The sequence below is a fragment of the Protomyctophum bolini genome, assembly GCF_963924005.1.
Source record: "Protomyctophum bolini genome assembly, chromosome: 19".
NCBI classification, from domain to species: domain Eukaryota; kingdom Metazoa; phylum Chordata; class Actinopteri; order Myctophiformes; family Myctophidae; genus Protomyctophum; species Protomyctophum bolini.
Window position 1 is genome coordinate 17,361,535 of NC_137880.1, and position 144,179 is coordinate 17,505,713.

The following is a 144,179-nucleotide window of genomic DNA, read 5'->3' on the forward strand; positions in this document are numbered from 1 at the left end:
TAGTAATACATTGTCACTTCAATCAACATGCCTGTTCAGGAGCACCTTATAGGAAGACTTCCTGCAGTTGCTAACAGGAGGTCAGCATAATGATGTCATGCCAGTGTGACTTACACATGCAGCCACAGTTAGAGGTCATATGTAGTCCCCCTGGTAGCAGAGCTCTAAGGATGGCAATGTCGGTCTGTACGGTCAAACCATGGCATTTTATTCTATGCACCTTGTGCTCCTCTCGAACCACTGCCTCCTTCCATGATAACAATGAGAAAGTAGGGATTTAACCAGGACGTGCTAACATAAGCTTTTCTTCCACTCCATGTTAATGAATACATTTTATTCTCAAGGGCCGCACACGGATGCTGTGGTTACCCACGTCACGATTTGTTTTCCCGCTCTGGGCTGAAAGAAATGTTGTCCACACACGTATTCTCATAGGAATGCAAGGGTGACCAGACGTCAGGCGCAAACCTACGCATGCAACACAGCACTTGTGCAGACTTTTTTGTGTGGGTTGTCTGCGTTAAATTGCAAATACTAAATAGCTGTTTCGCATCACGTTGTGATGCATTGTGAACTTTAGATCTGTCCTTTTCACCAAAGGTTTGGCTATTTTCACTAAAAGCTCACCTAATTATGACTAGAATATGGATGCTAGGGTTCATGTGAATAAGGATGGCCATGGGTTTAAGCGACTTTGGACGATGGGCCACCAGGGCCCGCTAGCAGGGCTTTTAGACTGTTGTTTACTGTATCCTTGCTCTTGTTTACTGTATAGTGCTGCTGGCTCCATGCCAAACAGAAATTATTTAATTGAATCAATTCACAGACTGTAAAATATCAGTACTGTGAATGGGTTCTGTAGGCCTATTTTATGGAATAAAAATCAATGTCTGCAGTTCTTGAACAGGATTAAATGCACCACAGCAGCACAGGAACGCAGAGCTCCTCAATAGCTACTCCTGCTGTGCTCCGAGCCTCCGACTCCAATGAAACATTCCGCAACGCGCTTTAAAAGCTCCCCTTGCACTCATGTTATTCCAGGCAGTGCGGGGGCAATGGCCTGTTTCGGGGGAAAGTACCTGCTCTTCAGATTACATTGTCTGCGTCGTTAAAGGTCTGCAGGCGAGCGGAGGGGCTGTTTGATCTCATTTCTGTGCTCATGATGAAATGGACATGCATGGCCTGCCAGGCGGCCGCGGTGAGGGAGGGGAAAGGCCCATGCTTCACCTATACTGGATTTGGACCCGCTGAGCACTGCAAATATTTGAAATGTCAATCCATTTGATAATGTCACCAGGCCTCAAAGAGCAGAGTCTGCACTAAAGGCAACACGCGGGCTTCATACGGCGGAATTAGCGTCTCCGTCTGCCCCCCCCCCTCCCCTCCAGGGCCCTCCTCACCCGCCCCATTTCTCTATTTCCCGTCTCTGCGGGGTCTAACCTCTCCTTGCCTTCTATTTGTTTCACGATAGGTTACAGGTTCCCAAACATGTCCATGCCTGTAGGGCCTACTGTTGCAAAATGACTTAAAAACCTCCAAACAATTAAGACTGGGTCTAATTACAGCGTGTCTCTGGCTCCCTCCCGCCCCATGTGGATCTAAGACTTCATGTGAGCATGCAGTCTATGTACAGTATCTATGACGTCTGATATACAGGTACGGTACTATATATGGGCATGGTTTCAGCCCGATGACCAGCCATTTACTTTCATTATAAAATAAAATATTATTTACAAAGAATATTAAACACTTGTACATTCCTATTTAAATCTATATAAAGATTTGGTGTAGAGGGGGGGAAAAGGAGGGAACTAAGTATAGACCCATTGGGGACCCTGGTCGATGAAGTAAGTGGTTATCATCAGTAAGTATAATCATCAGAATCCAGAATATGATATTATTAAACACTCACTATATGGAAGTGGAGAGTGAAGCACAACATAGATGTAGATGCTGACTATAGCAACTCTCTGCAAGCTCTGTGTTTCCAAGTATACGATTACCTGTATGGAAATTGCTCCTCTGTTTATTTCTTTTTCTTTTTTAAGACCGCGCAAATGTTAATGTGTGCCACCTTGCATTCAGATTTCGCAGCAATCCATCACTTAGTCTGCGAAGCCCTAAGAAAGTGGGCTTTTTCTCCACCACCGATCCCATATGAACAAGAGGAAGAGAAGCCCATCGATGCATAAATCACCCCAAGCCAGTTCCAGAGTGTTCACTGTGACCCAGGCGCTGTACTGTACAAATGATCACATTTTCTTCATTTTATCAGCATAAAATAAATCTTCGATGACATTTGGGGTTGAGAAATGGTTCTGTGCACAGTATTTATGATGCTGGACTGGTAGTGTGCATACGTGCGTGCGAGAAAGCCAGTGTGCGGGCGTGCTTGCGTATTTGTGTGTGTGTGCGGCGCGCACGTTCAGTTGAGCTTCATTGCTTCTCAGCTCAATTTCAGTTTTTTATTTGCAGCTGCTGTGAAAAATGTTTTTTTATTGTCATCTTTATGAAGTTCACTATTGTTGTACAATATATTATTCCATGCTGTTCACTAGAAATAGCGGAACAGTGCATTATTTTATTCTTGGCATAAATGCTTTATTGACAATGTAAATAGTGTACATAATCTAAGAAAACTGTCCAAAGCATGCATTCCCAATTTCCCATTTTGGTCTCTTTATAATAAACTGTATGATAAATGGCCTACTCGGGAATGAAGGAAGAGAGGAACGAAGCAAGTTGGGGAATACATACCCCAACAGTTTATAAAATACCGTTGTACTTGTTAGAGTATGGGTAGTACCCATTGCCAGAGTACCAGTACAGTACCCACCACCATACGACTAACCGACTAAATATTGAGATATCTTACTACTATTGATTGACGTATGGTACATGGACATAAATGGGAGACAGACACGGACATTTCATGCATGGCCCTGTAAAAGAATGGAGTTCTATTATCCATGCTAGCATACTGTAGGTGCTGCAGTGCAGGCACAGACAGACAGACAGACAGACAGACAGACAGAGGTTTTATTAATTAATACTGTAGATGCATCATAAAGTGAGGTGCATAGCATTCCAAGTAGGCTATGGCACAATACGATTGAAAAGTTGGAGAGCTGTGCAATAGTAGCCTACTGCAGCACCTGTAAGCAAAAAAATAACTTTTAATTATGCTCTCAGTCAGAACACATTCCAATGAATCCCTGGCCTTTAAGGTCAGTTTTGTCGTCACAAGACACACATGAATTGGAATAATTTACAATATGTGTCTATTCCCATAAAACTATAATCACCACAATTCTAAAACGGCCAGTGTGTCAAGTGGTGCAGAGGGCTCGTTGGACTTGGAACGATCATCCGTCCAGAATGGATTCCGCATTAGATGCGTGTCGACAGCGAACCCCCAGGAAGACGGTCTCCTGGGCGGCTGGTGTTCACGGAATGCACTGGCAGACGGCTGGCCGTGATCGGATTCAGATCATGTGTCTCGGAGAGGGCATGTGCTCCATGGAAATGAGGGGACTTCCTCTGAGACTCTTAGCTGTGTGGCTCCATTGCTTCCTGACAGCCAGGCGTCAGGATTGTAGCTATACTCATGAGCGAGAACTGACCGAGGGAGCAGGAAGTGTGCGTCTCTGACTCTGAGAGCACTTCAGGAAACCTCCATCCCCCTTGGGTTTACTTCTTGTTGCCATCTTTGTTTAAAGCATGGCAAAGTGACTATCACACTTCTTTGTGTATAGTCACTTTGCCAGATTTCAGAGAATTTCAAGAATTTCAGACACCGTCATCCAAAGAATCAGTGATTATATAGTTAGTTGCTAGGCCTACTGATACTTCTGTTAGTACTAAAGGCCATTACTAATCTTACATATTATAGTCTTTACTTTGCTACAATAGGATCTGATCCCTCATCTTACTTCTCAAAAGTGAGATTTTTCTGGAAAGAGCACTGTAGGTCATTTAACACATATTTCTCTTTATCGATGAGCTTTTTTACATTTCCCAAAATGGTTATCTTGGGGAAACGTTTAATATTGCCTGCCTCATTTTAAATTACTTCAATAATACCACAAAAGGAAATTTAACAGTGTTGCAGGCAATACAGTGGAGAGAATATGCAGATCGTTACCAATCTTGTCATCCAATTAGAAAGATCTTTACAAGTTAAATCCATAAGATCCCTTTTTGTCCATTAATTAATCCACCTTTCCGTAGATTTGACTCAATTAGTCTTTCCTGTTTTGTTCTTATCATCAATTCTCATTTTCAGAAGATCGATTCTTTCATTATGTTTCTCTGGCTCTCGGATAAACATGACGCATTAGAATGAAAAACTAGAAGCAGCAGTTTGTGGTATGCACCGTTGTTTCTCCAGCCTTTTTGTTTACGTGCGTGTGGGTGTGTGTGTGTGTGTGTGTGTGTGTGTGTGTGTACGTTCACTGTAGCCTATACTATATGCTATGAAAGCAACGATCATTTTGACGCCACAGAGTTTCCATACACCATAGGTGCAGGAACTTGTAGGAGGTTAAAAATACTTCCATACAGTCCTTAGCCTGACCATAGCCTCCTGCAGTCAGTAAAATGTGACATTATCATTGCCAAAGCACCGTTCTGCCAATCAGCAGGAGTCTGACGTCTGACAATAATATAACGTTGTCTATTTTACAAAATAGTTCACAACTTGCACGTGCATGTGTTAGCACTCTGCCTGATTGCCGTGGGCGTGCACAGAGACCCTCAATGAGTCATAATGTTTAGACCCAAGTTGGAAGTCTCATCAGCATGTTTCCACTAGAGAGAGAGAGAGGTGCTTGTTATGATTTATAGGCCATTCCCTGCTCCCATTTCCTTTAGTAGGTAATATGTGTCACTTTTATAACATTGTGAAGTTGAAGTGTCGAGGTGAAATGTTAAGTGATGCTTCAGCGGTATGCAAAAGGAAGAGATTGGCTTAGCCTTTAAGTGGATGTTCTACTGTAGCACTCATCCACACACCCCTGTAGGGATCACAGCCGTAGTCTGGCTCCTATGTACAAAACAAGGCTGAAGGCACCCTGATTGTCCTTGAAGGGCCTTGATGGTACTCCGTAGCTAGTTGGGGGAAAGATATAACATCACAATGGCTCATGTTCAGAAATGGTGTGGCGTCTTGACTGCTCAGCTCTAGTGTCCATCCAGGCTGTGCATCCACTGGTCAAATAGTGGCAATCGCATCCGTGCTGCAGCAATAAATATTCACATGTTCATTCCTACCGGTGTTTTCTGTCATTGATGTGTCTTGTCAGGTCATACCAATGGTAGACAGTAACGTAGTACATTTATCGAGTACTGTATTTAAGCAAAGTGTACTTTGCGTGAGTATTTGTATTTTTATATATCCCCGTCTCTCTCTCTCTTTCCTGTCCATCTGCAGGGGCACACATAATTCAATTTTTTTTTAGAACACAAACATTTCATCACGGGAAGGAATTGCATTTTGCTTTTATACAGTCTTCTTCTTCTGTGCAACAAGAAGGATATCTAAAGGCCTATCCAAAATAGGCCTTTTAGGGGGGGGGGTACAATTACACTAAAATTAAACCAAAATACCCCAAAACCTTTTCGGCACCGCGTGGCGAGGGGGGCCCTGAAATCTTTTGTCCCAAACTACTGTAAATCCAGTGTACATTTAAATCAAGACAACAGTACACTATGAGTCAGACCACAGGAAATGGATAGACCTCTTACATGGCAGCAGTTTTGACAATTTAGTAGCCTATAGTAATAGCTAGAAAAGTATAGTGTCCAGTCCATAGACATAGAAGAACCACTGTGTTGATTATATTATTTACATTCCATTCACAATCCAAACAGAGCCGCAGGGTGCTGATTATATTGATAATGTGTAACACCTTTGTTCACCTTGTTATTTTATGCTGCTAAAGGTCTATAATCCAATTAAGCAAAACCAGCATAGAAAAGTAAAGTCTCCAATAGACTACTTCATCTTCGTAAAAGTTCAGCAGTTGCACAACGTCTGAAACCCTCATAATTTAGACAATTCAACTTGCTTGGCAGTATCCTCCCCGACGAAAAGAGCTCATCCACAAGCTTCGTGTCACATCGAATTGAGTGAGTCAGGGTTTTTTAAATAACCGTACGTGTTGCAGACAGTCTCTGTGCCAAACAGCATGCCAGGTTTACACTCGTCATGGTTCGTGTGCACGTGGGCTTGTACAGTAGGTAGGTAATGTGTTCGGTGGCACAGACCGCTCCAGCATTTGAAATTGAAAATGACCGCCACAATCAGCCAGCTATAATCTGATTGGACAAAACAAAAACCCATGTGTCTCAGATCAGTGCAGTTAATGCAATGACAATAAGAGTAGTATTTCAGACAATTATTTTCATTCATTTATTCTACATTTAACTTATGCATCAATCAATCAATAAACCTTGATTTATCAAGGTTTATAGTTTTATGAACAGTCAATCATACACAGCCACTGCACAGTTACAGTTGGAATTAAGTGCTATAACATATACAGGGTACCTTCAGGAAGCAGGCAGTGCAAGACCATTGTCGCTCCCTTCTTGCACTCTTGGAAACATTTTCTGCTACATCTTAACCCATGTGGCCCATCATGGGGTAAGCACATTTTTAGCAGTGCACAGAATGTCCTGGGTTCAAAAACCATAGCTACTGAGCATGAATTATGCAACATTGAAATGGGCCCATGCAAAATGGAAGAGGTCTGGGGTGAGAAAGTGCAGACTTTCAGCATGCTGCAGTTTGTGCACTGTGTGTGTGCGTGCGTGTGAGTACGTGTGCGTGTGTTTCCAGGCAACATCCATGCAAAAGACTACCCGTAATGACCCAGTGTTTTGACTGGAGATCTTCATGAAGAAGTTAATGGCTGAGTTTCTCAAACGGACCCTGTAGTGAGTGGGTGTGTGGTTCTTCCACAACACCTCCCCTTTCACTGTGAACATAGCTTATAAATTGAACACATTGATGAAGTTCTCTGTGCGTTTCCAATTTCTGCGGATGACAGCGCAGTGTGAAACGCTGCAAATTAAATATGCAAGAATCCCAAATTCTCCACCCATTCGCATCAAGTCTACCGAAGTGTTAGGTGTGCTGTAATGTATGTACAGGTGTAAAATATAATTAACCATCTCGTATAGCGTGTGCTGCCTGAATGCCTCTGCATGGGCTGCCTGTCAGAGACGGTCACAACTCTGTTGTGGTCTGGACTGGAAGTGTCATTCAAAAGCCTGATAGGATTGCGTGCTCTCTACGTTTTTTATGTCTATAATGTCGTGTTTCCCAAAAAAGGACATCGTGCCCGATTGGCTACCATGCAGCCGATTAGGCAGCACACAGGCTTCTCATGCGGCCTAGAGGGCATGTGCACATGCGCTGCACTATACGTGCGACATAAAGTTTCTTTGAGAAACCCAGCCATTGTCCATTCTGTAATTCCAATTCAGAGGCTACAGCAGCACAGAGCATGTAATTCTTCATAAAAATGCACTTTGACAACAGGCAGAGTTAAAAGATTCACTTGCCATTCCTAACCCAGCTTTAATATAGAATTGCCACTTTGGAAATTTGTCGTGGCACTTCCACTTGTGCTCAGTAACAAAATGAAATCCATTAGTCTATTGTCCCCTGCCTTTGCGAGACACAGTGTGTGAATATGAATACTAATGTCCAATTTTCGCAAGTCTCTCCCTCCACCGGCACTCGTGTATTAGGCGGCAAATGGCATTTCGGGATGATTACTTTATGAAACGGGTAGTTTTACTGCTTTCTCAGCTCTTCCATTGCATGTGCATGTACAGTATATGTGCTGTGGGTATTACGATTTCACTTCCACCATCAGAAATGTCAATGAATTCGTTCAGACTACCACACACACAGGGGGCGGGGTGTTGGTTGTCTAGACTAGTGGCGGAGTCTAGGGACCTCCAGGGGTTCCAGGGGGTCCCCAGCTACATGACTCAGCCATAACGGGAAAAAAGAAAAGAAAGATTTAAGATAAATTTGGGTTCTCCGAAGTGCCACATTGTCTCAATCAGCTACTATAGAGCACCGAAGTCCTGACGTAACTCGCTCATCCCTTCGATTCCCCTGGTTCGCGGAAGTAATTTCTCTATGGAGAATAACATGGGGTGATCTTAATATCGTCTACTATAAGCGTTGTGGTCCAAAAATAAACAAGCTGTCTCTGCGTTATTGTCAGGGAGGTGTCTCTGTATCGTTTGCAACAGTCACTCACTCATATATGATACAGTCTGTTTCTAGCGAAAATCTAACTAATTCAGCAGCAGTAACATTAGCGTTTTCTCTCAGTCAGTTGATTCTTCATATCCATATAAGTGAAGCGGCCGGGGTGACATGTCTATTTTTCAAACACAGTTCTTATATGAAGCAATCTAGAAATCCTCCTATGGCGATTTCAATGCAACTAAACAAATACATGAACCTGGGGACTGACGCCCTCTACTGAAAGTGACGTCAGACTTCGGTGCTCTATAACAGCGATGTCCAAGGTTGTAGCTGCTGTCCTGTGTTTGCCTCACTCTGCCCTTGTGTTTCCAGCCTCCGCCCTCAGTTTCCTGTCTCTCTACTACTATCCTATCTAAAATTAAAAAAATACATTTGCCTATCCACTTATACTGCAACCCATCCTGTAGTATAGTTGGCCATCTGTCCCCCAGGGGGCTACTCTCAGTCCCCTCTTCTTTTCCCTCTACAGACTACACCAATTCTCTTCTCCGAAAACATTTCAGTGACTGTTCACCACAGAATAGGGTTCAAGTGGCAAAAAATAAATAGAAAAAAGGTTAGGGTCACATCGTGACCCTAAGACCGAAGCGGATGGAGGAGACTCATCAATGGCCTATGTTCCTCAGGGAATTTAAAGGCCTAAGTAAGTAAGTACATCGTGACCCTAACTTTTGTGCGTGTCAGCACTCTCTGACTGATGTGACCTTTCAGGCCCCTCTGCCAATTAAATCTCTGACACATCTCCGTCTAGTCGCTATTTATCATGCAAATAAACTCATGAATAATGGAAATGGCTTAATTGGACTAAATTCAGAAAAAATGTGGAACAGATGTAGCTCTCTTGTAGCAGAGAATCAGACACACCTCACTGCTGCTCCACGAGAGCTCTCTGACACATAATTGAGAGCTTCATGGTGATTTGTATGTGCACTGCTATGAATATGTTGCAACAGAGGAAAGTGGCTGCGTGTGTGTGTGTGTGTGTGTGTGTGTGTGTGTGTGTGTGTGTGTGTGTGTGTGTGTGTGTGTGTGTGTGTGTGTGTGTGTGTGTGTGTGTGTGTGTGTGTGAGTGTGTGTGTGTGTGTGGGGGGGGGTCAATTCTTGAACAGGAAGCTCACAAGATGGTCACATAATTCGTCAGGTCATATAACACCTTAACATTGCCATGCTGCATGCCATGCAGCGAAACCCGGCCTACGTATATCATGTAATTTGTAAACATTTCAAAACAGCAATGCATTGATGTTAGAAAGGAAAATGTACTTTGTAATTTTGAGTACATAAGCATTGCATAAATCTTCTAGTGTATGATCTGCTGAATGCTGACTGTTACAAACACGCATCTGACTCACTTTACTCTCGCCATCTTTAATAAGATCAAATACACATTAAGAGACATCATCACTGTCACTTTAGAAGCATTATAATTCAAATGAACCACATATGACAAACACAATATAAAACTGATCGTTTATACACTACAATGTTAACAGGAATCATTTTATGTGTTTAACTCTCCACCAAAGCATTGTCTGTCTGTGTCTGTCTGTCTGTCTAAGCAATTCAAAACTGATGATACATTAATTAAATAATCACATGTAATTCAAAATAACAATTAATTTGTCATCATTTAAACCAATCTCTTTTGATTACCATGGAGACCCCCTGATCAATAGATCAACATATTCAGTAGACGTTTATTGGACACTAGACGTTCTAACTGTGGTTTTCCAGAGTGACACAGATCTTCCCTGGTAACATCTTCAGAGACATACCACCATCATCAACAGTCCAAATGAAGGGAAACAGTGTGTCAGTGAAAGTGTGTGTGAAGGTGTGTAGGTGTGTGTTAGAATCAGCATCAGAGAAAGACAGCTGTCTTCTGTCCCAGTCCAGCTGGACTCTGATCCTGCAGGGTTTTTGATTCACTGAGAGAACAGTCTCCTCCCTATCAGGCCCTGATAAGGAGACTGCTGTGTATTCATCCCCACGCAAGTCTATAAACCAGTATCCAATCCTTCTCTGGAAAGACTCCACACACACACCTACTTCCCATGATATATTGTCCCCAACTTCAACATCCCAGCTGTGAGACCCAGAGTTAAAGCCCTCAGATCCCAGGACGCTGCACCAGTTACGCCTCTCTGGGTTGTCAGGACGCGGCTGTTTCTCTCCTACACGTCTGACACTGGTCAGGTCATCAGACAGCATGAGATATGAACTAGCAGTGTTGGGGTCCAGGATGACAGGAGTGTAGGAGACAATGTCCTTCATATTGTCCCAGATTCTGAAGGTCAGGTTCTTCAGGTGTTTGGCCTCGTCTATCAGCGCTCCTGAGAGTGGCTGTGGCTCCTGCAGGTTGAGCTGGACTCCCTCCATCGTGGTCTTGTAGTTCTGCAGGAATGAGACATGGTCGTCTGACTCGTCTCTCAGCTGGTCCTCAGCACCTTGGATTGTGTTGGAGAGGGTTTCCATTTCTGTGCGCAGACCCTCAATCCTCTCTTTGATCTCCTGACTCTTCTGAGCCACTTCCTCCCGCAGAGCGGCGATGCTGGCCTCCTCTTCCTCCTGTAGGAACCGACGAATATTCTCAAACTGTTCCTTAATCTGCGTCTCTGTGTTCCTGGCCTGAACCTTGATGTGGTTTTCTGTTTTGTCGTAATCTGTTTTAATTTGATCAAAGACCTCCAAGTTCTCCTTTAAAGGCTCCAGTGATTCCTGGACCTTCTGTTTGCAGCGTTCCCACGCTTCGTCCACGGGTAAGAACTTGTGTCCAGCGTGTTTGTCGGAATTGCGACACACGACACACCTTGGCTGTTGGTCGTCCAGACAGAAGAGATCGAGCTTTTCACCGTGTGCGGTGCAGAGGACCTCAGAGCTCACCGACGAGGCCAGACCTGATCTGGAATGTTCTCTGATGCTGTTATACCGGGAAGACATGGTCGCTTTTACTCTGTAAATGAAATGAAATGAGAAATGTATTATAGGCAATCCCCTTTTGGCCGCCTTGAGTTGGCCTTAGCATGAAGCCAAGCCACACAGTGGCACACAGTGACAAAATAACATTATGAATATATAATAGTAGTAGTTATACTAATAGTAGTGTTTGTACTATAGTGGTTGTGGCATTCATAATAACAGTAATATTTTTTGAACTTCTCATAATCTGCCTTTTCTTATATTACATCAGTAGAAATTGTCTGTCTGTCTGTCTGTCTGTCTGTCTGTCTTGTAGTCGAGATGAATATAAATCATAAAATAGTTTTTAAATATCAAAGACACATACAAGATTGGGAGGTGAACTGACCTGAGTCGTCCTAAGTCCTGGGATCTCCTCCGTGCAGATGGCTGCTGTCCACTCAGATGCTCGTCACCCAAAGGTCTTTGGATGGTTCTGGCGAGGGCTGTAGATGGGCACGGCTGCTCCAAGTTATGAAATGGATTGTCTCTGTGGTAAATTACCTGCAGGGTCAGCGGGTCTAGTCTAGAAGTAGAAGTTTAAATGCTTTGGAGCTCCCCTGGGTGTGGTGAGAAAAGGTAATGAAATGAGACAGGGATTCTATGAGTATATATGTGTGTTTCAATTGAATTGGCCTTGCCCCTTTTGGGCCCCTATAGCTGCCTCTAGCTACAACCTTATGCAAATGTCGTCCCTGAGTTAATCAATGATCATCATTGTAGTTTAATTCTTGATTAGTTTACTTGTGAATGACTCTTCATATCGGTTCCATTGTCCTGAGCGAACAAAGGGGGTGACTGTGTGTGTGTGTGTGTGTGTGTGTGTGTGTGTGTGTGTGTGTGTGTGTGTGTGTGTGTGTGTGTGTGTGTATGTGTGTGTGTGACAATATAATATCATTACTGCAACTCACCATTATATTTAATCTATTAAATCTGCATCTCTAGCCACAGATTTTTGTGTTTGTTTGCTCAAATACAGGAAAGATCCCCTGTCAAAGTGGTTGGCATGCGGACTGACCAACGGCGGTCCAAAACACTGCGTGTGAAGAACCCTGAAGCATTTTCCTCTCGCGTATGAATCAGTTTTATACGCGTTTGAGGCTCTCTCACCCAAAATGGAAAGGGATAAATCAGCCATGTTTTACTGTCCGGGAGACACAGCGATGGACCACACAAGGTTCTCGTTGTCATTTTTCACGAGGTCGTGACTATATAGACAACACCGGGCTTCGGTGCGAGGCTACTTGGTAAACAAGGCCACAGTGCAGGGAAATGGATCTTGATTGTCACACTCTGTCGCCCCACAACCAATTCTCTGAGCCGTATTTCTCTCTAATATCGTTAGACGCCAATAACTCTTGAGGGACGCATGGGCGAGACCCAGCGGCGTGGAACGTGATGTGCCAAACATGACAGCACACAATATTGAAGCAACTCGTGTTTAATTTCTATCTTTGACCACAGGAACCCTATTGGTGTCCAATTCTGGGGCCAATATTCAGATAAATAATAGCAAATCTACAAAGTTGTAGATCTTCAATTGTGTGAAAACAGGAGCCCTGCTGGACTCATTTAGACCTGAGTTAAAAACATTCACTTTGAAAGAATTTATATTCAAAGATTTGCGCCATACACATTTTTAAGATTTTTCAAAAATAGCAGACCTACAAGCTCGTAGCTTGAGCTTGTAGATCTGCTTGTAGATCTGCTATTTTTCAATAGCTAAATTATAACATAATGTTTAAAACACCAAAAGGGGTTCCCTCCAAAAATGGGTTTAAGTACCAAAAGTAAAAGTACTCATGATACAGAATGTCATATTTCAAGTTTTCAAATGTATAAAAATATTTTGAAAATAGCAGATCTACGAAGCATTGTGAGCTTTATATGGCCGAAATGTATACAGGGCTGAAGTGGTTAACACTTCACCACTTTTCAACCGATCTTCATATAATAGGTCCTCACTAATAATCATGATAAAATGGCACAATTTCTTTCTACTCGGTCTGTGTCTCATAGGAGGGGCTGTGGACAGTTCAGAAACCCGTCCACCAGTGACCTCATCGATGGGGAATCCAAGCTAATAGAAACTGCTGGCTTTCTAGTCCTGAAAAGTTGCAATGCGAAAATGGAAGCCAGATCGTTCTATTGTATTTATTTACAAAAATCTAAACATTTTTGTAAATAAATCTTTACAACGCCTAACGATGATGTTACTGGTGGACGGGTTTCTGAACTGCAGCCCTCCTATGAGACACAAACTGAGTAGAAAATAATTGTGCCATTTTATCATGAATATTAGTGAGAACCTATTATATATGAAGATAGGTTGAAAAGTGGTGAAGTGTTCCTTTAACGCATGTTTTTTAAATTATAATACAAATTTACAAAGTAACTAGTTTTCAAATTAATGTAGTGGAGTAAAATTACAATATTTGGATTTGTGATGTAGTGGAGTAGAAGTAAAAGTATTGGAATAAAGTACAAATACATCAACATTGTACTTAAATACAGTACTTAAGTAAATCTATTTATTTGACCTGTATTCTTTTTTCTGCTGCTATGCTACATCTAGAATTAATGAACTATCATTGACCGTTTTAATGAATAGGATACAAATGATCAGCCAGCCCATGCATTATTTAATGGATAATACTTTATGAAGCTGCCACAGCTGTCTATTTTAAAAATGCAAAGGAGAACGTACTTTGCATATTTGAACAGAAAAGCTGTATCACTCAATAAACCTGTCACTAAACAATTGGCTTCTTCCTGAATGCTGAAGAAAGCATAGAATCATTTTCCAAGCAATCTCTCTGGGGACTCGACTGAGAAATTTTACAGCAGCTTATTCTTGCAACATAAATTAAGATGTGCATCCAAAAGTAGGATTTCTCTTTTTGGTTTTATTTAGTTACCTGGGCATGACATATTGCTCGGTCAGAAAGAAGTAGTAGGCTATTGGCTGAAACAAATGTAGTAGATTCTGCCTTTTGATTCTGCCATATACAGTAGTACAGTTGTTCGTTTTTTGGTATACGTTCTGCAGTACAACTAAAGTTGATAGATATAACCAATATCAGTGTAGTGTGAGTTACAGTAGGGGAAACAGAAATTAAGGACTATAGTTCTTTAACACAATCAGCACCGAGATTCCTTCAAAAATATATGGCTTGGGGGGCCGGGAAGACATGGCCGCTTTTACTCTGTAAATGAAATGAGAAATGTATTATAGGCAAGCCCCATCCCCTTTTGGCCGCCTTGAGTTGGCCTTAGCATGAAGCCAAGCCACACAGTGGCATTTCTTGTCTGAGAAGTTGTGCTGTTTGGCAAGTGTCGGTATGGGTTTTGCATGTTGGGTATATTTGGTTTATTTACAGTATACTGTTATGTACTGTAGCTTACCTGATTTCTTTTATAGTTTTCGTTTATAGTTTCCAGACAGCTGTTTTGCCCACAGTATTTTTTTCTTTTAGTGAGTTATTGTTATTTTAGTGGGGATGGTGTGAGTTTGCTTTGTTTTGAGTGGGGAGTAGTCCGTACTCATAGGGGGATGATATGTCCCTCCTTTGCATTACATAATACAGTGGTGTGTATTTGATCAATTCAAGGGTGCGGTTTGTTCTCTGTGTGCGTGTGTGTGTGTGTGTGTGTGTGTGTGTGTGTGTGTGTGTGTGTGTGTGTGTGCGCATACCGACATGGGTGACCTTTAGGAGTGGATGTGTGCGTCCCCACATCGTGGTACGTGCATGCCCCTCATCCTCCTTTAGGAGTGGATGTGTGCGTGTCCACATCGTGGTACGTGCATGCCCCTCATCCTCCATTAGGAGTGGATGTGTGTGTGTCCACATCGTGGTACGTGCATGCCCCTCATCCTCCATTAGGAGTGGATGTGTGCGTGTCCACATCGTGGTACGTGCATGCCCCTCATCCTCCTTTAGGAGTGGATGTGTGTGCGTCCCCACATCGTGGTACGTGCATGCCCCTCATCCTCCATTAGGAGTGGATGTGTGTGTCCACATCGTGGTACGTGCATGCCCCTCATCCTCCATTAGGAGTGGATGTGTGCGTCCCCACATCGTGGTACGTGCATGCCCCTCATCCTCCATTAGGAGTGGATGTGTGCGTCCCCACATCGTGGTACGTGCATGCCCCTCATCCTCCATTAGGAGTGGATGTGTGTGTCCACATCGTGGTACGTGCATGCCCCTCATCCTCCTTTAGGAGTGGATGTGTGCGTCCCCACATCGTGGTACGTGCATGCCCCTCATCCTCCATTAGGAGTGGATGTGTGTGTCCCCACATCGTGGTACGTGCATGCCCCTCATCCTCCTTTAGGAGTGGATGTGTGCGTCCCCACATCGTGGTACGTGCATGCCCCTCATCCTCCTTTAGGAGTGGATGTGTGCGTCCCCACATCGTGGTACATGCATGCCCCTCATCCTCCTTTAGGAGTGGATGTGTGCGTCCCCACATCGTGGTACGTGCATGCCCCTCATCCTCCATTGCTTGTCTCACTCATAGTTGTGATCCGTCTGTAAATAAAGTAGGCCATTCAATTCATTGTTTTGAGGATATTATATTTTTAATCAAACTAATTTCATGAGTGAAAACATTTTAACCACACAACAAAAGAAGGAAGACAATCAGTACTTCCAGGTCCTCGATCACATACAGATGCAACAGATAATTGACAGTATTTGGGATGATATCATGCCCATTTAACAGTAAGCTATACAGTGTACACTCACACCAGCCCAAGCACGTACTGTATTGACTTAATACCTTCCTACGCTCTGCAGAAATGAGACACTTAAAGATGTCTAAATATAAGTCATCCCATTGACTGCTGCTTGCACCCCGTTTCTGCCCTTTTGAGATTGATATGGAGTAATGAATTAAAATGAAACCCCATCCATCCATGGCCCTGATGTGTTCCAATAGTATTAATCCGTGTTATGGATTATGTTATGACACCTAAATATAACACTAACAGTGTCCAATATGCTATTAAATGAACATGACACATATATTTCATTTAATATAATTGATTTATTAAAGTCGCTCAGGACATTACAGTAAAATAAGGCCAGTCAGCAAGTTTAAATGGCCTCACAGTGCCACAAAGATATGCTCTTCTCACTACGTCTGTGTCAAAGTTCAAGTATCTTTCGCCAGGTTAGCAGTTCACTATCCGCTGTTGAAAACGCAGCAAGATGGAGGCATGCAGGTTATCAGAACACTCAATGACCCAATGTCTAGTCTCTTTCTGCTCGAATGAGCGAGTTTCTATTGAAACCACTACATATGAAAATACAATTCCAGGAAGGAAATTACTTTCTGCATCATCACATTATGCCGTATAGCCTGATTTATGCTTTGCTGTGCGATGGTGTTGTGTGTCGAAAATAGCCGATCTACAATCTCACAATGTGTTGTGTCCTCAAAGCGTTTTGAGCTTGTAGACTGGCTATTGCTGTTGTACCAACCACACTATAATGTATTTATGTAAATACTGGGGTAACTCTATTACTTGCATGACTGCTCAAGTAATGCCACTCAGCCAACAGATTGCTATTAAAAGTCTAAATCAAAAACAAAAGTATTATAAAACAAACAGAATATAAATAAAGACCAGGTAGAAGAGAGAGAGAGAGAGAGAGAGAGAGGCAGTTGTGGAAGAAGTCCTCAGATCTTTTACTTAAGTAAAGGTTAAAGACCTCTATTCCAAAAAAGAGTAAAAGTACAAAAGTATTGGCATCAAAATATACGTACAATTCCATATCTTTTCAAAATGTGTCAAACCGTTACCGATCGGCTAATTTCAAATGAATCGAGCGTCGTGCCTGTCACAGACATGCGCAAAGCAAGTCCAGTCAGGAAACTCAGTGCAGTTGCTGCCGGTCGTTCATTGGGCCGCCTCAGCATCACGCTCTCATTCATATGATTCACTCATCCAATCAATCACACATTCATTCCATCTTCATTCCGGCTATTTAAACTTGAAGTTTGCACTGCTCATCCTGCTTGCTTGCATGCTGCTGCACACTGATTCTGCTGCGCTGCTGTCTGCTTAAACTTTTGCTGCTCACCCTCCACCCCAGCTACCACCTGTCGTTTTGGTTCAGCTGTTTGGGTACAGGGGATTCGGAGTCCCTATGGTTGGGACTAATGCGCTTGATCAGAGTACCTAAAAAGCAGATCCAATTCATCACCAAACCATAATAAATATATTGCTCATTTTATATTCAATAAATATATATTTCAATTTCATCCATTCATGATTCCTTACTGAAGTGGTATAAATCGTACATTATAATCTAAATGGGGAGTAATTTAACGGAGGGATGGCTTCCATGTGTAATGACAGAGGCAGTCTCAGGGGCTTCAGAAGGAACCCTGGGAGGTGCAGGTCTGACTATCACTCTGCAGTACGAGCAGCTTGACGTTCACAAAACACCCTTCCTTATCTGGGGTTGCTGCAAGCTCTCAGACTATTGATCCACCCAAACCGTACAGTCCAGGAAAGAAAAGGCGGTGCCATCCATCTTTTTTTTTGCATGGCCCAGAATGGGAGATGAAAAACATTGGCAGCCCATCTTGTTTTTCCCTTGTCAATCAGTCAGAAGGGTCCGTCCCACCTGCAGAGCCCATAGTCAGTCCTGTCGGCCAAGGACATCAAGCCGCTCCATGCCCTCAATGGTCCTTCTACCGTTGGCCACTTGAGAGATGCCCCCCCCCACAACCCCCACCCTTCCACTCCTCCCAAATCATTCCACATTATGGCTCATCTGTCTTCATTGCACCACAACTGCTGTCAGGGTTTCAGCAGAGGAGCCTACAGTATGCCCACAAGACAGAGACATGGGTTAGGCATCATTCTTGATTCCATTTCGGGTGCAATGATGACTTCAGGTGTTGCGGCTGCAGCCAAGGACGGAGATAACCTGTGTGGCCTTCAGCGCTCTTTGAGCATTTCCGTGCAGGACCGCAAAGCATGATCTGTCTTCAATCTCTCGGATGTAAAGCCTTAATGGTCCATCTCTGGAGTCTGGACTCTGACTTGTCCGTGAGCAATATGACCCTTCATTTGTCTTCATCAAGTTACAGGCTTGTGGCAACATGTGGAAGAGTAAAACTGTACACCGTGTTCATTTAACTCAGAAGAGCGTAAACATGTACTGATGATTACAGGGTCCTTGCGCTATATACTACCTTCAGATAAGGTAAATAATTATGCCTTCATCATTATTGAAATTAGGGTAGTTAATATACATAAGATAAGATATAGGCCTACAGCGAAAGTTCACATGTGAGATTTAGAAAATTCGTTCAACATGTCAAAATTAAAGCTATGGATTACATTTAAACTATGGATTACACTTTGCTTTGTTTGCCTGCTACAAAAACATTCATGAAATTGTGCCTAAAACTGGATGAAACATCAAAACTTGAAACATTTAAACTGTCTGACAATGAGAAGTGAGCAGACATACTGTAATCATCAGGTCCCGAGGTTCTCTTCATGGCATACACCCAATGCATCTTTTAGTTGGAAGAAGCACACATAATTCACTAGGCTTTGTGTACAAATAATTCATTCTAATTAAGCAATTAAGAAAGTTTTCTGCAAGCCCTCGAGAGATGAGTTCCTCCTTGCATTATTGTGTTAATTGGAATACAGATAAGACCCACAGGTGTCTGGCATGGTTTAAATACGCGATGCATTTGAGATTACCAAATTCAAGCCCTTTTTATGTCTTATTCAGAATGTTGTGTATCCAAGTATTTTCCCAAGGTGTGATGCTAGTCATAGGGTACTTGTACACAGAAAAATAGTGGGTGTTAGTTTACACACAATGGTACATTTTAACACACTGATCTGTGTTAAGCTAACACTCAGGATTTCGATGTGTAGCCAATTTCACTTGGGGTGGGTGTTTGTGGTTGTAATTAATTCAGAGAGAGACGAATTTGAAGCACATCGTTAAAGTGAGAAAAAACTGCTTTATTGCTTGTAAAGGGCAGCAACCGCACTGTAAAGAAAATAATAATAAAGCTGCCCTGAATTCTTTTCTCTGTCTTTACCTCCAAATTGATTTTCCAGTTGTCTGCCACACAAGTGGTTCGGGTGATATTACGATAATGGCCTATAGATAGAGAGAATTTCATTTCCAAGTTCTTTTCCTCCCAATGAAGGCCAAAGAGGGTCACATTTCCAGGACAAAGGGGCCTCACCAATTGACGCTCTTGCGCTGTTAGGGGAGAAGACAGAGAGGGTAATTTCATACTTGTTTATATCACCACATTCCCCGGCTCTTCCACATCACACCAAATTGATTTCACTCCTCATATTGCAACAATCCACTGGTTTCGTTTCCTCCACTCCATTGTGAAATTAATCATGGTAATGTCCCCTCTAAGTGAAAAGAAAATTAATTCTCACTGCCATACTGATCTAACTAATAACACTGTACAAGTGTGGAGAAAATGGGAAATCAGTACTCTGTGAACATTATCTTTATTTTTTCCAACCCACTCCTTGTCACACAGCGGGTTGAGAAAAATGAAGTTAAGGTGGATACCTTGAAGTGTGTCTGACTTTCAACAGGAACCTGCAGAAGGCATTAAAAAGGCAATTGGCCATTGATTGCTTGCTAATGGCATTGAGAAGGAGGGTAGGGCATAAGAAAAATCTCTGCAACAATTTCTTTCTTCGGAAAAAAAAGGGAAAAAAAGACTATTCAGTCATGCATGTTATTAAAGCCATTAATTGAGCTTAAATCCCCAATGAAAGACAAGAGATGAGGGAGGACAGGGTCTTGGTGAGGCAACCTGAACTTGCTGAAGACTTAACTTATTAATGTGTACACTGTACAGTATGTGACATCCATAAATCAAAAATGACACCGCGCTAAACTCCTTATTTGTGATCTCCAGCAAAGTGTTCTTGGTATGCAACGTGGAGCTCCTCCAGCTCTCACATTCTATTATTTCTCTGTGGGCACACATTTCCTCTCAATTTCAAGATCTTCATAAACTATGAAATATTGGGTGGAAAAAAAGCCTTTCCCCCATTCTGTATGGAAGTGGAAAGCATGTCCCTACATTTAGAAGCCGTGAATGGAGCCAACAGGCCCTTCTTGTCAATCAATCAAGTCACCTTAAGTGGCAGATGCCAAAAAGAGGGGTTAAACTTTTATATTTTAATTATAATTATTTTGGGGCATGTCATGTGGTCTACCTGCACAGCCTTTGTGATCTACTGGTAGATCACGATCTACCTTTTGGGTACCTCTGCGCCTAACCCAATAAAGCAAAGGTGTGTGTGTGCGTGTGCGTGTGCGTGTGTGCGTGTGCGTGCGTGTGTGCGGATATAAAATATAGGTACTGTATATAACATATGCCTATCTTAAAAAGCTTTCAGACTCAGGTCTCCCAGTAATACAGGTATCTCACAATACCAGACTGTCAGAGAACTACTATACCATGAGGTTTAGAGACTGACTTGGGAGTCTAGATGTAGGGTATGATGAATAATGTAAGATTTATTCAATGGACATCACTTTCTCCACTAAAATAACAACACCATTTGGGAAATCATGCATTAAAGATCTATTTCTCTGAGAAAATCTTAAATTATTCTAAGGCTCACTCGAACAATAAGTTGATCGATGCACCCCCCTCCCCCCCCCACACACACACACACACATACACACACTTACATTTTAAATGTATATATATTATACATTCATGAATAATGTAAGATTTCTTCAATGGGCATCATTACAGTATATTTTATTTTCTCCTCGAAAATAACAACACCATTTGGGAAATAAATGCATTAAGATCCTTTTTTTCTCCGCTGAATTTTTACATTGATTCACAAGCCCCAACAGTGGTCTTTCAACTCAGTGTCTCTGTTTGAATGAATTCTCAGGGCAATTGAGGGGTGGATGTCAGTGAGCGTGAGGGGAATGGCTCGTAGAGGATAATGACACATTTCCTTATCCTCTCTGCAAACAGGTGTTGGACCTCCTGTCTGGAGTCCCGTGGCTCTGAGGCCCACCTGTACACAGTGGCGTAAAGCAATGGTTCCCAAACCTTATCATGTCAAGGACCCCCAAATTGACACTAATTAGCCCGCGGACCCCCATTTGAAGAGATATGCCAGGGAGCCCCATAAGAGAAGACTTTTACGGCTCTAGCTATGATTCTCAACCTGTTTAATTTCAAGGACCCCCAACTTCCGCTCGCTCGAGCCATTGAGTTATAATTGCACTTCCATTGCTCCTATGGCTGGAACTATCCCATTGAGATAGAATGAGCACTTCCGCATTCCATTGTTACAATGGGAGATTATTTAGGAGTCAACCAACGCTAGTGTCGCCACTCTCTTACTATATTACTCTGCACAAACTATACTTACATCTGGGACCACTGTAGCCCAATCGCTGAAGAAGGCAGGCCCCTTTTTTTCTGGCACATGATTGGCAGATCGCGCCCATGTAGCTGTTGCTGATTGGTCCGAACCACGGCCGTTCGGTTCATCGCTACTGCATCAGCGATTCCAGATGAATGCTGTGTTGTGAACTTGTGAATCAATACCGCCCCATCTGCCAGAGTGAGGTTAATTACGGTAATATGGCCATCATTTTCTTTTTAAGTTTGACAATAATGAATTATGATAGTAGGTTTTCAATTTTCTCCCCTTTTCAATTCTTGGCCACCACTTTGAAGACCAGTGCTGTGAATAATGCATTGTACCATGGGTGTTGGGATTTTTAACATGTCATTGTATCTGTTCAACATGTGTCATTGATCAGTATAGTCCTGCCTTAGCTTACATTTCAGTCACAGTTTTTGGTATCTGGTAGGCTTACCAGTTGCTCACAAAATGACATTGTTGGCACCAACCGAGTACAAGCACAGAAATAAGCCTCACGCAGTATCCAATGGTCTTACCAGATAAAGACAGACAAAAAACAGGTGTGTGAGGGAGTGCAACTCTGCTCATATGATTGAGGTGAAGCAGGGCGGTGAATGTCACGTGTGAGAGATCAATGGACTGACAGGAGCTGGCAGGGAGAGGCACAAGATGCTGACAGCACAGCCATGAATATTTAGAGCCTTGCTCTGTCTGTCTGTCTGTGGCTGAGAACCCCTTTCCCCCCTTTGAATTTGACATACAGGTTGTTATGTCTCTGCCTGTCAATACATTGTTGTAAAATGCCTCATGAAATAACAGGTTGACTATTCCTTCATGCATTATGCTGTAATGTATACTACATTCATTATATATGGTAAATTGTGCATTCATTGTTCAAATAAAACCCAGCTGTAGAATAGTAGAATAATTTAATATAATTATGCAAAAAAAGTCAACAAAGATTTACCTTTTCCCCAAGTGATTTTATAGAGAGAATAACTGACTTGAGTCCCCCAGAGGTCTCTACTAGGCCCTCTCCTTCTTTCCAACAAATCTCTTCACTGAATGAGACGAAAAGAATGTTCGCCCTCATAATGGCGTGGTAGGATCTCATTGCAAATCAGACCACAATCACATATACCAAGACTAGACTTTTTTTCTAACAACAACATTAATTGCATTTCACATAGATCTGTGGCTTGGAGTGTTTCTTCATGTGAGAGACACGGAGAGCCCTTTCCTCTAGAGAGCCAGTCAGCCAGAGATCAAGGCGCCGACCCCAATTGGATTAATGGTCCCCCTCTCAGGGTGATTACACCGTGCGCTCACTCAGTGGCACAGGTGTGGGCCTCCATGGCAGAACACACGCCCTCCACGTCACGCGAAGAGGATTTCTTTACCCTGTTTTTAGGGGATTAAGCATGGGATTAAGTCCGATTTATACTTCGTAGTATGACCGTGTCGATCTAAGGTCCTTAAGTGACACCGTCGCACGTGGAGAAACATTAAGCATTATAAGCATTATTCACTATAAAATGGCAAACAGAAGCATAGCTGCCTGTTACCACAGTCAATGTTCCTTTAAACGTCAGCCCATTCATAGATAAAGTAACAGCTCAGTCTCAACAGATCAATGAGGTAGATGGAGTGGGTAGTGATACGGGTGATATATCACGCACAAGATTTTGGTAATGGCGTTTATTCCACAGTGTCAACGGTTCTGTTAAAGTGACAGGAGTTATTCCATTAAAATATGGATCTAACCATGATACAGGCCATCAGTAAAGCTTCACTCTAATATCACTAATGGCCACTATGGTAATTGTACTCCATTAAACGTGTAAGGACGGACGTGATATCTTTGAGAGAATTTATGACAATGTTTTTGTTTTATGGCTTTTCACACCTTCTTGTCCAACTTCGGTCATTTCCATAATTGCGTTTGCCACATACCGACTTTATGTGATGCATTAGAGAACGGCACCAAACAGTTATTATACACTTGATATTAAAAAAGCTTAATTGCTTGTTTCTACGTATGTACCATCAGTGCTGCTGTAAATGCCAGCATTCAAACATAAAAGCTGAATAGGGCCAATAATTTATGATTCTTTCCCTCCCACTGAGAAGACATAGCTACAGTAGCATACTTCCGGAAAAGCCCAAAGAGGATCTTTTGCATAACCCAGTGATTTTCAAACATTTCTTTATGCCAAGGACCCACATTTATAATGTATTTAGCTGTAGACTTTCATCTGAAAACATTTTGTGCCAGAGACACAAATAAGAGAAGATTTGTGTTACAAATCTTCCGGTGCTCGGGTGGCACAATGGTAAAGTGCTTGCCCACCACCACGGAAGCTGGAGGTTCAAATCCACCCCGGTGCAACCGGCTGTGTCGAACGTCTATGTACGAACACAATTTGCCCGTGTTCAAGGGAGGGAGGGTGATATTTGTCACTTCATGTACTACTCCATTCACTTCATGGGGCTCAGTCTCTTCTACATAGACTTATATTGAATTGGGACAACCGGAAGTTTACGGAATGCATTGTAGTCTATGGGCTTGCGTGAGTACATGAACCATGTCACCGGGTTGTTTACTGCCCCCTCAATATCGCAACTCTTCTATTAGATGGCTCTGGACATGGTAACGCCCCGCCTGCCTGTGATTGGCCTACCGACACTGCCGCTCTTGACTGAAATAAATAATACAAGAGAATGACAGCTTGGCACGTGCGACAGAATGAAGCCTTGTAACTAACTTGTACGTTTTATTTTTGTAGAACAGGCAAACTAATATTGTTTATGTCGTTTGTACATTGTACTGATTTTATTTGGGTGTGTTCTAAATGTTAGTGTTGATTATCGTGTATTCAACTAATTATAGTAAACTAATATTATTATAGTAAAAAGGATAAAGATGAAGGGAATTGAGACCTTTTTATAGTACAATAATGTTTACACATACAAACAAATTACACAATAATCAACACAAACACTTTATTTAGAACACACCGGCCAAATCAAATCATATTACGGCGTGCATGTTCAATCAATTGTTAATTCCATCAAACCAAACGGCATAAACAATATTAGTTTGCCTCTTCTACAAAAATAAAAGTTACAAGTTATATAGTTCTCTTGTATCATACCGTACTACTTGTATTATTTCCCACCACGGAGTAACGCACTTCCGCTCGACTTGCTCCTCACGCTGGAGACAAGTCGCTCCAATGAACTGCAGCGGCCAATGAGGCATCTATTTTGAGCGGCGCTAGCCCCTCCTATATACAGCTTTAATATTTGTGTTGTATGAACAAACATTAAAATGAACGGAGAACCCTTGGCCAATAAGGGACCACCATTCTTAATGATGATGTACAGTGATTAGAGGGTGATTTATATCTATGGGCTCCACATCCTTGGAAAGATTCAAGATCTTTCCAAAATGTTTCGAAAATAGTCAATCTACAACCTCACAACGACTTATGGGCTATATGAAAAAGGTGGATAGATTTCATAGATAACTTCATAGACTTGTTTGACAGCATCATCAGTCCATGTCAATGTGTATTTTCAGACATTTAACCACATACGTAAACCGTCAATACTTGACGGTTGTCTCTGTACTTTGTCTGTCTCTACACCAAACCAATTCGGTGTAGAAGTGGTTAATTAAAATAAATAAATCCCATCACTCAAAGACATGGCAGCCCCCCTGTGGTAACTCTGAGTACGGCCCTAGGGGTCCCGGACCCCTGTTGAAGGCCCCTGTAACTCATTAGCCTCCCCTCCGAACCCCACTTTGAGAACCACTGGCATAACCTATCTGGCTCTTCCCAGTGGACGGGTGAATCCAAATCCAGTGTTTCCCCAGCCAGCACAGGAAGGAAGGCAGTCGTGTTGTCTTACACATGACAGCTTCAATCTGCCCGGGGATGACTGAATAATTCAGGGTTCCAACTCAGGAACATCTGGCAGCCCTGAGCGCCAATGCAAGACTATAGGTTTCCTTAAATAGATTTTTTTGTAAACCGTGTTGCTTGCTATAATATAGCCTAGTGAAAGAATGGGCCCCTGCTTAGAATGAGCAGATTCCCTGTCTAATAAACAAAGCAGAAGTGTCAGAGTGATTCTGATTCTATCAGTGACTGGAGCCAGCGGCCAATTGCAGGTTGATATCAAATGTGCATGTCATGACTCATGATGTGGCATCAGGTTTGTTTTGATCAAATTTGAGCATGGGTTGCCAATTAATGCCCAATCAATCAATCAATCAATCAATCAATCAATCAATCAATCAATCAATCAATCAATCAATCAATATTTAATTAGTCCAAAGCAGGACTAATGTGACCACACACAGTTCTCTTTCTCTTTGTGCAGTGTTGTACTGCTACTTTTAGAAGTGGGGGGACGGCCCATAATACACCAGAAATTATTAAAACATATAGGCTAAATAGGTAAATAGTGTATAGCCTATTTAGAAACAGGGTTTACAATGCTTGATCGTATCCATGAAAGTCCAAAAACATATTTTTGGAGAAAATAATATTTTAGACTTGAGAGAAGTGGGGGGATGGCGCCCCCCCCACCCTTGTGTGTCGTGTGTGTGTGTGTGTGTGTGTGTGTGTGTGTGTGTGTGTGTGTGTGTGTGTGTGCGTGTGTGTGTGTGTGTGTGTGTGTGTGTGTGTGTGAGTGAGTGAGTGAGTGAGTGAGTGAGTGAGTGAAGGTAGGCTACTTTGGTTCGATAACTTCTCATCTGTAGTGTAGGCTACTTTGGTTCGGTAACTAATCTCATCCCATATTTGCGCAACCACCACCTCCTCCTCCTCCACCACCTCCTCCTTCTACCTCATCCAAGGAACACGCCCGACGCCCAGTTCTCCTCTCATCATCCGATCCGCCTTCATTCAGAAGTAAGCCACACGCAGGCACACACTACACAGCACCGTGGGCTCCACGCTGCATACAACCCTCCGCCAGTCAGACTAGTGTTTATTTTCGAGCGAGGGCGCTCTGGTGTTGCAGGAGGACCTCCTAGCTGCTCTATCCTGAACTTTGCTGCCTTTTCTACCGAGTCCGTCGTCCGAAATGAGCAAGGAAGAAGAAGAGATCCATTGACGTTGGACGGGACGGACGGACGGACTGTCACAGCTGATTTAACAAACTTCATTGTAATCCTCGCGGCACTGACCCAGAGACACGTTGACGTCCCGAGGTGAAGCGAATCGTAGTTGAGTCACCCTAATCCGATCCAGTCAACATCAACAAAAAACTAAACAAAACAACAATAACACCAGCACTAAGATCGCTCACATCAGTTAGGCAGAAGTGCGTTCGGTGTGTAAGAGAGAGGTGACATGTGGACACGCTCTCTGACCTCTACAGCGTCTCGGCCGGTCCCCTGGAGCGTTTCACTGGAAGGTTAAGCCGCCGTGTCCCGCAGAGGATGCCGAACAGGTAAATATTTAGTTTCCAAGAGGGGCACGGTGCCCCCTTTACGCGTTTTTGCGTAAAACACATGTGGTTAAACTTAAAGGTAGTCGGTGGATGTCTCTACTGTTCCTGGACCTTATTATCAGACCGCATTAGGCAGCGATCGGGTTTTGTTGTATAGACTGTGACAGCAGCTGAGGAGGGAATGTGTTCCAGGTGTGCTTTCACTGGTTCGGCTTATTTTGTTTTCAGTTAGTTCAACTGATATCCTCCTTATCCTATATTATTAGGATACGTCTAGCATCCTGATGGGCAAACGTGTCGGAGAATGAATTGCGGGTTGAATTCTATATTTTCAATTTCTTCTGAACACATGCATGGCGGATACAAATTAGACCATTTACCATGTGTAGCCTACCATTTGTAGTTATGCATGGTAACGGTATCACTGAAGTGAACATATTGAAGCCAGGGTGTTGTGGTACAGCTCATGCAATCATTTGCAATCATTTGCAAGAGTAGGCTACCTATAAGCTATAGCCTTGCAAGGAGATGAGATGAGAACAGTTTAAGAGTTCACTGAAATACTCCAGTCTAGTTGACTACAATTAGTTTCTTGTCTTTATAATTAATTTACAATGGTTATAAAGTTCATAATTACAACAACTACAACCATTATTATTATTATTATTATTATTATTATTATTATTATTATTATGAGTAGAACTAGAAAACAGTCTACCATTGTTCAAATCATAGTTTTCGGCACATCTTTATTATAATCTAGGCCTAGGGCAATAAAAACAATGTTTTGTGGGCAGTAACAATGGTTGCATTAGAATAGAATAGATCATTGTGCTCAGCATATTACTATTATGCATGTGCCCTCTCCCTACGCTCATTCTGTAGAATGAGAATTCATTCACAGAATGAGCGTAGGGAGAGGGCACATATGGGGCTATACAGTACATATACATTTTAGGTCTACATTTTATTTTGTGTGCTTCATTGGTTGACAAATGTGTATGACCAATCGATGAATATAAAACGGCATACAGTAGCTCTGCACTAGCAGTGATTAATCACTCTTAAGCCTCTATACAGTAGTCGTACAGTATGACTGAAGTATTAGAGATACCGGTTGTGAGCTTGAAGATGCTACTGTCAATATGTTTGGCCATTTCTGACACCTATACTGCCTATAATGACACAATAGTGATGCAAGGTTGAAAGTGGTTAATATTTAGTCAGGGTAAAATTATGTCTAGCCTATAATTGTATATTACAGTGGCAGATTAGATCCTTCAGTGTGGTTTATCGGAACACTCTAATATGGTGCTCCAGTTGTCGCCTCTTCTAGCAGTCTGACTGTGTTTCTGGACCCAGACAAAGAACTGTATGTCTAACTATGATGATGCTGATGTATGAAGAAGATTGTGTTATTTGACATATTTAGTCATGGTGAATGCATAAACTATTTCAGAACCACTAGCCCCGCCCATTGGCCATTAAAAGTACCGGTAGCTGACACTGAGATTAAAGGCAATCATAGCATACAAGCGGCAATGACAGACCTCTCAATACCTCTTGTCATGGCCAAAATTGTTACCAGTTACTCAAATGTACAGTAGTCGTAATTGTCACATCTCAGCGGAAGGCAGGATTACTTATCTTCATGACCACACAATAGCACATAACAAACCCATAACATAAAAAGACTGTCTCTCATTCTTTCCTGGGATATACAGTATAATGACAAAAGGAGGATATCCATGTGCGGTGTTTGGATGAACCCAAACTTGAGAGTGCTTGTAGAATGTCTAATATGTAATATGAGATAACAGAGGTCACGATGGTTAAACCATTCCAGCCATGTTGTTCTATTCACATTAATGACTCCTGTGGGCAGGGCTGTTGCTGTGACAGGCAAGTGAAGGAAAGCAGGTCTTTCCACTGAAAGCCCCCAGTCTCCGATGACCTTCTGGGAGGAGCAAATGAGGCGCCTCGCTCTGGCAGATGAAACAACGGACTTGGCCAAGGAGGAGGCTGCCACCGACTGTAAAACAAATCTCTGAAAAGAACAAGAGAGAGAATACAGAGAATAGCCTATCACTCAGGTTTTCACGGCGTCCTCTTCGCCCGGCGCATCAATTCTACCATTGCCCAAGCAAGTTATTAACATTTTGTTCACGTCCGGCCTGCCGAAGCACTAATTGAAAGCATCCGGTATTCAGTATTCCGGTAACATCCACCTACTACTAACCTTGTTTACTTTCGGTTCTCAATAGATTACAAGTGATCCTTGCCCAACACACAACTGATTGTACTTGATTGTGTCATCAGTCTACATTCCGAGTAATGCCTAAGTTATGCACTGTTGTACGAATGGTGGCACACAGCAAAAATAGCAGATCTACAATCTATTTTTGGCACGTGACACTGTCGTACGATGAAGTATAAATCCTTGTTCATGGCCAAAAAGCAACAACAGGCAACATTCAATTTATAAAGGTTTTGGTTGTGACAACATAGATTAATTTCTGCTTTAGCAGGCAATTATGGAAAGAGTCAGAGAGAGAGAGAGAGAGAGAGAGAGAGGCACACACACACACACACACACACACACACACACGCACGCACGCACGCACAAACAAGCCACTCACGCACAGACAGTAACTGTGGGAATGAAATCTGAGGATGGCACAGAAATTTGTCAGTCCTTCGTGCTGACGCCCCTTATCCAAGTTATTTCCCAGTGGCTTGTGATATATGGCTAAGGTGACCGTAATCATTATTCACAGACTCACAGCTCTTTGCTTTTTGTCTGTGGCTTTTTCCCCCTCCCTTGGCATTCTCTTCCTCTTGGGTCTGATCAAGTGTGTTCTTAGTATCCATGTAGTAATGATTTGTGTGAGTTTTCTGTAACCATGTAGCATCTGAAGGACAGCATGTTTTAAATTTAGAGCCTTTCAAAACAATATCATAACCCCACACATCCATTAGCCATAGGGGGTGTCATTTTACACATTTGCCTGATGCAATTTGTACATCCTCATCCTCCGGCAATGAGCCAGTGATTAACTATTAGATATTTTTATTAATATTATATATCTTTCTGAAGACTATTTCAACCCATTGTTGAACCTTGAACCCAGATGTTATTTTCGTTCGATGTTTGCCTATTATGATTATGATATGCCCAGATTAAGGATACTAGGGTTCATGTGGTTAAATGTGGTTAAATGTTTCCCCCAGACTGTGTTCATATTGTACTTACTTCAATAAGACAATATTGTTCAATTATTAGTATATATTTGAGATGGCCAGAGCAGCACAATGGTTACTGAGACCACTCTATAAATGAAAGTGTTACTACAAGCGATTCCAGCAAAGGCTAGTAGGCTGTTATCCTGTTGTCAATGAGCAAGACACGATCCCTTATACTATACTCATTGTAAATTGAGAACAGAAAACTATATGGATAAGAAAGTGCAATATTGTTCTCCATCTCTGCAGCACATGTTTTAAAGCCTTCAAATGAGAATGTGTTCCGCATATAGTGGATTGGAACCATATTTATTGCCTGTGCTATATTCAGTGTGTAATTGACATCTGAATGCATAAATAATGACAACGGTTCTGTCTCGCTGAGTGATGCCTACTTCCTATCATTTCTGTTTCTCTCTCCCAAGGACTGTCATCCTACCTATAGCCAAAAAGCTCTATAATATACAATACGAAGTTTGGTTGGAATGTGGAAACAGACATAATATGATGTCACTCCAAATAGCTTGGGTTTCTAGACAGAAATAGTGCCTTTTGGTGGGTGTATTGAGTAGGTAGAGCACGGTAGGTTCGACCAAGTTGTCAAATGTTCTTGGATTACCAGAACTAGTTTTTAAGTAGAGTTCTGGTTGTGTTGAGAGATATATCCGTCTCCTTCTCACACTTCTGTATCTACGTTCCCCAGTAAATCACCAAAACAAGGAGTGAATGGTCAATGACGCTAGAGCCCTGGAAGTGTAGGCACAGAACACCCAGCATGTATGTATGTATCCACCACTCCTGAATGAAGTGCCTGGTGCTGGGAGTCTAGTGCAACGCACAGGTGGTAGACCTGGTGAGACGTAGGAGGGGCCCGGACAGGAGTCAACCCACAGAGCCTAGTCCTTCCACGTGCCAGATTGGTGCGATCCTCCCGCATATCCAGTCCCAGCAGAGTAGTTCAGGAGGAACGGATTGTGTGGCCCTGGTTTTTCCCTAATGGGACTGATCGAGCGTAGCTACTGGGATGTAAGTCGGGACTTGATCACCCCGGCTGGGTCACCTGAGTGAGGGATATGATGTTGAGAGACCCGAAACCCAGATGACCTTGGGATACATTACTGAGGATACGTCCCAGGTGCATCCATGCGATGTATTTTTGAGTGGTGCAACCACTCCAAGGAACAGCAATGTCCCTATGTCCATCCCTATGTGTGTGTGTTTGTTTGTTTGTTTATTTAGGGTACCAGTAGGGGCAAAAGTGGCGCTGTTGTGCTAGAAACAGAGAGAGAGATAGTGTTGCACTGTTGCCTGCTAATTACAATGTGGAGTGTGCATGAGAGAGAGTTAGTTTGGTGTCTGCTAATTCCCCCACACAGTAACTCTTTGAAAATGTGTTAAAAAAAGATTCACCTATAATGGCATGCCAAAAATAGGGACGCCTATTTTGAAAGTGCTTTAGACTAGAGCAGGTTGGTTCTGAACCTTTTTTCAGGTGGTGCCTAATCTTATTGGAACTGGTGACCGGGACCCCCACCTTGATAAGCATTTGTAATTGTAGGAGTTGAGGCCTGAAATTCGGTTTGACTCGGTTCCACAGATACAATCACAAAGATTTCCAGGCTTTCTCCTTTGCAAGAAAGAGTGGGAATGACATTAACCAGGTTAGGGGTTAATTTCCTACTGGGCCATTCAGGCTATGCTGTATGCACTTGAAATACCTTTAGAGACTCCACCAAATAGCATAAATTGCATTAACTGCTCATATGCAGGAAGGATTACTAGTTAAAACTTAAAATCAGACTGTGTAACCAGTATGAGTTGGAACCTACTGTGTAAATAGTTGTTTTTCACTGTAATGTAATCTTTCATTGATATGTTTTTATAACTATTCTACATAAATGTGTTTTATGTTTTTCTCGGAAATGTACCGAACATGTATTTATTCTACAGTTAATACGTTACATACAGTACCGTTTCTGACAGGTTTGTAGTTTTACAAAATATCCTTAGCACAACCCTGAACAACTCGTCAAAAATGTCTAAACTTAACCTTAACCTCACATAAAACATTGCCAAACCTTAGCTGGCACTAACGTAACATTTGTCGGAACATTTTTCATGATGTAGTGAGCAGCTCCACTGGAATGGTTCCAGTGCTTTGTTGAACTTGAAGCATCAAGCTCACTGTCGCAAGCTCTTACCTGTAAACTAATACCACCCATTTGAACTGTGCATGTGACAGTAATGTTGCATTCACAAGGGCAGACACAAAGACGCAGTCTACCATTCAGTGTCACTGCATGGACCATGAGGATGCAAAGATGATACGTGATCTTTGATTTGTCTTCGCGTCTGCCCGTGTGAACACAAAACAAAGGGAAAACAGTGCCCTCTTTTCGTTGACGGGAGTCAACAGTCTGTCTCGAGAGACTAAACTCTGCTTAGTACGAAACACATTAATTTACTATATTTTGTAGGCCTTTATTTGATCACAAATTTGGGTCTGATTTTAGGTGTGAGTTCATTCATTTTGTGCTTGTAGTAAAACTATTATATTTGTTGTACAACAAAGTATAAGATTTGTGTCCCTCTCTTTTTTATTTTTGAACAAATCCTTGTCTGAACTACACTGTCCTCTGCTGTTATGCTAGCCTAGATGTAGTGTCCAGTCCATCTGTAGCCATACTGAATGACCTCCTTGCTGATAAGAAACGATGAGAGCAGCGTCTGTCACTGCACAGTTCTTCACAGCCAGAAGCAGAGGCAGCGTTTTAAAATGTTCCCTCTGTTCCCACTGGTGGGCCTTGAGGATATTGCAAGTGGATCCCCAAATAATTGCCAAAAACAACAAATATATACAGTATATATATATATAGTCAGTTTAATATTATAATATTTATAAAAATAAAAATCTCTGCTTTCTGTTCCCAGACAGCGTTTTTCCTGAAAACAAGCTATATTCAACTGGCAATAACGAAAGAACGGAACATTGCGGTAACTTTTCCCCCAGATTAAAGTAGAGACTCTCTTCTTTCTTTTGAGATATTTGGTGTTTAAATAGTCATCGAACAACGTATTCTGTGGGCCTTGAAAGATTAATAAAAACGCTGGCAGTGCAGACTGTTCTGGAGAAGCTCTGCCAATAATTGAGTTAATCCAAGCCGGATCACAATCAATTGATTGATCATCAGAATAAACATGGTCTGAAAATGCACACAGCCCACATACCCTTTTGCGAACACGGCCCACTTAACACGGCACGTAAAACAGATTGGTGGGCCGCAAACGCCTTTTCCAAGTGGGCACCGATCCACAAAAGGTTGGGAAGAAGCACTGCTCTACAGTGAACACTGTGCTCAGTCTAAACTGTATCCATCTCACATTCTCAACCACTGCTCTCTCCTTCGGCATCACCTACCGCTGCCGAAACACTGACAATAAAAAGAGATCTGTGGAAGCTTTATTGATGTTTGGACATACAGTAGTGTTCGCATACTAAATGCAATGCTAATTATATTTCCAATCGAAAGCTGATTTACCTTGAGTCATTATAGGACAGCATAGTGGCAGGTAACTACATCTCAGGCAGGTTCATCAATTTCGGCGGAAGAATTGTACCTTCCTCCATACTGTATAGCTACCAGGCAGGACGTTAACTAGAGGGACAATTTTGAATAAGAATCTGAACCCCTTTTTATTGTCAGATACTGTACATTAGCATTTACTATGAATTTGCCATGGTAATACAGTGTAAACGGCATGTTATTATACATAACCAAAAAGCTCAGAACATCAGAACATGGCATTATTCCCCTTCAACCTCCCAGAATGGGCTTACTTTGTTAGATGGTTATTTAACCACTTAAGCCCTATCTACCCCTTTTCCACAATTCTTTGAAAAAGTTGTAAGAAAATGAAAAATTGAGCCGCCAGGTTGAAAGTGCTTAATAATGCAAGCTAAAGTTAATAAGCGTAAGGTCATTTGAAGGGATGCACTGGGTGGCAGCCAGTTCTATGGCTTCACTCCAACTCTGCGGACTTGTCCTTGAGCAAGGCACTGAACCCTAACAGTTCTCCCAGGGCTCTGCACCACTGAGGGCCCTGCTGTCTCATCTCTTTGATGAAATGCCAGAAAAAGGCCAGACGGATATTCTTTTTCCACTGGCAGATATGATGCTCTCAACTTCACGTGGCCCGTCTATGACATCAGTCATTAGCACTGCATGTGATCATCTCCATATTTGGGTTCGGTTTGTCCTTCCCTAAAACTTATCCCAGGGCGCTGCGCCACTGTGGACTGGACCAGCCGAACCAGAAAAGAAGGAAGAAAATTGCCTGTTGTTTCTGTTCCTGAAATAACTTTCATGCTCATACAGAAAACAATACAGCTATATATTCTAATTAAAAACTCACAACCGCGTGAAGTGAGGGGCGATCTTATCATTGTACATCATCATAAATCATCTCATTCCAGCCAATCAGAATTTGCGTTTGTGTCACGCAATGTTTGTGTTTACACAAACACTCAAAATTCATTAATTGTCAATGGGATTTAATGTTTGTGCAGGACAGTTTGTTCATATACACAAAATCTGGACATAGCCGAGGGGCTATCGGCCCTCAATAACTAGAAGTAATAGAAAGAAATCACACCTGTGTGAAGTGAGGGGCGCTCTTATAATTCCGTCCACACTTTTCCGTCTTCACTTATCTGTCCACACTTTTTATCCTCAATACGTACAGACAATCATTGCTATGGGGTGATCAGCCAATCAAATCATCGACTATGATTCACACAAACACACAAAGCTGGGCATAGGAGCGGCTAGCACCCTTCAAAAAAAGAATAATAAATAAAAATGCATTTACAGTATTGCCCACAACTATTGACTTGATATGTGGTTTGTAACCACAAGAGATTGGGTCAGCAAAGTGAAGTTGGGTTTGACTCAAACTCAGAGATGCAGATACAGGGCTCTATTACTCAATACAAGGCTGTTTGCCTGCACAGTATGATACTGGCGTAGCACTATGGGTGCTTAATTCCCTATCGCCATCTACTGCTATTCCCTACCGCAATTAGACTTCTTATAGGGACAGTAGTACTGCCTTCGTTACCATGGTAACGGACGTTTTTTTGGCAGAGTGTTGCATCCCCTGCGGAGTTGTGGAGGGAGTTCTTTGCAAGTACTATTGCAGTACACAGACTACTTTTAAAACGATTTAAACTCTTTTCGTACCCAGGGACTTAATGAGCATGAATACTTTGGCGTTCAGAGACCAAGTAGTAACTGCTTTGTTAAAGGGACGATAATATAACGCAGTTGATGTGCATTTCAGTTTACCACAACTCTGCCGTTCACCCGGTCGCTCTGGATGACGAACGGTAAAGGGGCTTCTTCGAGCTTCAGGCCCAAACTCTTCTGCTCTATAAGATACCCAGGCCGTTGGTGTCGTGTGGACACGGGGCACTGCACACAGAAGATACCCAGGCCGTCGGTGTCGTGTGGACACAGGGCACTGCACACAGAAGATACCCAGGCCGTCGGTGTCATGTGGACACAGGGCACTGCACACAGAAGATACCCAGGCCGTCAGTGTCGTGTGGACACGGGGCACTGCACACAGAAGATACCCAGGCCGTCGGTGTGGTGTGGACACGGGGCACTGCACACAGAAGATACCCAGGCCGTCGGTGTGGTGTGGACACGGGGCACTGCACACAGAAGATACCCAGGCCGTCGGTGTGGTGTGGACAGGGGGCACTGCACACAGAAGATACCCAGGCCGTCGGTGTCGTGTGGACACGGGGCACTGCACACAGAAGATACCCAGGCCGTCGGTGTGGTGTGGACAAGGGGCACTGCACACAGAAGATACCCAGGCCGTCGGTGTGGTGTGGACAGGGGGCACTGCACACAGAAGATACCCAGGCCGTCGGTGTGGTGTGGACACGGGGCACTGCACACAGAAGATACCCAGGCCGTCGGTGTCGTGTGGACACAGGGCACTGCACACAGAAGATACCCAGGCCGTCGGTGTCGTGTGGACACGGGGCACTGCACACAGAAGATACCCAGGCCGTCGGTGTGGTGTGGACACAGGGCACTGCACACAGAAGATACCCAGGCCGTCGGTGTCGTGTGGACACAGGGCACTGCACACAGAAGATACCCAGGCCGTCGGTGTCGTGTGGACACGGGGCACTGCACACAGAAGATACCCAGGCCGTCGGTGTGGTGTGGACACGGGGCACTGCACACAGAAGATACCCAGGCCGTCGGTGTCGTGTGGACACGGGGCACTGCACACAGAAGATACCCAGGCCGTCGGTGTGGTGTGGACAGGGGGCACTGCACACAGAAGATACCCAGGCCGTCGGTGTCGTGTGGACACTGGGCACTGCACACAGAAGATACCCAGGCCGTCGGTGTCGTGTGGACACGGGGCACTGCACACAGAAGATACCCAGGCCGTCGGTGTCGTGTGGACACTGGGCACTGCACACAGAAGATACCCAGGCCGTCGGTGTGGTGTGGACACGGGGCACTGCACACAGAAGATACCCAGGCCGTCGGTGTCGTGTGGACACGGGGCACTGCACACAGAAACAGACAAATCATTCTTGGCCGATGAAATCAAAGAAAAGAAGATCCAGGTATACGAAACACTTCCAAAGATGTCTGGAGGATGGGAGCTAAAGCTGCATGGCACAGAGGCCAAACTCACAAGGTCTATTTCTGGAGACCCCCGATGGATGGACTTCTTATAGCTGACCGAGGGCTTGACAGCACGATTGCTGATGAACTGGTTGAGCTTATCACAGCTATTGAACATCAGGAGTATATCAGCTTCCTGGAACAACTCGGTGGCTTCGTCAAACGCAACTAATGTATAGAACTAGAAAGTGTGCGTGCCTTTGGCGAGCTCACATCAAACATCACGTGTAGAAAACCAATAAATAGCCAGGGCGCCTGATGGAGGGGAAAGGAACTGGTCGGAATAACGTGTCCCTTCCCTTACGTCCGGCCGGGGAAATTCCCATCTGTCAGGTGAAAAGCTTGGACTCCTCATGCATAGAAGGAGGCATGAGGTCAGTCCGCTGCCCCCCCAGGTTGGCAGAGGAAGTGTAGCGCCCAGGATTACATTAGATAATTGGCACAGGGTGAAAAGAAAACTGGGTTACAAAATTGTGGGATAAAAAGAAAAAAAAAAAGAAAACCAATAAAAAATAAAGTTAAAAAAAGTATATATATATATATATATATATATATATATATTAAAAAAATACAATACATTTTCTTGATTACATTGTGTTACATGTGTTCAATTAACTAGTGGAATCCCTCATGTTATTATGAATCCGTGCAAGTGTTCTGCAGGTAGAAGCAGCCTTGTCTCTGGATATGAGCCCAGATTTATGCAGCACATACTTACTTTTGCAACTGGAAATTACCTGCGCTGATTGACTTTTACAAGCTGCTTTAAGATCCTGTCAAATGAAACTGTCGGTATTAACAACTTACTGTACTCCAACTGTGGCGGACACTTCTATCGCGCACTTTAGAGCCAGCCCTCCTCCAGCCTCTTCCTTTAGGTTGGGGGGACTCGTGATTCGATGAATTTTTCATGAGTCTCTGAAACCGAAATGTCCAAAGATGTTTACTTATGGGGGATAAGCTGCTGATAAAGAGTGGTCAACATTACCCATTCACTGAGACAAGGAGACGGAGGAGGAGGGGTTTGGTCGTTTGGCTGCCTGTCTGGTCCCTCTGGAAAGCAACGCTGATCAGGAGTAATACGAACCATCCTAGGGCTGAGAAAAAAACAGAAGCCATCTCCCCCTGTGAGTTATGGCCCTGTGTTATCTGATGGAGCACTTAAGTTGCCGCTCTGGCCTTGTTTTCAAGTATTCTTTTCACTTACATTGCATCGATCGCCTGTGGCAAGTGTTAATGATGAGTCATACTATTAAATGTGATGACCGGCGGCGTGTTCTATTACCGTGCTTTTCTTACTGAGATGACCCCTTGTAATTTAGGTTCAAATAGACACACTTGATGAGGAGCAGATTGGGGCAAAAAAACAATAATTAGAGATAGCCTTTGCACACGGATGTCACTTAACTAAGAAATGTTGAGCACCGTTGAAAAGTTGTCTCAGGTTTTATCGGTTTTCTCTTGCTCGGTATGATCAATGCTTTCTTAAAACTGATTTCAAAATGAAATACTGCATTGAAAATGGCAGCATAATCGTTTGCAGAAATTAATGGTTTGAAAATGAGCCTCTTTTAATTCATGCTGCTTTCATTTTTCCATTGACTCTGGGTCTATAAGAAGGAACGTGGTGTAAAAGATGGAATGCTGAGAGTCCCTGGTCAGACTAGGGTCGTTAATAATTAACTGTGACAAAGCAGCATCAGACAGTGTAGAATCATGAGGTGGTGTGCAATGTGCGCTATTAGCAGGGTCTTCTTCCTGTTTGTTTGACAGTAGAAGAATTGCAAGTGCAGTTTTTAAATTTATTTATTTATTTATTTATTTATTTTATTTATAGAGCACGTTTAAAACAACAAAGTTGACCAAAGTGCTGTACAATTAGGCAAAGCAAAACATAATACAATACAATACAGTAATAAAAACATAATAATAAAATCAAACAATCAAGAGTACACATTATTCACGGTTTAAAAGCCAGGGAATAGAAATGAGTTTTAAGATGTGTTTTAAAAACAGGTAGTGTTGGAGCCAGCCTGACGTGGCTAGGAAGCTGGTTCCACAGTTTCGGAGCAATTACTGAGAAGGCTCGGTGCCCTCTTCTCACACACCTTGCCTTGGGGATGACAAGGAGCATTTGATCTGCTGACCTCAGTGACCTAGAGGGAGCATAGGGTTTTAGGAGATCGGAGACATAAACTGGCGCTGATCCATTTAAAGATTTAAAAACAAACAATAAAATCTTAAAATGGATTCTAAAACGTACTGGGAGCCAATGGAGTGCAGCTAAAATGGGAGTGATGTGTTCATATTTCCGGGTTCCTTGACATTCAGTTCAGTTTTATGAAACAATTTGAACAACAGCTTTGGTTATATGAATGCTATGGCCAAAGGTTGGTCTGTCTTGGTACAAATCAGTGCATCTTAGTATATACCATAATTGAGACAGAAAAGAAAGATGATTGATAACTTTTGATGAAATTAAATTAAATGACCCTGCATGGTGGACATAATGGACTGCCAGGTGGATCACAACACATTGCAGTGATGTTACATGCCAAGCTTATTATTTCTGCTCTCTTTGGAAAAAATAAATAAATATATATATATATATATATATATATATATATATTGTTTATTTTATTTTACTTTACTTTACTTTATTTTATTTTCCAATGCTCAAAATAGAGATGTTACTCAGGTTGAAAGCTGTTAATTTGAATATAGTGCATGACCTGTGTAACTGCGCATCCTCTCTCTACTCTGGTTCCCTTCTCCACTGTGTGGTCTAATGAAACAGAAACAACATGAAAGAACGTGTTACAGATTCTGTATTACCAGCCCCTGCTCATTTTGACAGAATGGTTACAGCAGTAACTCATGGAGATGATCCCGTGAGGGAGATATTATATATGCTGGCCGTGTATGGCTTCTCATTTGGCCACAGCTTCATTTCCACGCTAGCAATCTTTTCCTAAAAAAAGGACAGCCTCTACTTCCCATAGGTTTATTGCATCTGCCTGATCAGTCGTCCGATTCTGTATTCAGGTCAGTCTTTTAAGCGCCCGAGGGAATATAATAAAGGACGTGTCGGAGGCCATAAAGGGTGGAAAACAGGGAATATTCTGCAGTCAAAATAGGGAGAAATCCCATAAATATTTAATGTGTCCTTCTACAGCAGAGCTGGTATGAACGGCTTTTCCCCATTGCCCGGCAATTAGCTCTGTCATCGGTAATCACGGGTTGGAACAACCTGCTCTGGCAGGTTGAGCTAGCACAGGCGTTAAACACTACAACACTCAAGAAACTGCTCTCGTGTTTTTCATCCCCGTGTGCAACTAAAGAAGACTGTTTAACTGCATGTGTGATTCAGCGATCTCGATAAGCACATTAACACAACTTGTTCCAGAAGCTTAGCTGCTGCCCACAGAACATTATTGAATAAAGACCCTGTTGTTGGATAATGCCTATAGTTTATGCTCTATCGTATGGCAGTGTCACAATCCCACAAATAGCAGATTTATGAAAGTTTATAGATCGGCTATTTCCGTGACGTGACACAGACATACGACAAAGTATAAACATAAGACGGGGTCTAATAATAATGGTGTGGCTGTTTGTACTGTATGTATATTCATTGATGAAGTCATATTGATAAAGTCAGTCTTGCCAAAGTTTGGGGCGATGGCGTGACGGTGGATCTGAGATTATTAATTGAAAAGTACTCTGGGATGTACTTCCGTGGCATACTGGCAGTGTGACATTTGGTGGTGATCGGTCCAGTGGTTTGCGACGCTAGCCACACACACACACACACACACACACACACACACACACACACACACACACACACAAATGTTACAAAATTACTGCAATGTTACTTTACAAAAAAGTCTCATTTATGATACATCCATTGCTAACTCAGTATTTATGATGGTGTTGATCATATCAGGTATTATCTACCAATCTGGGAACACTTCAGCAAAATGTGGATAGCAGGTTTGTCTGTGCTCCGTCTTAGGAAAAAAGGGAATATCCACATGATAATGTTGTATAAAGTTTCTTATGAGTTTCTTTATTTCATGAAATCACAGCAGCAGTCCACCGTGTCTTATGCCCTCTTCATCTAGTAAGGCACTGTTTTCATTCTAACACGTTCTGAATGCCCCTGCCGATTCAGTAGCGTAGCTTGCAGTGTTGTTTTTGGCAGCAAATTTTGGTTTTAATAATGAATTGCATTTTATAGTGCTTTTCCAAGTGCTCAAAGCGCTTTACAATGGTTCATTCATTCATACATTGGGAGGTGAAGCGGCGAACACTCGATGCCAGCGTCTTCACTTCCCACATACACACAACAATGGTGGCAAGCCCGCACCGACCGACTCATTGGAGTCAATGTAAGCTCAGAAATCCCTCAACCCAGACAAAAGAAACACTGCAAGGAGCATGGAACATGAGGAGCATGTATTTTGACACGCTTATCTCTAGACATTAGACACTGGTGGAGCTCTTAAGCAACCCTTCCATGGTACCCATGGAAAGGTTGCACCCGTCTATGACGCTCAAATAGTAAAACACATCCTAACAATATAACATCTCTGAGGTTGCAATTATAAGTGCTGAAGGAAACACAGTGGGCCCGGGGTTCTCATTCTTCAAAGGGCTTAGTGCTGAGTCTCCCGTTTTGCCGTTTCCACACCTGCACCATGCACAGCAAACGGCCTCGTCTCAGCTTCGTTTTGCCGTTTCAGCATACATACATATTGTGGTTTTACCTTGTTCTATATATTACTAACACATTCTGTTTTCTCATCTGCTCCTCTGGTCAGAAGATGGTGAAGGACAGTGGTGGTCAACTCTAGTGCTGTAGCAGAGGGTCACAGTTTTGTGACCCTCATGATAATCCGTAATGGACCAATTTGCATACTCTCATAGTTAAAGTAACCCCCTGTGGATTGTTTAGTGTAGATTGGGGTCCCAAAGATTGTATACTCTCTGAGTTACGGACCCATAAGGCTCTATTTGGACCGCTGGTGATCCCCGGACCCAACGTTGAGAACCTTGAGTCAGTGGTCAGCACTACATGACCACTGACCACTGACCACTGACCCAATACTTACTTATTTGCTTGGGATGAAGGTCTCTAAACACCAGGGACGAGTAAACAATGTGAAAAGTGGCAGCAAGTATTTTGCGTTAAGAATATTCATAGTTTATGCCTTTGATTGCATTAATGAATGAATCTTAATCCCATTTCACCCATGGGTGCCTTAAAGGGACACCTTTCCTGGAGGTCTTATGTGTGTAATATGTGGTTTTAGATATTTTAGATATTAGCAGTGGGCTCAGTGTCTCTGTCATGAACTCCATGCACTACAATGTTGTCTCAGCAAGACAGCCCTCCCCCTATCCACAAGGAAGTCCAGGAAGTAAGTGAGCCCAGTGTCCATGACATTTAGGAAAAATAATTACCTTGTTCTGAATAACAAATTGTGTTGCATTATCTCCACATAATATTTAAGTTTTCTGTGGTTGTACTCATGGCTCAAACAACAGTATATTCCTGGGCTCAAATATATAGCCGACAAAAGATCGACTATTCCCAGCATGCGACACTGGCGTGCAGCAAAGCATAAATTATGCTTAACTCTCAACCACTGCTGGTGCTGTTTAAGCTCATTTTTTTTGGCTGCTTGTTATAAAACCCTATTGTGAGAAATCATACGGTATGACCACCTTTCCCCTTTCATAAACAAAATAGTGCTGCGCTGTCCTTGAGCAAGGCACTGAGCCGCCAACTGCCCGGTCACCCGGTGTATTTGCTGACTATAGCTGTTGCAACCCAACTTGCAGGCCTGGGTATGCATAGCTGTGAGCGTGAAACAGGGCACTGCTGGAAAAAGTGCTGAATTGTGTCCTCAAGTCAGCATGGCCTAGATAAAATAAAAGTGTAACAAAGAAACAGGGGGCTTAGAGAATTGATAGTACATGGCTGGACTGCAAAAAGATTACAGAAACCTTTGAAACACTAGAGGAGAGTACAGAGGGAGGTGCTGATGTGTGCCTGACAGCCGTGGGCCATGGGGGTCAGTAGCAGACAGGGTCGGGTCTGTAGAATAACTGCTTGTTTGGACCTGTGGACCCGCTCCATTAACTACGCTACAGAGCCTGTTTGTCTTGAATCCTGTTGCAGGGCTGTCCTGCAAGTGGAACCTCATATTGTGAGTGTTTCGTTCTATTTATGAATCACTGATCTACTTGAGTGCTGTACTTAAGGAAGCCTTTATTTTATATTTTTTTATGGCGGGACAGACAGTAGGCTGACAGGAAATGGGGAGAGAGATGCAGTAAAGGCCGTCTGGATCGGGAGTCGAACCCGCGGCACACTGCCAGACTGGATTACCAGCCAAGGTGCCTGGACCACTGAGCCATGGCCCAGGCCTTAAGGAAGCTTTTTAGTATCTGTACTTAAGTCAGATTTGGGGGGGGAATGTCACATTTTCAGTAATATTAAAATAGAAAATGTAATTTGTACTTTTGAATACTCTTGTACTCTCTCATTTGACAGAAAGACTTTCACTTTGAGTTGAGTCATATTTGACCAGGAGCATCTATACTTTGGTTGAGTGCTTTACTGTTCACCACTGGCTATTAATGAGAGGTCTCAGATGAGGCATGCTCACAAGGTCCATCGGTTCCTCATAATCCTGACAGCCATGACATTGTCTGTCATTTAGACCAGTGATTTTAAACCTTTTTAATTTCAAGTTTGATGTGCATTAGGAGGACACAGACCCCTATTTGATACAGTTTGTTTTAACTCTGGGACCCCAATCTACACAGTAAAGTTTAAGTTTAAGTGTTAAGTTTAACTCTGGGAGTGTATGGACTCCGTAAGGCTCCAGTTGGTTCCATTTTGTCATTCTCAAGGACACCTGTGGGAGAACCAGCCAGCCAGATTTAGAACCAGTGATTTAGACTTAATGAGACAACACAGTTTTTAATTACGGCTAAGGATTTGCCTCCAGCACATGTATGGTTCACTCAGCTTGGTATTGTGGCTGCTTTGGAGAAGTTATCTTTTAAGATGAATAATCAGTTAGATAAATATGATTCGAAGTGGAACGTGTTCCTCAGTCATGTTGCAGGTCCTTTATGTGATCCATGGTCAGGCAATGCCCTTTTGATTGTATACTGTCTTAGTATACAAATGATACAGTTGATGATGCTGCGTGTTTGGTCGTGTAAACTAATTAAAACGTTTAATTTGATTGATTTGTATTTTTTTTGTTTATCTTGTCTATCCTTGTTTTATATTATGTTTTTGTGTTCATACATAATGTCCATGCATATGTATGTATATAATAAAGTACTGATCATAAAAAAAGAATTGTATTTAGCGAGTGGTTAAAAAAGCCTCTTGACATATTTATAATGTCACTTCTCATTACTCATCTCATGGAATGATCGCCATTTTGGACTTTATACAGTAACTTTTATTCTATGTGTTTTATCATTATGCCATTGCACAAGACTGGCTAGAAAATGTATCTTCAATTCTGTTTGTAGTACCAAAGTAGATATATAAATTAGTTGCGAACGCACTGAGCACTTACTATGAGACCTAGCAGATCATGTCTGTCTGTGTGTCTGTCTGTCTGTCCCGCTTTTGTGCCCATATATGGAGCTGAGTGATTACGTCACCATGACTCAGCCATAACCATATAAGGAGTCCCCAAAGCAGCTATACGTCCAAAACCCAAATATTTAAGAGCTGCGTTCGCTTCCCGCGTTTGCGCGTCTTTCTGGTCATATCCATGAAGGTTAAACCACACAGCAATTATTGTTGTTTTTATTGAGCTTTACAATCATTGTAAATGTTTATGTGTATTTGCCGCCATCCAATACTGAGGGACATATTCCCAGCGTGTTGCTGATGAACTTGTCGCAGTGCAAGCGGCCGCGATCCCAGCGGGGCGATCATTTTCCCCTCGGCTGATCCGACGCCTGCCTAATGAGGCTGACACCTTCACGCTCCACATAATGAACCCACCTGTGACTCCATAACCAAACTTGCCCATCTTGCCTTTTCTTTTTTACGTTCAGGTAGGAACAGCAGCACTGCTGTTGCTGCGTCATTGTGCATTCAATGCGTGATGCCCACTTTGCATTTGCATTGCCGGGATGTAATCTGGCCTTCCTCACATTTACAAGGACCATTAACCCATTTTGGGCGGGAACCCCTTTTGGTGTTCTCATTATGCTATGCTTTAGCAGATCTACAAGCAGATCTACAAGCTCGTAGCGCGCCACCGAGTGGCGTGCTACGAGCTTGTAGGTCTGCTATTTTTGAGTGGTGCAACCACTCCAAGGAACAGCAATGTCCGTGTTCCCGTGTTCCTGTGTTCACCTATTAATGAGCATCATATAATGAGTACCAGTAGGGGCGCTGTTTGCCAGAAACAGAGAGAGACAGTGCTGCACTGTTGCCAGAGAGAGAGAGGGGAGTTGCACCACTCGGTTCACACGGGTGTGATTTTTTTAAATCGAAGAACCACTGACATACAGAAAACTGTCAGGATGTAGAACACATTTTTAGAATCTGATCTCAGGTCAGAATGGGTTAAGTGTCTGTGTGGAGGCGTTAGGGGTAATTTCAGACTGCTGCGACTTTTCCCCCCGCAGCGCTCTAATGCTTAATTTATACTCCAGTGTGCAATGATGTACCGTTGTGCGATGAAGTATAAATCCGGCTTTAAACGTTTTTGTCTCCTCGCAAATCTTTGGTCTGAACTAGGCTTTAAGGTGTGGAACAGCGAATCCTGAATGGCCACATTATGCACTCTTTTATTTTGACAGCCTTTCTGTCTCTTTCTGTCTTTCTATCTCACACACTCTCTGCCTCAGTACTGTATGTCTCTTTCTTAATTTATTTTTGTCCTTTCTTTGGTTAGCTCTTTACCAAGAAAGCTCAGCATGAATCTGGCATGAACCTAGTGGTCGGAGAGAGAGAGAGAGAGAGTTCCAAGAGAGTTTAAAGAAGAGTTGTTCTCAATTCCACTCGAGGGGCCCCCGGATGGAGCAGGGCTTTCTATTCTAGCCGGTTGCTCTGACCTGACCTGGTGTCAAGGGTTTAAATTAGTGGCTGATAGAATGGCAAGAATGAAAACCAAGATCGGTGTTGTGGACCACTGGTTGGCACTGGCAGTGGTTGTAAAATGGTTTTGCACTGGGACCAATTTGTTAAAAGTGCTCTAAACAAACACTAAAAGTCCCTACACTTGGCTTTGGCTGTAATTTCGAAAGCCATGCATTGGAGGGGCTAGCGCCCCTCAAAAAGTGTCAATGTAACAATTTGTAACTCGGAGAGTGTAGTGTACGAATGTAAACAAATGACCCGTATAAGGGTCTACTTCATTACAATTCGTACACTTTCAGAGTTCATTTAACAAACAGGGTTTTTCTGTGTACTTTAAGTGGTTTAGACAACGCAGGACTGGCTGATGATTGCAGTCTGTAGCTGTCCATGGTGCTGAATTAGCCTCTTGGTGGTGAATTACACACGCACACATACAGTAATGATGTGTGAGTTCTCTCTGTATGTCCATTTCAAAACGGTCAACCCAGCAGAGCATTGTCACAGTAAAACTTTACATCCATTTAGCACTGACTGAGGCAAGGACCTACGGGCCATAAGCGATAAATACATGGTGATGGTTGAGGTGAGTTTCTCCGCTTCCCTGTGAAGCTCTATACCTAGATTAAGCACTTTATTTATGTATTCCATTATTAATCCATTATGAAGTTGTAAATGAAGATGTGGCACGGGATGCAAAATAGAACACGCACGTAAAAAGTATGGCTGTAATAGTGCAGCATGCACGACGACACAAAATCAAATGGATGGTATCAGGTCCCTGAGTTATGAGGCAGAGTTTATATGAGCTCTGTGATCATTGGAATGCATTTTATACTGTGTTGTAAACTTGTAAATAATCCATTGGTGTTTGTTGTCATGTGCAGATGAGCTCACGGCAAAAAACAACAACAACAACAACTGTGGAATCCCATTAAATATTTCATAAAAGCAAAGTTTTATGGAGCCAACTCCACATTTCTCATAGCCTGGCATTGGAATGTGGGCATAGCTGACAGAAGCTTGTTACAGAAGTCAGTGTAGACTGAGTAGCATCATGCCACACAATAACAACCCATAGATCTCTATAGGCTCCCAGACATCCTAGCCGATAGTTGTGTTATCTCGTCTCCAAGGATGAACTGCCCCCCCCCCCCCCCCCCCCCCCTCTCTCTCTCTCTCTCTGTTTAACTTCGGCTCTTCATTCTGTAGCGGTTGTTTTGTTTCTCGTTGTCTCCTGTGATATCGTAGGACAGAGTGCTATGTCTACACGTTGAGCCTTGAAAGGAGGCGGTATGGCGTTCTGGGCTCCTCAGGGATGGTAATATATGCTCACATAACTTCCTGTCTTCGCAGCAGGAAGTGAACCAGAGCGGCATGTGCCTGTACCCACAAGAGTTTGCTTTGACTTTGTAGCTTTTTTCTCTTGTCTAGTGATGCGTCACAGTGACGGCACGCACAAGCGCGCACGCACACACACACACACACACACACACACACACACACACACACACACACACACACACACCAAAAAGTTGATGGGAATAACTTTAACAAACGGTTATTCGGTTTGACGTTCAGCAGTGAGGGTTGTGATGTGATTTACTCTGTGTGTCTGCCTCCCCGCCCCATCCAGCTGAGGCTCCCCTCATTATTTGTCAACACACTGGAGAATTGCTTATTAATGACTTCTTCATGCTTTATTAAACTTACTGTCATAACACTTCATCAGGGAGCACGGAGAAAGCACCCCCGCCCCCTTCAGCCACTGATGGAAAAATAGCTCTTTGAAGTTGTAAGGAAAAGTAAAACTATATAATAATTACTCATTAGTTGAGTTTTCTTCGTGACATCTGACACATCACCATTGTTTTTTTTTAAATGAATAATCAGATTAAATAGAGATATTACCAGGCCAGGTTGCCCGATATACCCACCGTGGTCGTTTAGCCCTTAGGCATCTTGGGTGGGGACGTTGGTGTCTTTGCAGAAGAGGCTTTTTTGTGTTATCAATCAGTGTTCAGGAAGAGTATGGTCTTCCAGACACTTAACCCATGTAACATTCATCTTCTCTGATGATTTGAAGCCTCGCACCTACAGTCCGGTTATCGCCACAGCACCAGTTGAGCAAGACCAAGTGAAACGGGGCCCTAGAGCCCATCAAAAAGGAGTGCAGATTTAAAGTCATTACAAATCAGGACACAATAGCTGCATAATTGCTGTCAACGACGTTGTTAGAAAAAGTCAGATAACTTCCAATATATCGGTCCCAGCAGATATATAGATCTGGCTCTAGTCATGCTGTGTCTTGCCTGGGACTGGATGTAATTTCTAGGAGCTGGCTCACTGGGCCCAGGACAGGCTGCAGGGCTGTTCTCAGCATTCCTCCTCCTCACCTAAACTCCTCACTTTGCTGCAGTTTAAAAGGCAGACACTCCTGTGGATCATGTTGGTGGCTTTATGCCAGCTCTGTCTGTTATGGTGATCTAGTATATCCGCGTCTAGAGACTCTGGCTCCTCATTCAGACAGACTCTCAGATTTAAGTACACAGATATTCACATCAAGGCTCCGTCTGGAATCGTTCCCTGTAAGCATGGAAATATTTATAATAAATGTATATAGCCAAATATTTTTTTCAGGGAGTGAAATAGCATGCCCCCCTACGGATCATTATAGAAACAGAGACCACAAAGCACACACAAGCAGCATAAACAACAGCACTGCAGCAAGATAGAAGAGCAAGCAGAATAAGCTGCTAAGCAGGGAGGTTTAAATAGCCCGCTCCAATTATAGAGCGAGCAGCTGACTGATCACCTGATGCTGAATTACAGCTCAGCTACATTGAGTTATCTGCCTGAGCCATTAACGCAGGCTTTACATCATATATAATGCTTCTTTCCACCCTCTTTTTTTTCCCTCTTTTGCACTTCAAAGCTTTCGCTGGCTGACAGATATATTCCCCAAATAATGTTTTAAAAAGTGATTAATCACTAGAACAAAGTCCAGAGCGTTCTCTTTTCTAACTTTAATACTGCTGTTAGTATCACAATCTCTAGAGTTAGATTAATAATGACAGTCACAGAACAGATTGTGGCTTTGTGCTTTTATGTGCAAACAAAATCATGACCCGAGGCTGACATCACGTTGCACCATGGAGCCAGAGTGATCAAAGAGTTTGGGAAAAACAAGATAATTGGCACTCCCCGAAGCCCTCAGACTGGAGGATAGATCCGATTTCAAATCCTTTACAAATATTCCCTTTGAAATGATACAGTGCAGAAGTTGTGGTTTATGCCAATTTAATTGACATCTGACACATCAGATGGCCAGTGAAATTCATGATGATAAATGGACGGTCATCCTGAATTTCACTGTACCCAAGGTGCACTTCTAGTACCTGTGTTCAGGTAGCTCGGTCAGTAGAGCACATGCCTTTGGACCACAAGGATCTCGATTCGATCCCGGGCAATGCCAACTCTGAGAATTGATAGCATGTGCGGTCAGTACTGGGAGCTGATGCAAGGTGTAGCGCTCCACCTCAGCAATCCATCTCCCAGTGTAGTGTGAAGGGGATATAGCATAGATGCCCTCGTGGCTCAGCTAATATTTTTTTAATATTTTTTTATTTCATTTTTGGATGAAAGGCACAGGTACAGGCATACAAAAAAAAGTGCATAAAACAATTCTTTGCCAACTACAATCAGTAGCTTGCCCCTTGCCTCATTTTTAAAAATCCTACCCCCAAACCCCAGCACCAACCACTGTTGACAAAAAAAGAGAAAGATATAGTAATGATTCTAACAATTTTAATACAACATAAAACTCGACTTTTTTTAAATTAACAACAAATTGTAAATAATAAATAAAAAAATAATCCCTCCCAACCCACGCCGTCATAGGCTGAAAAGAAAAATAAATTAGCAAAGATTTGAACAAAGACCAAAAAGAAAAAATATATATGTCATGCTAGTTATATAGTAGAGGTCCTAACTTGATAGAGAATATGCTGTCTATTGTTTGATAGTTTGCACCATTTAATCTAGCTGTTACAACATCAGTTAATAACTGTTTCCAGTGATTAAAGGGCAGAGAATATGGAGCTTGCCATCGCAGTGCCAACATTTCTTTTGCAGCAGTACTTCCTGCCAGCCAGAATCGTCTCTGAACAATACTTAAAGTTAAAGAATCATAATCATTAAGGAGCAATAATTTGGGACAATATAAGATAGACCCTGACGAAGACCTTTTGGTCGAAACGCGTTGGTCCTGTTATTTATTTGCCTTTCTCATCTTCAAATAAATTATTACATTTTTCACCAAAGACGGAGTGCCTTGGATTGTCTGCAATTCACATTTTGACAAGCAGTACTACTTGGAGGAAGGATACCTTTTGTCTAACAGGGAATATGTTTTTTACACTTTAAAAACTGTAAAACTTTTGACCAGCAGTATTTAAAGAACGCAGTGTACAGTTTGGTGATATAGCACGTCTCATTCTATAATCTTTCTGGGGTGTTAAATATGTTTTATCCGACAAAATTGAAATTAATCTGCTGAGGATTTGGGTTTCGTGATGCCATAATAATATTTCCCCAAACTCTGGTCCAATTGATAGATGGCTAAGCTAATACTGACAATAAGCCACTCTGACCTTACTTACTTATTGGCATTTTACCCAAGACTGGTACCCCACCTCACCTGTTGAAGTGTCAGTTTAGTTCTGAAAACCACTCATTTATCTGCTACGTGGACAAAAAAAAGCCCCATCCAAACATTAAGAGTTGTATGGCAGCTTCCTAGTTAATAAAATCAGCCCTAAATGGGTCTAAATGTCATTGAACAAGAGCCCCTGGTGCAGCCTGGCATGCCGCTGTCATTGGCAGTAATAGCTGACTGGCACATACAGGCTGCCACAGGAGCAACGCAATTATGAGGGCAGACAAACTCCCTTATCTGTAATGAACACATGCAGTCACTTTTAAAGGCTTTTACGTCGGAACTAGGGAAGAGTGGTCATGAGGGGCATAATGGGTGGGGGTGTTATAAGTCTCTCTCACCATCTTTCACCCCCCTGAACTGCTTCAGCAATTTTGGTGTGTCTGCAGAGTCTTCCACAACTACAGCGGGCAGCTGAGTTGTTGTTGTTGTGGCGGATTTTGAAAAGGGGGATAAGTCTGGCTCTTGGGAGACCATTGACAAGGTGCTCCCCTAATGGTGCACCTTCAGTCTAATAACATTAGATGTTTACAGAGTTGCAATGGTCCAGCCGTTGTGTCAATACAAGCAGCACACACGGGTGTAAGTGAATTACTACTGTCTGTTCTGTTCTTCAGTACAGAACTTCTAAAGTTCTGTGCTGTCTACAAGGGCAGGCCAGCTATAGCTGAATAGGTTGAGAGGCCATCTGGGAACTGACGTCACTAGCAGTTAGCCCCAGGCCCAGATACCCCCAGTCAGGCCCAGATAAACCCAGTCTGTGACACTGTCCAAGTGTGCCTGAGCAAGACACTTGCTACTGTAACTGCTCCCCACCCTAATAGTTAGGATGGGAAAATGCAGAGGACACATTTCACATAACATAACAAAAACACGTGGGGACTACATTTTTATCTTTCTGTCTGTACAGTAGGCTATATGCATACTTTTGCATACATTAAACACAATTATGAACCTTGGGTAACTATTATGTTTCCCAAAATAGTTTTGTGGCATTTGCTTTGACTAGTTGCACAGTCGCACATCTTACAAACTGCAACCGACTAAGATCATTAGAATGAATCTCTATGGATCTCCTACATACAGTGATACAGTGAAAATAAAATATAGTGAAAATAAAAAACTGTCTAAAACAGGGACACACAACAACACAATTACAGAATTTTTTTAAGCTTTCTCTGCTGTGCAAACATACACCGTCACACTCTTTCTCTGGTGGCGCTGTCACAATAAGAACTGTCGCCAGTACACAGAGGCCAATGAAGACGGTGAGAAGACAACTGAGACCGAGCGCAGATTTCAGCTTCATAGTGCGCACACCGAAATTAATCTTACAGCTCACACGTTGTGAGCTGTGAGATGGACACTTTTCGGCACATGACGTTGTATACAACTGGGCATAAGTGAAGCGAGTGGGAGACATGACGAGGTTGTGTTTATCGTCTTTGAAGGCAAGTACGTCCGACTAAGAGAGCCCGTGTCGTTTGTGACAGGTGGGCTGACAGGGCTAGCGCAGTGTGATTGACTCCACGCCCCCTGGAAATGATCATCACTTGAGGGTGAGTGGGGAAGGAGTCGGAGGGGGGATTAGGAATGGCAGGCGAATAAGCCCAGTGCTATCATGTAACTGTCCCCTCCTGCACATGAGGAAGAGCCATGAACACGCCCGTCAGCCCAGCTTCTTGACAGGACTGTCTCAGTGAATTCAACGTTCCTCTCACAGATACAGAGAGGACTTCAGCTTACATGGTTTTCATCTGCCTTGCCTAAAATAGAGACGCTTTCTTGCTGTTTGCGATCTGATGTGTTTTAAGACTTGTTCATCTTATGAAAATGTTCACTTCATCCTATTTATTTTATGTAATTTATTTATTTGGTGGTGGTGGGGTAAGTTCTTCTGTAGTCTCCCTCTTGGGACAGACTGGCTCACATGTTTCAAATGCTCCCGCCCAACTGTCGGAAGCACAGAAAATGTGTATAAAATAAAGCAAATGTGCCCCTCCACATGCACATGTAAAAGAGTTAAAAGAGCACAGCCATTGAGATGCACGCATCAAAGTGTGTGATATTTACTGGTCTCTGGAGAAAAGACTTGCAGCCTATCGACAAGCACTTCCCTAATTTCAGCGCTGCCATTTATGATGATGATGATAGTCTTTGTCGACGCAGCAACAGCAATGATTTAATTTCTTGATATTTACTGGTAATTGGCATTTACTCACCTTCTCCCAGCAAGCTCTTTTATTGATGCATGATTCACTGAATCACTACAATATAGAACAGAAAGTTTTATGATTCTTTGATGTTCTATGATGATAGTCTTTGTTGAAACAAAACCAACAAGCCAATTTAATTTATTGATATAGGCACCTGGCAGGGTGCTCGTTAATACCCTTATCAGACCACGTCACACTGCCATCATGAAGGCATGCATGCACCAGAGCCATCTAATAGAAGAGTTACGATATTGAGGGGGCAGAAACTGAGCGTTCGAGTGCTGTTCATGTAGCCTGGAGAGGGACAAGCTGGAGAGAAGTTTTAGGCATGTGTGCAACATGACAACTGTTTTAAACTATTGTACAGTAACATCTAAAGTCTCTGTAATGTTTATGTACGATTACTACAAAACAATCTAAAATAAAGGGATTTACGATCATTAAAGCTGGGCTGTTGCCTGGGTCCAATGCATTACTGCCTACTTCCGGTCCAGGACTTATTTGTTGTCCCCATTCTCAATAGAAGTCTATGTAGGAGAGCCGCCATTGGACTGGGCCCATGACGTTTTCGTAACTGTCTTACTCTATGGCTCTGGCATGCACTGCACACGCAGGCAGGTTGCAAATTTGCACATACTGTAAAGCAGGAGTCAGCAGGACATTGCTTTACTGAAAATGAGTCCTTCCAAACTCTGATGGCAAGATGGCCGCGGTCTGCAAATGGTCAATAGAACATGACCGCTCATAATGCGCTATGAAAAATAAGTCACGGCACTCAGGTGTAAAAAAAATTCAGCTGCAGCTTTCCTCCCTGTGTGGAACAAGGCTTATATTAGAACATGTACTGTGACCACTCCTTCCTTGGTTTCTAATGTGTGTAAGTGATTCCCTAGTTGCCCTCAAAAGCTCACTCCCAATCGCTGTGATTAGCTGAGATAAAATCAACTGGCTTGCGAATTGCTTAAATGTAACCTGCGTGCATGGCCGTGCGTGTAGTCTCAATGTTTGTTTACAATAACTGGTATATAAGAATTTACTCACCTCCTGGCAACAAGCTCAGAATAAAGATAAACGGTTGATCCTATAATATTGATATATGATTCAATATTATATATGCCCCGTAGGAAAAAGCAAATCCATCTTGCTGTTAGAACCTTTAAAGTCTTTATGGAATCTGGCAAGTAATTGGCTATCCTTATGAGCCTCCCACTAGTCTGGGCAGCAGACGAGCCCCAGCATTTTACTGGTCAAGCTTTAAAAGGCCTTCACGTTAAGACTGGGTCGTGCTCTTTCTCTCCTATTGGCTGGTAGTGACATGGAGGGAACTGGGAGCAGCTGACAAAGTCTTTACCGCTGATGATGGCGCCGGTGGTGGCAGCATGCAGGCCTTGCTTGAAGGCTGCCACTTTTATAGTGTGACCTTGAGTAGAGTTCCGCTCTGTAATTTATGGCAAATAATGTTCTAAGGAGTCCCATTTCCAAGATTCACTGTCATTTTGGTCTAAACGATCACTCTAAGCCTGAAAGACAATTTGCACTCGTGACAGAGTAATCATATAAAAAATATTGCCTGACCACCCCAGGTGTTCTATTCAATTACACCAAGTAGGAATTAATACTTTAAAAAGCTGCTAGTTTTTTAAAGGTTATTGCGATTTATTCTGTCCGTTTCCCAGGTACATTATAAACTGGTGGTTTATGGCGTCATTAGTTTCTGTTGGGTGCTTGCTTGTGGGAGAGTGGGACAGGATGAGACTGAGGGAGTGCTTACTGAATATTCAAATCCTCCTCCAAACTGTTTTATGCTGATAATATGGAAATCTGAGAGCATTATGATTTTGATTCTCAAATGTCTTAATTGGAAACATCTGAGCTACATTATTTAGGCCTGGCCTAGATGGGATTTGCATTACATTTTATTTAGCTTATATCCTGAATACATTGTATGTAGCTTATACTCTTCCAGAATGATGTGGGAACAGGAAGGGATTTAGATTTTGGGATGAAACCTGCGCCTCTAACCCCTAAGCCACTCTTCTGCCTCGCTTTGAGGAACAACTTGCCAGTCCTGCTATTCCAACCGGTTAAAGAGTGCCCAACGTGCTTCGTAGTTAGTGGTGATTTTCACCTCCTGTTCTGTCACTTAGAGACCCGAGTCCCGTACGGTACACGTGTCCCTACGTATAGCTTGAGCCATAATGGAACCATCTAAACCATTAATAATTACAGTCCAGCACTCAAGGACATCTGCTCCTGCAGCTGTATCAGCACATATACAGTCACTTGATGCTGGACGAAAGCTAAAAGCAGACTCGTGTTCGGTGACACAGCACTTTTCTCTTTTTTTGTTGTTTTGGCTTTTTTTGTTTGTTTTGACCCTCTCTTTGTCATCTATCTCAGCCAGGTCATGTTAGTATAAATGAGTGCATTAGCATTTTTTTTTGTTTCGCCCTTGTAACCTAATTTCTTTATTTAAATAAAGACATCTTGCTGAGATTCCCAACAGCTGCAGAGGAGGGATAAGAGTTGGCGTACACCAAAGCCATTTGTCATTGTTAATTATTTGACTGCTAGCCCCCACAAAAGGAATCCAAACAAATTAACAAACACAACTAGTGGATCAGCAGGGGACATTAAAGCTCTGCTAACGCATATATTTGGTCTTCATGGCAGGTGATAGAAGAGGTAGATATAAATACCAGGGTTAGGAAAAGGGTTGACACCATGTAATTTAACTTGTGTATAATCTTTTCACTATGGAATTGCTTTATTTAGGGTGGTTTGAGTAATTTGGTCATAGTGTTAGCTAAAACATATTACAAGTAACTTCAACTAAAGTTAAGTAATTTCATAGTAATGCACACCGTGGAGGTTCTGTAAAGCCCAAATCTAGGTTAAGCCCAACACACACCGGGTGCGCACTGCACAACGACGTGGCACAGCGTGTTGCCGCGCGGCAACGCCTGGAAAATAGAACTGGTTTCTATCGGAGTTTTCTATTTCACTGACACACTGTAATTCACAGCACCTGTGTGGCTGTTTTGGGGATTGATTGCTCCTGTGAACTTCTGTGTCAAGATCGTCATTCGTCTAACGGTCCTGGCACTCTCTGCCACCCCAATCTAGTGGTTACTGTTACCATCAGAGCTTGTAATTAGAGCTTTTGTAACTGAATTGTTGGAGAGACGACCTGGGAATCAGAAGGTCCCCCAGTTCACCCACTATACATGTGGCTAGTGTCCCTGACCAGGACATCTAAGCCATCAGCTCGATGAAACTGTAATAGCAATTTTCCCTCTGAGGGACCAGAAACGTTTGGGAACCACTGCTGCTCTCACCTCTCTCCAATTAGCAGTGCAGCATGCATGCTCGTTCCAGAAGGACAAATTATCGACAGGTCATTGTAAAAGTTTGAACCCGCACCATCGACTCTCATTTCTCACAGAAAGAGAAGAAAAAGTACTGTGCCACAGGTTTTATATTATTCTAGAGTGACCATCTATCGCACACAAAAAACCTCATTAAAACATAAACTCACATCTCTGAATGTAATAGATTGACACAAGTTCAAAGCAAGGAATTCATTGTAATACAATAAAGTTCTGCTTCATAACAGAGATGCTTGCCTGCAGTACACGGTTAATTTAACTCTTGGGCGGGAACACATATACAGGTATATTAATTATTTATTTATTTTTCCATAAGCTTAAGGGTCACGTATTCACTCAATGCAGGCTCAAACCACGAAGGTGGACTTTACAATGACCATGGAGCTTGCACACAATCCATTTGTAACTTAGCAAGTGTAAAAATTTAACCAAATAGACCCTTACAGCCAGGTCCATTTGGTTACATCTATACACTCACAGAGTTAAACTGACACTGAGGATTTTACTGTGCACATTAGCATGCAGGGGTGTTCCTCATCCTACCAGATCCATATCAGCACATCAAAACAGTAGAGCCCCATTAAAAGCTGCTCCCAGGTATATCGCTGCCATGCAGGCAGAATGGAGAAATGTGTTTGTCAAATTAATCTTGATAATGCTGTTTATAGTAATGGCTCCTTATAGCAATGGATTCTTTTTCCTTTTTTCCCCCTCCTCATTTAAGTAAGCATGTTGTTTCACAAGCATTATCGGGGGAGGCTGAAGGGTCGTCGATACAGCTGCAGCCATCCATCAGTGTGCAGGGATGGAACTCTCTCTCTCTCTCTCTCTCTCTCTCTGTCTGTCTCGACAGCTTGGTTTATTGGCGTGAGTGTTGCATGAACAATATTTATTTCATCTTGCTCTATCCCTCCCTCCTTCCTCTGTCACTCTTTTCCCTCTGTCCTCCTCCCCTCCCTCTCCCCTCTCCACACCTCTTTGTCACCACTCTACCTAACGTTCACTCTACTCTTCTCTCCTCTCTTTGCCTTGGTCCATCTCTCCAGCGCCCCAAAACAACACAGAACACACACATGCACGCACCCACACAACACACAGCACGCACGCCAGTGCTTCAGTGCCAAACACACCAGATAACCCTGTACTCCTGTTGGAGGACAGGACATGGCGACAGGAGTAACATTCCCAGGCACGTCTTAGCAACAGAGTCAGATTGGAGGAGGAGGGAAGGGAGGTGAAGTGGTTGACATGTTTATCACTGAGAGCTAAACACGCCTGCTGCTGTAGTGGCTTCTGCATGATGGGAGAGAGAGAGAGAGAGAGAGAGAGAGAGAGAGGAGAGAGAGGTATAGTGAATAATGTCAAGAGAGGTACAGTATACTGAATGATAGAGATGGTGGGGGAAATACTGCATGACGGACTGAGAGAGAGGGAGAGTTGCAGAGGCAGAAAATAATGGACGTACTTGGACATTGTAAAATCCTTAACTCAGAGTTACAAATGGAAAAATTAGTTTAACTCTCACATTCACAGTTCAATGAATTCTTCATAATTTTGCACTATGGAGACGAACATAGAGAGAGAGGGGGGAGAGAGAGGGAGTGAAGGAAGGAGAGGAGAGGAGAAGAACGTCAATAAACAGAGGGATGAAGGGAACGAAAGATGGAGAGAGGGGACAGCAGCGCAGACTCAAACCCAGTAATCGCTGGTGTTAAAAACCCATTCAGCTCCTCCCATCATCACTGTGCGCTGCTGCCGTGGCCAATTACAATCTCCCTCTGAACAAGGCGGGGTCCAATAACGGCGTGGCATCCCTGTGGATATCTGATGACATAGTCTTGCCCAAATATGGAGGGATAGCGGCTCTTGAGATGCGAGACCGGTCATAATTTGTGAAACATGTCGTATTTACTTCACTTAAGAAATTGCGGATCGTTCCAGACAGTGGATTGCGATCCCTGGACACACATACAGACATACAGACAGACAAAGAGACAGACACACCCTCAACACAAATCTTTTTTTAATACAATACACGGTTTCCAGCCGACAGCAAGTATAATATTGCTGTTGATCATTAGACAGTTGGTGTTTATGTACGTGACGGTGCGGCATATTTGCCACTGTAAACAATCTGTTGCACCCAGAGCTGCCTGCTTTTAATTATTCAAATCATGTCTTTGTGCACATTTGCATAAGTTAAATGAATATTTATTCTGCATGACTTGGTAAACATTGTTTGTGCCCCTCCATTGTGTCGCGTAAGCACAGACACAGACACGCAGACTTGCAGAGTCTGGTCTTAGCGCAGCAGCAATCTCCACACTGCAGCAGTAATGCAAGAAAAAGCATGGGCTCACCGGCATACAGTATAAAAAAAATATATATAGGCCTAGATGTTATAGAGGTATCATAAATGATTTATCTCCACCCTCTCCACACTCGCCACACTCACTCTTTTAAGTGATTAGAGGACTGCGCATTCCACCCGGGCACCTTGACCCGTGAGACTCGACCCCTCGCTTCTGTGACCTTTTTTGGGGGGGGTTGAGTAGAGTGCTGTAATCACGATATAGCCCCCCCCCCCCCTGCCTCCGAGCCCACAGGCGTCTCTCGCCGCACTGCTTTCAGCCTATTTCCTCCCCTCATCCGAGACCGGAGGAAACCAAAGGAGGCACAATGTTATTCGTATTGATTGCCACGAGGGACCAGCCATCAAACGTGATGTTATAATAATATTGCTGCGATTGGAGCATTGTCCTTTTTGATTCAGTCTTCATGGAATAAATTATGGTATAAGACTTAAAAGGATCAATACGTGCTAGAGAGAAACAACCGTGGATTATTACTCTTATTTTCTCGGGAGGGCGTTTTGCCTTCTATTCTTTGCGATGGGATGACATCTACACTCCTCCCTGAGCCTCAGGGCTTCAGGCAGAGTGGTACATTTGGGCTGGCAGGTCTCCTGGTAGAGAGGTTTTCACACTGCATAAGTAGGAGCGTGGTGTTCCAATAACAGGCCCACTGGTGCTATGGCACAAAACATAAGAGAACAATCTCAACATGTTACCAGACCTGAATGACAAGCACCCCCAAAAATATTTCTCTGTATTCATTAAATTGCTCCTCCTCGCTGAAATACATATCCAGTACTGGAATTCTTTCCCCAATTCTTTGATGCATTGTGATGTTTATATGATGTAATTTCGAGAATAAGTAAATATCTTGAATGAATGGATGTGAAACCATAGTATAATGGTATAATATAACAGAAAAGTTTTGAACGTATTTCTTGGGATGGTATCAGGACTGGCTTTCAAAGCAGCAGCAGGAATACTGTAGGTTTGCTAGTGGAGGTTTTATCCACAACATTGAATTCAGATGTCACCACACTAGGCATATGTAACGATTCACACAACTTACGATACGATTCAAATAACAACAATATAGGTTCACGATACGATTTTTCACGATCTTTTAAACACATCATAATTCTACAGACAATTTTTTATTTGGTCTCTTCTGTTTGCATCGTGATACATGGTTTATTAAATCGATTTAAGCGATTTACGATAAATCGCTACATGCCTACACCACAAGTATTGGTAGGCTCTCGGATACATGTGGCTTTGCGGGACTACTTTAATACTACAACAATGTTACCAAGTACCAGTAGACTGGCCTCAAATGAACATTAATCTGACCTTCACTTCGAATGACTTTTTCCCCTCTCAGCTCCACATGCTAGCTGGCCAGACCTTCTGCCACAGTACCATGCTTGGCATACTGTGTGTGTGTGTGTGTGTGTGTGTGTGTGTGTGTGTGTGCGTGTGTGTGTGTGTGTGTGTGTGTGTGTGTTGCAATAGACACTCAAGTTGCCAATATTGTATCTTTCTGTCTGTCTCTCTCTGCGTGTCTCTCTCTCTCTCTCTCTCTACCCTATCTTAGCTGAGGCCGGTCCTTCTGATTATACCCTTCCTAGCTGTGGTGGTACAAGATTAATCCCACCTCTCATATCTCTTCTCATGTGTCAGCGTCATCGCTGCTTTATAGGCTTATTCTGAACCGAGCTGACAGGTCTGCACTGAAATATTACCAAATTACGACCACTGGCATGTGTAAACAACATAAACATACATCACGACGTGTAAATCAAGTTGCGATGGCAAATGTCTAGCTGCCCTATCAAAAACTTGGTTGAATTAGAGGTTGCTGACTGGAAGCCAAACACAAGAGGGCGGCTCCATTTACAATTATTTATCAATTCACTGTTTTATTTGGTATTTTCTATCTTTTGTTATATTATGTGTATTATTAATTGGAAAGTGGTATGTGCATTGCATATACTGTATGGACTCACCGCAGTATTCATGAATGTGCAATGGCCTTTGAGTGAAGCTTTTGTTACTGACTCAAAGACAAGAAAGGTCCTGGGGTTCTGACACCGTCTTACCTCCTTATGCAGGAACAATCATGAGCATTTACTGAAAAACATGAAATGCGTGATTTTAAACTATGACTGTGTGTTGTGCCAAGGACCGCCCATAACGCATATGAAATCCACTTAACAAAAATTAGATGACCTCTGTCATGGGTATCGATGGAAACACACAGTCATGTGCAGATACGGATGCACGCAAACAAACAAACGATCTCACACAGTGACTGAGCCACATGCCATGATGCCACACACATAGCATCGCTTGTTGAGACGTATACACTCGCAGAGGGGAATAGCTCTGAAATCTCATTCCAAGTGTTCTAGTGGGGATTTTCTCTTTTCTTTGGCTGAATTATCACCCGCCATTCCCAATTTAGCCTGCTTCTGAAGGGGTAAGTGGGGGTTGGGGGGGGGGGAGACTGGAATAAAAATTCTCGGATGTGCCACAGAAACCATTCTCTTCTCCTCCTTCCCTTGCCATTCGTCATGAATGTAGAGGCGTCAGATGCCTACCCATCAATATTCCTCATTTCCTTTTAGCACCGCGGGGATTTATTTCCGTTTTGAGCTCAGGGAGGCAGATCGGCACAATGAGCAAAGAAACAGCCATGGATTTCTGAAGAGGAGTTGAAAAATCTGCTATCAGCTATTTCAGAAAGCCGTTGATCCATTTCATGAGAACAAGTCAAATCTTTCATGGTCACAACTGGTGATTAAGCACCTAAACCCTTCGTCCTCCAGGGTCCTCTATAGGGTCTGTATTGGTCTCCATCTTTTTTCCCTCAACACCAAATCTCTTTGCTAAAGTTATCTGTTCTACAAGCTCACAACGTGTCACTATTTCACCAAATGTTCACCTATGGTGGTGCCTGAAGCCAGTTACAGAAAAAAGAACAGTGAGTGTCATTCCCATCAGAGGATCAATCACACAAAAGTTGCATTGGATCTGCAATGTGGGACTATAGAAAAGTGACACGCGCTCCTGGGACAACCCAGGGACTTAGCGCGTGGAGCAACAACCGGAGGAGGGCACCAGGCACACCAGCCGGCCCAGAGGAAGACATGGACCGAAGGAGGGCACCAGGCACACCAGCCGGCCCAGAGGAAGACATGGGCATGGTCCATGTCTTCCCTCTCGCAGACTTGACCCACAATGGGTTGAGAGCAGGCGATCGATACTATAGTCGCCTGTCCTCCGAGGTACTGTTGCGGACCTGACTGCATCAGTGACTTTTGGTGCCCTCACGTACTCGTCCTGTTGTAAGCCGCTGGCAACGAGCAAAATAGCAATGACCATAATGACACAATTACTGCTAATTCGATGCAGATTTGTGTGCAGACCTCAGACCTGCAGCATCGGAGGTGGCTGTTGTATCTTGTCATTGCCTTTATGCTCCTGAGGAACTATTAAGGGGGAATGTATGTGCGGTGCAGTCGTGCAGACGTACCCAACCACTCCCACACCTGCAGGCAATGAGATATTTCATCCCAACACAATAGAAGTTATTGTGTACTTGGCTTATTTATGGATCGGCACTGTTCCCTTTTAGCTTGCGGGGCAGAGCTCTGCCACGGTCTAATGAGGCAGAAGACAACCCAAAATCAATAGCTGCTCCCAGCGCAAGCCGATGAGAGCGGGCCCCAACAGAGGACTGTGGTAATTAAATGTATTTCACCATGTATAACGGCCAACTGGTTAAAGGTTGGAAAGACAGAGTTTTGCAGTCTGGGTCTGAATGTAGGTTTTTCTTCCTCTCTCACTTTTATTTTCTTTTGTCAAACCCCATTTCCCACTACAGCTTCTGGGGTTCTTTTTTATTCTCAGGGTTAATGCAAGCTCTAGCCTTTTTCGTTAAAAAATATCAGGGTCAAGTACTTTCCTTCTGGAGTAGTCTGGCCCCAAAGGAAAATGTTGATGTAGTGCAAATTGCCATCCTTTTCATATTTCTTTAATGTACCGGTATATTTTTATAGGAGAGTGCAGAGAGACAGGAAAGTGAGGGCAGAGAGACATGCAAGACAAGACGGGAGTTGGATTCAAACTCGGGTCCTTGTAACAAGAAGCTTGTAGCATGTCACTGGTCAGTGCATTGAAATATGGAGATACAAGGTTTCTGTCCAACAGAAACAGTTTGAACTACCAGTTACCCCTTCAACTGCACGGCCACTGTTAACAGCAGGACTGATGTCTCAGCAGCGATCTGTGCTCATGCTTGCATGCATGCTGTGGACAGAGTTGAAAGGGGGAGTATTTTTCCTCTAACAATGTGAGGGAAGCTGATTTATATTTCATCATATTGTGCGCTTATTTTCAACCCCCAAAATGTGTCGCATCCATTATGTTCGGTGCATGACACTGTTGTACGAGGAACCTATAAATTAGGCATTTCTCTGCCTGATCTCAGGACACTCCAAAAGTGACTTGTTAGCCATTTCTAATCGGTGAAACCCATGACATTTTAGACCTGTGTTATTATATTATCTCTTAAAACAACACATTCAACAACTTCATACTCTAGTTCTAGAGCTTTCATACCACAAATGCATTATCAATAAAGCATTTTTCAATTAGGTTACCAAAACAACAATAGCTATTTAGAACCCGCCCCTTCTTTCACATAATTATTCTGTAATTGTATCCATATTTCGTTCTGCACAATAGCGCCATTAATGGCAGAACAACGGTGATGAAAGCGTCGCCAGAGCAATGTTCAGGGCCATTGCCTCAGGCAATGTGGCTTTATATCGTTGCATGACGCATGCAGGTAACACATTCAGCCTAGAGGCATTTGGGCCATAATTGAAGTTGATATTAGAAGACAGGAGCCATGCGTAAGTCATGGGGAGTGGGGGGCGGTGGGGTCATCCCCCGAACACGCCCGGCGTGCTGCCAGATGCCACAGCGGTGCAACCACAGTCACCTTCGCTGTATACTTGATAAACTACTGCCACTAAGGTAACGGGGAGCACAAAACAGATACCATAAACCACTGCCCTTCATGCAAGCCCTTGACTTGGATGCCTTGGCGTAATGGCATTGTAAAAGTTGGTGTCACCGCTTAAGATGTGTGCTGCTCACACGACAATACAGCTTGGGGCAGAGAGACTACCATAGGGGGTGGAATTGAATTGTTGCTGCAGTGAGCACACACTCTGGCAACATACCAGTCGTTCACAAAGCTTTTCATTTTAAGGACCCCCCAGTTTTGTGTGCATGATTACTGATTAGGCCACGGGCCCGTCATAGTGGACCCCCAAATGGGACCCCCTGGGGGTTCCTATACTCCATTTTGTAGTATACATTCCATGTAGTGGTACTGTATATTCCATGCATACTACATGGAATGTTCAACACTACATCACATATAGGCTAAATGCCTCCAGGGCATTGTTTGCGTTCCAGCCTTGGAATGCCTACGATGTTTATCAGTCATTTTCTGTCACATCAATTTCCTGTACACCACCTACTTCTGGTTAAAAGTGGAAAAACGTAAAGGTCGACGGATATAGTACTAGTGTGGATAATCAAGACTTAACCATTGGCTAAGCAACTGAATGACAACCAAAAGGGCATTCCCATATGATATATTTTCTTCCATAAAGCCATTTAATAAAGAGAAAAATGGCTCTATACCATAAGTGGTATATTGTGCTTTTTGTACTGTAATTACCACAGCCACATGTTTTAGATCCAACGGGGGAGTCATTAGTCACCACTGCCCTTGATTTCCAAGCTATGGTATATTTACTAAGGCTTTTCTTGGTTCTATTCATAGGTTCATCTATTGTACCAATGGGTGGACTGGGTTCACTGCAATCTGTCATATTGGGCTACTAGTGTCAGTGGAGCCTGCTCTGGACTAGAACTTCTCAGGCACACTGCATGCATGGTGGGAAGACAGTAAGACACAGTATGTTATGGTATGCACTGCAACATATGTTTGCCTCCTCAACATCTCTTTTACTGTTTGAAAACGTACGTGTTCTTCTTAACTACTTAAGTGACTGTTCAGCAAAACAACGCTGATCTACAAGCGCACAACATATCAAGGGGATCAAGACGAAGTATAATGTTTAAGTGGTTATGCCCTACATACTTTGTTGTACTATGAATAGCGTCAGAATGCATCACAATACGAGCTTGTGCTTTTTTTGCTATTTTACATTTTTTATGACATGCCCAAAATAGCAACTCCATGAAACAAGTCAGCCAATGGGAAGATATAATTTTAGTTCATTCTTTACATGTTTGAAGTACTATATTTCTTCAAAGAAGTGCCACAGTCTTATGTCAGATCACTGCATTTATTTTAGGAAAAGGTAGGCAAGTAATATGATTCAACTCAACTATGTCGCATTGAGGAGTTTAAATCACATGAACCCTAGCGTCTCTATTCTGGGCATGACATAATAATCCGTTTTTGAAGAATCCATTTGTAGTAGAGGGGGGAAAAAGAGGGGGTAAAGTACAGATCTCTGGGGAACAACCGGTCAAAAAGTATATATGGGTTAAGTGGTTAAAAGTGTGTTTTTTACCTGTCACTTGGAGAAGTGATTTTCTTGCAGATTAAAGACAGTCAATAGCAGATTAGATTGCTTGTTAAGACTAACGCCTTTTTTGCAGCGTGAGATGTTTCTCTTAGGATCCTTCAGTCGCTTGATCTGAGGCGATATTTTGCACATTAAACACAATCAATACACGCCTGAGCTCTGTTTAGCAAATGCTGTGATCGGCAGACACAAATGCATGTGCGCGCACATAAAAGCATGTTATCATTCAACGCCAACATATCGTATCCATTATTCATGAGTCATGTGCTCGTTGCAGTCCAAGTAACAAGACTTTTTTATTCTTTTAGATCTCCAATATGTAGGCACCCCTACACACACACACACACACACACACACGCACACACACACACACACACACACACACACACACACACACACACACACAGGCAGCCTTAACCACTTAAAACCTACCTACAGTATACGGGTATACTTGATCGGGGTCCCCCGGGCCCCAGGGTTCTATGCTTGGGGCCCCCTCCTTTTTTTCCTTCTATATCAAATCTCTTCACCGAAAACAACCAATCTACATGACACATTGTGAGCTTATAAATCTGATATTTTCACCAGAATATGGAAGCTAAGGTTCATGTGGTTAACTCCACCTGCCATGTGGAATTGTGGATTTTTCGTAGCTAATGTCGTCATATGAATTATTCATTGTAATAAGTGGAGCTTCCAGGGGCCCTGTGTTTTATTGCATCCTCCTTTCCGGTGCTCTGACATTTAATACAGAAATGGCAAATGTGTCCAAGATCGACTGTGGCCATAATTAACGGGGGGAAATGCTTTGTTTCCTCTATGACTTCAGACTCCTCTCTGCTCCCAAAGAGGTGTTGCCAAGTCTGCGTACTATAATCAACTTTGGGGCTTGTTTGTTAAAACTGTTTAGTAGCCAAAAACGTCAAGACGTCTGATTGACGTCTTTGTAATGGATGCCATGGCCGTCAAGACGTCTCTCCCTTGGGACATTTTTCTTTTTTTCATCAATATTTAGAAAATTCCTCTAATCTGGTGTACAGGTGATGACATGCACATTACATGCATAATAGAATTACAAATGATTTCTTTCTTTATAATGGGCACTCAGAGCCTAAACTGGTGACCACCAGGTGGCGCTTAGTACGTTGGTAAATATTGGCATTATGTTTCTTGGGCTTGTTTCTAAAGTGTAGTTGCTTACTACTATCAGTCCGACTTATCAGTCCGACTGTCATTTGACCGACAACCAAACCCTAACCTAACCCTAACCGCAAGTACAGAGCAACGCATGTCGGACCAACGCATGTCGGGAGTGACCGGTGATTTCCGCATGTCGGACCTTTGGTGTGTCAGATAAGCGTGCGCACCCCCATGGCACTGCAAAAACAGGCAAAATGAGACGCCTTGAGAGCTTGTAGATCTGGCTTTTTCTCACTTTTTCTCACTTTACTTTTATAACACGAATATATCGTCCATCTGCGATTTTTGGACAGACGATGGGCGATTGAAAGAAATTGGCATATCGCCCTAACCTGACTCCGCCAGATGGGGCAGCAGAGAGTACACTGGGTTCCCCCCTCCTGCTCCCATCTGGGAACTCTCAGGCAGACTCGATGCTCCGGCCACCAAACGGCCTGGCCAATCAGCGGCAGCTAGAGGCGGGATCAAGGCAGGACTGTGTATGCCTTGATCCCGCTGTTTATACATTCATGTTCAATAAACTATTCAATCAATCAAACAAACAAACACACACATCTATATCTAGGTTGTGTTGTTACACAGTGCAAGAAAGATAGAGTGAAGGAACATACTGTAGATCACCTTTCCCAGCTATACAGATTTATAGACGCAGGAGAATTAAGCCATCCTAAATTAAGTCCCTGTTAAGATGAATTCACCTCTCTGTGCTGCAACAAATGGGTGGACAATACGTTTGGACTTGGAGGTAATTAATACATAACCTCATTGTCGGCCTGATAGATGCCCTTTCATAACAAACTACTCTTGGCTGCGGTGTATAGGGAGGTACTCCTCATTTCTTAACTAAGGACCAGAGCGTGGTAAGGTCAGAGGAATAGACTGTGATGTATTACCCTCTAAATCAGGTCTCATATGCTAAAGCCCTATATAGCTAATATTCTCTGGTTACATCAGCAGAGTTGGAAAAAAGATTCACTTCTTTGATGTGTTTGGCTAAAGCATAGAAATTAAGTCACATTATTCCAAATATTTGATATTAATAATATCATGACTATGGAAGAAATAATTCACCGGAAGAAGCATGTTGACCTTAAGCCTGCCATTTCTGCGCACAGGGTGGCTTAACTCGCTCCCCAACCAAAGCAAAGCAAAAGAAAGAAAATATGCTGTTCTTTTCAAAATCACATTCCTGTAGGTTTGCACTTAAGTTCTTGAGTTCGGACTTCGGAGCAAATTCATGCATGAAGACCTGCACTAACAAAGGTTAAATAAGTAACCAGGCAGCCTCGAAGCTGCACAAGCTGCCTGGAAATTATAAATATTTAATTGGGAGATGAATGACATTCCAATAACATAAAGACATATACACATACATGTGGATACATTATTAATATGGAAAGGATTCGATATGTGCTTATATTGTATATGGCATATCTCATTGTATCGTCTGGAAATTATACATCCCTTGGGAAAGTCTTTTTTGCATTATTAACATTTAATATTCCCACTGTGCTATTCCCAAATCAAATATACACTCATACTTAAACATGTCTAGTGTGAACATTTTATGCAGATTTCGAGGTCATGTTAGACAATTGACATCATCTCTGTTTCAGAAAGACATATTCGTGACAGTTCAAAACTTCATGCCTCAGTGACACCAGGGTGTGTCTTTGTCGGAAATATAATGATGGGCAGGTGCTTAATAAAGTTCTTTGCATTCTGCCTTGTCGCAATGTGAGGGTCCCCCTCACATTGCGAGAGCCAGTTCCTTGTTCTTGAAAATTGTCCTTGTGCTATAAATGAACATTTCCGACACGTACAGTAGCTGATATGCACAATAGTTATCAATTCATATTATATCACCATCATTAAGGAGCGGTCGTGACTCAGGAGGAAGTGCAGCTGCTTGGGGATCAGAAGGTTCCTGCGCCACTGAACACTTTTTGGGCTATCAGACCTCATCTTAATGATTGGTCTAAAAGTGAAAGTCTTTCAACGGCTAGGCTTAATCTAGACGTTAAAACGTCATTTCAACGGCTAAATATAATATATATGTAGAGGCTTAGAAAAACAGCTAATCAACGTCTAGGCTAAGCCTAGCGATTGAATAACCCGATTTTAGACGGATGTCTAATATCCAACTATGGCTCAGTGGGTCGTTTGTCCCCGGCTCCCGCTGGGTTGGTGTGAAAGTGTCTTTGAGCAAACATTTAAGCCTCAACTGCTCCCGATGAGAAGGTTTGTACTTGCCTTTCATAACAGGGTGAATGCATTGCATATTGTATTGTAAATAAGGTGTGACGCAGAAACCTGTGGACATTGCATAGAGTGGGCCTAATGGCCAAAAGAGGTGGCTGAAATGTGCCTGAATAATGCATTTTATGTTACTGTACAATATCATAGACAGAGAAGTGATGAAGAGCCTGTGATAAAATTGGAGGCAGGTGCAGTGCTGGTCAGCCTGTGATGAGCTGACGAACACAGTGATGTTGCCTCTCTAATTCTGGTAGTGGGATGCTGCAGACAAAGCATTCTTACTATAGGCACACATTTCAAGGATCTTAACTTTACAAATACCTAAGGGAGCATACATTGGAGGGCACGTCAATTCGAATTGATCCCCCTCTCGACCTCTGTGGCCGTTGGGTTGTATTTGATTAGAAGTCGTGTTTGGAATGTCCAAAGTTGTCTGTACTCGGGCTTTGCGGTGAACAGATAGCTATCCCATGGGAGTGTTCTGTTGGATCGTTACCCCATCCTCACATCTCTCCTTCACTCACTCACACACCAGTCAAAGTCCTGGAGATGTGTGAAAAAGCGCTCTGTGTGATCTGCCAGACAGACGAAATGTAGAGGGAACATTTGTTTGATTTGTTGTGACATTGTTGGCTACCGGAGGGTGCTGCTTCGTCCAGGCCAGTGGTTTTCATACTTCACAACAATGAGCAGGTCCAAATCTCAAGGCACACCTGTATTCATAGCGAAAATAGACGAGCTTGATATATATACTTGATATATTTGCTATTTTTGACAGTTTGTGAAAGCAAATATAAAAGATAATTATAAAAATAATGATTAAAAATGTTCACCTAGGCCCAGGCGGTTAGCTCAACCATCTGGGCACCTAGGCTGCTGAGTCAGCCTAATGGCGTGCCCACGGGTTCGACTCCCGATCCCGACAGCCTTTGTGTCTTCCCCCCCATATCTCTCCCCATTTCCTGATGAAGAAGAGAGGGGTGCTTTAAAAAAGGTATCTAAAAGAAAGGGGGTAGGGCTTTAAGAATATTATGTTCCGTGAGAAAGGTGGGGCATTACTTATTTATTTATTTATTTTTTAAATAATTAATAGTTTTTGTTATTTTATGCTGTGAGCTTGTAAATCATCTATTTATGATATACCCGAGTTTGTTTTTCTTTTCTCAGTTTTTAATTAATTAATTTTTTAATTTCTGGAATTTGCACTTTGCAATCCATGTAATCTGTGGTGTAGGTCTCTGCAAATTCTGGCTTAGGCACGGAACCCAAAACTCTGACATTGTTGGGGCTCTACTGTTCACCAACAACCTGCCTGGGCTACGATGACAGGCAGCGATGGGTCTCTGCTGAGAGGAAGGGATGGAACTTTAAACACCTAGAGAGTCTTCGTGTGGTGCAGAGCAGAGAAACTGTCACCTTGAATCAGGCGGCGCTTGATGGCTGGAAAACAGCAGAGAGGTTCTGCATAATAACGAAGTCCTCATAATTAGTTTCATGCTCATGTCGACACTTCCCTTCTGCCCAACCACCTCATCATCACCTTGCTTACTTCTTCTCTGCGCCATCGACGTCATTAAACTCAAGTACATAGACATATATCAGACACGATTATGCAGTGTTCTGTGACTGTCGAGAACAGGTTAAGAACGCTTCCACTGCTTTTACAAAAATAATTTGAGAACATTTAACTTATACACAAATAACTTTTTCATAGATACAGTAAAACAAACCAAATTGGCACATTTCAAACATCAGCTAACACAAGTTGAGAGGAGTTAGTGATGTACCACACTACCACAGCAGAGGAATTAGTGATGTACCACAGCAGTGAGCAAGGGTGTGTGTGTGTGTGTGTGTGTGTGTGTGTGTGTGTGTGTGTGTGTGTGTGTGTGTGTGTGTGTGTGTGTGTGTGTGTGTGTGTGTGTGTGTGTGTGTGTGTGTGTGTGTGTGTGTGTGTGTGTGTGTGCGTGCGTGTGTGCACGTGTCTGTGTGATATCTCAGCAATTTCAGCAGTGCTTTCATGACTCAGACACTTATCAATTACACATTAGTCAGCTAAACACCCTCTTCCACTCCAGGGACGTCTGAGACATGAAATAAGGTGAGACGTTTTATCCTGATCGAGCAGAGCTCAACTCCTGGTTATCACACATGATAACCAGGAGTTGAGTTGTCCTTGTGTTACTGCAGTAACACAAGGACAGTGGTGAAAAGTAACTAAGTATATGTTCTAGACTAGTACTAGTAGACACATTTTTGCGTGTGTTTGCTAAACTGGTTAAACTGTGCTGGTAACATTTTTTTTAATGATTGCATCATGGCACTTTATCCATAGGCTTGTGTTGTGTTGGTAACTTTTTAAACTTTTTATATGAACTGCACGTCATCTTAGAGTGATAATGAAAAGATCGGGTGTAAACCTTGCCTAGACCAGATCAAACGGGCGATTTTGGATTTTTTTAGACCAGGCATTCATCCGAGGTGGAAACTAAAGTCTGGTGACGCAAGGTTAGTGGTTAGTGGTGTGAGAATCGGAGCGGCAGGGGCGGTATTGCAGTTGGTGTACCGCACTGTTGTGATGAAAAGAGAGTTGAGCCAGAAGGCAAAGCTCTCTCTCTACCGAGCAATCTTCGTTCCTACTCTCACCTATGGTCATGAAGTGTGGGTCATGACCGAAAGAATAAGGTTGCGAATACAAGCGGCCGAAATGGGTTTTCTTGGCTGGCATCTCCCTTAGAGATAGGGTGAGAAGTTCAGTCACGCGAGAGAGACTCAGTGCTTCTTCACCTGGAAAGGAGCCAGCTTAGGTGGTTCGGACATCTGGTTAGGATGCCTCTCGGGCGTCTGCCTAGGGAGGTCCTCGAGGCACGTCCCACTGGGAGGAGAACCCTGGGCAGACCAAGGCGCAGTTGGAGGAAACACATCGACTCACTGGCCTTGGAACGTCTCGGGATCCCCCAGGAGGAAATCACTGATGTTGCTCTGGAGAGGGAAGACTGGAGCTCTCTGGTGGAGCGACCCGACTCAAGACACAGCTCCTGCCCCATTTAATGGAAAAGCAGCAGGATATGGGGGCGGTTGATTGAATTACATACAACATTCACCGTGTGATGAACAAATTTACGTTCACAAAATGCACATGTTGTACACTACAGTATGGCCCTGTGTGCGGGCCTGCCTGCCTAAATGCATAATCATTTCCAGATAAACAAAATCTCCATGTTATTGCTCTTTCCTCTCTTTGGACATGCTCAGTGTGATCCAGGGTGTTTTTTGGTTTATTTCTAAATTCTGTCTATCTCGTGGCTGATCTTGGGAAAAGGGATTGTGGCTATCCTGCCAGGTGATCAGGTGTTAGTTTTGCTGACAAAATATGTGACCCAATACAGCAAATGGATGGTCACGCCGGTGCACAATATAGCATGAATGGCATGTAATTTGAATTCAAACCACACTAATACTTAGTTGGCCAGGGTCCCTCTGGGCTTTATACTAGGTTCACTCTTTTTTCTCCTAGGCATCAAATCTCTTTGCCAAAAATAGCAGATACTTCTTCAAGGGGTTAAACACAGTTTTGTAATCTTCAGATACTTATACAAACATTTGCCCAAACTTCAAGCAAGCTCACAGCGTGATATGTGCTTGTCGATCATCTATTGTCACATTTTATTATATCAAGAGCTATTATAATGACGTACCTAAATCGTGAGCACATGGTACTGATATAGTAAATTAAAATATATAATTCATAACATTTTGTATCACATTTGTAATAATGATGTGTGGTTGTCACAAAATCCCAAGTTTGGGAACTACAGGTCAATATTCTGGGAATCTGTCAAAAGCAGCTCAGAGAATCAGAATCATCACACAGTTACAGATGTACAAAGAGTGTGAAATTATTTTTGTGAAAGCTCTAAACAATTGCACTTTAAGAATAGGGAACAAGATAATGGAGAGGAATAACATTGCAGGAAGGCACAGTCAAATCAAATATAGCTGTGACTGACTGACTGCACACAGTTGTGCCGTGATGTTACTTTCCATTTACAAGCCACAAAAACAGCCCCCTAAAAATAGCCATTGGTGAGATTGAAGTGCTAAATGAAAAAGCACACTATACGGTGCACAGCCGTTCCCATCATCGTCTATGTAGAACCCCACCCCACACTCCAGCACTTGCTGTGGCGTGCTGCCCGGCCGGCAACCCTTCACACCACTCTTCTATTTCCAGGTTGCAGTAGAAGTAAAAGTATCAGTACTGCAAAGTAGAAAACACTTGTGTGACTCGGTAATCAAAATGTACTTGAGTAAAAGCATTGGCATCATAATATACTTAAAGTACCAAAAGTAAACGTACACATCATTATGCCTATGGTCCCATTTCACAAGTTTTCAATCCTTTGAAAATAGCAGATCTACAAGTTCACAAGATTGTCTATTTTCAAATTTCCAAAGTATATATAGCGCTGAAGTGGTTAATGTTTTGTAATAATAATCAAAATCTACAAAGTAACTATAACTAAAGTTTTTATATAGTTGTAGTGGAGTAAATGAGATTAGTGGAGTAGAAGTAAAATGATTGAAAATTGGAAGAACCCCAAAAACAAATAGTATTTAAATACACTACTTGTAACTTGATTAAATCTACTTGTACTGTATGTACCCACACTGTGCTTCTTCTCAGTGGCTTATCTGCAGTGGGTTTCATAAATATTGTCAACAGTACTTGAGTAAAAGTACTTAGCTACTTAAGACTTTCCACCACTGGTGCTACTATGTGTGGGGGTGGGGGGTCCTCGCCAGCTGTTCTGAGCAACACATCTGCTCCGCAGGCTTCTCCTTTCTGCAGCTCTGTCCCAATGGTGGAGAAGGTTGCAGGTCCAACACAAAATGCCTTGACGGGAGCTTTCTCCACACTGCAGTAACTACATGGAACAGCCTTTCCCCTGCTGTTGTCCAATACACAACATCAAGTGGTGTTCATGCCTTTAAGAAGAGACACTGAACAAACACCTCCTCAGCATCAGACTGTAATCCCAAAAACGCTCAAGGACATTCAATCATGCACAAGTTCAGCTCATATCATACAGTCTATCCTGAGTTTAGTTCAGCTCATATCATTCAGTCTATCCTGAGTTTAGTTCAGCTCATATCATACAGTCTATCCTGAGTTTAGTTCAGCTCATATCATACAGTCTATCCTGAGTTTAGTTCAGCTCATATCATACAGTCTATCCTGAGTTTAGTTCAGCTCATATCATACAGTCTATCCTGAGTTTAGTTCAGCTCATATCATACAGTCTATCCTGAGTTTAGTTCAGCTTATAATCATACAGTCTATCCTGAGTTTAGTTCAGCTCATATCATACAGTCTATCCTGAGTTTAGTTCAGCTCATAATCATACAGTCTATCCTGAGTTTAGTTCAGCTTATAATCATACAGTCTATCCTGAGTTTAGTTCAGCTCATATCATACAGTCTATCCTGAGTTTAGTTCAGCTCATAATCATACAGTCTATCCTGAGTTTAGTTCAGCTCATATTAATCATACAGTCTATCCTGAGTTTAGTTCAGCTCATATCATACAGTCTATCCTGAGTTTAGTTCAGCTCATATCATACAGTCTATCCTGAGTTTAGTTCAGCTTATAATCATACAGTCTATCCTGAGTTTAGTTCAGCTCATATCATACAGTCTATCCTGAGTTTAGTTCAGCTCATAATCATACAGTCTATCCTGAGTTTAGTTCAGCTTATAATCATACAGTCTATCCTGAGTTTAGTTCAGCTCATATCATACAGTCTATCCTGAGTTTAGTTCAGCTCATAATCGTACAGTCTATCCTGAGTTTAGTTCAGCTCATATCATAAAGTCTATCCTGAGTTTAGTTCAGCTCATATCATAAAGTCTATCTTGAGTCTCATAAAGCCTGTATCTGCCTATGCTTAAAAATAAACATGATTATTATAATATAGTTACCTAAAACTAACAAAATAACTCAAACTGAAATTGCAAATAAAAGTAAAAACATTTTAGTTACCATAAATGTAATTGAGAACGAGGCTTAACATAAATAGTTTTCGTCGGTATCCAAGATTCTTCTTGTCGATGTCGATCTACAAGCTTTTGGAATCATTCCCCTGACTACAGTTTAAAATATAAACTCAAACTAACACGATTTTTATTTTGTTTTTGAATAAATAATTAAATATTCTAAACTATAATAACCTTGGCTCCTTCTCCATCACCTTTCCCCACTTATTTAATCATGTACAGATATCACAAATCCCATCAGTGCACTTAACTGTGAAGACAAAAACAGCATCTACCTACATAATCTTGTTAGCTGCCACCGTGGCATGGTGAATACAGGGGACACCGTGGCATGGTGAATACAGGGGACACCGTGGCATGGTGAATACAGGGGACACCGTGGTATGGTGAATACAGGGGACAAAATACCAGGGGACCCTTCAAAACAAATAAGTTCGTGGCTGCTTTCTCAACAGATGGCCATGAAGATAAGAAAACATTTAATGTACGGTAAGCGTGTTGTAGTATTGACTAATGCTTGTTCAGTTTAGAGAATGTTAGTTGGCCGCAGTGAAATCTCTTTCTCCATTTTATTTTGTATGCTGTAATGATGAGTGTTTAAACACATGACACATCCCTATAGCATCCCTATTCTGAGCAATGAGCATGTCATATTTGACAAAAGTAAGAGATCTACAACTTGATCCACTTATAGTGGATCTTAGTGGATCTATTTTTGGTGAAGAGATTTGGTGAGAGATAATGTATAAATAAACGTCAAATTAAGTAATCAAAGTGATATTGAAATCATACTGTGTCTGTGATATAGTAGGAATATTTATTTTATATTTTGAATATGTTGATCACAATGTCTTGGAGACAATGGAGAGAGAGTGTACTTATCTACGTGTGGGCATCTGTGCATTGTGTGTGTGTGTGTGTGTGTGTGTGTGTGTGTGTGTGTGTGTGTGTGTGTGTGTGTGTGTGTGTGTGTGTGTGTGTGTGTGTGTGTGTGTGTGCGCATCTTTGTGTGTGTACTGTTGATGTGTTTGTGTACAAACCTTAAAATATGAATCACTGCCACAGTCCCACACAGGCCTTGAGGGGAAAGAATCATAAACCATGAATGTGGAGAGGTCTTCCCTTTGTCCCTCGACATACACATCACGACTTCATTGCAAGGTTGCTTGTCTTATTTGCTGTTTCAAGGTCACAGCACAGTCTTCTCAGTCCGCAGCACTCATCCCTCATTGTATTCCACCCACCACTGCTCTCACTCACCATTTCAAGCCTTTTGTATGAGGAAGCACTGCGAGATTTAATTAGCATTTAATGCCTACTTTATTCTCTCTGCAAAATCTCGTACTCACAATCTCCCGTTTTCCCAATTATTCTGTCACTCTGCAAAACCCTGATGCTCCAATTCTGACTTTTAGAATAGTGTCTAACTCCAGTGTGCATAATGTAGTAGCCCAGGGTTTCTCAAATGTTTCCATGCCAAGCACCCCTATATACGAATATTCAGCGAAAATATGTGCAGAAAATAACAGATAGCGGCGTGTTGCGTACTTGTAGATCGGCTATTTGCAGTGAAGATATTAGGTGTAGAGGGGAAAAGGGGGGGGCAAGTATAGACACCTTTGTAGGCCCTATAGAAGTACTGTATAGGGTTTAAGTCTGCTCAAAGTATCAACCTTGCTCTGCCCGCCTGCCTGCCTCCATCGTTCCGGTGTGCTACACACGGATTCACAAGTCTGACCATAAACCTATAAGCATTGTATTCTATAGGGTTTTGAAAAAACATAATTCTGCTGAAACTCCAAATTGTTTCATAATAGAAATTTAGAAAATGTTAAATGTCATGTCTATAAAGGTAATTGATGTGGTACAGTATGGACTTGAGCTAAAGAAAGCATAATGATGAATCAAGAGGTCAATGGTACTTATAAATTATCAAAGTTAAAATGTTCAATGGTGAATTAAATAGGTGAAATGAATACTACTTGAGTTACTTGAGTTAAGATTAAAATACGTTGACATTCTTTATAAGCAATCACTCAAAACATTGGATAAAAAAAACAAAGTTATTGTCATATCACTAAAATACTTTTCAGAACAATTGCTTTTGGGCAGACATCCCACATACCTCGAATACTATACCAACAGAAGGAATATCACGTCTCTTATTGTGTGGTACTTTAAAATGATCTCATAACAGAATCTATAATATGTTTAGTGCTCTTTGTGCTATGCATTATGTTTTTCTGTATGTCTTCTCTATGCCTGAATGTTGGAATGTTTTTATGCTGATCATACTGTAGGCTGTAGGGCGTCTTGTTAATGCCCAAGAGTTTTGCTCACTTGTCTGTGCCGCTTACAGTATGTGTTCTCACTGTTCTGTATGTTCTTTTATGCTGCCTGTAGTGCTTCTTGTTATTGTTTGTGTTGTTAATCTCTGCCAGGAGATTCATGCATTCGCCCCATGTGCGTGTCTGTCTACATGCTAATCTTGCATACAGGCTTTGGTGGATTACCGAAAAATTAGAATGACAGCAATTCTGACAGAAAGATGGAGGGAGTTGTAGACAATGAATGTGTATGAGAGTATGTATGAGAGAGAAGGAGATCGGGGGGGGTGGGTACAGTAGATAGTAGTAGGTACAATGGACAACTGGTAATAATCACATGCTGTGCTACTGTTACATGGAACAGTTAGTCATTTCACTGCATACGTCATTATTATATGCATCCTGGCATAGATGGGCAGATTGGACACTCTACTAACCACTCTTGTGTTATGTATATTCTTGTATTAACATTAACATGCTCAAGTAGTACATATGAGAATGAGGTGTACTGCTTGCCTAAATCTGATACATTTACATGGTGCATTAACTGCATTTAAGTTCTCAAGTTTATTTATGTGCACTGTTCGTTTAAGACATGCCTCTCTAGAGCGTCGAAGTCCCGCCCCCGATGAGGGCCCAGGAAATAATTCCCCATTCATTTTCCCCATAGATTTTTCAAGTATTTTTTTAAAGACGTTTACGCCGCGGACAAAGCCAACTCTTGTTGTGTTGAAGAAAATGCCAGCCCTCATTATGTCCTTCTCACATGATTTTATTTACCTCTGACGAGAGTGGACAACGTATGCGTTTCGGCCTGGTTGGCCTTCCTCAGCGTTGTCTTGACAGATTTGAATTATAAAGTTGCCAAACATATAGACAGTTGCCTAGAATACAGTCGCTTGGTAATATTGCTGCAGTTCATATTGTAAATTAAACAATATTGTTATATTGTGAGTATGTAGATCTATTTTTGGGGAACACATTTGGTGTACAGGGAAAAAATGAGAGGGCCGAGGATAAACCTCTCGGGGACCCCGGCCAGTGGTTAAATTCCTGACTATGGTCGTCAGCAGGTGTTTGACCTTATGCTGCTTCCTCTGGGAGTTTGCCATTCACTCCTAAGGACAAGAGATCGTTTTTCTTATACACGCCATGGTGCATGGTTAGTCGCTGCTGCACCAAGCAGACAGACAGGATTGTGCCAGAGAGTGGGTTCAAGACAAAGGGGGATCTGTGCAGCGACGGGTGATAAATAATGTAGGTGTAATATTGCAAAATGGACGTATGGTTTAGAGGAGCACAGAGCGGAGCGGGGAGAACAGAGGAGGGCAGAGATCCAACCCCAAAAGCACAATCATTCCCCTGTGCATACGCAATGATCAATATCAATATAAGGCACACAGTGGTGAATTATTCATCACTGTTCTGATCCTTGTCTCTCTCTTTCTTTCTTTCTTTCTTTCTTTCTTTCTTTCTTTCTTTCTTTCTTAAATCTTTTTCTGCGTCTCTCTGTCTCTGTCTCTCTCTCCCTCTCCCTCTGTTTCTGCCTTTCCCACATTCTCCCACTACTCTTTCATCCCTTCACCATGTGCTCAGAATGACTGGGCTAAAATAATAACACTGATGCCAGTGTATTTCTGCAAAATGACTCGGAACTCTTTCTTCAACGAAGAGCCAAATAAGAATTGAGATTGTTTTGGCACAACAAGTGACTGTGATGAATGCACACGTTCATGTTTGGCCTCCACGTTGCCACTGGAAACTGATAACAGCTGCCCAAACGTGAGCGGTTTACCTTTGTGTTGTACTGTCATGTTGGAGGAGGGACAACAGAAGTAATGAATGTCATCACCTCTCATGCCATGCTAAAATGGAAAGTGATTATTCTCTGTAATCAAAGGTGCAAAATACACAATACTGAGAATGTGAAGAGAAGAGAGGTATCAGGATCGGGCATCAAGATGATCTCATAATCCTTACTTTTGTAAGATTTCGGGTTTTGGCATTTTATGCTTTATATTAGGACATATAGGACACATTTATAAACCAAGGGAGAGGGGAGACATGCGAGGCAAGATGGCATTTGGGGAATTTGGGTCCTCACAATGACCATGCAGTATGTCTGTTAACATACAGACTTGCAAATTTGCAATGTTAACTGGCCGAACCAACTGGCACCACCACCATATATATTTAATGTGTCTCATCATTGGTTTAGAGATGGTAAGGTGTCTCTTAGACAAAACGAAATACGTGCACATTCTAATAAGATTACAGGTGCTGAACAAACGACAGCTCAACAGCGAAAATCAATAGTCTGCACACTGGTTCCCAGCTTCAAAAAGCTGATATATTTTCCGCAAGGTAACCAAGTCCTGACATAATGAAGTCTACTACGGGCACACCGGCACAGTATTAAAGTTGTTATGGATTTTGGGCAGTAGCCTATGACCTTATATATACCAGTGTTGATTCCGTTGACTAAAACTTTGACTATTTCACTAAATAGAAACTAAATAAAAACTAAGCTATGATGACTAAAACTAAGACTATAAATATAGGCTATTGGCGATTTCGTCAATAAATAAAAACTAGACTAAAATGTTATGGAGGGACTAGTGGAGAAGAGATCCAGTAGAACTAGCATGTGTGCGTGTATGCGTGCTGAAAATACAGTAGCAGATCCGCCAAGACCTGCCAAAATACATTTTAGTCAACTGTAGATTTGGTCGACTAAAATCGTATGATATTTAGTCGAATAAACTAGACTAAAACTACAACTTTTCAGATGACTAAAATATGACTAAAAGTGTTATTCAAAAGACTAAACTAAATCAAAATTTGCTTTCAAAATGGAAAGAACAATACTTTATATTTCAAGCACCACGTACACAGTAATCTGAAGAAAGATATAGCCCTGGAATATCAGTAAGAGTGAACATGATTATATGAAGGTTGTACTGTTACACACTGGTAATAATAATCCATAAAAACATTACTACTGTGCCCTTCCTGGCTCTGGGTGTTGAGGGGCTGTCTTTTCAACATTGCGTGGAAGTCTGGGGCAGTGCCGAGGGAGTGGCAGACCGGGATGGTGGTCCCACTACTTAAAAAGGGCGATCAGAGGGTGTGTGCCCTCTGTGGTTCATTTTGAAGTAGAGAAAATAGCATTGTTCTGGCACTGATCCCAGGACAGTATGGATACTTACCACAGACCTCTGCCCTCATGGCATGTCAATGTGTGTTGTCTTCCATGGTTTTTGACCGCAGGCTGTCTGTCCTTGTGATAAATAGCAGGTGTGTAAAGAATTGACCTATAGCTAAGCCCCTCCCCAAACTGCTATGGTCCAATCACAGCTAAGCATAACATGACCAAATGTTAGATTTTTGGGCAAATTAATTGCCTGGAAAAAGCACTGTGGACCTTACTAGGTAAACCATTTTTTACCTAATGTCATCACATCACATTTAAGAACACTATCGATACCATGAAGCTGTGATTAGAATGGCTATCTGTCACTGTGAAGAGCAAAGACTAGCACTTTTCCACATTTTGATCATGCATGATGTTGCACAAGTGGTAGGTCAGCTGTCAGCATATCTTTAATGACACAGTGGATTTCTGCTTGGCTCATTAGCTCAGAATGCAAGCTCTGGTGAAATAGATCATTTGTGACATGTGTCAGTCAAAACAGTGTCAGACTAATTGCCTGCTCCTCATTACAACTATTTTCAATCAGCTTTCAGGTAAAATTCATTCAGTGTTCATTTTAACCATCTGTAGCCGCCAGCGGTCCATTTGGTTACATTGACTTTAATTAACATTCTCTGGATGTTACTGTGTACTGAGATGAAATACCATATATAATGTCTCTGCTTTCCTTTGACACACATTTCGACTAGGCAACATTACTGATTATAGGAGGGACTTAATTGTCCTGTCTCGATATAGCACATGATGATGTACTTTAATTTCATGCATGGCACTGACATCTTCCAGGTCAACAGAAAGGTAACTAGTCTGGGAAAGATTCAAACAGCCAAGCCTATGCCTTTTTTAGAAGATACAATGCAGTAATTTACAGATGCCATTATCTCTGTAGCTGTAGGCTACTTTGTTGTTGCCAAGAACAATGAGTATGAGGCACTGAACGAGAGCGCAGTTATGCCATTGTCACTATTCTTTATTACAGTATTATATAAAGACTTTCCCCCCCCACACTATCTATTAATATGACACTTTAGACATGGTTACATAATAAGTCCTATGAATAATTCCGCTGTCTGTACGAAAACCAAAAACAATGCAAGTGCTATGAATAGCAGAATTAAAGTTTGAAAGGTCCACTTTGAGAATTGTTTTTAGTTTTCTCCCTACAGCATTCTAGCTCAGAAGTCTTTTACGCTCAGCTACATTTTATCTTTGCGCCTCACGTCCTGATATATGTGGTGACAGTGATAGGAGTTCATTTTGGAATCGACTGTTGCCACTTCTGCCTCCTTTAGAAACTCCAGCAAGCTTCAGGAAGATAAACAACTCACAGCTCTCATCTCAGCAGTCGGGGCATTTAATAATTGAATGTTTGTTTTTTTTAAGGTCAAATTCAGGGCATTAAGTTTTGATTGCTGGTGGTAATGCTGCCAATTAGACATTCACAGTCTGAAAGCAGTAGCCACCCCCGGCCGGCAGGTTGTCCACACATTAGATCAAATAAATAAATACATCTTCACTAAGGGGGGTGGACGGCCGGGCATTAGCTCTAATGGTACTGCAGCACTTTCCAGGGACCCTACGAGTGTGGCTTAATCACTCGTAAGACTTGATTGAGTGTGTGTTAATAAACATTAGGCTGTCTCTCTATCCTCACGGTGACTAGGGGTTTAAGCCTGATTGATAGGCTAGGCTACTTCGACGAGTGACACCGGAAGGAAAATAGCCAATCTACAAGCTCACAACGCATCTCAATGTGACGTGTTGTGAGCTTGTACATCGGCTTGTAGATCCGCTATTTTCATCGTACAACGAAGTATGTATAAATTACGAATTACAGTATGTGTGCTGCTCTCCACAGGCCGAAGACGCAGTCCTGAAGATTGATGGAGGGCCATGCTATTCAAACAGCAGGCATTGCTGAGACAGAAGCTCTTCGTCCTGGTCAGCCTCGCTATTGGAAGCCTCCTCTACCTCGTGGCCAGGGTCGGGACCTTGGATAAGTGGGTATCTGCAGTGCTAATCGAAGGCTTTGTTTTGTTTAATCCAATTAAATGTCTCATATCACATCAAGTTAATCATCATAATAAATGCCCCAATGAAATCACTGTGGCGGTGAGACGGGGGACATTATTCATGAATCTGCATTTCAATCAGTCCTGAGCAAAATAGAAAAATAGGCTATTTGATTGGAACAAATTAAGGTAATGGAATAATAATAATGTCTGTTGTATATTCTAAATCATTGAAATGCTTTGTGAGCAATAACACATTTACTGGATAAGCCTATAAACGATCCAGCTGGCTTGTGCTTTCCTATTTGCAGTAGGCTTTGGAAGGAGTATATCTGTGAATCTCACACGTCCACACAGCACAAGACACTTAACACCAGATCACACTGCAGCTCCACAGAGTAAAGTGCACTACAACATGAAATCAAGCCAAGGGCCTTAGTTTAGCAGACAGCAATCCAAACAGTGTAAAAGTCCCCTTAATGGCAGCCAAAGCGCAAAGGAGAGCTTAATCTAACCATCTCTTTACTACAATAAGTCAATTCACATAAGGTGTTCACTAACAGTACCCAGGCAGCTGAATATGAAAAGTTATTTCCTTGTGTTCCCCGTGTACACAGGACATAGTGCTGAACAGTCACGCAATTCGCAAGATTAGTTCCGAACAGACATACTACACAAAGACAACATACAGACATACCTCTTATCAGCCTTCTTGTGCAGTGTTGTGAGGACCCAAAGATTGGCGACTTGCCATCTGTTAGGAAAGTTATTTTATTGCTCATGACGTCACTTTGTCCTCTTGTGACTGGCCTCCCTCTGGTGGCTACATTTAGAACACCCCTTGTATAATTGAGATGCATGGAATCTCTTGAGTATCTGTGTGTCTGTGTTGTCTATATACAAATTCAGAAACGGGTCTCATGGTCGTAGCTTATGTATTTCCTGTAGGTGGACTCGACATAGCTGCGGGTTTAAACCCTCACCAGGCGCACCTCTTCTACTACAGTGAACGGAATGTCAATGTACTTTATACCTCATACTAAGGATTTAAAGTATGAGGTATGAAGTACAGCAGCCATGTGTTCATAAAACAGAAAGATTGGGTATTGGGTAAGACTGACGTTATGTATCTTTCAGAACCTTTCACTGCTTCCTCTCAACCATTACTCAATGGCTCTGGTCTCAGACCCCGCGGTGGATATTTTGACATTCCGTTTTGTTTAGTTTTTTGGAATGTTGCCACTAAACAGGTTCATCTCGATGTTCTGGCCATCTTTGTAATGTTAGTGTTAGTAAAAAGCAGGTAAAAGAGTAACGTTTGAGGCAGACTAATATCAGTCACGCTACCGTTCACTGTAGTAGAAGAGGTGCGCCTGGTGAGGGTTTAAACCCCGCAGCTATGTCGAGTCCGCCTACAGGAAATACGTAAGCTGCAACCATGAGCCACGAGAGCCACCACCGAGCGAGCTCAAAGTTGCCGTGGCGAACGTAGCGAAGTTCGATTGAGCCAACTCAGCCCCGTCCGAGTTTTAACCCAACAGCACAGAATCGTAAATAATGTCAACCCAATCTCACCAAAACACGGTGAAATAACACGGATTGGCATTTCTGTACATACACTAGTGAATCGGATTTTGGGGTTTTCTAGTCGTGTATGTACAGAATTGCCAATCAGTGTTATTTCACCATGTTTAGGTGAGGTGGGCTGTGAGGTGAGGTGGGCTGTGTCACCACATCAGTGACACTTTCTTGGATGGTCATCAAAATGACAACCTCATTTTAGCCATCATCATGCTGCCCTGTTCGGATAAAATAACATGGTTTTGTCCTCTTTCAGGCTGCAGCCCCTTTGCCCCGTTGAGAGCAGACTGGCCCCTTCTGAACCAGAGCAGATACCTCTTCGTACCCTGCAGTACAAGCGTGGTCTGCTCCACGAACTGCGCAAGGGCAATGCCACCAAAGAGCAAATCCGCCTGCACAACCTGGTCCAGCAGCTGCCTCGGGCCATTATCATCGGGGTCCGCAAGGGGGGCACCCGTGCTCTCCTGGAGATGCTCAATCTACATCCCGCAGTGGTCAAGGCCTCGCAGGAGATCCACTTCTTCGACAACGACCAGAACTATGCGCGGGGCATCGACTGGTATCGGGGGAAAATGCCCTTCTCTTTCCCTCACCAGATCACCATTGAGAAGAGTCCGGCCTATTTCATCACAGAGGAGGTGCCAGAGCGCATTTTCAAGATGAACTCCTCCATCAAGCTGTTGATTATCGTGCGCGAGCCCACCACAAGGGCTGTGTCAGACTACACGCAAGTGCTTGAAGGCAAGGAGCGCAAGAACAAGACCTACCACAAGTTTGAGAATCTGGCCATCGACACCAACACCTGTGAGGTGAACACTAAATACAAGGCTGTGCGGACCAGCATCTACACCAAACACCTGGAGCGATGGCTCAAGTATTTCCCTGTGGAGCAATTCCACATCGTGGACGGTGACCGCCTCATCACAGATCCTCTGCCAGAACTGCAGCTGGTCGAGCGCTTTCTCAACCTCCCATCAAGGATCAGTCAGTACAACCTGTACTTCAACGTCACCCGGGGATTTTACTGCCTGCGATTTAACATTGTCTTCAACAAGTGCCTGGCAGGCAGCAAGGGCCGCATCCATCCAGAGGTGGACCCCTCAGTGGTGACCAAACTGCAAAAGTTCTTTCACCCCTTCAATCAAAAATTTTACCAGATCACTGGGAGGACATTCAACTGGCCATAATGAGGAATTTTGGACTTCTTTAAATGGATTTGTTCGGCTAGGTGCTTATAAAGGGCCAGGCTGGATAATGTAAAAGGATATTAATAGCACTTTGATTGAATTTAATACAAGAATGACAATGTGACCAAATACTAAGCGGAAGTTGGTTTGTTTTAAACTGTGTGAAAGTTTAAAGGAAATTGTTTGACAGTTTGACAATATGATTCTGTTCAAAGCACTTGATCTTGCAAAATATTCCACCTGTTTATCACCACCCCTATACATAAAAAGTCCAGTGCGTTAGTGTGTGGTAAAATAAATACATTATTTTTATGTTGGCATTTTCAAAAGAATATCAACATTCATGCTGTTATGATAAGCTTGCTGCCTTTCATGAAAAACTAAAACACCATGAATGAATAAAATGTTCTAATAAAGTAAGAAACAACATTGTTCTTTTATCCCCCCCCCCCCCCCGATCTTGTCTGCATGTCCAATCAATATTTCATAAATACAAACTACTGTGTTGTATATGACATATTTTTAAACCATGGCATTTTTTTCATCATGCTATTTTCAATAAACACTGGATACTGTGACTTTGGTCTGTTTTCCAATGGCGTTGGAATTCCCAACACAACATTTTCCCACAACTGATTTATTTTCTTTATTGTGACAATAAAGAACAGAAATCAGTTACAAACTGAAGTTTCAAACTGAACTCAACCATTCACGCATTAATAAGACCTGAGACTTGTGGAGTACTTGCTTTATCCCCAACAATATTTTCCATTTGCTTTCAATCCGCTTGGCACAAAGCCATAGTAAAAAAGATGTTCTTGTTAAACTGTTTATTCTGATAATTAGCAAAATTGTCTGTTTGTGTGCAAGTATTCATTATGTATCAGTGTGCTGTGGAAAAAAATAAAAAAAGAAAAAAATGAATAATTAAAAGAACATGTAAATATTTGTCAGTTCATTCATTATTTAACACCTCACATGCAGCATTTATTTGTTTGATCAGATCAGAACAGAACAGAACAGAACAGTAGAAGGGTAGTAATGCTACTATGATTGCCTTTACCCCACCATTTGGTGTTCAAGGCAAAGTAATAAACATTTTAATATTTAGCAAACATTTTCAACATTTTCACAAAACTCAGGTTAATTTACGTAATGTTGTAACTCAAGGGATTATGTTACTAATTAGAAAGATTGCCAGTAATTCAGTTCAGTACTAAAGTTATTGGACCCAACCCTAGATTTACAACACTATTCCAATGCATACAATGAGGGCCATATTTTGCTACCAGTATATCAATGACCACAATGATGTATTTATTTGAAATTAGTTCATTCAAGTGAATCAAAATAGCATACCGGTAGATTATCCAGCTATATGCACAAACATACCGCCCGGTAAGGTAAATCAGAAAAACACAAATGACTACTTAGCTGAAATTCACTTCTTTGACAAGTAAATCTGTGATTGAAACAAGTAAACTTTTCCAGTTTCAGTTGAGGTGGTGCTGCTGATGTTCTAAGCCAAGGTGATGGTGACCTCTAGTGTTGTTTTATTTTACAGTAGGCTAATTTTGAGCTATACTCCTATAGCATAAATAAATCATTACTTTGGTCTTAGAAAATGTATTTTGTTGGTCCTCGTGACTAAATAACCGGAGGTTCTACAATTTTAGGCTTAAATTAAGAAAACTGTTGATCTATGGTTGAATCTCACAATAATATTGGCATGTATTATTGCCTATTAAATTAATACTGGTTTTCAAAGTGGAGTCCGGGACAAAGCAACTAAATTAAACCAAATGGAGTAATGGTGGACCCATTCCTATTTCCTAGTTATCAATTTAGCTGGATATGAGACCCCCTGGCTGGAACCCCCTCAAAGGACCGCAGACAGAGGAGGGTCCCCAGACAGTCGGCCAGACCCCGGCCCAGGAAGACCTAGCCTCGGTCCCAGGCTTACTTATCTGCGAAAATAGAGGACCCCTTCAGCTCAGCCACAGGCCCCGCCTTCCTCGTGCATTAGTACCGCCTCCCATTCAACTCAACAGCATTATTGGGTCCATCAACAATAACCGGTTAACACTGGACCACGCACCATCGTTTTTCGACACAAAAAACCCGATTTAAAACTAAATTAATTATTTTGTTGACGAGGTTTGAGCATGGCTTACACGGCTGCAGGGGGGACTAAAAAGAAAGTGTGCTACTACTATGACGGTACGTGCAGGAAGCGGGACATCCAAGGATCATCTCTCAATATTGTGGAGCCCAAAGAAACTGAGTGGGGGCTGGGGCATCCAGCCAGCTGCCTGGTGTGATTCATGCTATGTCGCACGGAGCGTGTTGCTTGACAAAAATGACATGCTTTCGACCCCAAAATAGGTGACGTGACGCTATCTCCGTCGACACGGGAACGGCGTCATTTTTGTCGATCAGCAACGCGTCTCATCCGACCAAGATATCTGTAGGTTAGCCGTAGCAAAATACAATGTTAGCTAGCTGTTAGCCACTAGCCACATAAGAACGCTGGCTAGCATTTAGTGAATGGAGCTGGTTAGCTTGAAGGCTAGCTTGGTTGGCTAACTTGCAGGCTTGCTAATGTTAGTGGCTTTTTTGATTGATTGATTTGTTTATTAACAGTTTGCAGAATTACAGTACATTTCAAGTACAACTAAAACTGTTAACTGTGAGTGGACGACACCATAAACATAAAGCATTACACTTGTAATGCTGGGCATGCTATAACTCACTGGTTTTCAACCCGTGGTCCGTGGACCACCAGTGGTCCTGAGTGACACCATGAGGGTCCCCAGCTAGATGATGGAGAGTTGGTAACTAAATGGACCTTTGTAGATCTTTAACTCTTGTGTCAAATTGGATTTTTAAACATCTGCATTATTATTCTTATTTTTGGCAGATTTCTGGCTATCATGACAATGACCACTTGCCCAGAATAGGGATGCTAGCGTTCATGTGGTTAACCGTCCTAGTGTAAGATTTATACCACTTTTTGTAAGCCTGTTTACATTATGGACAACAGACTATGTCAAATGTGTCCCTGCATCACCAATGTCACTGAAATTGAGAGCAGTGCATTACATTAACCAATTGTCGTTCATTTTGTGCAGGTGACATTGGGAACTACTACTATGGCCAGGGTCATCCTATGAAACCCCATCGCATTCGTATGACCCACAACCTACTTCTGAACTATGGACTTTACAGGAAAATGGAAATATATGTAGGTTTCTTACTTTAGGTTCAATCATAATTCTTGCCTGTAACATGTAAGTTGTACACTTGTACAGCGCATATATTGGCAATTTCACTACTTATTGATTATTTTGATTTATGGAAGATTACATTTATTTTTTAAATGTAGGTAAATAAAATGGGATTTGTACTCGTCACTCAGAGTTCTATAGCAATGAATACTATCAGAATATAGTCCTTTAAACTTCTAATGAAAATATCACTTTACCCTACCTTTTCAAAGTTCTTCTGTCCTACCAAAAGCCCCATTGTAGTGCAAAAGGTAGTATGGTATTATTTATAATTTATTGGTACATATTTTGTACAACAAAATGACACTCAAGTAAAGCAATTACTCCTGGCATACTATTGTTTGTACTATTTCATATTCTCTGCAGTTTCTTTGCAGGTGACGAGGTCACACTTAAGTTTCAATTCAAATGCTTTGGTTCTTTTCCATTGCAGAGACCTCACAAAGCCACAGCAGATGAGATGACAAAGTACCACAGTGACGACTACATCAAGTTCCTCAAATCTATAAGGCCGGACAACATGTCTGAGTACAGCAAGCAAATGCAGCGCTGTAAGTGATGCGAGCAAGTTAACTGTTCTTAAGCAGGGCAAAATCATTGGTGTTCAATGTTCATGACAGTAGTTGGTTACAAACAGTTTTAACAATCATGCACAAAATGCAATAATCACTTAAGTCATTAAGAATAGCCTGTGATCAACTTTCATCTGACCCCTACAGTCAATGTTGGAGAGGACTGTCCAGTGTTTGATGGATTATTTGAGTTCTGCCAGCTTTCCACTGGAGGCTCTGCTGGTAAGTTGACAGAAAATGTGCAAATATTTAATACAGTTTCATCAGGGGATGAAATCATGAAGGCCAACAATGCCCGCCCCGAAACGTTGTATCTGTAAAATGCCAGTATTCTAAAATAAACTTGTGTACACCGTGGAGCAGAGTTGTGTGCGGAATTCTCTTATTTTCTAAAATGTGTAGGCACCCTGTACAATGTTACAATATAATGTGTCTCTTCTTGGCACAGCGGGGGCAGTGAAACTGAACAGACAGCAAACCGACATAGCAGTGAACTGGGCAGGAGGACTCCACCATGCCAAGAAGTCAGAGGCCTCTGGTTTCTGTTATGTGAATGACATTGTGCTGGCCATTTTGGAGCTGCTCAAGTGAGTTTGACATTTTACGTTTTTATATTTTTATTACATTTTTGGAGATTGCATTACAAAATAGTGAGTGTTATTTTGTTGAATAAGCATTTCACTGTCACCGTTTCTCCTATCCATTCTTCCCAGGTACCACCAGAGGGTGCTCTACATTGATATTGACATCCACCATGGGGATGGAGTAGAGGAGGCCTTCTATACCACTGACAGAGTTATGACTGTGTCCTTCCATAAATATGGGGAGTACTTCCCTGGTACTGGAGACCTGAGGGTGAGTCTTTGCATTTAGAGTGGGTGTTTATGTTAAAACCTGGCTCAGATTTTCAACCATACAATTGTTCTGAATGTCTTACAACCACTCCCCACTTGTACATACATTGTCACTTATCGCAGCTATTCAAGGCTGCAGGCTTGGGCTGGGACACACATTCAGCCATGCGCTGAATGACCCATTTCCGATATGGGGGAAATAAATGCCTCGCCTAATGTTATTTTCATCCTCACAACACTGGCTTGCATTTCAACATTCATTGATTTACAGAGGTAACGGAGTCGAATGTGTATTTGCACACGTAGTCTCTCATACACATACCTGCCAATGTTGTTGTCAGAGTTTGCCTATCTAATCAAGTAGATGCATAATTGTCTAAACCAAAATCTAGTGGCTTCAATGAATCGACTATAATTAGGGTTGCCCAGAGAAATTATGAAAAAAGCCAATTATGTCCCCTGACCCTATCCCTATAGCCGATGGTCTCGGAGTGATTTTCGCAGGGGGAGTCATTGACCAGGCTATGTCTGCACCACCCTGCATGCATGCAGTCCGGGTGAACACAGCCAAACACCACAGCGTCTAGTATGCCAGTATGGCCATATTGACACATAGGGCTGTATTTTGTGTGTCTTAAGTACCAGGTCTTATTACCTAACTTGAGTAAACTAAAGACCTGGAGGCGTGATCAATGCTCTTTGGCCACTTAGAATAGCCAAATGGCATTGATCACGCCTCCAGGTCTTTAGTTTACTCAAGTTAGGTAATAAGACCTGGTACTTAAGACACGCAAAATACAGCCCATGGTCTCGGGAGGTGTACACACACTCTTTCGCTTGCACACACACACACAGTCACATACATGGCTATATTAATGCAATCATGGCGGCCCCCTTCAGCGAGTGAGGTGAAACGCAAAGCAACAAGCAATGTGGGACTAACCTCGCATCACCAGGCTTTCCACCTCGGAGGAAAAATGTGGGACAGTTTTGTTGTGATTGTCACCAGCTCTGGTAAGAATGTCGGTGCGCAAAAAAGCACTATAGCCTATGCAAGTTTGCAACCCTCCTCCTCCTCCGCTGCGCTGTCTGGAGAGGCGGCGGGGTGCACGCTGCTCATAGAGAGCAGTCTCATGTCATGTTAAAGCATATAAGCGCCGTTTTGGTCAAAACTTCTCGGCTCCGTTTCGGACTGGATCCAAAACTTTCGGGTCCCGTTCCGGGCCGTTTGCGGCCAATTAGAATGTTCTCGGATCCGGATCGGTTCGGTTCTGATATCACCGGCTCCGTTTCGGACCGGGTCCAATTTTATGGACCCGTGCTGCCCTCTAGAACTCATAAAATGTCCCTGGGACCCATCTAAAAGACCCGGTACCAATTTCATTGAAAGCCTATTTACATCACTGCCATAATATAACTCCATCACACACACACACACAAACAAGACGGCCATCTCCCTTTTCTTTGTGACAAGGGAGTCTTGTCTTTATAGTCTTAAAGTCCATCTGTTTACTAGCCAGTTTGCACTCAATGTAAGTATTGGCAGGTTATTGAGCTCCTCCAAGCTCATTATGGATTGTGAGTACCGGTAGTTCTTAATTATTAAGTTTACAGAACGATCTCTCCTGCCACACTTACTGGTGCAAAAATATCAATGCAATGCAAAGCAAATCTTACCAGCTAGCTAGGCACTAGGCTGGTAAGTGGTAATGTCAACCCGCTGATTTTCTAACAATGCGATGCACGTTGAAAATCACTTCTTGGCGCTACATTGTCATGTGATGTAGTATTAAATTAAGGTTACCTCTGCTCTTAGGACATTGGAGCTGGAAAGGGCAAATACTACGCTGTGAACTTCCCACTGAGGGACGGCATCGATGATGAGTCATACGCATCTATCTTCAAACCGGTGAGCAGCGTTTTATGCTTTATTCACAGCAAAGAGTGTTTATTCAACTCTCGGAGGGTACAAATGTAGTAATAGTGCCTCAGATTTATATAATGCTTTCCTAAGTACTAAAAGTTGCTTTACATTGAAAACAAATAAATAAACCTTTATCAGGGTTGGCTTCCTGTGCTTAACTGCTTGCTGTGGGTGTACAGGTGATGGCAAAGGTGATGGAGATGTACCAGCCCAGCGCCGTGGTTCTTCAGTGTGGTGCAGACTCTCTCTCAGGAGACCGTCTTGGCTGCTTCAACCTCACCATCCGCGGTACGAGGGCTCAACTTTTTAAGTTCCCTACTTCCCTTATGTCCAAAAATGGTTCGAAGCGCTGCACTTTCTCCGTTATTCAGACATTCTCAATACAAATGATTAACAACCCATGACTCTTAGTCGCTTCCACCAAGGATATGCTTATATAAATGAGATTGAGATTGACATCTACTCATGTGAGTAATTCTATGTGAAGGTTTATAGGTTTATGATTCCACTTTCAGCAATGGAAACCTCTCCAATGGCAAAGTTCACAGGGGTCTTTAACTATACACAGTAAAATCCCCAGGGTTACGTTAACTCTGAAATCATATTACAAATTTATCCAGAGTCAATTTGATTACGTTTTTATAATCTCAGCATTGTAAATGGATAAATTGACACTGGGGATTTTTACCGGTGGTTGTTTGTGTTTGTGTTTTTTTACCACAGGGCATGCCAAATGTGTTGAGTACATGAAGTCATTCAACTTGCCGTTGCTCATGCTGGGTGGAGGAGGCTACACCATCCGCAACGTGGCCCGCTGCTGGACCTACGAGACGGCAGTGGCTCTGGACTCAGAGATCCCTGATGGTTGGTCACTGGCTTCTCCAAATATCTGTTGAAATTATGGCTGCATCTATCGATAATTGTCTTAGTGATTATTCTATCGATTTACTTTTTAAATGGAACGAAACATTTTGAAGTTCTTTTTTAAAAATACATTTATATATTTCAACAAATAAAACCAACTACGTCGGTTGGTCTGGTGAACCATTTAAGCCCTATTTTATGCTTTGTTGCACAACGGTGTTGGAACGATGATGTGACTTAACATCTGGGAAGGGATGTCGCCATTATCTCCTCCTTCAGGGATCTGACTAAGCATAACGTCTCCATCACAAAGCACATGCGTGTATCAAATGTGCCAGTGGTTCAGTTAATGGAATTCATTAAATGTATGTTTCCTCTTTCTTGGTTATCCTCCACAGTGAGGGGGATCTGTGTCACCTTATAAATCACATTAAATGGTGCCGTTATCTCTCATTTTTATTTGAATGGTATTTTAAAGGGCCGACAATGTGGCGCTTTCATTGAAACATTGGAGTATAAATCCGTTACTGCCATATTCATCATCTTAAGTCACTGCCTCAACATTTCCCAATGATGTTTCTATTCCAGAGCTCCCGTATAATGATTACTTTGAGTACTTTGGGCCTGACTTCAAGCTGCACATCAGTCCCTCGAACATGACCAACCAGAACACACTTGAGTACATGGACAAGATCAAGTATGTATATCAATGTACACAATAATTGCCACAGTATGTGTGTTAATTATTATATAAGTAGTGTTTGTTCAGCATCTTCACAACGCTACAAAGTATTGCAAAATAAAAGGAGCTAAAAACTAAAAAGATATACAGTATAGTATATAGACCTTTGAAACGTTAACAATAACAGTAAACGTTTCAACCCATTTTATCTTCTATTTCCAAATTATAAAGTGTTGTTAATTCAGAAGTTAACTTGGCCAACTAGGTACAATGTCTTTCTTTCTGACTCTTTGACGGCTACTGTGCTGTCTGTCATTGATCTCACAGTAAAACAGAAATGCCTTTAGAAATAATTTTGTTAAAATCAGAATATCAGCTGTACTGAACTGGTGTCATATTTGAATTTCCAGGCAGCGACTGTTTGAGAACCTGCGAATGCTGCCTCATGCCCCAGGTGTACAGGTACAAGCCATCCCTGAGGATGCCATTCCAGATGACACTGTTGATGAAGACACTGAGGATCCTGATAAACGCATGTCCAGTAAGACAGACGGCCCACCATTTGTCCCTTACTTTTCAATATAAACTGGATCTGCATAATAGACCAACAAAAAATTATATCATTTTTGTTTAGAACAGTCCACAAATATGCACGTCTTTTTAACTGAGAGGTGTAATATAGAGGATTCGTCGTATGGCTGCAACACTGAATTGAGAGCGCACTGTTGCTACAGGTTATTGTGAGGAAATTAAGCACTAAAACATTGTGGAAGTATAAGCTCACCGTACCGTAAGTCCAATGCAGCCAAGACCTGTCACCAAACTAAAGCCAAAGTGAAATCTGACACCATGCTGGTGTGTGCGCAGACAGCTCCGCTCTGGCTGCTGCCTGCCTGTAGCCCTGTTGAAGAGCAGATCACTTCTGTTCTCTTCATAATAATAATTGTACAACCTGTTATCTGACTAAAGTATTGATAAACTGCTTAAGAGCACATGGGTACCACACGAGAATGAACTGGAGTGGTTTTATAGGGTAGTGGTACATGAGAAAATAAATAGTCTAGTATTAAAAAAAAGAAAAAAAAACGGTGCTATCGGTGTGCAAGTAATGTACTTGGTGGCGTGCCCGCCCACTGGTAACACCGGACACCGTGACATGTCTACCTGTTCACTCTGGCTATTTACCAATCGTAATAATACTGCTGACATTGAGGACCCCTGCTCAAGGGGCCTATCCTCTATTGAAATTTCAAAATAACAAATGCACCCATAATAACCCAGGTTTTGACCGTATTTAAGCATTGCGTCTCTGTCTCGTCCCTTTGCAGTTCGTGCCTCGGACAAGAGGATAGCCTGCGATGAGGAGTTCTCAGACTCTGAGGATGAGGGAGAGGGAGGCAGGAGGAACGTGGCCAATCAGAAGAAGGGATTGAAACGGCCACGTGTAGAGGAGGACAAGAAGGAAGGAGAGGAGAAGAAAGTCGGTGAGTGTTCTTAAATTGTGTAAAGGATAAGGCTGAAGGTCACAAGTTTTAAAATCCTGAACGATTTTCAAATCTGGGCTGTATCTCTCTCACACAAGGATAATGTTATGAGATTTTTGGCTGAGCAACACAGAACCTCGCGTCATCTCACGCGATGTGGAAGCAGATGTAAACAAAGGAGCTGGTTAAACACTCTGTGGTAATGGATGAATAGTTTGAAATGTCTGGGAAGGCACGTTAAACGTGCATTGGACATGCTTCAGCTACTGTATGAAGCTTGTTGGACATGCTTCAGCTATGAAGCATGTCCAACACACCCATAACAAGTTATTTGTAATCGATCGCCATCCTCTCACGCCTTCCCACAGGTGTGGGAAGGCGTGTTTGGATATTGGAGATTTAAGATTGAATCCTTGGACCCTTTACACTACAGATTAATCTGGGCAGATGATCACTTCTGATCAGCCTTGAACCAGGAACATCGTTTTGGAGGGGCATTTCCAGTCCAACTCCTTGATTCTCGTGTAGTATGAACCAAGCTCAAGATGTCTATAAAATGGGTGGGAGACATGACTGTCATGTACCAAGACCATGTTGTGTACATGCCTGAAGTTTGATCACAAGACGGACACATTGCAAGTCTTGTTTGATTATTTTTTTTAAGTAAAATTATGCAAGAGCTTTTTCCTATTGGTCCGGCAGCCGAGGTGTACGGGTGGGAAATTTGGTATATAGTATTTTTTTATTTGCCTAAAATATTGTCTATATACATACATTCATGAATCCACTTGCTGGCAAGCTGTCACTATTGACATCTTATGGCAGGCAAAAATGTCAAACTTTCCTTTTGCTATAAGTAGCATGTGCAGTTTTGCACAAAATACACTCCTTGGGCTAAAAACGGCCATAGACGTCATGACAAATGTGATGAGGTCAGCACATTTTGGGCACATTTGGGCAAGTGGCTATGGCTGCTTTTTGCCCAAGGAATGTATTTTAGCTGGGAATGGATTCTGAATCATACTAGTTTAGTGTGACATGTCACATGCTACTTAAAGCAAAAAGAGAGTTTGACATTTTTGCCTGCTATAGGATGTTAATAATAGGGTCACAAGAAACCCCTATAAAAAATTGCCCAATAGTGACAGCCGGTCAGCAAGTGGATTCAGTGAATGTATGTATATAGACAATATTTTAGGCCAATAAAAAGACTATATACCAAATGTCCCACTTTAAACTAAAGAAGCCTGTCGGCTGCCGGACTATATTGTATATGCTGAGGAAATGCATGGAATTTCTAACATTGTGTGTTTTCTGCTTCTCCACCACAGAGATAAAAGAAGAGGAGAAGGGAAAAGACTGTAGCGATGCCGCTGACAAGGCTGACCCCAAAACAAGGTAAAACAAATACTGTGATTTTATCAATTATGTATACAATATTAATTTTATACACAGACTTTTCACTCACTTTTAAAATAAGCATTTATGTCCAATTCAGAGGACCGAATTCAGTTCTATATTTAGCATTGTCACAGTAGTTTGTAGATCTGCTATTTTTGAAAAGTTTTTTCTTTTTACAAATTTCAACTGGCATGCCAAAAATAGGGATGCCAGGTTGAATGTTATTTTTTGTAAGCATACATTTTTGTCAAGAGCTTATCTTTCTTATTTTTTTCATTTTGACAGTGTCAAGGTGGAGCAGACAAGCAGTGCCTGAACATATTTCCTACAAACACAACGGTGCAGTCTGCCATCGAGGACTACACCACCAGAAGCATTATGCTGTATTTATTACAGATCTCTGTGTCCTAGTTGTAAATCTCTTGTGAGTGTTACAGTTTCCCTTTGTGTATTGCAGCTATGGATTCCCTGAATCCGTGATTGACTTGAATTCCCCATACAGTTTCATTTGCTACTATGTTTTACCCGTAACCCCCCCACTTTTCCCCCCCTTAATGCCATTGCTCCAATGTGCTTTACCTTCTGAACAAAACATGAACATCTTATTGACTTGTTTTTGGAGATACTTATGTGGGCATTCCCTGTAGATGATCCTAGAATGATTTCATATATTTGAAATTTGATAAATAAAACATTTTTTATACCAAGTTTACTGTAGACATTATTTCTCAGCATAGTTGTGGGTTCAAATAAAGACCCTTTTCACAGAAGATATTTTGAAGAGGACATGGACAGCTTCTATACAGTTAAATTGGTTCGCGTTTGGAAATACCACACCGAAGTGCACTCGCCTATTAGTTTGCATTGCACAGTGCGCTATTTCCGAATACGCCCTTGATGCTGGCTGGCACACAACAAAATAAAACGCTCTCACCCACCCACATGCCTTAAAGGGAAACTTCACCCTTTTTGCTAAAAAAATATATGTTAATGATGTGTCTGTCATTGATACTGTGCTCACGTCCTTCCTGAACTACAATTTCCATAATGCTTTGGTGCACTGCTCCTGCTTGTGGATAAGGGGAGCTGTCTTACTGAGACAACATGTAGTAAATCTAAGTCATTACCATATATTTTTTTGGCAAAAAGGGTGAAGTTTACCTTAAATAATTCATATAAATGCTTGCTGTGAAAATAAAAGGAGAAAGGGGTCCAATATGTCATGAGCGTCACAGTCGTATTTACAACAAACTATTTTGGACCAAACAAAAAAGTGTTGTAACCTGCCGTTTTCTTCTTTCTAATTATTTGTTCGGCCCATTTGTTGTCATGATTTGTCACGACGAGTTGGCTTTGTACGATTGATTGATTGATTGATTGAATACTTTATTGAAAAATATATTTTTCAAAAGGATAGTCACAAGAAAGCCGTTAGGCTTGTTTCCATTGTGGTCCTCTTGGGGAAAGGGGAAGGGGAGCAACAGACAATAACAGAACAATACAGACAAAAACAAAAATACCTTTTGTATTTTGCCAGGAGGCAAAAACAAACATAAAACAATAAACAGGACAAATTCGTAAAAACGACCAATAAAACTGGATTTATTTACTTTTTTTCCCTTCTTTTTTTTTCATTTGTGCTATTTATCTATTCTACACTATAAAAGTCAGTATACTAAAATAAAAATTAGAACATGTTATCTTTTTAATGTGGATTAAGGATTAAGGAACTGATCACCTTGAGGCTGGAAGGCAAGCCATTCCACTGAACTGATGCCGAGTATAGGAATGATGTTTTTCCCATATTATTGTGAAAAAGGCAGGGTTTGAAATCAGTAGGGCTCCCTCTGGTGTAGTGCCTGTGACTAACCCTTGAAAAGTAGTCACTGAAATATTTGGCTGCTACACTATTTCTAATCCTGTGAACTAGACACATTTTAAATTGGGATCCCAGACTGGTAAAGTGGGCAGGGAGAAGGTGAGTTCTAGGATGCAACTTCAGGATCACTCTAACCAATTTATTTTGAGAGGTACTCTGGAGTTTCTTCTTGAGGGTCATAGAAATGCCAGTATACCAAGATGTACAGGCATAGTCAAAGTGACATTGTACAAGAGCCCCAGCCAGGATCTTTAGGGTGTTTGTGACTGCGACGCTCTATAGAACCACACGGGGGAGCCACAATACCAGGGGATACCTGGGCTGCAGACAGCTACTGATAATTTCCGGTCTTCATTTGGGAATGTGTGACTTGACAAAGCGTTAAGCGTATGTTGTTTTGGACCGTGAATCGTGATGTAAATTATGTTTACGTCGCCTGCAGGCGGTTTTGGTACATGTCGCTAACTGCTCATAAACAGCTGGAAACTGAAGACTCAGATATGCTACAGTGCTACACGGTCACTACTCCGAGTAAAACAACGTAGGGAGAGAAGTCAGAAACAGCTCAGCTGCTGCCCGAGGCTCCCCAGACAGAGACTGCCCTTGGACTACACAAGCAGGTATTGTGGTTGTGGAGCGAAAGAAAGCATGTTGAAATATGTAGTTTCGAGTACAATAACATGCCGTGATTTAAGCCAGTGGTTTCAAACTGTTTCATTCCAAGGACCCCCCAAATTGCTATGTATTTGGCCGCGGGCCCCCATTTGCAAAGATGTTGTGATAAGTACCCCCATACGAGATTTGGCGCCATTTTATAACCTACAAGTGAAGCGCCGCTATTTTAGAGGCAAACTAAATTGAGCTTACTTGTTTAAATGTTCCCCATTTTTGCTGGAGACCCCCTGGAACCCTTAAGGACCTCTAGCTGGCTCCCCATCAGTCTCTCTATCCTTCTTTACACTATGGGCTCCCCCTTAGAGTAGTAGTAGTAGTATGTACAACCCAGATTCGGCACAAACAAGGGACTAAATTCTTTTCGCTCCTATGCCACCAAAATGTGGAACGCCCTACCAACAGTCATTAAGACATGTGAATCCCTTGACTCCTTCAAAACCGCTCTCAAAGGGCACCTACGGATGGCTGCAATTCGAAACTGGCCTCTGTAAAATCTGATTCTGTGTTTGTGTTTACAAACACAGAAGCCTGTTTTGGAAACGGGTGTGCTGTGCCAGTGAGTGGCTGCACCGGCTGGCAAGGCTTGAAAGTTGAATTCAGATGTCTAATGCAATATGCAGTTGGGAAGTGTGCTTTTAATGACATGCAAAAAATGGGGATGCCATGTTGAAAGTGGTTATGGATACATTCTCGAGATTGACACCGGATATCATGGACATTGGACAAGCTTGCTTGCACACACACATACAGGTGATATTCCCAACTAAATTGGGCTGATTCATTACTTAAATCAGCCCATATGTAATCATTTAATCACAATGAGTATGGGCCCCAGTGGACAATTCATTTCTCATCATAACTTCCACAAATGTTATGTAGCATAGCATCAAACTTGTTCTATAATGGATTTTGGACTTGCGCCAAAGTGTTGCAGCACCAGAATCAGTTGGCTCAAAATGATAATCCACTCAGCTTAGGTGTCAAAACTACACTTCAAACAAGCAGTTTTTCTGCCTGTCTGACACACCACAGGCAGACTTATTGCCACAGGGAGGGGAAAGAAAAAGACAAAATACAGCTCAAATTTTATTCACATTTATTTTTGCTTTTAGTGTGCTCACAGAAAATCAGAACACCTTAAGCAGAGAAGTTTAATAAGCATTTTTTGTAAGCAAAGTTACATTCCATCTCTAAGTCAAATTGGTCAAAGCTTCTCCAGTATTTACAAAAGAAAAAAAAGAGACAAGATGCTACACAAACATTGCATCTGATAGAGATTCCTTAAATTTGTCAAAGACCACTGAAAAAAAGCAGTTTGCTGTAATCAAAACATACCACAGTATATAAACAGTAACCATTCCACTTATCACAGCTTGGTTGAGTTAAAAATTGCTTAAAAGGTCTTTCCAGAATGAATTTTGTTTGTTATCTTACAAAATGAGCGGGTGGAAAAGAGCTGCAAACTTCATGTGCTTCTTGAGATCAAGATTTCATTTGTACAATAATCACAGTTAAAAACACCCCGCCTATACATACTTACACTTTATTAAGGTCATAAAACCAGCAATAAACAATAAAGCCTATACAAACTTGTTTTTTCTACTGAATCACTGACTGGTACAGCTAATGAGAAGTGAAAAGCTCCTATGATTTTTTTAATATGACTTCCTAAACCTAACTGGGAATTGTATTTTCGTTGTCTTATAGTAAATGACTTAGTGTTGTAAACCGCACGGTCCTCTCATGGGTATATAGACGTTGGTCGATCGTGTGTGTGTGTGTGTGTGTGAGACGTGTCGTGTGTTTTTAAGACTACTCCTTACATAATAGTCTGTGGCACATTTCCCAGGCACAAGGGTGCCACCTCCAAAAGCCGTTGCTCTTGCCGCTCTCCCGAACCCCCCCACCCCCTTCATTTACATCGCAACTGTGTCCCCATCTCCTTCATACCATGGGCAAGTCCATACCTTTTGACATGTTTACATTTTGTATAAAAATGAAGGAAAAAAAAACATTTAATACTGATGCAAAAAAAATATATGGCAAAATGTGGGTGTATTTTTTTCTGTTTTACATATTTGTAAGCCACCCACCTCCCTAGCCCATTGGAATAGTAGTAACATTGGACTGAGATGGGTTTTGTGTAGTTGGGGTGGGAAAGGGAGGGAGGGGGGGGGGTATGGAAACCAAGAGAGAAAAAAAAGCTTTAAAATATCCCTGGTTGTAGACAAGTTCTCCAAACGCCATGGAACTGGCACAACTCCAACATACGAACAGGGAAATGTTCTTTGATTATCTTTTTTTCCTCCTTATCTAGACTTTTCTTCCGCATGGCCGCCTGCGCTTCTGGCATTACTCGGCGGCCTCGGCAGCAGCTGCTGGGGCCTCTGGTGATGCTGCCTCTTGTGTTGCGGGCGCAGCCTCCTCCGTTTTGGGCTCCTCCTTGGCCTCTACGACCGGCTCGGCCAGCTTTTCCTCCGCCTTTGGCTCCTCTGCGGGCGGGGCGGCCTTAGCCTCCTCGGCGGGTTTCTCTGCCTCTGGCTTGGCCTCCGCTGGGCTCGCGGCCTCCTCTGTGGCAGGTGCAGCTGCCTCTGCCTCAGCAGGCTTGGCCTCTTCGCCAGCAGCGGCGGCCTCCTCGGCACCCTCCACCTTGGCCTCGTCCGTGGGAGCGGCGGCCGCCTCATCACCCTCTGCGCCCTCGCCCGTCTCCTTCTTGGTCTTCTTGAAAGAGAAGCCGCTCAGTTTGAAGGACTTCTTGAAGGAGAAGCGCTTCTTCTTCTTCTTGGGCGTCTCGTTGCTGGTGGAAGGCGTGGCTCCATCCTCTGGCTTGGCTGCTGCGGCCTCTCCCTCCGCGGGAGCAGGAGATGCTGCCTCTACCTTCTCCCCATTTACAGCCTCTACCTTCTCAGCGGGCACCTCCTCTGCCGTGGCAGCCTCCTCTTTAGGTGCCTCCTCAGCTGTGGCGCTGCCATTGGCTTGCACCACCTCCTCAGCGGCTGCAGGAGAGGCATCTCCGTTTACTTTCACATGACCGTTCTCCTGAGAAGAAAAAAGACAGGAGAGAAATGAGGCCTGAGAAAAAAAACGAGACAAGAGAGAAATGAGGAGAATGTAAATAGGAATGCTATTTGGAATGCAATATAGACCAATGCCACCGACTGACACAAGGGGCAGCAGACACCATAAAATCATCACAGACTCTCCTTCACAGTTTAAAGCCCGGAGTGGGCTCCATGATTTCACTTTCTCTGTCTGAACGTTTGCCTTGACGAGGCCCTACTTAGCAAATAACGTTTTAGAACAAATAGCTTGAAGTTATGCTTCAGTCGGCCTACGAGCTCATCCGAAAATATCATTTGACATAATTTGCCACGATGAGCAACATGGAGCGCAATGCCTCTAGTGGGTCGCAAGGGGTCGGTGCCTGGTCGCTCCAAAGAGCGGAGCAGACACAACGGAGCGCCAAAGCAACGCAGCTGCTCATTAAATCGGCAGATGCTCATTAACACACAAGATCACGAAGAGCCACATTCTGGTGGACATCACAATAACTTCAACATGTTAAAAAACGGATCGTTGGTCTAACAACTTGACCAAGAAAGCACACCAACGCAATGCATGTCTCGTTGTGTGGCTGTTGTTTTCAGTGTGATAGTAGCTGCCATCTCCACTTTCTACTCGAGCATCGCTAACAAAAGGCGTGGTGCTGGAGCGTACAAAGCCATTGTTGGCGTCGTGCATCTCGTCTTCATTCAACTACCATGCATTCAATTTCAAGCTACAAACAGAATAAGTAATTTCTTATTTTTGTTATCGAAATAGAGTTACTGTGATCCCAAATGTCCGAATCAATCAACACATGGTTTCACTCTAATCCTTACAATGTGATCACATTCTAGGCGACTTGCTCTAAACAAAGGATTCCGCCTCTGCCACAAAAGGGTTCAAAATGAGAAATAAAACTCATATTGTCCATGTTCGTTAAGCAATCCAAAACTGCCCACAATGTTGACCAACGCGAGAATAATTTCGCAGTGTATTAAATTAAAAATACAACCAACGATCAACTGTTGCTCACAAACTAGAGCGAGTTTATCATAATTTAACATAAAATCTAGTAATTTTCATTCACAACTCCTGGATGCAATTCCGTATTAGTTATCAGTCGACAATTACGCACGGATTGCGCCTTTGTCCAAACCCCCCCAGTCCCTGTGAGACTGCTTCCAGTTGGTGAATGTAAATATGATAATAAAACATAATTTTACCTGTCCGTTAGTCTTAGTTGGTGAAGCGGCCACCTCTCCTGGCTTTTCAACCGCGGTTTCGCCCTTTGCCTTGGAGTATTGCGCTCCCATGCTTTCGCTCCAACAAAGAAACTCAACCGATCCAAAAAACGAACAAAGACCACAAGCTCTTCTTTCTTTAAACGCAGGCGCTTTGCAGAATGTCCCCCGTTTGAAAAGTTCACCGCGAGAGAAATCAAGGTCCAATACGCAGTGAAAGAAATTAAAAAATCGCAAGGAAAAAAACTGCCAAGTGAACAGAAGTAATAAAAAATCCCAGATTTGTGGCTGTGTCGCCGTAGACAGGCTGGAAAATGGAGAAATTTCCCTTGTTGCTAATAAGATGCGGAGTCCAACGCCCAAGTGCAGAGATGAATGGGCATTCCGAGCGATGACGGCACCGTACTCTCATTCAGCCAATCACAGCACGCGTAGACATAGTGGGCTGGGCCTAGAACGAGAGTGAACAATGGATTGTAGGATAGTGTAACATATCTGAAAAGATCAGCTTATCGGGGCTACAATTTGTATTCTTTTTTTTAATCACAAAATGGTTTCCTTTGCGCAGCTCACGAAGGATATATATTTTTTGATCGTTTTGGTGACTTAAGAATATATATATATATATATATATATATATATATATATATATATATATACCTGTGTGTGTGTGTGTGTGTGTGTGTGTGTGTGCATGTGTGTGTGTGTGTGTGTGTATATATATATATATATATATATATATATATATATATTTATTGGGATTAACTCTTTGAAGATGATATTTCATTAAGTTAAGCCATTTTGCCATGACTGTGCTTGTCTTAATGGGCGGTTGGTTATCTGACACTACTCTGGAAGCTAACATCCCTCCAGCTAGATTTTGTTTAGGGTTTTTTTTTTTTCCACTTGCGTGCCTGACTGTGTGGTTGTTATGCAGCCTTAAAATTCAGTTTGTTTACTGCTCCTCCTGTCCAGCTTAATGACATTTAATTTGACTGAACATGCTTTAAAAGCCCAGGCAGGAACTGCACCAATCGCCTCCACTGATGAGCAAGAATCGAGGCTTAAATAATCAGTCCTGAGCTCTGGGCATCACTGATCCCAATGCTCTCCATTCTTAGCATGATATACCTACGTGGAAAATGGACTCTGACTTTTTTTGTTAGAGAGTTCGGCCCTATTTATAATTAAACATTGCATCTCCTTGTTGCTGGGAATCTCAATGTTTCCATGGCAATGTGGACGGCAAGTGGGAAGCTGAGCCGAGCGGATGGAGGCGTGTGCATAATATGCACAAGGATATTATCCTTTGCTTGCAGTGCATCGTCCTGGTGCACATTTCACAGATTATGCCAACCATAATAGGACTTTAAACCACTGTCAACCACCTGGCATCCTTACTTTGAGCATGTCGTGCTCATTATTGGCAGAAATGATCAAAGCTTGCCAAAAATAGTGAAAAAAGCAGATCTACAAGCTCACAATCCGTCACAACGTGATTGTGATTGGCTGTTTTAGCTAGTGTCATACTACAATTATAGGGTTTAAGTTGTTGTGTGTGTCCCTATTCTGGACATGTCATACTAGGTAAACATTCAGCTAAAACAGGCAATCATTCTGTGAAAATAGAAGATGTACAAGCTCACAACACGATGCATTGTGAGTTTTTGGCCCAGCTACTTCCGGCTGTAGAGGGGGAAACAGGAGGGGACCAAGTATAGACCCCTGGGGGCCCCCGGTCAACAAAGTATACACGGTTTAAGTGGTTAACTGTCAGTTGTATGAAAACATGACATTCTAGTCTGAAACCAACATATTGACATTCAGTAGTGAGACGTTAGCATTTTGACAGATGATGAGTGAATTATCTTTTTCAGGTGACCGTCTAGGGCAAAAGGTCATTCAGGGTCACTGACAAAACTGATACCCACCCTCTCTGTGCATTCCTGCATGGACAGGCACCCTACCCCCGCCCAGTGGGGTCTGCCCCACTCCACTCCAGTATGATGTAAGACATGGACAGGCACCCTACCCCCGCCCAGTGGGGTCTGCCCCACTCCACCCTACCCCCGCCCAGTGGGGTCTGCCCCACTCCACTCCAGTATGATGGAAGAGCAAAATGGCCACCGTTCAATGAACACATTCCATGTAATCGATTATCAAAAATACTTGATCATCAATTAATAAAATAATCAATTAATAATCAAACCCTATTTTGGTAATAATACGTATTTTTTACTTACTTTAAAAAAAGTGACAATAGATGTCTACAGTGTTTTTGCACAACACCATTGTATGACAAAGTATAAAAGAATGCCTTCAGTGCTGAATCTGCCTTTCGGGTAATCCAAAAAAGGAATCAATACAATTATGTCTGAGAGAATAATTGATAGTTGCAGGCGCAGCCCAAGATAACGACCCCAAACCCAAAATGCAGTAAATACACCATACAGATGAATCCACACAAACCCGGAATTCAATCTATCTATTAACATTTTTCATAAATATTTTATTTAATGTTTTATTTGGGTAAAACATGTTGCAAGACAGAAAACATGAGCTTCTATTTCCATTAACCCCCATTGGTCATTTGCTAAAAATGCACACTCGGCAGTATTTAGAAACCCTCTCAGATGCAGAGTGGACAAATTATCAATACTAGACCACAGTGAGGGAAAAACATGCTATCACATCAATACGACTGTGAGTTAATCGGCATGAATTTAATTTGTGTCTGCTACTTTTGATAATTTAGTGTGACGCTGTAGTATGATCAAGTAGGCGAAAAACCACTTACGAAAAGATAAGATAAGATTCTGCCTGCCAGCGACGATATTTCAAAGCAGTGGTTCATGGGTTTGAGGACCTGTTCAGCTGTGGAACCACTCACTAGAGCTGACAGTCCCAAATACCAGTCAGACTCTGACTGGTATATCGCTCATTATTCGCCACTGTCAATGTGGCATCATTATAAAAATAGTAGAGGTGCCCTGACCAGATTTCTTTGGGACCGATCCCGATCAAGGGGAAAATTTGAATATTTCCCAAATTATTATAATAATTTTGTCAAAACCCCTGTCAAAACTGTTCCTGTGGAGAGGAAGGGGAGAATGTTTAGGCATGTCACAAAGATGCAAAACAATATTATACTGATTGACTTTTATACCACTTAAGTGGTATAAAAGCTCGATTTCTCCAGATCGGGTAAATTGCAGATCACCGATCCAGTCATTTGGAGTGAAAATCATCCGATCCGATCAGTGGCCAATCGATCGGAGCACCTCTAAAGAATAGATCGGGATTTTTTTTTTAAATGGCTGATTTACAAGCTCATTATCTGAGCTTGTAAATCAGCCATTTTATAGGGCTTAAATGATTAAATACAATAAAATGACTTTTTTACGAAATATTGGGCAAATCATCTGTAATCGCTAATCACTGGTCCAACTCTCCAAAATCACAATCATCTGGCATCGGTTGCACTACCACCTGCTCATTTGATTAATGATAGCTAAATGGACACACATTTGTTTGTTTGGCGTTATGCATGTTTGTGTCTAAACAGACACAGGTTAGGGTGTGGATATATGCGCATGCGTGTGTGTGTGTGTGTGTGTGTGTGTGTGTGTGTGTTTGTGGGTGCGGTGCGCTGTTGACATCCATGTGATCTGCCCCAAAGGAGAAGTTGAGTGTGCAAACAGGTCCCATGTCCCACATTTGCGATGCAAATACAACATCACATGGAGCCAACTGCACTTTGCTGCACATGGAGATTGAGAAAACAGATATGGTTTGGCATAAGTACGTACCTAGGCGTGCTTCCTGGAGGGGCTTTTTTCTGATATCAGATGCTATGCAAAAACGCTAGAACTGCTGCTACGCATCTTCCTCTTGCACAGAGATCTCATACTGCACAGTATGGCAGGTGGAACCTGACTAATGCCAGCTTATTGGGTCCCGATTTTGGAGAGTCCTAGACCATGGAAATCCAATGTTTTGACTGGTATTTTGTCAAAAAGTTGATGGATCAGATGATGGTGTCGTTAAAAGCCCAATTTTATACTTTGTCATCCGACGGCCGGTATTCCACAAAAACAGATAAAATAGATGATCTCTAAGCTCACAGCTCACAGCTTGATCCAAGCTATTTTCACTATTTTGGAAAGAACAATTAAACGCCAAGTTGAAAGTTTGATCCCTGCAAGCGAATGTGTTCCTCAACGATACTGAAAACTGCATGTCACTCATTATGTCATATTGTACACACTACACATCATGGGTTTATTTCCTTAAATTCGTTTTCTTAAAACAAATACAAATATAGGCTATATTTTCATTCTTTTTACATCATAGGTATAGAACAAATACATAAAGTTTGCATTCTCCATATAGAATGTGCGGCATGTGGATCCATTTTCCACTTGAGGCATCAGGATTAGGTTATGCTGAGTAAACACCTTGTAGCTAAATTATCTAATGAATATGATTGAACAGTACTAAAAAGGGTGTCTGGAGGAGACATGACGGCCTGATATTCTTGACATGCACATGCAAATGATGTGATTTATAGCATGTTCTATTTGCTCAAATAAGATGACATTTCTGTTAAATGCCAGCTTGTCTGAGAGTTTCAGTCATGTGGGTATCACGCGACCACAAAACAAGTTTCAACCTAATTTGAAATTTCTTATGTAGAACTTGCTATACGAGCAAGGCGGTGTCACTACAGTAGAGTGGCCACTTAATTGATAACACAATTTAGCAGGTACTGTTGTGCTAATTAGAGCAATGTTGTCATGACATTAACCACTTGAGCCCACTCTGTCGTACAAGTTCAACAAAGCTCAAATAGCCGATCTACAAGCCCACAACTTGTGCTGTTGTGATGCACTTTGAGCTTGTGGCAACACATTCTTTCTACTTGAATATTTTGGATTTTTCCCCCTGAAATGTGTTGCCATTTTTGGCCTTAATAACATGCATTCCAAAATGACTGGAATGACTAGTGGTTAAAGGGCAAGACCTCTTTTTTTTAGGTTGGTTTCTGTTGTATAGTTGCCTTAGGCAGAAATGTAAACAGTACAGAGGTTGGCTCTATATTGTATAAGAATAAACTTTGTGTTAATAAACAAACAAAGTTGATTCATAACAGCTCTCACAGTACGTTTAAAGTTTAAACGTACTGTTCAGAGCTGTTATGAAATGTTCATGACATGGCTGATTGTTCAACGGTTTATAAATGCTGGTTGTTGTCGAATGCATTTTGAATCTGTTGAACGTTAAGTGTATTTGGAACCTTCTAAACGTCAAATAAGTGCAGTGCATTGTGAACTTTCGGTTAACTTTATTTTGTTTAATTTGTCGCTTGTCGTCGAACACGATTTTACAACTCGACGCTTAATTCATTTGTCAGCTTATTGAAGCTCTTCAGTTCTACTTCTAGTTGGTTCGACTTGGTTGATTTTGTATTCCAGTCATTTTTGGTTGGTTTTATGTTCACGTTGGTGTTCAACGTTTTTTAAACGTTGGCTCCATTTAGATTTTAGAATCTTTTAAACGTTGCTTTGGTTAAGTGTATTTTGAACCTTCTAAACGCAAAGTGCATTTTGAACATGCTTCTTTTTTTAAACTAACGGACAGTTTTGTTTTTTGTTTTCTGCTTTTGAATGTTTGTAGGGCCAGTTGAACTGATGGAGAGAAAGCGAGCTGGCAGCTCCAACTGGAAGGCCAAGCAAAGCTGGAAAGAAGACACCAAGGTAATGTTTAAACCAAACTTGTGTTCTCAACCTTTTCAGACCAAAAGATCCCTTGGTCTCTAAGGTCTCCCACTGTTTAACTTAAACAGTGGGAGACCTTAGAGACCAACGGCGCGTGTCGCTTTAATTTAATTGGCAATCGGCCACTGTCGCCGGGCGATGTCGCCCAAAATATGATTTTTTTAAAATATTTTCGGCTGACGTTCCTCCGCCCACTTTTCGACCATCGCCTGTTCGCCTGCTATGGCCTCTATCGCCAGTAGTTCCCATTGACAAATAATGCACTTCCGGAAAATTCGTCTGGCTGTCGCCCGCTGTTAAAACGTACTGTCAAAGTCACTCTTTTAGTAAGTATACTTACTGTGACTTTGAGAGCTGTTTCAGCGCACAATGTAAGTCAATGAAGGAGCATATCAGTATTTTGAATACATTTTATTTATCAATTTCTAATCACCGGAACAATTGTTTTAGATTTCTTGGCCACATTTGGAGTTTCATCATGGCAAGGTGACATTACACAACCCAAACCTCTACAAAAGTGGTATTGCCCTTTAACCACAATGTTGGTGACCAGCCATTTTGATCTACAATAAATGACCCATGTCAAAACAGCTTGGTGAAGATAAGACTGCTGTGATTTTAGTTGTTGAAATTACTACTGATCAAGGAGAACAATGAGCAGATTTACATCTCTGGCCTGTAGCTGATGCTTTTATCCAGATCAAGGCCCTTATCCATCCATGCAGGGCCATCTGGGTGAAATTGCTCAGCCAAATTAAAGCCCCTCTAGCAGTTACTCACACAGCATGGTAGCCTATATTGACAAAACACATTATTTGTCTACTCACAGGATTTCTTCGTAAACAAACCTTTGTTTACTGAAACACAATGGCTGGGGACATACAAGGTAGAGGAAGGTGTAGCATTTTACTGTGATCTTCACACGACGCCTTTCCGAAATATGCAACTATGGGGCAGGCTCACATGTTCCATTGGTTAATATGTAAAATTCATTTTACATCAGGTATTGGTCGCTACACAAGCCAAGCAGTATGACTTTCACAGGAAACATTGTATAAATAGTAGAGTGGAAGTCTTGGGTTTCTACTGTGATAACTGCCGCCGGTCAGTTTAATCTCCACTCTGCGCCTTAACTAGCTTTGTGAAGATAAGGTGAAAGGTGGTCCGCAGCATCACCTAAAAACCTTAATGAGCTTTGCTTAATTTGCCCACCGTCCGTGTTCACTTTGTCTCCCCCAAACTGAAATCTGCTTAAGCAGCATGAGGTCCTATATCTCCCTAAACATACCGCTGAGATGTCGTTATGTGAGATACTTAATCCCTAGCTGCTTAAGTGGAGTTGCTCAGTGGCCCAACTGTACTCTGGATCCACTGGTCAGCTACAGTAGGAGGTGAAAATGTGTAAAACCATATCGATGTGAGTCAATGTGTTTCAGTGTATTTCCTATGGTATACATCTTCTTAGAACAGGTGCCTAGTAACTTGATGTTAACATGCACCTATAGTTGGACTACGCACAGAGAATGACTTGTAACATTAAGAGGCATTCTCTCAAGAGAGCTCAGCATTTTGTAATAATGTAATATTTCTGCCAATCATCAACAGGGGTTACTTATAGCTTTATCACAATTTCTGAAAGTACCCTGATGACTAACACACTGTCACTGTAGATTTACTTCCTATTTCGGGTTCTGCTAATCTGCTTTGTCATTTTTGTTTCTTAGTTTCTTTCTTCCTATTCTGTCATAGGCCTATACTGATGAATGCTAGTGCACACACGTCCAGGGTTCAGGATACTGTGGAATCACCTTGGGTATAGCGGGCTGATATGTGAATAGGTGGGGAAGGAATGGGTTCACACACTCAAAAACAACCATGGCGATTTTCCGCCTCTTTCAAACTCAATCTGCCCAGACCGTGAATGTTTGTCCACAGCTTTTCTCCTGCCGTTTACAGGAAGACTATTACCACGGGCCCTTTTGTTGCCCTGTGGGAATATCCTGACTCAACCCCCGTTGGCCGAGCCGAGATTTGTCTGTGGTGGTTCCTATACAAAAGCTATAGGAACCAAACACTCAGGCGTGCACAAAAGATCGGGGAAACGTGATATTTCTTTTTCATAAGCTCAAATGTTTTCTGTCTTTGCGTGTGTGTGTGTGTGTGTGTGTGTGTGTGTGTGTGTGTGCGACGTGCGTGCGTGCATAGGGAGTGGCAAGGCTTCTGCTCTGGTTGTGTATAATTGCCCCCCCCCCCCCCCCATGCAGAGAGCTGGCCCAGGTTACTGCTCCTGTAGCTTTGTCTCTTCCTCTGCTCCGTGCCCCGCCCGGACTGGGAGCGTGGAGGGAATATCTCCTTCTGTTTTGGGTGTGCCGCTGTTACCGGCGCAGATGGCCACTTGAGCTCCCGCATTATCGGTTCGACGACACATAAGTGAGTGACTTCACAAGCGGTGACTTCATTGCGGTTCTTGTGTTGCTTTTTCGCATACACCGCACGTTCTAACAACTTGAACCTCAGCATCCCCATTATGAACATTCGGCAAATGAGATTGTAGATGTCCTAGATTGGCTGATATCAGTCAAGATATTTAGAGCAGAGCGAAAGCTGTTTAGTATAGGGCCTAGTATACTGCCCTGGGAGACTCTGGTTAACAAAGTAGCCTATAGCAGTGGTTCCAAACATTAGCTCAAGAGTAAGACCCAAAAAATGTATTCTTTTAAATGTACGACCATGGAACCCGACCCACTGTTTGGGACACAGTGGCCTATATAGGATTTAAGTGGTTTAACAAAGTAAAATATATTGTTTGCCATCAGACCTGTTTTGTGTTTGTTGTTAGAACCTGATCAGGTGCAAGAGGAACAGAAACACTGCTCTGCCATTCTTGCAGTTTTTCTACACTCAAGAAGTTTCTGAAGCCTTTTAACCTGAGTATTGTCTTTCTTCTCAATGTCTAATACGATAATATACTATGGTTTCTTGGCTTCAAACAATCCATTTCATACACAATATGGCAATTTTGCATTTAAAATCGTAATAGGCCTAATGCATGAAACAATCCTTCTGGGTTTGATGTTAAGCCTTTCCGTATGGGAATCGTATATGTGTGTGTGTGTGTGAGTGGATGGGTGGGAGGGGGGTTGTTTCTTTGGGGTATTTCCGTCTATATAAATGTGTGTTTGTGTGAATATTACTGTGGGTGGACATGCTGACTTGCGTACATGCTTGCCTGCACACACATGCCTGTTCATAAGCTTGTGTACTATCGACATTTGGCACCTGGAAGTAATAGCCCTGCATTCCACGACTGATGTTTAAGTGTTTCTCATTAGCGATGGGGAAAGAGTCCCTGCCCCGGCGTCCCTCAGAGCGTGGTCGTGGCTGCGTTCTCTCAGCACATCACAACATCCTCCCATGCAGCCAAACGTGCCAAAGCCTTTCTCATGTTCATGCCCTTCAACATGCTATTTGTCCTGCCCTATTATTGCCTCAACCTAAACATCACTGAATGTTGCAAGCTCCTTTGTGAGTGTTTCGATTAGTCATGAATGCATGCCGTCTCTTTTTCTGGTCTTCCCTTTTGAAGAAATGATTAAAAGCAGGCCTGTGTGTGGAAAGAGAAAGAGATGTTGGTCTCTCTCTCTCTGTGTGTGTGTGTGTGTGTGTGTGTGTGTGTGTGTGTGTGTGTGTGTGTGTGTGTGTGTGTGTGTGACTGCGTGTGCGTGCGTGAGAGAGTGATTGAGAGAGATATCTGGTTGTGTGTGTGTATGTGTCAGTGAGGGGTTTTTTGGGGGGTGGGGGGGGGGGGGGGTCAGACTGGGGGGGGGTCAGACTGTTGTTTGTGTGCGGCGTGTCGATAAGACTTTTGTCTGTGCGGATCGCTGCCTCAGCATTAGGCCGTAGCCACAGGAATGCCACCGGCTGACAGATGCACTACAACGCAAGCAGCATGTGTGTCACAGAATCTGATGTTCAGCCCGCCCAGCGAGCTACGTGCCAGGCTGAATGGCCCCCCTCTCTGCCTGTGGAATATCTAAAATGTGCACTCGCTGGGTGATGGATCGGGTTAGGGGTGCAACGGTAAACGGCAAACTAATTGGTTCTGGGTTTGTTTCGCACCGATTCGTTGGTCTTTATATTTAAATTGCCTCGTGGGCGGACGGTGTGGGCAGCACAAACGTAACATCCGGATTTGATTGCTCGGTGTGATGTAGTGCTCTGATCAGTCCTACTGCATTTTCAGACTACTAAGTGGCCCATTATCAGTGTTGCACTCACTCAGGCCAGCTCCTTGTTAGGACGCTTAGATGTGCTTTGATGAATAAGAATCTCGCCATTATTGTTCAGTAAACATTTTTGTTTGCATAATAATCTCGCTGACTCATTTTGAATGAGTAGAATAGAATAATAAAGGAGGGGAAGGTATGGCGAGCATAACAAGGTAAACAGATGTAAGGTGAACTTAAAGAATTCAATCCTGGTGAGAGAGAACTCTGAGCCACCTCTTTAAATCACTATGTAAACAATGTGCTCTGGAAAGGCAAATCAACTGGTTAACAACAACTTAATCCCTATTTTATTCTTTGTCGTGTGACTGTGTTGTGCAGCGAAAATAGACGAACTCGCAACAACGCATCACAATAAAATAATACAGCTATTGTTTTGTTTTCATTATGATTACCCCTCGCACTCTTTAATAGTAATGACGTCAGTGTAGTTTGGGTCACGCTGCAAGTGACAATAGGAAATGTGTGTTGCAAACGACAGGATTGTCTTTTTCTCATTGCCTTCAATTTTCGCTTGAGGTAACGTTATCCCTTACTGTTTCCAGTACCCACAGCAATGCCCCCTAGGCCTGGGGGGGGGGGGGGGTTGCAGCACGCGCATGTTTGCAGCCATTCCCTTTGATGACTCTGACGGTCAGTTTCACCTAATTAATGAGAAACGTGGGTCAAGAATCTATATGACCTGTGTAAACAGGACTGCCACTGGGTAGGCCGGTAGGGTGTGTCATACAGAGAGCTTAAAAGCAACTATTTTAGTACTACTAACAAGAACAGGATTATAGTTAAAAACGACCATTTAACAATACCCTCTGCCTCTCTCCATAGTTCTTAAATACTCTAATGTCTGAGTTGGTTGGACAGTTTAAAAACGGCGATTCAGAGCTAATAGAAACTCTAGCCTTTTTGTGGATTTTCCATGTTCTTTTGATGCTCGCTTTGATTGTAGTAGCCTACATGTGTTACACTTTTATTTTTCTGAAATGACAAAGGAACATGGAAACTGTTCATTCAAGTGCTGTCGATGATATAAAACATTTGAAAAGGGAAGGGTGACTGCTGTTTATTTCTCAACTGTTCTGGATCTCATTATTTACATTATGAGCTTTCTATCTAGCACCTCTGCTGGAACACTTCATCATCGCAGTTCCTGTTTACACTGAGCATGTGCAAACCTCCCGCAGGAGACCGGGCCACGCCTCCGTGCACATTCCTCTTTAAGTTTTTAGACAGCTAGTGGATGGAAATTAAGCTCCACCCACGCGGCAGAATGCCCCGTTGGCCAGAAAACGGGAGATGCAGTGGAAGCCGCGCACAAGCTTCACTTTCCCTCCACCAGCTGTCTAAAAACCAGGAAGAGACGCCTGCCACGAGCGGAAAATTGTTGTGCCTAGACACCCAAGTGTGCTTACACTGAGACTAATCCTGTTGATTGGAATGGGCCAGGCACTGTAGAAGAGGAGGGGTGTTTGTTCATATGTTTGTTTAATGTTATGTCTTTAATTCATCTGTAAATGAAGTGGAAATATACTTCAGTGTTTGTAAATTTCTTTAAGGTATTATTAATGGTGTAAGATTACTCATGGGCCTTAGTTAGCCAGGGGTGAGTTAATTGGGATATGCATTACTGATTTCTGGGATGGTTTGCCCCACCTGTTTAAATAGCAGTCGTGCTACAGGTGTTCAGTTTAGCTTGGGCTTGCAGGTGACAACACCAGGGACGAGCCTGTGTTTCAGTTTATTTAAATTGTGGTTTGTAGATTCTTTCCTCGCTTGCACTGTCTAATTCACTTTTGGAGGGAAATAAAATATCCAGAAATGTACTTGTAGACCTGTCTACTTTGTGGAGCCTCGCACCGTCGGCGGACCTTTCTGCAGGTCCGTTTGTTTTGTATGCAAGATGAGTGAAATTATTCCCTATCCCAGGCCATTGTGGTACATTCTTGCATTATTCCAGTTTAGACACTGGTAGGGACACAAACACTTTATACCCTGTTTAAAACTCCACTGCGGAAAGTTTGGCAAGTTCCAATGCCTTTGGCTACTTGCAGGGCAATTTCTTTCCAAGAGCAAGTCAGTAGGCCAGCTCTAGGCAAGATGAGAATCTGGATATGTTGAATAGACTTAATTTGGCTTGACTTGTAATTAGATTGTCTGCCTAAATTGGTACTTGGATTGAATCTCGTTTTGTTTGTTACTGGGAAATCATTTTGAAGCGGTGAAGCATGAATCATGGATTGATGTAAAAGAGGGAATTTCTGCACTAAAGTAGATAAAAGTACAGCCGAAAGGTTCAAGAGACTTCACTAAACTAAGATCGTATCAGAGAAAAGTTAGCAATAATGTATGTCAATGTTCAAACCAAAGCACACAGAATTGATGCTATTTTCAGAGACATATTTTATAAGCAAAGCTCAAAAAGATGACTTGGGTTGGGAGTTGGCTTTAATCCTTAAGTGTCTAGCCTTAAAATGGGAGGAATCTTCTTTTGGAATGAATCTCCCAAGTATTCTAACGATGGTGCTTGCAGATGTCTTTAGTTTGTATAATTTATTATTAATGTATGGATGAAACAGAAATATGCTAAAACACTATTCATGTTTAACAAGTATACAGGAAGATAAGTCTGGTGTTACGACAGCAGAGGGTAGAGAAAAGTTAGAAAATGTTAGTGTTTTTTTCTACTGCTTTGGCTATGAGCCGAGCCGAGACAGACACTGAAAGTTTCAAGAAGAGGAAGGGGTTCCTCTTTTCTCATTTTACAGGAAGTTGCCGTAGAATGTAGATGATCATTTCCTCATATTATTTTCATTCTGATTCTTCAATAGTCTGTTTTACGTCATGGACAAATGGACTGATGACGAATGTACATATTTCCACATATTGTGGTTGGCTACCTTTTCCATGAAACCATTAAAGCCCATTCATTTTCGAAAAATTTCATAGGGGAGGTTTTGTACAAGAGTTCTAAACTCAATATTAGAACACTGATCAAAATATGTTTTTCAGCTAGAGAATGAACCATGATATACTTGTGAGATTAAGTATTATAATTAGTTTCATATGTCAACTAATGTCCCTTTAATTCCCCCTCACTGGCGGTGAAAACTGAAAAGTAGTCTCGCAATGCCCGACAGCACCTCAAAGGCGTCTCGTCTTACATGTTTTTGTCTCATTGCCTCGAGTCTCCATTAATCATTTTAATTGATGTGATGTGGTCAAACCCTCAAATCCAAATGAAAGCCCACAAGCAGTGTGACTCTTACTTCCCCTGCCAACAGGCCAGCCAGTACGTGGCTTCTTTGGTGTGCACCAGCTGAGAATGTGTCTGCGAGATGGAGGAAAAGGCCACTGTCTCACCAGTGGAAGATGTGGGTGTGAAGTGGAGGCAATGGGAGAAGACACAGGAGAGCAGTGGGGATGGCCTGGACCTGGTCCAGCAGGCACAGGAGACTGCCAACACGCCCACTCCTCTAACAGGTCAGTGCACTTGTCACTGAGTCAGAGGGACCCAGTTGGGGATTTAAAAGTGAAGGAGAGCTGGCAAAATAATGACCCTATAGAATAGAGTCACTGTTTTGATTTGTGTGATAGAAGGGCATTGTTTTGGGATATAGAGGCTCTTGGCCGGCAGTCCAACGTGCACGTAGACCTTAAAAGTAAACACAAACATCACTTCAGTTAGCACTTGGTGAAAGAAAGGACTTCCACACACTTGTCCTCTTCACTTGCAGTTAAAACATGTAGTGGGATTGAAAAGTGGGACATGTGAAATACAACATAACATCCAGAGCGCATCTCAGACCGGGCACGCTTGGTCTGGGAAAATATATTTTCTACACATGTCTTTTATAATGACCAAAGATGACGTTTGTCCCAACGGGGAATTTATGTAATTCTTCACATCTACCACTCGTTATTGGATATATTATTGTCAGATTACTGTAAGAAAACTGCTACTCTCGTTTCATATAAGTGAAAGCCAAGCCATAACATCCATAGAGGACAGCCAGGGAGGTTAGAGCAAACCGGGACAGCTTCTCTGTTTGTCTGACCTCCTCCATCAATAAGTATCGTCATAGAAACTAATAGAGGAAGCCGTTACAGTGAAACAACTGGTCTAATCGGTCATTTAGAAAGTAAAAGCCATTTCCATTGTTTATATACTGTAACTAAAATAAGAGCAAGGGCAAATCTGAATTTCAGGAAATTTAAATAAAAAAATGCACGAATGAGCAGCAAAATAGGTGTGAATCTCAATGGATGGAATTCAGAATTCAGATAATGTTTTGTGTAAAGCACTTGTGCTATATACAATTAGACTTGCCTTGCCTTGCTTTGCCAGGAGGATAATGATTTCCATTTCTTCACTGTAAAAGTCTGAGTGTTCATTTAACACTGAGAGTGTTAAATTATCCTTTTGTTAACGTGTCGCGGGTCCATTTGATTACATTTGTTCGCTGCCTGTGTAAATACGAATAAATAAATTATCACTGAGGATTGTACTTAATCCTTCCATAAGAGCAAACTTGCAAAGGCGTATAATGTTAATGTAACATTGGCAAACATCTGGCATTCAATTTTGTGTCAAGGTAGGATTAATGATCACAAAGAACATAAGGGGGGGAAAAGGTGAAACTAAGGATTTTATTGTCCAGTAGAGCTGTTATTGCAGATAGAATCGGGAGCGTACCTATGTTCCCCAGGTTCTATGTTCCCCAGGTTCTATGTTCCCCAGGTTCTATGTTCCCCAGGTTCTATGTTCCCCAGGTTCTATGTTCCCCACCATGCAAAAAAGGTTCTTTGTTCCCCACTTAGAATAAACCTAAACCAGAAACCTAACCTAGTCATTTTAATAAGACTTAAAGTATTTTTAGCAACTTAGTCTTAGTGTTACTTTTAGTAGCAAATTCTGATTTAAGCTCAGTCTTTGAATAATCCATTGAACTTTAGGCCTGCCTAGGCTACTTAAACGATCTAGTCTTAGCCAACTAAAAATTAACACTGGCATAAAATAAACTAGGACATAATTGCTCAGACTTTTCAACAAAGATTATTTGTTCTGTACTTATACATACAATTGTATAGTACAAAACACTGAAGTCCTTAAACCATAAACCTAACCCTAAACCCTAATGTAAGTGGGGAACATAGAACCTGGGGAACATAGGGATGACCCCATAGAATCCACTGTGCTGAGTTACGTAGTTATTAGCCGACCTTTTCTTCTTCATCACTGGCTCAAAGTGCCTTGCAGGGCTTCTCCTCATTCTCTTCATTTAACATCTGTTTCTGTTTGGCTGCTCCAAACACCTTTTCATAGCACATTCTGTCTGCTGATAATGCTCTGGAATGTGCAATCTGTCTAGCCATGGAGAATCTGGACTCAAAGCGTGTGAGATGTGACAACATTTTGCACCCTTGTTCCTCGGCTCTCCTCTTCCACAGACAGGAAGCAGTCCAAATTATTGGGACACTTCAGTAGAAGAGACACACACAAAGTATATAGAAGGTAGGCATGCATTATGCTACAGGAAATTCCGTTTCAGCTTCACCTCTGCTGACATGCTCAGAGGTGCTTTGAGGGGAACTGTTAGGGTGTCTTTCTCATAGTCAGATGGGAGCTGAACTGGTGACCCTTTGTTTAGAAAAGAAAGTCGTACACTGTAAAGTGTGTAAACGTTTGTTGACGGGTACCCCTTTTGGTGTTTTTACCCTTCAGGACGGGAACCCCTTTTGGGGTTCTTAAGTTGAAAGTGGTGTTATTCACCTCTTCCTGCCATTCGGGGGACTCCTTCGTCCAAAGAGCGTTGCTTCTGTACCAGGAGTGAATACATTGTCAGTATGGGTGGCCCCTGGAAGTACGTCCACCCTAAACCCTGGCATCAGTTCATACCGTGTTCTATGTATTGAACTTTAAAACCACACTGCTCCCGTCCGGCATATACTACACACTCCAAGATCAAAGAAGTGTTTAAATTGGCAACAGCCACCTCTTTAGCAATGCCAGTCGAAGGCAGCGGGGAGTAAGACCCTTTTCTCTCAATATCACACGCGTTCACACAAGTGGTTCAATTTCTTTTTACCTTGTCTTACAACAGTGAGTAGGTTCACATGAGGACGTTTAACCCCCTTTAATTCTGAATAAAAGTTCAATTCCGATGTAACTGACAGGACTATTCCGATGTTGAATGCGATTGAGAAAAGGTTGGATTCATGTATACACTCATTCGGATTTAAGTTCATTCTGGTCTTTCTGAGCATGCTCATTTCCAAGTTACTCCAACTCCAAGGTGCTCATATCCAAGGCGCGCAGAGGAGTTTGCACATAGATCGCGTTATTTCGTGCATTTTCACAGAAAGACGGTGGAGGGCGCAATGCTGTCAGCCCGCTGTTCAGTGATCACACACACACACACACACAGTCCCAAGAATACGCTATTATCGCTATAATATCCATCCTATCCCCTTAAACTTTTATAGGCTATAACTTGCCTATTCCAAGTTGCAACCAAAACGTTGATGAAACATGCTTTGCAGTTTAATTGCATTGATGAGAAGCTGCAATCAATCTAGTATTAAACACCCAATTTATTCTCTGGTATAGCCTACAGTGTTGCGCCCGGAATACATTATGCCATGCCATGATGATGATGATGAGATGGTGTATCGTGCTGATAAGTTACATTAGGCGATTTACAAGACCACAGATGGGACACGTTGTCAGCCAGCCTGTAGAGCCTGTAGCTCTTACACAATGTACGTGCATTGTGCAAAGACGAAGCACAAATAAATCCAATAGCCTTGTGAGGCGCGCAGCTCAGAAAAGTTGATAAATGCGATGTCCCCCCTCTTTGATTACTGCTTTGTGTGTGTGTGTGTGTGTGTGTGTGTTCAACAGTCTATCTCTCTCTCTCTCTCTGTCAAAAATAACGAGCGACCTTGATAATAATCAGTGTGTTGCATTGCGTGCCCTGGCCGTGCTTCCTAATTTCACAGCCAATCAGACTTTTAATAAAGTACAAAACAAGATGATCACCTTCCCAGCGGAGAAGGGGACCCGCAGCGGGTGAAAAAAACGTAGACGTAAATATATATGCACCCCTCTCCAATCAGAAGCCTTCCCAGCCCCAAAGCTGCTGCGGAATTAAATGATGGGATTTAAATTATCGTCCATGTAAACACTCATTCGGAATGACCATTTCCCATGTAAACTCGTAGGAAAAAAACATTACTTCCGAATTATTTTATTCTGAGGTATTTATTCAGAATGACAAGCCGTAATGTAACCACGGCCAGTGTCACACACTGAAAAATGCTGCCCTACTGCGCAAGCCCACAACGCATTGCGGATGCAACACATTGTGAGCTTGCAGTCACCTTGTGGTTAGGAGATAAACAATTTATTTCTCAAGCAATTGCAGCTCACCAGCAGAGAGCCTGTCAATAGCATAAATAATGAATGCAGGCCCAAGCAGTGTCTACTGTATATACAGTAGAATTATAGATACCAGCGGGCACTCTGCGGGTGGGGGGGAATTAATTTCCTTCTTCAGTAACCGATGCCGATTCTCAAGCTTTCAGTTTTAATACCACAGGTTGTGACTCTTACATGTTGACATTTATTTGCCTGACAGACATTCTTTAGAGCGGCGAGGCTTGCTCGAAGCGTTGTCGATTGAAGGAGTTTAGTGTAGTTCTTATCCAAGCTCTGTCAACAAAATGCCCTGAGTGTGCACGCTGAGGGGCCGTTGTGATACAAGGATACTTGGGAATTAACGTGTCAGAGTTTAAATGGGACACAGAGAAGCCACCAATCACTGTCTGCTGCCGCTGTGTGCAGTTGTGTTTGGACATGAGGGTGCATGAGTAGATTCATCGGCTGACTGAAGAGCAATTTTGGTGTGATACACTCTTGACTGCATGGGAGGCTAAGAGGGGAGTTAGACGGAGCCCGGGTATCTCAAACACTTCATGTTTGTACCGATATAGTCACATCATCCTGGGTACGATACCCCCACAGGTCCAATACGTGTTCAGAGTTAACTGCAGTACTTAAGCCCAATTTTATACTTCATTGTACAATGGTGTTGGGGGAAGAACTGCTGTACATAGGAGCTTATAGATGTTTTTGTTTTTCACTATATGACAGTATCTCATGCCCAAAGTATACAGCCAGAGAGCCAGGTTCAAAGTGGTTAAAATGAACAATACTGACTTTGCTGTATATGCTGTCTAATAAATTGTTTAAAAACATATACAGTATATATTTTAAAAACAGAACATGCACAGCATAATCCGGAGTTAATTCATATTTAATGTTTCCCTAAACTTTAGAGGGCACATCGAACCCTTACATTAAAGCAAATTGATGCCATGTTGATTTACTGCTAAACACCTACCAAATACTGCTTAACATAATACGATCCTTGGCTTAAACGCAAAACTGCATCATCATTCAACATATTGAGCAGAAGGACCACACCACTGCATCGTCTGATTTTATGCATTCTAATTGGCCTTGGCTGCCCTGATTTTTATCATGAAAATAGTTGCAAAGCAACCTTTTAGCCCTGGCCAGAAGACAGGCAGTTTCCCACGTGTATAATGAGTCGGTCTAGGTTCAAAATGGCAAAGAGCTTAGAGAAATGAATATGGTCTTTAATCAGACATCTCTGTGGTTGTTCTCGTCTTCCCTCCCATGTGTTCGTCTGGGTGTGGATATACCTGGAGAACAAATGTTCTCCACCTACACCAATGCAGGTCCTTTTTTCCCCAATATAATTATAATGTATAATTAATGAATAATCAGTGTCCAGTCAGCCAGCCAGTCGGTCCGTCCGTCTGTCTGTCTGTCCGTTCGTCGGTCGGTCGTTCAAACAGCCAATCACCAGCCACCTTCTCCAGATGTTTGCTTCTGTTTTTGTTATAATGACTGTCCGTTATCTGTTTACAGTGAAAGCATAGGTACTAATTTCTGTCAGACACTGTTGTCAAGATGAAAAGCATTTATTGTAACGATATGGCAGTATTTGGTGTTGTTCTGCTCTGGTGATGCTCCAGAACAAGCATGAAACACCCCCCCCCCCCCGAAGCAGAGCCTAAATATACTCTGTTATTACATGGACATGATAATATAGACACTAAGACATATGAAACCCTCATAGGGAACTACCTAAACATACACAGAACAGAAGTGAACAGAACATGATACAAAATACATAGGAGCCTGAATTAAACGACATGCTGACATAGTGAAAACCTAAATGCCTCTACAGGAGGAGTCTGGGTAGGTGGAGGGAATTTGATCACTGACAAGCTGTCATTTGTGGTTGCAGTGAGAGATGTTGAGCATGTATGAATATCCGTCTGCTTAAATGGACTGTGTAGCTTGAACCATTAGGATCATGACCATTATGTGATTGGAGGGTGTATGAGCATGGGACCAGCATGAATTTCGTGCCTGTCTGCACTACTGCAATGCTCTATTTCTCTGATGGTTTACCGCAAGTGATGTCTGTTGTTGGGTTGCATTTCAAATCCCTCCATGGCTCACTCGGAGCATGGCATTGGCATTGGTTAAGCTATAAGTGGAAGATTAATTTGAATACAAATGCAAATTCAATGAACACTGGGAATTTGGATTGGCCAAATAGAGGACCAGCCACAAGCTCTGTGCTGTTGTCTTTCTATAGTATGATTCATATTGACATGCTGAAAATAGCAGATTGGCTATTTTTGGCACAGGTGTCAGTCAGGACACCGTGGTACGACAAATGATATATTAGGCCTATGATGTATATGCATGGACGGCAGATGCATTGTCTGGCACCCCCTCATGGTCGTGACAGTGAGGAAGCTGGCGACTCACCACAGGACATATCTGTGGTTTTGCGGTGCGTCATGTGCATCTCAGACCGCTTGGCACCCGTCGCTGATCACAAAGACGGAGAGGAATGCACACGGAGCAAGACCTCCAAGTCACCCTCATTGCATTTTCTATCACATCTGTTGCTTCCAATATATATAGGACCCAGTGTAATTAATGTCCTGACTGGGTGTCATTATGAGGGCAGCCATATTGATTGATCCATAATGTATCCATTTAATTTAATGGCAGAGAAAACAGCACACATAAGTGGTGCAGCATAGGTAATACATTCACAGAACCCCAGGGAGGTGGATGTCTGACTTAAATAGATGACTTCAGTCTTGGATTAATTGTTGGTATAAAACTACTAAATCATGGTAGGCCTAATTGCATTATCAGCCTTTCCTGCTCACGGCTTGGCTATAACAGGGGACACTTTAACATGTATTGCTTGTCAATTGGGATGCTGACGGTTCTGTATAAATACATTTTGTATACTTTATTAGTTTATTTCCTACATTAAAGAAATTAGAATGGGCATTCCACTTTTACTTATTGTTTTCCTATCATTCAAGTGCAGCAGAATAACCCTGAAGAAGCCTAATATCTCCCTTCCCCCATGGGGCTGGGGGGGGGGTTCGCCTTTGATTGAGCTGAGTAGATGTTTGGTTTCCCACGCAGGAGACGTGGGTCTGAATCCAGGTGGTTACACGAGCACTTGTAATGTTGAAAGGGAGACAGCACGGGTAAAAAAAACCAGTGTCTGCTTGGATTTGATGAGCCCCAGACAAGCAAAGGGAGGTGCTTGTCACTCCAGAGGCAAGGGGTCTTAACCACACGCTGTATGTACGCTACTTAGTTACTGCAAGCACCTGCACATGTCACACAGCCCACAGCATTTGTCTCTGGCTTTCCCCTTACCAAAGATAAGGAATGATGCACGAAGCACACTGAGCACATTATATGCCGTCACGCCTGTAATTCGGTTTGACAGATGCGCGGAAGTCCTTCCATTACATGGCACATGCACTGCTACCATTGCCTGTATTTCATTTCATGTCAGCTTTTACTTTTTGTTTAACCACTTTAACCCTATATATTGATTGGGGTTAGTATTTCCCTATAGGGTAACACCATCATACCCAGACGTTATGCAGCATGCCTACCGAGTGGCAAAAAACTACTTTCTGGACTTGACAAGCCCATACATCCAAAAAGAAAGTCCTATCTGATCTGCATTTAACTACGTTAAACAACATTAAAATCACTTTGCCATACCCTTTATTAACGCTATTTTGGCAGAATGTTTGCTCCTAGAATAGGGATGCTAGATTTCAAGTGGTTAATATACAGGGGAAACCAGTAGAGGTTACGGAAGAACCCAGTGGATTGATTTTTTACCATTGCATGTATTTTATTTCATGTCTGCTTGTACTTTGCATTTAATATATGGGACCTATGGGAAACCAGTGAATTGGCAGGGATTAACTGTTAATCTCAATTGGCTTTTTGTCCTAGATGAGACCTCTCTGAGCGCTTTATTTGGTACTCCGTCAGAGTCCAATTGTGAGACCCTCTAGACTTCATAGGCTTACTTGTGCAATTGCAATGCTACTTGGAATGAGCACACCACACACACACACACACACACACACACACATCTTGCTAGGGGCATACATACATGCACTCTGGAATGCCGGAAGGGCATTGTTATATTCTTTGGAAAGGTCTGCTGAGGTCTGTGAATGTTACATTCCCAAGCCCTCTACATCATGTAACTCACAGCTCACTAATTGCTCCTCGGTTGGCTGGGGTATTTTGGGGAAAGAATGGCAAAGCCACGGTCAAAGTTGCATGGAATTTTGTGAATGAATAAAGACGTTGACATTACCGTATGTCAAAAAGGGCAAATATAATACAAAAGGAACGGTTCCAAATGAAGGGGCCATTAGAGAATGCCAGGGCCGCTGGACTGGGAAAGTGATCCAGCGTTGCTGCATAGAACATCTTCAAGCCGGTCTTGTACAGTTGCTTGCACACATCCATAGGACGCCAAAGGAACCTTGAGGTACATGCTGTAGCATCACAGTCTCATACCAGAGAATACTTTTAACCAATTAAACCCTATATACTGCGTTGATCCGGCTCCCCCAGGGGTCTATACTTGGTCATCTCCTTAGTTTCCCTACATTAGGCCCTATTTTCGCCATACCCCTTATCCCTAAACTTACACTATTTTGAAAAACGTTTTAAGATTGTTCAACTAGCCGATCTACGTCGACACGCTGTGAGCTTGTAGATCAACTTTTTGAACTTTTTTTCCCCTTTTTTTTCAAAATAGTAAAAAAAAAGAGGCAAAAGTTTAAGGATAAGTGGGTAAAAGGGGTAAGGCACTGGCGAAAATAGGGTAATCCTCAACCAAACTAGGTGTTGTGGGCTTGTTGATCTGCTATTTCCTGTGACTGTTTTTGTCAAATGTTTGTTTACTAGAATTTCGCCCGGCTTCGCCGGGCTCATCCCAGTGTCGTTGCAATAACAGAAAGTGTTTTTTATTTCTCATAAATACGCAAACATGGTGAAACAACTACAGTCACAGAGAGCAGTGGCAAGGTAGCTGCTGCCTGCTAACGATGCAAACAACAGCCTTGCCTGTCGTGTGTGTGTGTGTGTGTGGGGGGGGGGGGATAGCACTAATTTTCGACATTTTACTGTGTCATAAATATGTACATCTGTAGCCTATATTGTGATTACATTTGACCGTACATTTGACTCTTGTGTTATATTCTTGTGAAATATTCAGTAAAGTATTGTGGTGAAATATTCACCCCAAGTTGATAAGATATGCAGAGAATATAATAGCAAGAAGCCCCAGTTTGAAATGCATTAGGCCACAGACCCCCATTTGATACCATTTGCTCTCTGGGAAAATCAGGGTCCATTTGGTTCCATTTGTATGCTCTTGGAGTATGATGACTGTGCTAACAGTATTATCATCAAATATGTCTCAGTTTGAAGATTCAAAAAAACATATTTCATATGTGTGAGCTTGTAAAGTCGAACGTTCAACCTAGAGACAGTGTTGCCAAGTCTGATCATTATAAGCTACTTTGGACTTGTTTATCTATTGGTAGTCCTTGACATGGAAATGTTTGAGTTCCACTGCTCTGAAACAACATTAGACAACAAAGTGTGACAGTCAACACTATAATTGATTATTTTAAGACTAATTTCCGGACCATGTCTGATTTACCTACTTTGAACTGGCCTATTAACATTTTTATAGACCTGGTTGCTTGTTTCACTCTCACATCCACGATATGTGGCAACCCTGGTCCCTGGTTTGTTTTGCGTGTGGATGTTGTTTTGTGTTGCTTTAGCATCTTTAGCACAGTATCTATCACAGGGTGCAGCAGCTGCTGCTGTCATGAAAACGCAAGTTTCTGTCCCAGAAGCTCACGTTAGGTCTGCGCACACTGTACGTTGCTATGGCAAGCTGTCATCAAATGCTGCTAACGTTGTGGTCAGCACTGTTAGCATGTGTGCTATCAGGCAAAAGCTGAGATAGATATAAAACTACTGGCCAAAATGTCATACAAAACACAACCCCTCAAATCGGAATGTGATTGTGACCTACAGACCATCATGATTTGCTTGCTGGACCTATAAATAATTTATTTGCATTAAATTGCCACTCGCCTTAGCCTGCATGCCTATTCTGTGTCTCTGTGTGTGTGTGTGTGTGTGTGTGTGTATGTGTGTGTGTGTGCGCGTGTGCGCAAGACAGACGTGCGTGTGTGTGCAGGCTGAGAGCTGCTGACTGTGATTGACGTGTGAGCTGGATAAATCAGTGAGAGTTGGAAAAAGCGCACGCAGAGCCAACTCGCAGGCAGTGCCTCAGGCCAGATGCCTGAGAATCGGCACAGGATTCTCTGGGTCACCAGTGTTGGTGTGACACACACGGCTTCCACATTTAGCTTCATACTGGGTGAAAGTGGCGTTCCAAAAATTATTTTTCCCCTCGGAATTCTTATTCACAATGAGATGGAGTTGAGGTGTTTGCGTTTGCTTGCTGGAGCTATAATTAATGTATTTGCATTAAATGTCCACTCGCGCATCGAAGTAAAAAGCAAGATGGCCGATTGTGAGACTGAAAAGTAGCTGTGGGGGCGGGCCTGGAGGGCCTATGAGAACACGGAACAGTGTTGCCAGGTTTGCGAATTGTAAGCGAGTTGTAGTGTGTGTAAGTAGCCTGGTTAAAAGGCCTTGTTTCTGCCCGTGTTGGGGCAACAGAACATGTCGACCAGTTTCTGTCAACCGCTTTTGGTCAGGTGACCAACTCCACAAATGTTAAATTAGATGACATGGCCAGAATAGGGATGCTAGGGTTCATGTGGTTTAACCACCTCACCTGTTTAGTCAGCGAAACCGCCTATTTAGTCAACAGTGTTGAGCAACATGATGTTGTTGACACTCTTCATTTGAAAATCCAATCGAAATGTTTTTTTGCCGTAGAATGAATTATGGGCTTCAACTTTCTAATGTTGGAGTAGTCCTATAAGTTTATATACTGTACAGCAAGAGGGTATACACCTCTTTTTATGTTTTGTGTCAGGTGAAAAGTGGCCTTAAGGTCCATTCTTCACCCCAAACCTATTTTATATATATTTTTAATTCGGAGTTTGTCTGATTTAGCTAATAGTTGCCGGCGATTTAGCGATTTAGCAATTAGTTTATTTGTCATGCCCCCGGTGTTAAGACCTTTAATCTCCGCTGCTCTGGTGTCCCATCTCTTGTTCAGAGTAAAACAAGGTCTCCAGGTGCCTATAGTGATATAGGGCCATCGCTGGTTGCACAATCACCCCTTTGTGAACGGGGAATTCAGTTACAAGTGACAACAATGTCGGCGCAGTATCTCCGCCTTGTGCGTCAGCAGTGTCTTCAGCAGAGAAAGGACTCATTTTTAAAGAGGGAGGAACAGCCTGGGGCAATCGCACCCTTTCATCCACTATATATCCCCCAACCCTACATGTGAAATCAGAAATGTCTCACTGTGGGCTCAATCCGTCTGAAATCATAGTGACTGGAAATACTTTAATGCCATTAGGGCAGTGGTTTTCAACCCTTTTTCATTTCAAGGCCCATTATTTATTCAGCATTTGAGCCACAGACCACCATTTGATCCACAGACCACCATTTGATCCACAGACCACCATTTGATCCACAGACCACCATTTGATCCACAGACCACCATTTGAGCCACAGACCACCATTTGATCCACAGACCACCATTTGATCCACAGACCACCATTTGATCCACAGACCACCATTTGAGCCACAGACCACCATTTGATCCACAGACCACCATTTGATCCACAGACCACCATTTGATCCACAGACCACCATTTGATCCACAGACCACCATTTGATCCACAGACCACCATTTGATCCACAGACCACCATTTGATCCACAGACCACCATTTGATCCACAGACCACCATTTGATGACATTTGTTGTTGATCAAAATAACAATTCTTCTACATTCTCTAATTGTGTAGACTTCTTGTAGATGAAGTAATGCAGAGACAATAATTTAACTCTTGAGAACGTAAAATGAAACCAAATGGACCCGCATTTGGTTTCATTTTATGCTCTCAAGAGTTAAATATAAGAGTCCATTTGGTTACCAACTCTCCATCACTTACCTGAGGACCACCTGGAACCGCTTCAAGGACCACTGATGGTCCCCGGACCACTGGTTGAAAACCACTGCATTAGGGCATTAAAAAAGAAAAGAATACTAGTGTTTGCTGTAACCAAACAGGCACAGTAGGCTGTATTTTTAATTTACATCCCCTGCGACACATTCAAATAAAGAATGACGCCGCTTGGTCGTAAAACCTACAACAATATGCAAAACAGTGAGATCATGTAGTAGTGATCGTTTGGAAGCTTGTTGCTGAATGGACAAGCATCCCAAACGGCCACCGAGGGAAATCTCCAGTCTTTTAGACAGAGATTATTGCAGAAATGTAATTAGCACCCCTTTCATCTGATAGTGATAATCAATTAAGCTGCTAATGAAATTAATGCTGCATGTTATTCCCATTTCCGTGCTACAGGAACAATAGTAGATACAGTGGTTTCTCATGAGCATCCTCACCTCAATAAGGGCTATAAACAATGGGAGTCATTTTATCTCCTGTCATAAGCAACAGTTGCTGAGTAGATGGAAATAACAATAAAAATCACACCCGTATGAAGTGAGTGGTGCAACTCCGTGTGGGGGTTCCCGGTGGGGGGGGGACCCACATACTCCAGTCCAGACCCACAGGAACGTGCCCTGGGGGGCGGGCCGGTTCCGGCGTGCCGCCCCGCGTCCGAAACGAAATGGCAGTTACTGTGTGGCGGTCCCTCTACTGTACCCTGTACTGTACTGTACTGTACTGGCACACCCGAAAGTATCATATATACAGTTAATACGTGCGTGTGTGTTTGTGTGTGCGTTAGGTTGCGCACAAGTGGTGAAAAACAGCCATTCTGTTTTCGTGCTCATACCCAGACACCCACCCACCCAGCCACACACACAGCTCCGTAATGGAGTGGTTGCACCACTCAAATAACTAACACAGTGAACATACTAGTATGTCCATTTGTACTCTCTGAGTTCCAGTTACAGCCAGGCAACATAAGCATCCATTTGGACCTCAGGTGGTCCCCAGGTCTGACATTGACAACCAGTGCTCTAGTCTAAACAGTAATGTAGTTATTATATTGCAGTGCATCTTATTTTGAAACCATGACTATATCTACAGTACTATAAGGGCTTGGCTTCGCCCCCTGTGTCGAAGTGTCCCTGAGTAAGACCATTAACCCCTATCCCGCTCCCGAGGCTGTGTAATAATAGCGCACATTGCTCCTAATAATTAGGAAGCGTAAAGGCAGAGGACAAATTTCACTCATGTGCAAAATGTACAGTGACAAAAAATACCTTAAAGGGGCTGATTTAGATTAATTTAATCAAAGTAACGAGAATTAACAGGGCAGTGGTAGTCCACTTATTTTAAAGGTGAGATATTGAATGTGTTATTTGTCGAAATCTTCGTCTTGTCTTAACCACTTAAACCCTACCTCTTTGACCAGGGGCCCTCATCGATCTACACCAAGTATAGACCACATTTTCTTTCTACACCGAATCTCTCTGTCGAACAAAGCCGATCTATTGGGCAAGGAGTCTGTAGCAATGTCGCCTCACATCTTACTAGTTACAGCAAAAAGTCGTTTCTTTACATAACGCCTTACGTTACTAACACGTTAGTTCCAACACTTAAAATTAAATAGCCGATCTACAAGCTAACAGCACATTGATCAGCTGCTGTTTTCACTGAATGTGACATGCCCAGAATAGCGATGCTAGGGTTTATGTGGTTAAGATAAGGTAAAAGTGAGAGCAAATATCTTGAAATGAACCAGAGCACGTACAGTCGTACACATACGTAAATGATGTAACTTGACACAAGGAAATGTTTGAAACAAACTGATTTGGATTGTGAAAAAAGCTAAATAATTTCTCCTTGCCCAGTCGTTGAAAGAAAAGTAAAAAAAACAAAAACACATTGAAAATGACTCATATACAGTAAATTACAGCTCAAACACAAACTATTTAAACCCAGTAAGTGACTCAGGGTTATTCCTGGCAGTTCAGGCTGTGTTTACCAATAAAGAACTTAGTCAATTAGTCCTGCTGTCAAGGTTGTGAAAGAGCATCACAATAGATACAACATCATGCTTTTTAAACACTCTCTCATTTACGTTCCAAAACCCTCATTTGCATTTTCCTTTCAAGCCGGGGAACCCTCAAAAGGAGTGGAGGCTATACATCTTTTTCACTGGCTTTTGACTGCCTGCCTTGAAGAATGAGGCCTGTGATTGTTCCAGGTTTCCTGCATTGTCAAACATTTACCCAGCGGTTTTGAACTGGCTTTTCACTGGATGCAAGCGATGCAGGCTCTGTGTTGTGTCATCGGAGGACTGTTCCTAAGAGTGATTTATACTTCGACGGCGGTGCTACATGACAAGAATAGCCAAACTACAAACTCACAAGTTTGTAGATCGGCTATTTTTGGCACTGTACGAAGCATCACTCTCTGTCTATTAGACAGATAGACTGAATAATGGCTGCAGTTTGTACAGTATGGGCAGGACTTATCCATAATGAATGCTGTAACGTCGCCATGTGGTCAAGAGGATGGCTTATAGAATCATTTTGCTGGTAACTTTATTATTAGCCAAGTGTAGATGTTGGCCAGTGGATCTTTCTGGACTCTAGTCCAAAGCATCTGTATACTGTTATTTAAATAGCAGGATCTGAGATATATCGACAGATGTTTCATTTTAGAACATTAAAAAAGAACTTGACAAAATCTTAAATCTTACAAAAATTACTGATCCCATAATAACCCAGTATGGGGAAACTTCACAGAACAATGTCATGCTTTAAAGTTGCTTTGTAACCATATTGCTGCCTATTTGCTGTAATAAGAGGCAATTTAAGGATTTGTTCGTGGCATGTGTGGCTCATGAGCCATTCTTGAGGGACACGTGATGACAGCTGTTCCTGGTCTTGCACTCATGTAGATCCAAACGTGGAACCCGTCCATTGCATACCATAGGAGTGTTGAATAACTGTAAATATGAATGCGGTTGATTTATGCACGAGTCATTTAGCACTAGCAGACTCTTTTATCCAGAGGAACTTGAAATGAGTTAGCACTGCAGTAAGATGTGCCAGAGCCTGCAACTACTGATTATGTATCAAAGCGATTTCTCTGATGGAGGCTCGTGGTAAATTGTCTTTTCCCCTTATCACAGCGTGACCCTGCAAGAGGCGCCGCCTTAAAGTCTGTCTGTCTGTCTGTCTGTCTGTCTGTCTGTCTGTCTGTCTGTCTGTCTGTCTGTCTGTCTGTCTGTCTGTCTGTCTGTCTGTCTGTCTGTCTGTCTGTCCGTCCCAGATTTCTTGTGCACACTGCCAGTCGGCCAAAGATTTATTTTTACTTTATGGGACTGTCTGTGATGGGACTGAAACCTTGCCCAATTTTGGTGTCATACAAGTCATGGTGTAACAGGTTGACCACTTGCAGTCTGGTGAGATCCACTGTATTTCAGCATGATAACTTTCCAGGAGGAGAAAGGCTGTACTTTCAATCTCCACCAATGATTTCATTGGTATAGGCAGGTTTCTGAACTGTCCACAGCCCACCTCTGAGAGACAGAGCAAGTAGATAGAAATTCTACCATCTATTAGCATTAGTGAGGCCATATGAAGATATGGCCGTGTTGTAGACAGTTGTAGATCTGCATTTTTTTTAATTAAAAAATGCTGCTCACCTAAAATGACATGGCAAAAATAGGAACGCCAGGTTGAAAGTGGTTAATGGGAGGCTGATGCCCCCTTTTTTGGCACACGTGGCCACCGGCTGCTTTAATGAGCGTGACAACAATGCAAACCAGATGGCATGCCCATCTCACTTACCACATCTCAAGCCAATTAAACACTTCTGGCAGAGCAGCTGACAGCTTTTATTTATTTTTTATTTTTATTTGGAACAAATTGAAGCAAACTGAATACTTTTTAGAACAGTGGTACATTATTATTGTTTGTAATAATAATAATAAGGGTGGTAATAATAATAATACTTATTATTATCATTATTATATAGTAGTAATAGTTGCATCATGGATAGTATGGTTCTAATAGATCCTTACCACTTTCAACTTTGTCTGGTGCGAACATTCGGCAAACAGCCAATCTACACAAAACGCACTCAACGCGCTGCATTTCAATATGTTGTGAGTGTGTAGATTTTATTTTAAAAACGTAATCTGTAGAATTTTTGTAATCTGAAATTCTGAATACGACCCATTATAATTCATGTAATCCATCACTCCCTCGTTGTGGCCACCACATAAACACCATCTCATTCCCCAAACACCCACCTCTCCTTACAAACTCCACCTACCTACCTCCCCACCCACCCACCCACCCCATGATAACTTGTACACAACTTGTGAGCTTTGGCTCCTCCGTGGTGGAGGAGAATCCTGGTGACCTACATTCACAACAAGCCACGCAGAGTTTACCGTCGTCGGCGGCCCCAGCCCGGGCCAGTTTGCATGCGTCTGCCAGCTCCAAATCCACAGGGTGCTCGCACATCAGCGATCTGACCCACATCACCATGGCAACGGCTCCACAATGCCCCCCCCCCCCACCCCCAATGATGCACTGCAACCGGCTGCTGCCGGGGTGAGAGGGAGGAGAGGGGAGGGAGAGCACCGCCTGAGCCCCCACCACAACCCCCTATCACTCTCACTCTCCTGGCTGTCCCATTCACTGCTCTCCATTTTGATTGGTGGGGAGGGGATGGGAGGGGGGGGGGTCGTACAAAGCACATGTACAAGCATCGTAGTCAGCGGCACTTGTTATTTAGTGTCTGTGTCTTTGTCGGTTTGAATATAATCTTTCCATTATTGTTGCTGTTTGGTGGAAAGAGAAAGGAGGCAGCAATAGAATTGACTTATTTCGCACCGATGTCTCCTTTAAGCCATGATAACCCCCCCCAGAGACACACACACACACACACACACACACACACACACCGATCCTCCCTTCCCATGCCATATGCTCCCATAATTCATTGCCAGCCATGTTGCCTTTTTTTTTCATGCCACGTGTTGAGTTGTCAGTCTCTACCATTTTGCCATTTTGTTTTGTGTGTCTATTGTTCATGTTTCATCAAAAAGTGAATACAATTCTAATCAAAGTGTTAACTTCAAAGATAGGGCAAAATGTTTCGTTTTTAGTCAATGGACTAAAAACCTCTACTTTAGAGCTGATTCAGCTGTTCTTAGGGCTAGTGTTAGCAACTTCAGAATGATTTTTTTTAGATGTAGGGGTAACTAATGGTTCTTTGTTGTAAACAGATACTTCGGTGATCCATTACATAGATTTCCCCCTCCACTATTCACACAAAAGGGGAGCAGGCAATTTGGGGTTTGGATCACATTACCTCACACGTCACACTGCCCCCTCTCTACTCTCACTGGCTAACGGACGCCTCTGTAATCAGGTTGGCTGCTCCCGGTTTTATCACAAATAATGCACTGTCACTTCACATGTACACCGGTTGAAACCTACCCTGCCAACTGCCACTTGGCGGTTCAGATAACACTTGTGACAATTGGCACTTTGTCCGTCTCTGGACAAACCTGCTGCAGCGGTTTGTAACGTGACTAACAGCCACACGGTGGCTGCCAGGCATACAGGTATAGACGAGGTGGACAGACTCGCTCACCGTTATCATTAGAGGAATATTCTTAAAATAACACTGGAAAAGAAACCCATTCGGTGGCTACAGATGGAATATGCATGCAGGCATATTTCAAAAACATCTCCCTAGTCCCTTGTTCTGATCTCTTTCTGTGCACTCTTACAGGGCCATGATGGTTTGTATCTTCACCTAGAGTGAATCGATCCATACACTTAGGTAATACGAATTTAATGCTACAGTATACTATGAACTAATCTTTGCAGCATATCTTGCTAATCTAAATTGAGTTCCTAAAAGCCCCTTACATTAATGTTTGAAGCTCTCTCTTGTTCTTTACAAACAGAATAAATGCATATATTGTCTGAGGGTTGTGATCAAGCTTACACATACAGTATGTTCAGCATGTGTTTTGACGCTGTAGTCATTTGTAGTTTGCATAGTTTGTAAGCAATGGAGAAAAACTGAGGTTTTAGTAGCTTTATTTGGCTTTTATAAAAAATTACGGAAGTTCCGTAAGCACATTTCCACCTATAAGTCCAACTATTCAGACATATGTGATTATTTACGCTATGCTATATTTGAATTACCTGGGTTGGCTGTAAACAACTTGGTCAAAGCGTTTACTCATAAATTCTAACATACTGTTAATGGTTAATTCAATACAGTCCACTTATGCTGACCTACAACGTAAAGCACTGCAACAAGAAGATGTATGCAGCTGTCTCATTCAATCACGTTTAACGGGGGGGCATATGAAATGAAACAGGAGGTCCTTTCGCTCTAGAAATGCTGAATTCTTATGCTGTTCTACAAGTTCACACCTGTTCTCCGTCTGTCAGTCTAGTGCGAAAATAATTTGGAACATTGTTTAAACATTTTAACAACACAACTCCCTGCAGGCACACAAAGGATTTGTGGCCAAATACATATTGGGTCCTTGACATGAAAACTTTTGAAAACCACTGATATAAGAGACACCACAAACACATGTGTGTGCGCACCCACACACACATACACACCTCACCCTGGGGTCACTGGTCTGATATTCCATCTAGGCTACCATTCTCTCTGCTCAACCAGCTTTTCCAGTCTGTCAGCCTTTATGCCATGGCAACCAGCGGAATAGCGGTTCGCTGAACAAAGGACCCGAGAAAACATAATGTATCGAGAACAAATCTCCTCCAACTGAATGCAAAGGAACATGCTTTCAGCTGAGGACTAAACCCTGTGGAGAATTTAATGACTGCTCCACTTTCAGAAGAACTTCTGAAACTGATATGGAAGACTTAATTTCTCCCTGGGGGCCCTAAACTTGACCCTTGCATACAAGACCTGTAAAATATGTGTCTTTTAGTGAAAAGCACTAGACAGTAGACACACACTATATATTAAGTTTCTTGGTAAAATCTTGATAATACTAGTCCTTACCCGTTCGAAGATATGAACACCAAATGATGTAGAGCGTGTGGGAAATGCGATTTAATAGATCATAGTATTCATACATGTATATTGACGTCTACTCAGTCTGGGTCTGAGGGACAGAGTTGGTGTTAAGGGATGATCTTGGGAAGTTGGGATGAAATAAAATAAAATTATTATTTTTAGGCAAGTAGTCCACAGACCCCCAAGTATTGTGTACATTGGTCTGTGTATTACTCTGACTTACTTACTTACTCTCTCTCTCTGTCTCACACACACACACACACACACACACACACACACACACACACACACACACACACACACACACAGTTCCTATCGTTACAATGGAGAGAGAAATGTTATTTGTCCTGCATGGCTCGTGTGGTCTTTCAGCGTGACAATGCTTGAAATAATGTACTTTCTGAACCGTGTGCTCATTTGTGTCAGAGTAAACATTGTACAGACAGTGAAGTTGTTATTCCTCCGAGTGTGAAGTTATTCCTCTGAGTGAGACTCACACACAGAGTCACAGACCCGTCCCATGGTGAGATCACAAATGCTACACGAAAAGTGTCATCCAATTCTGTTTATAGCCGTCTCCATTGCAGTTAGCAGGACGCAGCCGGAAGTCAACTGAATAAGATAGGAAACTAATAATGGTGTAACCCAACGTGATCAGCCACTAATCCTGGTCTAAACTGCCTCCCCCTGGCCAGCCGCCCTGCATAACGTAATGCCTGTGTGCACAATGTAGATAAACTGGGAAAGCCATGGGGGAGCATAGGACATACAGACAGATATTCCTTAAATTAATGTAGGATTGTATTTGAAAAATGTAGAATGGCAGACAGTGGAGCAATATAAAATGATTAGTTGGCACAATGTTACACAACAGTGTAAAGCCTGATTGATACTTAGCTGTGCGCCAGTGTCACTTGAGAAAATAGTCAATCTGCAAGCTCACACTGCATCACGGTGCATTGTGAGTTGTTTCAGCAGCTCTTGCACCTCCATAAATGTCTAACTAGCCGAATATCACACAGAGACACCAATGCGAACATTTATATTGTTTTAATTCTGCAATCAGCCCGCAATGTAGCATGAACATTTAAATATTGGCTTAGGAGCTACAAAACTACACAACCAGAGGGAAATTCCTGAATGGATTGAGTTAGCGCAAACACACTTTGCCCCCTGTCTGTCGCCAGAAATGTCAATGTCTGTGTGACAAATTATGTGAAATGGTTAGGGTCAGAGGTTAATGTAAACAAACAGTGGAGACCCAGGTGTCAAATGGGGTGCGCACGCTTATCTGACACACCAACGGACCGACATGTGGAAACAACGATTGGACGGTTGAACATGCGCTGCTCCCGTGTTTGCGGTTAGGGTTAGGTTAGGGTTTGAGGTAGGTTAGGGTTAGGTTAGGGTTTGAGGTATAGGTTATGGTTAGGTTAGGGTTTGAGGTAGGTTGTCGGTTTAATGACTGTCTGACCAATAGTATGTCTACACTAAAGCCTGTATTCGTGTCAAATTCACCATTCCAGCACTCGCTGTATACAGTGAGTGGGGTCTAATATTCAGAACTCATAGCAGAGCCGCATTGACTATAAAGCAATTTAGACCTCAGAGAACTTGTTAGATTTTCGGCAAGCCGGAAAAAGTTCAACTTCGTTTGAAGTATGCTGCCAGCTTGAGTCTCTCTACTATTTGCTCGTTCGAACATTCTGGATCTCATCTGCCCTCATGCTGTGTTCAAATGTGTGTCGGCTAGTCCCAAACTGCCTCACAAGAAGCGGCTTTGATCACGGCCTTCTCTTGCCAGTCTCTGCCTTTTTCTTTCAACAGTTTTTTTGACTAACCTTATAGTGACACTGTTGCCTGTGCCCATAAGGCCTGACAATATAAAGTGCCCTCAAAAGGTTGTAGAACCTTCTAATTAACACTCAACCTGGTTTGTCTCAGTAAGTTGTACCCCTTTCTTTTGGAAAGTCTTACATTATTTGTGTACCAATGGCCCTCTTAGTAAAATGACAAGACAAGGTCATACAGATGAGGTCATTGTTTGAATTTGGCTTAGCCTGAGCATATCTCTCTACACTTGAATGACTTTGTACTAAACAGGAGCTTGGCACATCGGATTAGTGTCGAACATCACAAACGGCATTATGAAAACCGTGAACATCAAATTATTTTCCGCTTCAAAGGGGCCATGAAATATTGAACCTGTCTGAATTCAGCTTTTTAATTTCTCCTTGAAGGGAAACAGTTCTGTCTTTGAAGCCAACTCCTAAACATAATGATTTGTTGCAAGGCAAACATGTCAACGGAGGTGCAAGTTCCTGTTCTGTGTGTGGATGAGGCAGAGTGAGAGAGGAATGGAGAGTGAGAGAAGTGTTTGACAGCTAAAACATCTCCTTAACCACTTAAGGCCTATGTGATGAATAGTGGAAATAGCTGACCTAAAAGCTTGTGTTATTTAGGGACATTTCAAAAACATATTCTTCTGAACTTTTTGTCAGTGTGTGTGTGTGTGTGTGTGTGTGTGTGTGTGTGTGTGTGTGAGTGTATGTTTGTTTGCGAGGCAGATTGGAGGAAAAGAATAACATGAGAGAGACATCAATCAGCCAAAAACGTCTTCACATGGTGAAAGAGAGTGAGAGTAAATCAATGGCAGCACTTGACGTTCACTTTCCCTGCTCTCATGACTCCTATGAATGCCTTCAATGGTGCTAAAGTGATTATGAAGGGGATATTTGGCAGATGGCTGGCTTCTACTCCTGAAAGGACATGAATGGGGCCGTAGAGCGCCCTCTCCCTTGTCCTCTTGTGATCTCTCCTCGGGGCACCAGACGCACAGGAGGGATGCAAGGTGAGGACAACAGCTGCAGAGAGACTCACCCGGCAGTCCTTTAAATAAGAAAAAGTTGTCTTTTGTTGGGTGAGAGCCTCTGAACTTGGCAGAGTCGTCGTCCCACCCCCTGCTGTGTTCTGTGAAAAGCACCGTATATCCTTTGGTCTTCACTGACATGCCCGGTTTGGAGTTAGATGGGCAACCCTGGCAGTAAAAGTACGTAGTGTGATGGCACGCACATATACGATTATGTACACACACACACACACACACACACACACACACACACACACACACACTCGTACACACGCTCGTACACGCTAACACAAAATGGCCTACTTGAGCTGTCTTATTCAATTCCTCAGAGACTACTATTTTTAACAATTGCCAGATCTCAATAAGCTATTTATGAAACAAAGCCTATTTCTCAGTCAGTTGGTTACTAGGACATGGTCTGACTCTGAGGCTAATAGAGAGAGAGGGTTTGTGTGTAAAAAAGCCATAGTCATATCATATATCCCAGATGTTGATGTACTGTAGGTGACATGAAAAACTGGGAGCTGGTTGAAGAGAGGGAAGACCTTGGTTAATCCTAATGGGGGAATTCAGTTTTCAGCTTCACCCAGCTGATGGCTGCTCTGACGGTCATGATGAGCACTCGGGGGCTGTTGGGGGTGCCTTGCTCAGGCACTACTTCGACACATAGACATGGGTGCGCCAGGAGGCGAACCGCTGACCTTCTGATTATGAATGTCACCAAAAAGACTGACATTACTGAGCATCTCAGAACATCTGTAGTTCCAACTGTTTAGAAGATACAGCCATGTTTTAGCGGTTATTGTCGAGTATTTCGTCCCGGTTAGAGAATTTCTCACGGTTCCTAAGTTGTTCGCGGGGGTCATATTAGTCAAGAACAGTTGAGATATGAAGGGCATACATATCTGACTTAACAGGACTGACATTACTGGAAAACAGTATCAGCAAACAACAAAACTAGAAAGGAGTGCTACACAAAGCGCATTATATCTCCGCAAGAGTGATTGACTGATTGACTGATTATGAATGTCACCAAATCGATTTGTCCTGCTAATAATCTTAACGCTATTCCATCATTTTAATGAGTTTTTCCAGTGGTGTCATTTGGATAAATATCCTGCAAAGTTTTACGTACAGCTAACTGAAGAAATAAATGGCAAAAATTTTGTGCACTAAAGACTCACTGCTGAGAACAAATCATTTCCATATTGCGCACAATTATATACAGTACATGATTAAATTAGGCTCTATAAGAATTCAAATCAAAACATAACAAATGCAGTATGTAATTAACTATAGGCTGCAAAATCAAAACACAGCATTAATTGCAGTTAGAGCAAGTCATTAACTATAGGCTGCAATAACAATTTGTCTTGGCTAATCACGTGTTGGCCCTTCAAAAAACACTAATTAGGCCTAGCACTGTGAGGCGGGAAGTGCTTATACCCACTAATGTGAGAGAAATGAGTAGACAAGGTCATACAAAAGACATGCCGTGACCTGCTAAGTGGGTAGCCTTGCTTTCCCACACATGCAGCCCCTTCCCAGGGCTCTTGTTAGGATTATTGCTAAGTACGTTCTTGAATTTAGTTGCCAGAAAGCTGGATAAACTCATCAGGAACTGTAAATTAATTTGTGAAATATATAGTTACTGTTCTTTTAGAAATGGACACTAGCTGTTAACACACTAAGGATACTGATGAAAGCTGCATGGATAGCCGAAACGTTTGCCACTGTGTACCTATTCATATGAATTTGATCTATTCTAAGAGGATAGCGCACCAGAAGAGGGAGATGGTTATAAGAAAAGTAAACCCACTAATGTTGACAGTTGACACTATACGTTAATATGAATTGTTCTCAAAGGTGTAGGGCAGGCTGTAGGTCTTCATTTCTCTATTTTACTCTTCTAATAGCGTATCCCATGTTAATTAAACTAGACTGTGTCCTGGGGTTGGTTGGTTGGTTGGATTGTTGGTTGATTGATTGTGGGACTCTTCTCTTGCCTTGTCATGATCATAGTGTCTTGAGAAATCAATGTGGAGGTGCTGTTTAATAACAGAAAAGACAAAACCGTGAAGCATTTTCCTGGAAAATTAGATTTTATTTATAAATGGGACCATTGTCAGTTAGTTGACATTTGGTCGGTGGTGGTGAGTCAGCCTAATAGCAGGAATCCATGATGCGCTTCATGCTCATGAACCTGCTGCCGCTCCAGCCCATGTTCTGGAAGTTCCTGTACTCTCCGGGCCTCATGTACATCATCCTTCCCCTGAAGTTGGGCTGCTCGTACATCAGCCAGTGGCCGTCGGACACGTTGCAGGACATGCAGTTGTTCATGCGGTAGCGGTCCATGATGGAGTCGCAGTCGTCGCTCAGCTCAGACATCTGGCCTCCGAAGTTCTCCCTCTCGTAGATCTTCATCCTGTAGTTGCCCCTGTACATGGGGATCATGCGGCAGGACCTGATGTGGTCCTGCATGCCCATCATGCTCATGTGGTCGGGGTACTCGCCCCTCCTCATGAAGTACTGGTTGCCCATGTAGTTGTTGCGGTCGTACACCATGAAGCAACCCCTCTCCACTCTGCAGGAGTGGCATCTGTTCAGGTAGGAGGACATGTCGGCGCAGTCGCTCATGCACTCGTAGGAGCGGCCCTGGAAGTTCCTCTCCTCGTAGAAGACGATCTTGCTCATCATGTTCATGTTGCCGGAGGTCATGTTGGTCAGTTGGTGTTACCGCTATAAGCGATGGTGTGGCTAGCTGCTGGTGTTCGAGCTGTGCTGACTACCTACCTGGTGGAAACATTCTCTTTTTATACCTGCCGGCCAGAGGCCCCTTTGTAATAAACACCCTGACCCAGCAACATGCCATAGAAGCCCATAGAGTACATACAGTGAGGGGTCATCCATGTTCAGAGCTGGTTCCCTCAAAAAAGACCGTAGAGAGGCGATTTTCTCTTAGAATACCATCATACAAAGCCTCTCTTTTGAAAGGCTTAACAAAACAATGAACTGTACACCTTTGTACAGACTACAAAGGTTTACAGCAGCACAGTGCTCACAATACAATCCCAAGGTTTGTTTTGTACAGCTTTGTTTTGCAGTGAAGTTATCTTGTCATAAACAATCTGCTTTTGATTGATTGATTGATTGAATACTTTATTAACAGTTTGAAAATGTACAGTGGCACAGTTATAAAACAATGCTAAAAGAATAACACAAAAAGCTTGTTTCCATTGTGGTCCTAGGTATTCAATTCATCAAGTAATTTAATATCGTCAGAAGGAGATTAATAATTACATGGTATGGTATTACATCAGACCTCAGTTATGATCAATACAATTGTCTAAAGCTGTCATTACTGTTTAAGACCGATAACTGAATCACTCCGTTCACAAGGCTTTGTTTAAGACCGATAACTGAATCACTCCGTTCACAAGGCTTTGTTTAAGACCGATAACTGAATCACTCCGTTCACAAGGCTTTGTTTGAGTGGTGCAATTTGTGCAATGTAGAGAGTTATGCAGTTACTGTACATGGCAAGATATTTTGTTGGACCAGTTTTATATTCCTTGCACGTGAAGTTTGGAGTTTGGAAGCGCTGGCTTTCAGTAAAGCAACATCTCGCTGCCTCCTGCATTATGTGCAAATTCAAAACGGGTAGTATGCAGGGCCGTTGAGTGATTATCCATGCAACGAACGCTTCCAAACTCCAGCACCAAAATTCACCTGCAAGGAATTTCGTGACATAAAGTAGTTCATAACATTTTTATGAAACAAACACTTTGCATATAGAAAGAGGATAATTCAAGCATTTCGGTCAGTTGCAATGTTGGTGAGTTTGACTTCATTTAATACAAGATAGATAGGACTGTGTTCATTTGGATGTATGGGCTGTCAATGGCAAATTGTGGCTAGTTTCCACCCTGCTATTAACTTATGGAAAGATGACCGCTGTATGCATATGGTCTATTCAATTGAGTATTCAAACCTGAGCATCTCAGAACATCTGTAGCTGCCTTCAACTGTTTAGAAGATACAGCCATGTTCTAGCGGTTATTTTTAAAAGGGCGTGGTCATTTTTGAGTATTTTGTCCCGGATAGAGAATTCCTCACAGTTCCTAAGTTGTTCGTGGGGGTCAAATCTACAGTACCAGCGCATTATGCGCTGGTACTGTAGTTTTGCACATACTGTAGACACAATGAGTAAGAGGTCATATGTTCCAAATGTAGCCCACAAGACAGAGGCAACCGCAAAAGGCTTGGATAAGATTGTGTAACAGCAATACAGAGCCATCATGGGTGACCAAACCCCATAACCCTCATTTCATGTGGGTTATGGTATCACTTCACTCAAAACGCTACTCGGTTTAGTTTGTTTGCTTAAGTACGCTTGAATTCCCCCCGCTATGTCGCTTAGATCCTTTTGTCTCTTAGCCATAACAGCGGAGTTGAAAGCTTTTATGAAGTGTCATGCAGGACTTGCAGAAAACGAGGCTGAGATGTTTCACAATGAAAAAACAAAACAAGACCTAAAGCCCTTAAAGAGTTGAAAACAGCGATGTTGCAATCACGTAGAAAACCATAATGTTTTTCTAGCAGTGTGCGCTAGATAGTATCATATTGGCCAGTGATTGTTTGCAGTGCAACCACTCCATTAACGCACATGGTAGTTAAATTGAGTTATGGCATCTCTAGTCGTGTTCAAGGTTGAACAAACAGCGAATGTCAGCACAAGCCCCTCATAATCTACTGCGGCGTACAGGCTGCAGGGCCCACTCACTAATATGAGAGCAGAGAGGGATTCTAGTATTGGGGCTCATGTTACTATATAGTTTCTATACCTTCAGCTGGTGTGATTACATTGGAATGAGGAAGAACAGAAGAGATCACAACAGCGTGGGCCAGAACTTAAAAGCCAAAAAAGAAAATGCAATCTGTTGATTTAGCCTGCAGGGCACGGCCCGGACCAGTCACGCAGATAGGTTTTACACACATCTTATACTGTACTCTAGTCTGTGGCACACCAGTCTCCGGTCCAGTCCAATGGACACCACCACACACAGGTAGAGGTGTGCAACATGATTTTGTGTTTACAAGCTAATGTCAGGAAACATTATTTTATTTTATTTTGTAATGTAAATATTCTGTATGATCCCCTCAATAATGATTCTGATTAGGGACTGATCGTAATTTGTCAGAAGTTGGCATGGTAACGACCAGTCCCTTAGTCTGCTTTTTCTTTTCTTTTCAAGTCTATGCACGACTGCTTCAAGCGAAACATTCTCTGAAACTGGGTAATAGAATCTCT

At 42.4% G+C, this 144,179-nt stretch overlaps 5 protein-coding genes across 6 annotated transcripts; 2 read left to right on the forward strand and 3 right to left on the reverse strand.

The window, feature by feature from the left end:
- Positions 1–10,009: 10,009 nt before the first annotated feature.
- LOC308334590 (E3 ubiquitin-protein ligase TRIM35-like) lies at positions 10,010–11,233 on the reverse strand (the record flags this gene model as incomplete). The annotated part of the gene is made up of 1 exon (XM_080791393.1): positions 10,010–11,233. One exon carries the CDS (start codon positions 11,231–11,233, stop codon positions 10,010–10,012), a length of 1,224 nt encoding a protein of 407 aa, XP_080647519.1.
- Positions 11,234–26,703: 15,470 nt separating this feature from the next.
- LOC308334161 (heparan sulfate glucosamine 3-O-sulfotransferase 5) lies at positions 26,704–86,256 on the forward strand. Its single transcript, XM_080790756.1, has 3 exons — positions 26,704–27,146; positions 82,471–82,612; positions 84,462–86,256. The coding sequence occupies exons 2-3, from the start codon at positions 82,506–82,508 to the stop codon at positions 85,390–85,392; spliced, it is 1,038 nt and encodes a 345-aa protein (XP_080646882.1). The 5' UTR covers positions 26,704–27,146; positions 82,471–82,505; the 3' UTR covers positions 85,393–86,256.
- Positions 86,257–87,458: 1,202 nt separating this feature from the next.
- Positions 87,459–97,168, forward strand: LOC308333853 (histone deacetylase 2). The gene is made up of 14 exons (XM_080790359.1): positions 87,459–87,612; positions 88,524–88,636; positions 89,113–89,230; positions 89,399–89,473; positions 89,700–89,838; positions 89,965–90,106; positions 91,922–92,014; positions 92,209–92,317; positions 92,753–92,893; positions 93,482–93,590; positions 93,986–94,116; positions 94,904–95,059; positions 96,391–96,457; positions 96,746–97,168. Exons 1-14 carry the CDS (start codon positions 87,558–87,560, stop codon positions 96,774–96,776), a joined length of 1,479 nt encoding a protein of 492 aa, XP_080646485.1. The 5' UTR covers positions 87,459–87,557; the 3' UTR covers positions 96,777–97,168.
- A 2,925-nt stretch (positions 97,169–100,093) lies between these two features.
- On the reverse strand, positions 100,094–103,655 carry marcksa (myristoylated alanine-rich protein kinase C substrate a). Of its 2 annotated transcripts, none has more exons than XM_080790559.1 (2): positions 103,283–103,655; positions 100,094–102,086 (listed from the first exon to the last, which is right to left on the reverse strand). In XM_080790559.1, exons 1-2 carry the CDS (start codon positions 103,370–103,372, stop codon positions 101,367–101,369), a joined length of 810 nt encoding a protein of 269 aa, XP_080646685.1. In that variant the 5' UTR covers positions 103,373–103,655; the 3' UTR covers positions 100,094–101,366. The 2 variants fall into 2 exon arrangements, with proteins under 2 accessions (XP_080646685.1, XP_080646686.1); XM_080790560.1 differs by having other exon boundaries at positions 100,094–102,053; positions 103,283–103,654.
- A 37,376-nt stretch (positions 103,656–141,031) lies between these two features.
- Positions 141,032–141,586, reverse strand: LOC308334848 (gamma-crystallin M3-like; the record flags this gene model as incomplete). Its single annotated transcript, XM_080791722.1, has 1 exon — positions 141,032–141,586. The coding sequence occupies one exon, from the start codon at positions 141,584–141,586 to the stop codon at positions 141,032–141,034; it is 555 nt and encodes a 184-aa protein (XP_080647848.1).
- Between the last annotated feature and the right edge of the window lie 2,593 nt (positions 141,587–144,179).

Coding starts and splice junctions, on each gene's coding strand:
- LOC308333853 (XM_080790359.1), top strand. CDS start 87,558: ATGGCTTACACGGCTGCAGGGGGGACTAAAAAGAAAGTGTGCTACTAC. Junction 89,839..89,964: donor GCCATTTTGGAGCTGCTCAA/GTGAGTTTGACA, acceptor CATTCTTCCCAG/GTACCACCAGAGGGTGCTCT. Junction 92,894..93,481: donor GGACTCAGAGATCCCTGATG/GTTGGTCACTGG, acceptor TTTCTATTCCAG/AGCTCCCGTATAATGATTAC.
- marcksa (XM_080790559.1), bottom strand. CDS start 103,372: ATGGGAGCGCAATACTCCAAGGCAAAGGGCGAAACCGCGGTTGAAAAG. Junction 102,087..103,282: donor CAACTAAGACTAACGGACAG/GTAAAATTATGT, acceptor TTTTTTTCTCAG/GCCTCATTTCTCTCCTGTCT.
- LOC308334161 (XM_080790756.1), top strand. CDS start 82,506: ATGCTATTCAAACAGCAGGCATTGCTGAGACAGAAGCTCTTCGTCCTG. Junction 82,613..84,461: donor AGGGTCGGGACCTTGGATAA/GTGGGTATCTGC, acceptor GTCCTCTTTCAG/GCTGCAGCCCCTTTGCCCCG.